This window comes from Pelophylax lessonae (genome assembly GCF_965119305.1).
Source record: "Pelophylax lessonae genome assembly, chromosome: 9".
NCBI lineage: Eukaryota > Metazoa > Chordata > Amphibia > Anura > Ranidae > Pelophylax > Pelophylax lessonae.
The window spans coordinates 155,835,113-155,979,291 of record NC_138776.1 but is presented as its reverse complement, the minus strand read 5'-3'; the positions used below and the strand labels follow the sequence as shown (position 1 = coordinate 155,979,291).

The 144,179-nt window shown below is 43.3% G+C and overlaps 2 protein-coding genes across 9 annotated transcripts in view; both read left to right on the top strand.

Moving 5' to 3' along the window:
* The first annotated feature begins 41,752 nt into the window (after positions 1-41,752).
* On the top strand, positions 41,753-127,275 carry SEC24C (SEC24 homolog C, COPII coat complex component). 8 transcript variants are annotated; one of them, XM_082269394.1, is made up of 26 exons: positions 41,819-41,877; positions 53,360-53,456; positions 59,736-59,922; positions 66,134-66,223; positions 66,669-66,807; positions 69,660-69,829; positions 70,599-71,036; positions 75,730-75,881; positions 77,928-77,993; positions 85,421-85,532; positions 89,404-89,531; positions 90,741-90,879; positions 95,523-95,638; positions 95,938-96,062; positions 99,504-99,695; positions 101,815-101,908; positions 101,992-102,108; positions 109,468-109,638; positions 110,450-110,546; positions 110,777-110,922; positions 112,607-112,745; positions 114,135-114,253; positions 114,344-114,523; positions 119,475-119,666; positions 122,177-122,266; positions 126,353-127,275. In XM_082269394.1, exons 2-26 carry the CDS (start codon positions 53,421-53,423, stop codon positions 126,491-126,493), a joined length of 3,576 nt encoding a protein of 1,191 aa, XP_082125520.1. In that variant the 5' UTR covers positions 41,819-41,877; positions 53,360-53,420; the 3' UTR covers positions 126,494-127,275. The 8 variants fall into 8 exon arrangements, with proteins under 8 accessions (XP_082125517.1, XP_082125516.1, XP_082125519.1 ...); XM_082269392.1 differs by having other exon boundaries at positions 77,925-77,993; XM_082269390.1 differs by having other exon boundaries at positions 41,817-41,877; positions 77,925-77,993; positions 114,135-114,523.
* Positions 127,276-140,216: 12,941 nt separating this feature from the next.
* Positions 140,217-144,179, top strand: part of FUT11 (fucosyltransferase 11) — a 9,107-nt gene continuing 5,144 nt past the window's right edge. The window contains 2 exon segments of the mRNA XM_082266705.1: positions 140,217-140,423; positions 140,425-141,337. Coding sequence (XP_082122831.1) covers positions 140,353-140,423; positions 140,425-141,337 — 984 coding nt within the window. The 5' untranslated portion in view covers positions 140,217-140,352.

Here is a 144,179-nt window from a genome sequence, read left to right as displayed (position 1 = left end):
CTGTGTTGGTACGTGTGAGAGAGATCCACCTTTCCAAGTTGTTGGGGTTCATCTCATACTTCTGAAGGTTTGAGGGTGCTGCCTGTTCCATACTCCCCCTACTCCTCATCTAGCCTTTTAGGGGTACAAACAATAGTAATTGGGGCCTAGTGTGGTTGTGTACGTGTGATATACATACACTTTTTTTGGATCATATTTTCTATTCCGCTATTTAATCAAAAACCTTTGGGGATCAGTTAAATTGGGGGATAGTCTGTGTTGGTACGTGTGAGAGAGATCCACCTTTCCAAGTTGTTGGGGTTCATCTCATACTTCTGAAGGTTTGAGGGTGCTGCCTGTTCCATACTCCCCCTACTCCTAGCCTTTTAGGGGTACAAACAATAGTAATTGGGGCCTAGTGTGGTTGTGTACGTGTGATATACATACACTTTTTTTGGATCATATTTTCTATTCCGCTATTTAATCAAAAACCTTTGGGGATCAGTTAAATTGGGGGATAGTCTGTGTTGGTACGTGTGAGAGAGATCCACCTTTCCAAGTTGTTGGGGTTCATCTCATACTTCTGAAGGTTTGAGGGTGCTGCCTGTTCCATACTCCCCCTACTCCTAGCCTTTTAGGGGTACAAACAATAGTAATTGGGGCCTAGTGTGGTTGTGTACGTGTGATATACATACACTTTTTTTGGATCATATTTTCTATTCCGCTATTTAATCAAAAACCTTTGGGGATCAGTTAAATTGGGGGATAGTCTGTGTTGGTACGTGTGAGAGAGATCCACCTTTCCAAGTTGTTGGGGTTCATCTCATACTTCTGAAGGTTTGAGGGTGCTGCCTGTTCCATACTCCCCCTACTCCTAGCCTTTTAGGGGTACAAACAATAGTAATTGGGGCCTAGTGTGGTTGTGTACGTGTGATATACATACACTTTTTTTGGATCATATTTTCTATTCCGCTATTTAATCAAAAACCTTTGGGGATCAGTTAAATTGGGGGATAGTCTGTGTTGGTACGTGTGAGAGAGATCCACCTTTCCAAGTTGTTGGGGTTCATCTCATACTTCTGAAGGTTTGAGGGTGCTGCCTGTTCCATACTCCCCCTACTCCTAGCCTTTTAGGGGTACAAACAATAGTAATTGGGGCCTAGTGTGGTTGTGTACGTGTGATATACATACACTTTTTTTGGATCATATTTTCTATTCCGCTATTTAATCAAAAACCTTTGGGGATCAGTTAAATTGGGGGATAGTCTGTGTTGGTACGTGTGAGAGAGATCCACCTTTCCAAGTTGTTGGGGTTCATCTCATACTTCTGAAGGTTTGAGGGTGCTGCCTGTTCCATACTCCCCCTACTCCTAGCCTTTTAGGGGTACAAACAATAGTAATTGGGGCCTAGTGTGGTTGTGTACGTGTGATATACATACACTTTTTTTGGATCATATTTTCTATTCCGCTATTTAATCAAAAACCTTTGGGGATCAGTTAAATTGGGGGATAGTCTGTGTTGGTACGTGTGAGAGAGATCCACCTTTCCAAGTTGTTGGGGTTCATCTCATACTTCTGAAGGTTTGAGGGTGCTGCCTGTTCCATACCCCCCCTACTCCTCATCTAGCCTTTTAGGGGTACAAACAATAGTAATTGGGGCCTAGTGTGGTTGTGTACGTGTGATATACATACACTTTTTTTGGATCATATTTTCTATTCCGCTATTTAATCAAAAACCTTTGGGGATCAGTTAAATTGGGGGATAGTCTGTGTTGGTACGTGTGAGAGAGATCCACCTTTCCAAGTTGTTGGGGTTCATCTCATACTTCTGAAGGTTTGAGGGTGCTGCCTGTTCCATACTCCCCCTACTCCTCATCTAGCCTTTTAGGGGTACAAACAATAGTAATTGGGGCCTAGTGTGGTTGTGTACGTGTGATATACATACACTTTTTTTGGATCATATTTTCTATTCCGCTATTTAATCAAAAACCTTTGGGGATCAGTTAAATTGGGGGATAGTCTGTGTTGGTACGTGTGAGAGAGATCCACCTTTCCAAGTTGTTGGGGTTCATCTCATACTTCTGAAGGTTTGAGGGTGCTGCCTGTTCCATACTCCCCCTACTCCTAGCCTTTTAGGGGTACAAACAATAGTAATTGGGGCCTAGTGTGGTTGTGTACGTGTGATATACATACACTTTTTTTGGATCATATTTTCTATTCCGCTATTTAATCAAAAACCTTTGGGGATCAGTTAAATTGGGGGATAGTCTGTGTTGGTACGTGTGAGAGAGATCCACCTTTCCAAGTTGTTGGGGTTCATCTCATACTTCTGAAGGTTTGAGGGTGCTGCCTGTTCCATACCCCCCCTACTCCTCATCTAGCCTTTTAGGGGTACAAACAATAGTAATTGGGGCCTAGTGTGGTTGTGTACGTGTGATATACATACACTTTTTTTGGATCATATTTTCTATTCCGCTATTTAATCAAAAACCTTTGGGGATCAGTTAAATTGGGGGATAGTCTGTGTTGGTACGTGTGAGAGAGATCCACCTTTCCAAGTTTTTGGGGTTCATCTCATACTTCTGAAGATTTGAGGGTGCTGCCTGTTCCATACCCCCCCTACTCCTCATCTAGCCTTTTAGGGGTACAAACAATAGTAATTGGGGCCTAGTGTGGTTGTGTACGTGTGATATACATACACTTTTTTTGGATCATATTTTCTATTCCGCTATTTAATCAAAAACCTTTGGGGATCAGTTAAATTGGGGGATAGTCTGTGTTGGTACGTGTGAGAGAGATCCACCTTTCCAAGTTGTTGGGGTTCATCTCATACTTCTGAAGGTTTGAGGGTGCTGCCTGTTCCATACTCCCCCTACTCCTAGCCTTTTAGGGGTACAAACAATAGTAATTGGGGCCTAGTGTGGTTGTGTACGTGTGATATACATACACTTTTTTTGGATCATATTTTCTATTCCGCTATTTAATCAAAAACCTTTGGGGATCAGTTAAATTGGGGGATAGTCTGTGTTGGTACGTGTGAGAGAGATCCACCTTTCCAAGTTGTTGGGGTTCATCTCATACTTCTGAAGGTTTGAGGGTGCTGCCTGTTCCATACTCCCCCTACTCCTAGCCTTTTAGGGGTACAAACAATAGTAATTGGGGCCTAGTGTGGTTGTGTACGTGTGATATACATACACTTTTTTTGGATCATATTTTCTATTCCGCTATTTAATCAAAAACCTTTGGGGATCAGTTAAATTGGGGGATAGTCTGTGTTGGTACGTGTGAGAGAGATCCACCTTTCCAAGTTGTTGGGGTTCATCTCATACTTCTGAAGGTTTGAGGGTGCTGCCTGTTCCATACCCCCCCTACTCCTCATCTAGCCTTTTAGGGGTACAAACAATAGTAATTGGGGCCTAGTGTGGTTGTGTACGTGTGATATACATACACTTTTTTGGGATCATATTTTCTATTCCGCTATTTAATCAAAAACCTTTGGGGATCAGTTAAATTGGGGGATAGTCTGTGTTGGTACGTGTGAGAGAGATCCACCTTTCCAAGTTGTTGGGGTTCATCTCATACTTCTGAAGGTTTGAGGGTGCTGCCTGTTCCATACCCCCCCTACTCCTCATCTAGCCTTTTAGGGGTACAAACAATAGTAATTGGGGCCTAGTGTGGTTGTGTACGTGTGATATACATACACTTTTTTTGGATCATATTTTCTATTCCGCTATTTAATCAAAAACCTTTGGGGATCAGTTAAATTGGGGGATAGTCTGTGTTGGTACGTGTGAGAGAGATCCACCTTTCCAAGTTTTTGGGGTTCATCTCATACTTCTGAAGATTTGAGGGTGCTGCCTGTTCCATACCCCCCCTACTCCTCATCTAGCCTTTTAGGGGTACAAACAATAGTAATTGGGGCCTAGTGTGGTTGTGTACGTGTGATATACATACACTTTTTTTGGATCATATTTTCTATTCCGCTATTTAATCAAAAACCTTTGGGGATCAGTTAAATTGGGGGATAGTCTGTGTTGGTACGTGTGAGAGAGATCCACCTTTCCAAGTTGTTGGGGTTCATCTCATACTTCTGAAGGTTTGAGGGTGCTGCCTGTTCCATACTCCCCCTACTCCTAGCCTTTTAGGGGTACAAACAATAGTAATTGGGGCCTAGTGTGGTTGTGTACGTGTGATATACATACACTTTTTTTGGATCATATTTTCTATTCCGCTATTTAATCAAAAACCTTTGGGGATCAGTTAAATTGGGGGATAGTCTGTGTTGGTACGTGTGAGAGAGATCCACCTTTCCAAGTTGTTGGGGTTCATCTCATACTTCTGAAGGTTTGAGGGTGCTGCCTGTTCCATACTCCCCCTACTCCTAGCCTTTTAGGGGTACAAACAATAGTAATTGGGGCCTAGTGTGGTTGTGTACGTGTGATATACATACACTTTTTTTGGATCATATTTTCTATTCCGCTATTTAATCAAAAACCTTTGGGGATCAGTTAAATTGGGGGATAGTCTGTGTTGGTACGTGTGAGAGAGATCCACCTTTCCAAGTTGTTGGGGTTCATCTCATACTTCTGAAGGTTTGAGGGTGCTGCCTGTTCCATACCCCCCCTACTCCTCATCTAGCCTTTTAGGGGTACAAACAATAGTAATTGGGGCCTAGTGTGGTTGTGTACGTGTGATATACATACACTTTTTTTGGATCATATTTTCTATTCCGCTATTTAATCAAAAACCTTTGGGGATCAGTTAAATTGGGGGATAGTCTGTGTTGGTACGTGTGAGAGAGATCCACCTTTCCAAGTTGTTGGGGTTCATCTCATACTTCTGAAGGTTTGAGGGTGCTGCCTGTTCCATACCCCCCCTACTCCTCATCTAGCCTTTTAGGGGTACAAACAATAGTAATTGGGGCCTAGTGTGGTTGTGTACGTGTGATATACATACACTTTTTTTGGATCATATTTTCTATTCCGCTATTTAATCAAAAACCTTTGGGGATCAGTTAAATTGGGGGATAGTCTGTGTTGGTACGTGTGAGAGAGATCCACCTTTCCAAGTTGTTGGGGTTCATCTCATACTTCTGAAGGTTTGAGGGTGCTGCCTGTTCCATACTCCCCCTACTCCTCATCTAGCCTTTTAGGGGTACAAACAATAGTAATTGGGGCCTAGTGTGGTTGTGTACGTGTGATATACATACACTTTTTTTGGATCATATTTTCTATTCCGCTATTTAATCAAAAACCTTTGGGGATCAGTTAAATTGGGGGATAGTCTGTGTTGGTACGTGTGAGAGAGATCCACCTTTCCAAGTTGTTGGGGTTCATCTCATACTTCTGAAGGTTTGAGGGTGCTGCCTGTTCCATACTCCCCCTACTCCTAGCCTTTTAGGGGTACAAACAATAGTAATTGGGGCCTAGTGTGGTTGTGTACGTGTGATATACATACACTTTTTTTGGATCATATTTTCTATTCCGCTATTTAATCAAAAACCTTTGGGGATCAGTTAAATTGGGGGATAGTCTGTGTTGGTACGTGTGAGAGAGATCCACCTTTCCAAGTTGTTGGGGTTCATCTCATACTTCTGAAGGTTTGAGGGTGCTGCCTGTTCCATACTCCCCCTACTCCTAGCCTTTTAGGGGTACAAACAATAGTAATTGGGGCCTAGTGTGGTTGTGTACGTGTGATATACATACACTTTTTTTGGATCATATTTTCTATTCCGCTATTTAATCAAAAACCTTTGGGGATCAGTTAAATTGGGGGATAGTCTGTGTTGGTACGTGTGAGAGAGATCCACCTTTCCAAGTTGTTGGGGTTCATCTCATACTTCTGAAGGTTTGAGGGTGCTGCCTGTTCCATACTCCCCCTACTCCTCATCTAGCCTTTTAGGGGTACAAACAATAGTAATTGGGGCCTAGTGTGGTTGTGTACGTGTGATATACATACACTTTTTTTGGATCATATTTTCTATTCCGCTATTTAATCAAAAACCTTTGGGGATCAGTTAAATTGGGGGATAGTCTGTGTTGGTACGTGTGAGAGAGATCCACCTTTCCAAGTTGTTGGGGTTCATCTCATACTTCTGAAGGTTTGAGGGTGCTGCCTGTTCCATACTCCCCCTACTCCTAGCCTTTTAGGGGTACAAACAATAGTAATTGGGGCCTAGTGTGGTTGTGTACGTGTGATATACATACACTTTTTTTGGATCATATTTTCTATTCCGCTATTTAATCAAAAACCTTTGGGGATCAGTTAAATTGGGGGATAGTCTGTGTTGGTACGTGTGAGAGAGATCCACCTTTCCAAGTTGTTGGGGTTCATCTCATACTTCTGAAGGTTTGAGGGTGCTGCCTGTTCCATACCCCCCCTACTCCTCATCTAGCCTTTTAGGGGTACAAACAATAGTAATTGGGGCCTAGTGTGGTTGTGTACGTGTGATATACATACACTTTTTTTGGATCATATTTTCTATTCCGCTATTTAATCAAAAACCTTTGGGGATCAGTTAAATTGGGGGATAGTCTGTGTTGGTACGTGTGAGAGAGATCCACCTTTCCAAGTTTTTGGGGTTCATCTCATACTTCTGAAGATTTGAGGGTGCTGCCTGTTCCATACCCCCCCTACTCCTCATCTAGCCTTTTAGGGGTACAAACAATAGTAATTGGGGCCTAGTGTGGTTGTGTACGTGTGATATACATACACTTTTTTTGGATCATATTTTCTATTCCGCTATTTAATCAAAAACCTTTGGGGATCAGTTAAATTGGGGGATAGTCTGTGTTGGTACGTGTGAGAGAGATCCACCTTTCCAAGTTGTTGGGGTTCATCTCATACTTCTGAAGGTTTGAGGGTGCTGCCTGTTCCATACTCCCCCTACTCCTAGCCTTTTAGGGGTACAAACAATAGTAATTGGGGCCTAGTGTGGTTGTGTACGTGTGATATACATACACTTTTTTTGGATCATATTTTCTATTCCGCTATTTAATCAAAAACCTTTGGGGATCAGTTAAATTGGGGGATAGTCTGTGTTGGTACGTGTGAGAGAGATCCACCTTTCCAAGTTGTTGGGGTTCATCTCATACTTCTGAAGGTTTGAGGGTGCTGCCTGTTCCATACTCCCCCTACTCCTAGCCTTTTAGGGGTACAAACAATAGTAATTGGGGCCTAGTGTGGTTGTGTACGTGTGATATACATACACTTTTTTTGGATCATATTTTCTATTCCGCTATTTAATCAAAAACCTTTGGGGATCAGTTAAATTGGGGGATAGTCTGTGTTGGTACGTGTGAGAGAGATCCACCTTTCCAAGTTGTTGGGGTTCATCTCATACTTCTGAAGGTTTGAGGGTGCTGCCTGTTCCATACCCCCCCTACTCCTCATCTAGCCTTTTAGGGGTACAAACAATAGTAATTGGGGCCTAGTGTGGTTGTGTACGTGTGATATACATACACTTTTTTTGGATCATATTTTCTATTCCGCTATTTAATCAAAAACCTTTGGGGATCAGTTAAATTGGGGGATAGTCTGTGTTGGTACGTGTGAGAGAGATCCACCTTTCCAAGTTTTTGGGGTTCATCTCATACTTCTGAAGATTTGAGGGTGCTGCCTGTTCCATACTCCTCCTCCTACTGCTCAACCATCCTTTTAGGGGTACAAACAATAGTAGTTGGGGCCTAGTGTGGTGGTGTACGTGCGAGATACATACACTTTCTTTTTGATCATATTTTCTATTCCGCTATTCAATTAAAACCTTTGGGGATCAATTCAATTGCGAGATAGTCTGTGTCGGTACGTGTGAGATCCACCTTTCCAAGTTGTTGGGGTTCATCTCATACTTCTGAAGATTTGAGGGTGCTGCCTGTTCCATACTCCTGCTCCTACTGCTCAACCATCCTTTTAGGGGTACAAACAATAGTAATTGGGGCCTAGTGTGGTTGTGTACGTGCGAGATACATACACTTTTTTTGATCATATTTCCTATTCCGCTATTCAATAAAAACCTTTGAGGATCAATTGAATTGCGGGATAGTCTGTGTCGGTACGTGTGAGATCCACCTTTCCAAGTTTTTGGGGTTCATCTCATACTTCTGAAGATTTGAGGGTGCTGCCTGTTCCATACTCCTCCTCCTACTCCTCATCCATCCTTTTAGGGGTACAAACAATAGTAATTGGGGCCTAGTGTGGTTGTGTACGTGCGAGATACATACACTTTTTTTGATCATATTTCCTATTCCGCTATTCAATAAAAACCTTTGAGGATCAATTGAATTGCGGGATAGTCTGTGTCGGTACGTGTGAGATCCACCTTTCCAAGTTTTTGGGGTTCATCTCATACTTCTGAAGATTTGAGGGTGCTGTCTGTTCCATACTCCTCCTACTCCTCATCCATCCTTTTAGGGGTAGAAACAATAGTAATTGGGGCCTAGCGTGGTTTTGTACGTGCGAGATACATACACTTTTTTGGATCATATTTCCTATTCCGCTATTCAATAAAAACCTTTCTAGGGCAAGATCTTAAATTACAGAAATATGAGGAGACCGTCAAATAAGGGCCGTGGCCTGGGTCGTGGTGCTGCTGGTAGAGCTCCTGTTGCAAGGAGAGGACGTGGTCGATCTGTGCCAGCTACACGCACAAGTGAAACACCTTCCTCAAGTGTGAGTAGGCGACAGAACCTGCATCAGTATTTGGTAGGGCATCAAACGCCCCTAGAAGTGATGAGGCCAGAACAAGTTGAGGCGATAGTAGATTGGTTTGCTGCTGACAGTGCCTCCAGTTCCTTCACATTGTCTCCCACCCAGTCTACTGCAGAAAGGTCAGAGTTGGCACCTGCAGCCAATGTCCAACCGTCTTTCACCTCACCCCCTTGCAAATCAGGCCAGCAGTCTGAGCCCCAAGCCATACAGCAGTCTCTTATTCTTTTTGAGGACTCTGTCAGCAGGGTTTCCCAGGGCCATCCACCTAGCCCTGCCCCAGAAGTGGAAGAGATTGAGTGCAGCGATGCCCAACCACTTATTTCTCAAGATGAGTACATGCAAGGATCATCGCAGCACGTCTCCGATGATGACGAAACGCAGGTGCCAACTGCTGCGGCGTTCAGCATTGTGGAGACCAACAAGGAGGGCAGGGGTGAAGACTGGGTGGAAGATGATGTGGAGGACGATGAGGTCCTCGACCCCACATGGAATGAACGTCATGCAGGTGACCTGAGTAGTTTGGAGGAAGAGGCGGTGGTCGCACAGAGCCACCAGCACAGCAGAAGAGGGAGCAGGGTGCAGAAGCGGAGCGGCCGTGCCCTAGACACTACGCCCGCTACTGCCCAACGCAGCAAGGGAACGAGCGCACCAAAGTCAGCTCAAAGGAGTTCTCTAGCGTGGAAGTTCTTTAGAAAATGTGCTGATGACAGGACACGAGTGGTTTGCACCCTGTGCAATCAGAGCTTGAAGCGAGGCATAAACCTTCTCAACCTGAGCACAACCTGCATGATCAGGCATCTAAGTGCAAAGCACGAGCTGCAGTGGAGTACACACCTTCAAAACCAAGAAACGTCTCTGGCTCATCCTGCTTCCTCTTCTGCTGCAGTCTCGGCCGCTCCAGCCACATCTGTAGTGATACCGGCACCTGCCACCCCGCAAACAGACGATCTGTCAGCAACACCACCACCTGGGTCACCAACAACCATCTCCACAATGTCCCGTGGAAGCGTTCAGCTTTCCATCTCCCAAACACTTGAGAGGAAGAGGAAGTACCCCCCTACCCACCCGCGATCCCTGGCCCTGAATGCCAGCATTTCAAAATTATTGGCCTTTGAAATGCTGTCATTCCGTCTGGTGGAGACGCACAGTTTTAAAAACCTTATGTCGGTGGCTGTCCCACAGTACGTCGTGCCCAGCCGCCACTACTTTTCCAGGCAAGCCATCCCTTCCCTGCACAACCAAGTGGGGGAAAATATCAGGTGTGCACTGCGCAACGCCATCTGTGCCAAGGTCCACCTAACTACGGATACGTGGACCAGTAAGCACGGTCAGGGGCGTTATATCTCCCTAACGGCACACTGGGTAAATGCAGTGGCGGATGGGCCTGAGGCGGATAGCAATTTGGCGCATGTCCTTCCACCACCGAGGATTGCAGGGCGCTTCAGTTTGCCTCCTGTTCCTAACTCCTCCTACTCCGCTTCCTCATCCTCTACCGCCTCCTCATCCGGACAGCGTAACACCTTCACCACCAACTTCAGCACGGCCAGGGGTAAACGACAGCAGGCAGTTTTACAACTTGCCTGTTTGGGGGACAAACCACACACCGCGCAGGAGTTGTGGAGGAGCATGGAACAGCAGACAAATGAGTGGTTGCTGCCAGCGAGCCTCAAGCCCGGCCTGGTGGTGTGCGATAACGGGCGAAATCTCATAGCAGCTCTGGGCCTAGCCGGTTTGACGCACATCCCTTGCCTGGCGCATGTGCTGAATTTGGTGGTGCAGAGGTTCCTTAAAAACTACCCCGATATGTCAGAGCTGCTGCAGAAAGTGCGGGCCGTTTGTGCGCACTTTCGGCGTTCTCACCCTGCTGCTGCTCGCCTGGCAGCGCTGCAGCGTAACTTCGGCCTTCCCGCTCACCGCCTCATATGTGACGTGCCCACAAGGTGGAACTCCACCTTGCACATGCTGGAAAGACTGTGCGAGCAGCAGCAGGCCATAGTGGAGTTTCAGCTGCAGCACGCACGCGTGAGTCGCTCTGCGGAACAGCACCACTTCACCACCAATAACTGGGCCTCCATGCGAGACCTGTGTGCCTTGTTGCGCTGTTTTGAGTACTCCACCAACATGGCCAGTGGCAATGACGCCGTTCTCAGCTTAACTATCCCACTTCTATGCCTCCTTGAAAAAACAATTCGGGCGATGATGGAAGAGGATGTGGCACAGGATGAGGAGGAGGAGGAGGATGAAGAGGTAACATTTCCAAGGCTTTCAGGGCAGTCATTCGCAAGGGGCTCCGAGGGTGGGTTCCTGCACACGCAAACGCCAGGGACGCAATTGTCCAGCAGGGGCACAGTTCTGGAGGATGAGGAGGATGAGGAGGAGGAGGAGCTGGAGGAGGAGATGGAACCATGTTCACAGCAGGGTGGCACCCAGGCCAGCTCATGGCCATCACTGGTGCGTGGCTGGGGGGATACAGAGGACACGGACGATACACCTCCCACAGAGGACAGCCTTTCGTCGCCTCTGGGCAGCCTGGCACACATGAGCGATTACATGCTGCAGTGTCTCCACAACGACCGCCGAGTTGCCCACATTCTAACTTGTGCTGATTACTGGGTGGCCACGCTGCTGGATCCCCGTTACAAGGACAACGTACCGTCCTTAATTCACTCACTGGAGCGCGATCGCAAGATGCGCGAGTACAAGCGCACGCTGGTAGACGCCATGCTGCTGGCATTCCCATCTGACAGCGGGGCCACAGTGGAAGCACAAGGCAGAGGAGGAGGAGGAGGAGGTCGCCAACGCAACCAGGGCACCGCCAGCACCTCAGAAGGCAGGGTTAGCATGGCCGAAATGTGGAAAAGCTTTGTCAGCACGCCACAACAAACAGCAGCACCAGCAGCTCAGATGGAACGTCTTAGCAGGAGGCAGCATTTTACCAACATGGTGGAGCAGTATGTGTGCACACGCCTACATGTAGTGAATGACGGGTCTGCCCCCTTCAACTTCTGGGTCTCCAAATTGGGCACATGGCCTGAGCTTGCCCTTTACGCCTTGGAGGTGCTGGCGTGCCCTGCAGCCAGTGTATTATCTGAACGGGTATTTAGCACGGCTGGGGGCGTTATAACAGACAAGCGCAGCCGCCTGTCCAGAGACAATGTGGACAAGCTCACGTTCATTAAAATGAACCAGGCATGGATCCCACGGGACTTTTCCGTACCTTATGCAGAATAGCAATGGATACCGACCTTACCCACCCATTGTTCCATTTTTGCTCTTTCTCACTCTTTTGGGGTGTACCCTCATTTAAAATTTTTGAAAAGAAGCAGTGTTGGCTACCTCGTCCTCCTCCTCAGGGCCAGATTAATGTAGGGGCTATTGGAGCTGCAGCTCCAGGCCCCTACCTTTTATATAGGCCCCGGGTTGGCCATATTCACTGTTACCGCTCTTCTGTCACTTGTAAACACAGAAGTCTGGCTTCTATGCTCGCTTCCCCAGGCAGCACCCTCAGAACCTCCCCACACAGCGTGAAGGCCGGACAAGGAGGGACAGTTGGCGATGCATGGATGTGTTTATGGGCTTCAGAGACAGCATCCCATGTTGAATTAGGCATGCATGGCTGCACCCTTCCTCCTCTGGGTGCATGGCAAGGCACGGCCCTTAAGGCCCTTCAAAATCCTCAGCACCAAGCCCATGATGCTGTTAATCCGGCCCTGGTCCTCCTCCACCGCCGCTTCCACCTACACCGCCCATAGGTGTGCGCAGCCTATTGCATTAAGGTGTGCACCCCAAAGTTGAAATACACATGCATGTGTTTGCCAGCAGGGAGAGTAATGTATCGGGGCCATGTACCTGTAGGCAAGGAGAAATAGAGCAGAGCAGGTCCCAGGGAGATCTTTCCCATCTCCTCACTGGCAATGCTATGTGCCCTAGGTGATTAGGGTGTGCCCAGGCACACCCAGCACACCCTGTGCGCACGCCTATGTCACCGCCACATCCACCACCACCTCAACCTCCCTCCTACTCCATATGGGCCTCGTCCTTCAGAGATGAAGAAGAACATTGTTTTATTTTTCTGTTTTTTTTTGTTGTTTTAAGTTATTTCCCTATCCACATTTGTTTGCAGAGCACTTGCCATGCTCTTAATTACGTTTTGCTGCCATTTGCAGCACTCTAGCCCTTTCCTTTCTGGTGTTTTAGAGCCATTTTAGTGCCTTAAAGTTCGGGTCCCCATTGACTTCAATGGGGTTCGGTGTCCGGGAAAAGTTCGGTAAAAGTCCGGGACACGGACCCGGACTTTTTTTTAAAGTTCGGCCGAACCCGTCGAACACGGACATCTAGGTGTCCGCTCAACCCTAAACACAACATTGTTCTATTATTTAGGGATGACGGCAACCACCCATACTCCTAGTAGTTCCTTAAACCACTTATAAGATTAATTCTGTAATTGAGCACTGGTGATTGGGACTGCTAATAATTGGGTATTAATTATTTGTTTACAATATTGTCGCTATTTTGTATCTTTAGAGAAACATTATATCACAGTTTCACGGACTCACAGAATATTGTTGCCATTTGCATATTTTTAAATATTAACATTGGTTACACTTGGATACTTTTTAATATTATTTGATACCACATTACATCAGCAATTTAGAAAAGGAATTACACAGGCATTATTAGGAGAAATTTGAACACCACTATTAATTTTGCGCAGCACTTTTATAATGTTATTAATTTTACACTTACCGTAAAGGGGAGTGATTAGTGCAAGTAGCATAGGATTTATAGTTTTAACATAGTAGCTCATGGGATTATTCAGTTTAATTATATTCAAAAGAGGTAAGCATCCTGTGTCTGTCTAGATAATGGATATAGGAATGTAGGAAATGTTTTATTTGTACTTTTAGAAGCCCAAGAAGGTTTTACCCCCTTTATGTCCAGGCCAATTTTGCGATATGCACTGCGTTACTATAACTGACAGTTGCGCGGTAGTGCAACAGTGTACCCAAATAAAATTGATGTCTTTTTTACCACAAATAGAGCTTTCTTTTGGTGGTATTTGATCACCTCTGTGGTTTTTATTTTTTGCGCTATAAACAAAAAAGCGACAATTTTGAAAGAAAAAACAACATTTTTTACATTCTGCTATAAAACACATCAAATAAAAAAATGTAAAAAATCCAATTTCTTCATTAATTTAGGCCAATATGTACTCTGCTACATATCTGTGGTAAAAAAAAATCCCAATAAGCGTATTTTGATTGGTTTGCGCAAAAGTTATCACGTCTAGAAAGCATGAGATATTTTTATGGCATTTTTATTTATTTCTTTTTTACTAGTAATGGAGGCGGTCAGCGATTTTTAGTGGGACTGCGACATTGCGGCGGACATATCGGACACCTAGCCGACACTTTTGACACTTTTTTGGGGACCAGTAACAGCAATACAGTGATCAGTACTAAAAATATGCACTGTTACTGTACTAATGGCACTGGCAAAGAAGGGGCTAACATCAGAGGCGAACATAGGGTTAAATGTGTCCCTAGGGGGTGCTTGCTAACTGTGTGGGGGATGGTCTGACAGGATGCTTAACAAGAACACAAGATCTCCATCTTATTCCCTGTCAGAATGACGATCTGCCTTGTTTACATAGGCAGACCGCCGTTCTGTCTCTCTGGGGAACAATCGTGGGTGGCCAGCGAACATCAGGTCTGCTGGAACCGTTTGATTGGCATCCCCTTTGTTCAATCAGTATGCGATCGTGCCTCTGGCAGCGGGCGATCGCCACCCAGTGGCTATTGCACAAAATGACATACTGTACAGTTACATGATTTTGCACAATAAAGCCGACCTGCCGCAGTAAATATACGGCAGGCGGTTGGCAAGTGGTTAACAAAAAAGTTCACAATATAGTAGCTCTTTTTCTTGCTGTAAAATTTCAGAGTTTGACACCATCTTTAATGGTTAAATGCCTTACTTGTTTGACATCCTTATTTAGATGTGTTACATGTTAAAGGCCAACAACAGCTAGGTAAAAAAAAATCCAGATTGTTCCCCCTACCCTATGCTCCTTTTAACTACCTCAATACTGGGCACTTAAACCCCCTTCCTTCCCAGACCAATTTTCAGCTTTTAGCGCTGTTGCATTTTGAATGACAATTGCGCGGTCATGCAACACTGTACCTAAACCAAATTTATGTCATTTTCCCCACAAATAGAGCTTTCTTTTGGTGGTATTTGATCACCGCCAGGTTTTTTTCTTTTTTGGTGCATAAATAAAAAAAGACCGAAAAGTTTGAAGAAAAAAAAAAAGTTTTTTTTGTTTAGGTTATAAAATTTTGTGAATAGATACGTTTTTTCCTGCACTGATGAGCACTGATGACGCCGCACTGACAGGCACTGATGAGGAGACACTGATTGGGTGGCACTGATGGGGTGGCACTGATGGGGTGGCACTGATATGCAGCACTGATGGGCACTGATAGGTAGCACTGATATGCAGCACTGATGGGCACTGATATGTGGCACTGATAGATAGCACTGATATGTAGCATTGGTGGGCACTGATAGGCAGCGCTGATGGGCACTGATAGCCAGCACTGATGGGCACTGATCGGCAGCACTGATGGGCACTGATAGGTGGCACTGATCGGCAATGATGGGCGGCACTGATTGGCACTGATGGGGGGCACTGATGGGCACTGATGGGGGGCACTGATGGGCACTGATAGGCAGCACTGGTGGGCAATAATGGGCACTGGTGGGCGGCACTGATGGATGGCAATAACGGGCACTGGTGGGCAGCACTGATATATTGCATTGGTGGGCAGCACTGATAGGAGGGCACCACTGGCAGGCTGTTTGCCATCTCTGGTGGCCATGGTGGGCATCCCTGGTGGTCATGGGTGGGCATCCCTGGTGGCTCTAGTGGCACCCCAACCCCCCCCCCCCCCAGGGCTGTACTGGTAATCAATGTTCTGATTACCAGCACAGACCCCCCCTGTGATCAGTGAGTACTTAGAAATACTCACTGATCCCCCCCCAGCTCCTTGTAATTAGTTTCGACCACAAAAACATTGGTTGAACAAACAGCATTTGGTTGTCTCTAAAATTTCGGACCAACCATGCACGTCCAACTCTAGTCCTAGACCTGCTGACCATTTTTGAATGTATATAGGTGGGTGTGGGGAGGAAGAAGACAGAAGCATTTATATTCAAAAGAGATATTATAAAAGTGCTGCACAAAGTGGTGTTCAAATTTCTCCAACTAATACCTGTGTAATTCCTTTTCTAAATTGCTGATGTAATGTGGTATCATCAAATAATATTAAAAAGTAACCAAGTGTAACCAATGTTAATATTTAAAAATCTTCCCTGAGGAAGACACGTAGTCCCTGTGTCATCACGCGTAGGGGAGGGGCCAAGTCTATGCCGATGAACATTACAAAGTGAGGAACATTGATATATACGATATATGTGCAACGGTGGGATTTTCCTTTGAACTGATCGTCCATGTACTGACACACTGTACAAACTGCTTGTAAAGACTGGTGCGCTGCAGCAACAGGTACATGTGAGTGTTTTTTTCAACATTTTTAAATAAATGAGTTTTTTAAACCTACGTTATTTGCACTATGGAATGTTGTTTCTTCCCTGCATGTGAGAATCACCTTTTAGACTCAAGTATAAGTTGGAACTAGCGGCACCGACCGCCACTGCAATCTCTATGTGTTTTTTCCATATATACTGAATATACTGCATTGTACCAAACTTGTAAAATAAATATAATTGTTTTAATATATGCTTTTGCCCACACAATCCCATTTTTTGGCTTGAGGAACCAACACAACATTGTTCTATTATTTAGGGATGACGGCAACCACCCATACTCCTAGTAGTTCCTTAAACCACTTATAAGATTAATTCTGTAATTGAGCACTGGTGATTGGGACTGCTAATAATTGGGTATTAATTATTTGTTTACAATATTGTGGCTATTTTGTATCTTTAGAGAAACATTATATCACAGTTTCACGGACTCACAGAATATTGTTGCCATTTGCATATTTTTAAATATTAACATTGGTTACACTTGGATACTTTTTAATATTATTTGATACCACATTACATCAGCAATTTAGAAAAGGAATTACACAGGCATTATTAGGAGAAATTTGAACACCACTATTAATTTTGCGCAGCACTTTTATAATGTTATTAATTTTACACTTACCGTAAAGGGGAGTGATTAGTGCAAGTAGCATAGGATTTATAGTTTTAACATAGTAGCTCACGGGATTATTCAGTTTAATTATATTCAAAAGAGGTAAGCATCCTGTGTCTGTCTAGATAATGGATATAGGAATGTAGGAAATGTTTTATTTGTACTTTTAGAAGCCCAAGAAGGTTTTACCCCCTTTATGTCCAGGCCAATTTTGCGATACGCACTGCGTTACTATAACTGACAGTTGCGCGGTAGTGCAACAGTGTACCCAAATAAAATTGATGTCTTTTTTACCACAAATAGAGCTTTCTTTTGGTGGTATTTGATCACCTCTGTGGTTTTTATTTTTTGCGCTATAAACAAAAAAGCGACAATTTTGAAAGAAAAAACAACATTTTTTACATTCTGCTATAAAACACATCAAATAAAAAAATGTAAAAAATCCAATTTCTTCATTAATTTAGGCCAATATGTACTCTGCTACATATCTGTGGTAAAAAAAATCCCAATAAGCGTATTTTGATTGGTTTGCGCAAAAGTTATCACGTCTAGAAAGCATGAGATATTTTTATGGCATTTTTATTTATTTCTTTTTTACTAGTAATGGAGGCGGTCAGCGATTTTTAGTGGGACTGCGACGTTGCGGCGGACATATCGGACACCTAACCTACACTTTTGACACTTTTTTGGGGACCAGTGACACCAATACAGTGATCAGTACTAAAAATATGCACTGTTACTGTACTAATGGCACTGGCAAAGAAGGGGCTAACATCAGATGCGATCAAAGGGTTAAATGTGTCCCTAGGGGGTGCTTGCTAACTGTGTGGGGGATGGTCTGACTGGATGCTTAACAAGAACACAAGATCTCCATCTTATTCCCTGTCAGAATGACGATTTGCCTTGTTTACATAGGCAGACCGCCGTTCTGTCTCTCTGGGGAACAATCGTGGGTGGCCAGCGAACATCAGGTCTGCTGGAACCGTTTGATTGGCATCCCCTTTGTTCAATCAGTATGCGATCGTGCCTCTGGCAGCGGGCGATCGCCACCCAGTGGCTATTGCACAAAATGACATACTGTACAGTTACATGATTTTGCACAATAAAGCCGACCTGCCGCAGTAAATATACGGCAGGCGGTTGGCAAGTGGTTAACAAAAAAGTTCACAATATAGTAGCTCTTTTTCTTGCTGTAAAATTTCAAAGAGTTTGACACCATCTTTAATGGTTAAATGCCTTACTTGTTTGACATCCTTATTTAGATGTGTTACATGTTAAAGGCCAACAACAGCCAGGTAAAACAAAATCTAGATTGTTCCCCCTACCCTGTGCTCCTTTCAAATCCCGACCTCTTTTTTAAAATAAACATTTTAACACCCAGTGTTAAAATGTTCCTCCTCCTCACAAGTTCCAGTGATGCTTAACAATCTGCCACTCTGTATCTTGGTGTCCAAACACTCTTGTACAGAAATGTCCCCCCAGTCTCTACTTCATATCGCATATAAAGTATTATATACACATTGTATAGCTTCCAATTTCTTGCCATTTCAGCAGAGTCTGGGTTTCTCAACCAGGGTTCCGTGGAACCCTAGGGTTCCTTCTGAGGTTGCTAGGGGTTCCTTGAGCAGTAGGCAATTTCTGCCTCTCAGATAAGTTCCCAATGACACCATTGTTCCTTTTAGCTATCTGTAAGGGGGTAATTATTCCCAATGATGACAAGACTAAGGAGCATTATTTCCATTGACTGTCACACTAATGTGTCATGAGTAGGGATGATCGAACTTTTGAAAAGTTCGGTTCGACCAGAACACCCGAATTTCCCAAAAGTTCGGTTCGGATTTCAGAACCCAATTGAAATCAATGGGACCCGAACTTCTGTAATCAAAAAACACCATTTTTAAGCCCTAAAACCCAATAAATGCCCCTAAAAAGTGCCTAGGGTTCTGGATCATGCCCCATTAACTAATAATCACACAAAAAAGTTCTTAAAAATTGTCATTTTTGATAAAAAAGCCAATTATTGAAAAAAAAAAAAAGAGAGATTTTTTGATTTTTACTTTGGATTTAGTATCTGGGGGGTCTAAAAAGTGTGCATGTGAAGTTTCAGCTCTGTAGCATGTCCAGAACCATGCAAAAAAAAAAAGATTGTTTGTATTAGAAAACTTTCAGCACAGGAGGTTGGCATTTTTTTGGGTTCTTTGCAGTCAGGAAAAACATCTGAACTTGTGTATAGTGGTACTGTGCACAAGTTCAGATGTTTTGCCTGCCTCCAAAACCCCCCAAAAAATGCCAGCAAAAACACACCTGGGCATTTTTTTGTGACGCTAGCGTTTTTTTTTGGCATTTTTTGGGATTCTTTTGAGGCAGGCAAAACATCTGAACTTGTGTATAGTGGTATATATACACACATCCATATATTTATATACACACCTAGACATATATAGGTGTGATAGTAGCAGAAATATATGCTTGCGCTAATGAAATCATTTACAGTAATATATTTCTGCTACTATCACACCTATATATGTCTAGGTGTGTATATAAATATATGGATGTGTGTATATATACCACTATACACAAGTTCAGATGTTTTGCCTGCCTCAAAAGAACCCCAAAAAATGCCAAAAAAACGCTAGCGTCAAAAAAAAAATGCCCAGGTGTGTTTTTGCTGGCATTTTTTGGGGGGTTTTGGAGGCAGGCAAAACATCTGAACTTGTGCACAGTACCACTATACACAAGTTCAGATGTTTTTCCTGACTCCAAAGAACCCAAAAAAATGCCTGCTTTGAAACCGGCAAGGTGTGGAGAGAAGCTAACCCCCTGAGCTGAAAGTTTTCTAATACATACAATCCTTTTTTTTTCTGGTTCTGGACATGCTACAGAGCTGAAACTTCACAGGTACACCTTTTAGACCCCCCAGACACAAAATCACAGAAAAAGTGTTACTGTGCACAAGTTCTGATGTTTTGCCTGCCTCCAAAAACCCCCAAAAAATGCCAGCAAAAACACACCTGGGCATTTTTTTTTTGATGCTAGCGTTTTTTTTGCATTTTTTGGGGTTCTTTTGAGGCAGGCAAAACATCTGAACTTGTGTATAGTGGTATATATACACACATACATATATTTATATACACACCTAGACATATATAGGTGTGATAGTAGCAGAAATATATTACTGTAAATGATTTCATTAGCGCAAGCATATATTTCTGCTACTATCACACCTATATATGTCTAGGTGTGTATATAAATATATGGATGTGTGTATATACACCACTATACACAAGTTCAGATGTTTTGCCTGCCTCAAAAGAACCCCAAAAAATGCCAAAAAAAACGCTAGCGTCAAAAAAAAAAAAAATGCCCAGGTGTGTTTTTGCTGGCCTTTTTTGGGGGTTTTTGGAGGCAGGCAAAACATCAGAACTTGTGCACAGTACCACTATACACAAGTTCAGATGTTTTTCCTGACTGCAAAGAACCCAAAAAAATGCCTTCTATTAAACCGGCAAGGTGTTACAGCAGTGAAGCCAACCCCCTGTCTGAAAGTTTTCTAATACAAACGATCTTTTTTTTATGGTTCTGGACATGCTACAGAGCTGAAACTTCACATGTACACTTTTTAGACCCCCCAGATCTCTTTTTTTTTTTTTTTTTTAATTTTTTCAATAATTGGCTTTTTTATCAAAAATGACAATTTTTAAGAACTTTTTTTGTGTGATTTTGTGTCTGGGGGGTCTAAAATGTGTACCTGTGAAGTTTCAGTTCTGTAGCATGTCCAGAACCAGAAAAAAAAAGGATTGTATGTATTAGAAAACTTTCAGCTCAGGGGGTTAGCTTCTCTCCACACCTTGCCGGTTTCAAAGCAGGCATTTTTTTGGGTTCTTTGCAGTCAGGAAAAACATCTGAACTTGTGTATAGTGGTACTGTGCACAAGTTCAGTGTAACGCTCCTGCGTTTCTTATATGGTGTGGATTTTCAGCTGCAGAAATAGTTCCACGTCAGTTGTCATGTAAGAGATATGCTGAGATACCATTCCCAACCTCAATGACTCATCATGTGTGGAAGGTCTTATTTCAGCCAGTAAATACACACAATTAGCAAGCTGGTTCCTAGAGTGACTTTATATATGTGGTAACACAATGATGAAGGTTTGAGGGATAGGTTGAGTGGAGGTGGTAGGTGATAGACACTTGAAGGTGAGACAGTAGCAGATGGATGCAGGAAGGTTTAACAATGTTGTATGATAGCAGATGATAGAATAGCAGGTGGACATACAAAAGAGATCAACCCAGTGCAGAAAAGTAGCAGTAGTCTCAAGAGCTAGCAATCTAGTTTATGCAGATGTGATAAACAGTCTCTACTATGCAGAGCTAGATAGTGTAAGCTTAGTATAAGTTTATAGAGAATTCCCCTGCGGGGTACTTAGCACTATTAGCGATACAGCCGAAGGGTGGTTCAGGAGAGGCGGATGATCCAGTAGCGGGATACAGGGATCAGCGCAGCGAGGTTCCGTCAGCGAAGTAAGCTTGCAAGCATGGAAGCTTCAAGCAAGGTTAGCATCCAGATAAGGGTGTTTGAACGAACACATGTGAGTGAGAGCCGACGCCTTAAATAGCCATCTAGTCCGGCGCTGAGTGATGACAGCTCCAGTCTTAAAGGTGTATGCGCACCTTTCCAAAAGTAAATGGTAGGGCGCATACACTTGTGGAAAGTGTAATTTAGGGTACCAAAGGTACCGGAACATTACAATACCCCCATTTAAGGCCTGCTCCTGAAGGCCTCTGGAGCTGGTTTGTCTGGGTATCTCGCATGAAAATTGCGGATTAATCTAGGGGCATGTATGTCAGAGGTGTTTAGCCAGGTGTCGTCTTGGGGCCCATAGTTCTTCCATCTAACCAAGTACTGAAGTCTTCTTCTGTAGATACGAGAATCCAGAATCTCTTTTATCTCGTATTCTTCTCCACCTTCAACTTGTACAGGAGGGGGAGGTGGAATATTAGGCCTTATTCCTTGGTCCGGAACATGGGGTTTTAGTAGCGACACATGGAAAATGGGATGGATTTTTAGGTCCATTGGCAATGTAAGCTGCACTGCAGCTTTTCCAATAAGTTTCTTGATTGGGAAAGGTCCCAAGAACAGAGGTCCAAGCTTTTTGCTAGGGATCTTCAGTCTCAAGTTTTTTGTTGAGAGCCAAACGAGGTCCCCGATAGTATACTGTGGAGAAGGTCTTCTACGAAGATCATAGTACTTCTTTTGTTGACTGTGAGCGTGTGCAATGGTAGTATTTAGTAAACCCAGAGAATCCTTTATTTGGGAAAGATAGTCTGAGGCTACTGGGTTATTTGAAGGAGGGATGCGTGGAGGGAGAATAGAGGGGTGGAACCCATAGTTCAAGTAGAACGGACTCTGCTTAGTTGTACTGTGAGTTGCGTTGTTGTAGGCAAATTCTGCCAGGGGGAGAAGATCCAACCAATCATCCTGTTGGTAAGAAGTGTAACAACGTAAATACTGCTCGATGCAATGGTTGACTCTTTCAGTCTGTCCGTTGGTCTGCGGATGGTAAGGGGAAGTGAGCTTCCGCTCAATCCGTAGTATGTGACATAGTTCTTGCCAGAATTTAGAAATAAATTGGGATCCACGGTCAGACAGAAGAGTTTTTGGGATACCATGTAATCTGAAGACATGTTTCATCAGGAGTTCTGCCGTTTGTTTGGACGAAGGTAGTCTGCGAATAGCAATGAAATGTGCCATCTTTGTCAGATGGTCCACTGACACCAAGATGGTATTAAATCCTTTGGAAGGAGGCAATTCTACGATGAAGTCCAATGACAGAACCTCCCATGGAGTTTGGGGTATTGGTAGACTGCATAGTAGGCCGGATGGTCTCGTAGTGTCAATTTTGGACCTGGCACAGACATTGCATGAAGAGACGAATTTTTGTATAGATGTTTTCATGTCAGGCCACCAGAATTGCCGAGAAATCAAATTGAAAGTCTTTGTCATACCCATATGTCCTGCCATAGGCACATCATGCGATAATTCCAAGATCTTGGTGCGTAGGGTAGGTGGTATGTAAAGTTTGTCGTTGTAGTAGAGGAAGCCTTCTGCATCGGTATTTAGTTGTGGTGGGGGTGAATCCAACCTTATACCATGCAGAACCTCTTCCTTCAAGGAACGGACAACTCCAATAATGCGTTTGTGAGGTATTATAGGAACGGAAGGAATTTCAAAGTAATTTTCTTCAGTTAGTCGTGATAGTGCATCCGCCTTTTTGTTCTTATCTGCAGGTGTGTAGGTCACTAGGAAGTTAAACCTTAGAAAGAATAGTGACCATCATACCTGTCGATGCGAGAGAGTTTTGCTAGTCTGAAGATATTGGAGGTTTTTATGGTCCGTGTATATAATTATTGGTAATTGGGTGCCTTCGAGTAAATGTCGCCAATTCTCCAGAGCCAATTTTATAGCAAGCAGTTCCTTCTCACCCACGGGGTAATTTATCTCGGGACTGCTCAGGGATTTAGAAAAAAAGGCGACTGGATGAAGTGGTGAAGTGGGGGTATGTCGTTGGGAGAGTATTGCTCCTACTGCCAGGTTTGACGCATCTACCTCCAGAATGTATTGGAGGGATGGGTCTGGATGGCGTAATATGGGAGCGGAAGTAAACCTTGTCTTTAACAAGTGGAAAGCCTTATTTGCTTCTTCTGACCATTTAAATGGTATTTTTATGCTAGTGAGCTGTGTGAGGGGTCTCACAATAGCAGAAAAGTTTTTTATGAACTTCCTGTAGAAATTTGAAAATCCCAGGAATCGCTGTAGCGCCTTGCGTGTAGTTGGTGTAGGCCAATCCTGAATGCAGGATATTTTACTCATGTCCATCTCGATTCCTGTTTTGGATATGATGTAGCCTAGAAAGAGTACCTAATCTTTATGGAACAAGCATTTCTTCAGCTTCACATAAAGATTATGTGCAAGCAATCTCGATAATACAAGTCTTACATGTCTTATGTGTTCAGACAGGGTCCGTGAATATATAAGTATATCGTCCAGATATACCACAACACAGACATCTAGTAAGTCTTTAAAAATATCGTTTATAAATCGTTGGAAAACTGCAGGGGCATTGCATAGGCCAAATGGCATCACAAGATATTCGAACAATCCGTATCTAGTTCTGAATGCAGTCTTCCACTCGTGTCCATCACGGATTCGAATGAGATTGTATGCTCCTTTCAGGTCTAATTTTGAAAAATAGGTAGCTCCACGCACCTGCTCAATGAGCTCAGGGATAAGTGGTAGAGGATAGCGATCTTTTATTGTGATAGCATTCAATTTCCTGTAGTCGATGATAGGTCTGAGACTTGAATCTTTATTGCGAACAAAAAAGAGTCCTGCTGCTGTGGAAGAAGTGGAAGGTCTAATAAAACCTTTTTCCAAGTTCTCATCCAAATAGGTTTTGAGATGGGCAAGTTCATCCTGTGAAAGAGGATAAACATGACCGAACGGCAATTTGCTATTTGGGAGTAGATCAATGCTACAATCATAGTCTCGATGAGGAGGTAATGCTTGAGCATTTTTCTCAAGAAAAACCTCAGAAAGATCCTGATAACATAGTGGTGCAATCTCATCTGTCACCACAGACAGAATCTTCCCGGAAAACGGGAGGTTACACGTTTCCTCGCAATAACAAGAAGGGAAGGTCAAGGACCGTTTCTTCCAATCTATGGTTGGTTGGTGTGTGTGCAACCAGGGAAGTCCCAACACAATGGGAAAGTGGGGTGATGGTATTAAATCGAAGGTAGAAGTCTCCCTATGAGACTCGTTAATAGTGACTAGAAGTGCTTGTGTCTGATCGGTGATCGGACCAGAGGATAACGGAACACCGGTAATAAGACTTACTGAGACAGGTTTGAGTTTAGAAATAATAGGAATTTTATTTAAAGCAGCAAAACATATATCCATATAATTTCCACAAGATCCTGTGTCAATCATGGCCTTAGTAGTAATCCTGTTCTGGTCCCACTGTAATGTCAAAGAAACAGAAATGTAGGGGTTAGTGAATGAAGTTGTCAATCCTCCTAGGGAGACATGTGAACACTCACCCTTCTTTTTGTTGACTAGGGGACAGACGTTTATCTTGTGATCCGGGGATGCACAGTACAAGCAGAGATTTTCATTTCGTCTTTTGGCTTTTTCCATAGTTGATAGCGGTGGGCGTATGGTTCCTATCTCCATAGGAACGGGGTCAACGGCCAGACTCCGAGAGGAAACGGATAATGGCATTCCCATCTTTTCAGCCTTTCTTTCTCGTAGTCTTCTATCTATGGTAATACTGAGTTGTATTAATGCATCCAGGGTTTTTGGCAGATCCGCTCGGGCGAGCTCGTCCTTAACGGCTTCTGATAGGCCAAGCCTAAATTGGGTTTTCAGAGATGCATCATTCCATTCTGAATCAAGGGTCCATCTCTTGAACTCTGCGACAAAGTCTTCCACAGGCCTCCTTCCTTGTTTCAAGGATCTTAACTGAAGATCAGCAGTACTCTGCCTATTGGGGTCATCATATAGGCTAGTGAGCTCTGCCAGGAACAAGGCATAGGAGTTGAGAAGCTGGTCGTTTTTCTCAAAAAGAGAATCTGCCCAGGCTCGAGGATCGCTTGATAGGTAAGAAATAATAGTACAAACCTTAATGTGATCAGTAAGGTAGGTACGAGGTTTTAGCAAAAAAAGTAACTCACATGCGTTTTTAAATTCGCAAAATTTTTTGCGATCGCCTGTAAATACCAAAGGGGGATTTATCTTGGGTTCAGGGGACTGAGCAGAGGTAAGTTGTGTCAGTTTAATTACCTGCTGCGACAGAGCCTGATTGTCTTCTTTTAATTCAGCAAGTGCGTGTATTAACGCAGATACTTGCTGTTTTAATTGTGTCACCTGAGTGGCTATTTCTGCTGAATCCATTTTTTAGGTTCGTTCAATCTGTAACGCTCCTGCGTTTCTTATATGGTGTGGATTTTCAGCTGCAGAAATAGTTCCACGTCAGTTGTCATGTAAGAGATATGCTGAGATACCATTCCCAACCTCAATGACTCATCATGTGTGGAAGGTCTTATTTCAGCCAGTAAATACACACAATTAGCAAGCTGGTTCCTAGAGTGACTTTATATATGTGGTAACACAATGATGAAGGTTTGAGGGATAGGTTGAGTGGAGGTGGTAGGTGATAGACACTTGAAGGTGAGACAGTAGCAGATGGATGCAGGAAGGTTTAACAATGTTGTATGATAGCAGATGATAGAATAGCAGGTGGACATACAAAAGAGATCAACCCAGTGCAGAAAAGTAGCAGTAGTCTCAAGAGCTAGCAATCTAGTTTATGCAGATGTGATAAACAGTCTCTACTATGCAGAGCTAGATAGTGTAAGCTTAGTATAAGTTTATAGAGAATTCCCCTGCGGGGTACTTAGCACTATTAGCGATACAGCCGAAGGGTGGTTCAGGAGAGGCGGATGATCCAGTAGCGGGATACAGGGATCAGCGCAGCGAGGTTCCGTCAGCGAAGTAAGCTTGCAAGCATGGAAGCTTCAAGCAAGGTTAGCATCCAGATAAGGGTGTTTGAACGAACACATGTGAGTGAGAGCCGACGCCTTAAATAGCCATCTAGTCCGGCGCTGAGTGATGACAGCTCCAGTCTTAAAGGTGTATGCGCACCTTTCCAAAAGTAAATGGTAGGGCGCATACACTTGTGGAAAGTGTAATTTAGGGTACCAAAGGTACCGGAACATTACATTCAGATGTTTTGCCTGCCTCCAAAACCCCCCAAAAAATGCCAGCAAAAACACACCTGGGCATTTTTTTTTTTGACGCTAGCGTTTTTTTGGCATTTTTTTGGGTTCTTTTGAGGCAGGCAAAACATCTGAACATGTGTATAGGGGGTATATATACACATATATGTCTGAATATATACCCCTAGACATATATAGGTGTGATAGTAGCAAAAATATATTACTGTAAATGATTTCATTAGCGCAAGCATTTATTTATGCTACTATCACACCTATATATGTCTAGGGGTATATATTCAGACATATATGTCTATATATACCCCCTATACACATGTTCAGATGTCATGTCTGACATCAAACATGTCCTCAAAAAAGCACTGGCAGTGGCAGCCCCTGCAGCATAAAAAATGCTTGGCTGGTGAGAAGCCATATGGGTGTGCCGAAGCTATTCAGAGAAATGATCATTTCTCTATAGCGGTCACCCTGCTATGGAAGGGTTTTGTCACCCTGCCATAGCAGTCACTGCCAGTTAACCCTACCCTACACTACGGTCCCCTTACACTTAACACTTTCCCTACAGAAACTGAATTTTTGAAGCTAACTAAAGTATAAAGGAACACTCTAACTACACTAGATATCCCTTTCCTCACACTAAAAATAACACTTTTAAATTAAAATTAACAGAACTGCTTCCACTCTCTTCCATGTCCAGTATAACAATGCTAGGAATATGGCGGGGGCGATCTTATATACTGGGGGGCGTATTCACTAATGATTGGTCTAGGGACCCCCTAGTCACTCCAATCACATTCCTAGCATTCTCCTGCCCCCTCAATTGGCTTTTGCTAATGGTTCTGGTCCAATCACGGCTTTAAAGCCCATTTCCTGAAGCATTGCATTTTGGGCGGTTCTGGTTGCCGAATTCCGAACTTTTTGGGCAAAAAGTTCTAAATTCGGCCGAACCTCGAACACCCAATGTTCGGGCCGAACCGATGGTCGACCCGAACCGTTCGATCATCCCTAGTCATGAGTTGTAGATTTTTCATTTTTAGCAGGGGTTCACCGAGACCAGAAATTTATTTCAAGTGTTCCTCTGTGTTGAAAAGGTTGAGAAAGGCTGCTTTAGACTGAAACATTTGTTCTGTTGTGTAGTGGGGCAGCAGGTCCACTTTTAACCCAATGTAGTCCGGCTCGGATCACAAAAACGGCCTCTCTGTGGTCCTCTAACATGGTGCTCACCAGAGTTTCCAGAATTTCACCTGCAAGAGGGACACTGAGAGCAACCCAGCTTGGAGTGATCAGGACCTTAGGCCCCTTTACCAACTCGCTCCTTGCTTTACTAGCAAGACCCTGCTGTGAACCTAGTGCACAGGGACATTTCTGAAAGACGCTCCCTTGTAGGGTAGAATCAGCAAGCTGTCAGGACACATATACTGCATTATTTTGATAAAAGAAAAGGAATTGGCAGCACTCCAGGTTGAGTCAAAATCCAGATTTATTGACTGGACATCACCTGGAATTACACCACCTTGAGCAGTGAGTCCTTGTCTGTTCTACTGCATTATTTTATTGCGATTACTGAAATCATTAGGATCCAGTGTAAAAAATTGAGCCACTTAGGGGGCAGTGGCACATTGCCTCAATTGTGGCAAACGGTACACAGCGGGTCTGTAACAACATAAAAAGAGAGCTCAGGAGATTTGAGGCAAGAGGCCTGTTAACTACAAGGGGAGTGGCCCAGAGTCTCAGCATCCGTCCAAAGGAGATGTAGGTAGTCCCATGTACAAAGGTCCTGAAGAAGATGGCTTCCCATCTACATGTTGCTTCAACCCTGGCCCACAAACCGAGAATACATCATACTGTCCCTATGCATGGGAGTTCTCATTCTCTTCCTGAGCCTTCCCACCAACCTCTATACATATATATAAAAAACTTTTTTCAAAGTGTCCCTTTTTTGGCAGAAGCAGGGGTACCTCTTCACTCAGTCAGCTCTGAATGCTGAAACTCCCAAAATTATCAAAGGGGGCATCTAGTGGGCAAACTGGGAACCTACACTGATATCTTACTCTTCACTTCTGAAGAAGCTTCAGTATAATCATCAGTGTTCTTCAACCTGGGGCTTCTGTGCTCCAAGATTCATTCTTATCTTCTCAATGTTCTCCAGCCCAAGACCTCTGAGACCTCTATGTTCCAAGCTTTGTTCTTAACTTCTGCTACACCCAACACTCACTCCTTTCTGAGACTCCACAGGAGTCTGCCTGTGCCATGTACACTTTGCAATTGTAACCATGTCCTTGATGTGGCTTCAGAAATCCAAGCCTCAATTTAATCTCTGGATCCCATGTTTATGTATTCATCTCCTAAACTCAAGAGGAATATTTGACTTTCAGGCATGTATGCAGGACAATAACAAAGGCTGGATCCTGGCTATGAGTGTTGAAGCAATGCTTGGATAAAGCTATTATTATCTGCTGCTTTTAGGAAAAAATGTGCATGTCGGGTTTCTGCTGGCATACACATCCAAATAACCCTCCGTGAGGCAGGCAGAACCCAGTCTTGTTGCTGATCCCTGGATGAGTCCAGGTCATCATAATGGGAAGTGGGTGCTGCTAGAGGTACCCACCCATATTCCAGGCGGGGGATTTCAGAAGAGGAGGTTTGGGGTCACTCTGTGCAATACCATTGCACATAGCATGTAAGTAAAACATTTTTGTTGTTTCAATAAAAAAAATCTGTACTTTACAACCACTTTAAGTGCATACGATGCATACTAGCACATTATGCATTTACTTTGCAGGGGGGAAAATACGAAAAAAAAAAGGAAGAGTTTACTTCCTCTTTAAGGAGATTCGCTCTCTCTGTGTCCTGTTTGCCATTATCATTGAAAGTGAAAGTAAGGAACAGCTCCAATTTTTGGTTGTCCCCGCAAGAGTGATAGAAGGGAAATCTTAAAAATGGGGACACTAGTTTCTGGTGACCTGGGGGTCCCCAAGGAATTCCCTTAATTTGCAAGGATTTCTTCTCACTTCCAGTTTGACTATGGGGCAGGAAGTGAAGGTAAATCTCCGCAATGGGACACAAATGGCAAAAAAAAATCTGGCAGGGGTTATATAACCCTCCCTTGCTCAATTCAAAATGAAAAAAATCTGATTTCACTGCAATTAACTTGTGTGCTTGTTGAAAATGTGGCCCCTTGTTAAAGACACAGCTCAATCCTAAAATATATTTAGTCATACTTTATGAAAAGTATTTGTGCAACATGTCAGTGTGAATGGTACTATTCATCTAAACCTAACAAACAGGGCACTACGTTCCCTTAGGCCTTGTACAAGTGCAAGGTTGTGACCTGTGATGCAAAATGAATTAAATAATTCCATACTTCAACTTAATTGCCATGATTTGTCCTATCTGATAAAAATCCATAATGGAAGGACTGGAAGGAGGGATGGCGCATAGCGATGATATATGGGACTAATACCTCTGGATAAGGAACAGTCAGTAAATAACAACGATTGAAAAGTTTATTGAAGTTGTCAATAAAATGCACAAACCAACCACCGGTCTACTGCTCCTTGGCATCACATGAGGGCGCTGTGGGGGTCCGGCGGTCTAATAAAATACCACTTGGCCAAATCCTGGAAGGGACAGGGAGTGAATCCTGATAGAGTTCATAGACAGGGAAGGAAGACCGGCGTGTGTGTCGGGCGTCGCATACAAACGCCGGACCTCGCGTCACTTCGTAGCACTCAACATCACAGGAATCAGTGAGCCATAGACAGGACGAAGCACGGACCGGCGTGGAACTCAAGCTTCTGGTTGCCGTGACTACATGTTTCGTGTGCATGCACTTTGTCAAGTGTGCAGAGGACCAGTAGACCAGTGGTTGGTTTGTGCATTTTATTGACAACTTCAATAAACTTTTCAATCGTTGTTATTTACTGACTGTTCCTTATCCAGAGGTATTGGTCCCATATATCATCGCTATGCGCCATCCCTCCTTTCAGTCCTTCCACTTCACGCAACTCATCCTGTGCTAGGGATCTGGCAGCACTGCGTTTGGCATTTATCTAAGTGTTTTCCTGTTATTGCCTCTATCACCATACTTATGTGGGATATGGCTCCAGTACCCCCATAGGTGGCCGTCCAGAGGATTAGCGCCAGGACATTTTTGGTTGTTGTTTGCTCCATAATGGTACTTCTCAGTATTGCCCTATTCAAAATAAAAACTAGATTTATTTGTGGAAAAACACTCATCTTTTGTTACATAAATGATATTGTAGCGTCCAATCATATTTAACTACCAAAATAAATGTTCACAATAATGGATACCAGTTGCAGATCAGAAATAGAAATCTGTGATATAATTGTATACCACATATACATCTTGTAGAGTGGGAGGTGGAGTAAAGAGGTTTAAAGTGGTCTCTGCTGGTTCGCTTTATTATAAAAATAAATGAGCGTGGCAGTTAAAATGTAAAGATTTCCTTAAAGAACAGTCTTGAAGACTCTATTATTATTAGTTCAATAAGGTAATACAACTGTGAGACATAGATTGTCAATTTAACTGCAACAATAGGCACATACAGTAGAACTGAATTGTATCCAAACCCCAAAACATAAAGGGTAACTCCACTTTTGTGGGGGAAAAAAATAGCAAATAAAGAAAAAACAATATAGCGTTTACAATTGCGACAGAAATCATATTGTAATTGGATGTTATTAAAAATGACCTTTCCTTCTCAATCTGCAGCTGTTGTAATTTTCTGAAAATGCAATGCAATATGGCTGACAGTACAAATATTGTCCTGCCTGGATGGGGGAAAAAGAGAGAGCAGCGCAGGAACATGTGATCAGGCACTGACCACTTATGCAGGAGAAAATGAAGAGTATTGGCACTTTTCCACTGCAAGTACCGGCTCGGCTCCACTCTGCACTGCTTGGCCCAGCTCGTGTCAGTTTGCTTTTCCACTGCGTAGTACAAGTTGGCACGTTTCAGCACTGTATAGGCTCTACTCGGATCGGTTTGCTTTTCCACTAAAGTAGTAAGTGGGGGGGGGATTACAAAGATTCTCTGACCAATTAGTGGCTAGTAGTGACGAACAAAGGATTGTGGGATATGGTATAGCTACGGCCCACTTGGAACCCCAACCGAGGTGGTACTGTTTAAGGGAGCCGTACCGAGCTGTACCATGTAGTGGAAAAGCGACGCTGTACCAAACCGTACCGAACCGTTCTAACACGTACTATGCGGTACCATGCAGTGGAAAAGCGCCAAACCGAGCCATACCATGCAGTGGAAAAGCACCTTAACAGCACTGCCACTGACCACCCTTGAAATAAAGAGGGAGTTATCAGCACTTCCATTGACATTCTAGTTTTATTATTGCAGTCACTGACACTAGTGCTGGGGATAATTATTGCAGTCACTGACACTAGTGCTGGGGGTTATTATTGCCGTCACTGACACTAGTGCTGGGGGTTATTATTGCAGTCACTGACACTAGTGCTGGGGGTTATTATTGCAGTCACTGACACTAGTGCTGGGGGTTATTATTGCAGTAATTGACACTGGTGCTGGGGGTTATTATTGCAATCACTTACACTAGTGCTGGGGATTATTATTTCAGTCACTGACACTAGTGCTGGGGGTTATTATTGCAGTCACTGACACTAGTGCTGGGGGTTATTATTGCAGTCACTGACACTAGTGCTGGGGGTTATTAGTGCAGTCACTGACACTAGTGCTGGGGGTTATTATTGCAGTCACTGACACTAGTTCTGGGGGTTATTATTGCAGTCACTGACACTAGTGCTGGGGGTTATTATTGCAGTCACTGACACTAGTGCTGGGGGTTATTATTGCTGTCACTGACACTAGTGCTGCTGGTTATTATTTCAGTCACTGACACTAGTGCTGGGGGGTTATTATTGCTGTCACTGACACTAGTGCTGGGGGTTATTATTGCTGTCACTGACACTGGTGCTGGGGGTTATTATTCCAGTCACTGACACTGGTGCTGGGGGTTATTATTCCAGTCACTGACACTAGTGCTGGGGGTTATTATTGCAGTCACTGACACTAGTGCTGGGGGTTATTATTGCTGTCACTGACACTAGTGCTGGGGGTTATTATTGCAGTCACTGACACTAGTGCTGGGGGTTATTATTGCTGTCACTGACACTAGTGCTGGGGGTTATTATTGCAGTAATTGACACTGGTGCTGGGGGATATTATTGCAGACACTGACACTAGTGCTGGGGGTTATTATTGCAGTCACTGACACTAGTGCTGGGGGTTATTATTGCAGTCACTGACACTAGTGCTGGGGGTTATTATTGCTGTCACTGACACTAGTGCTGGGGGTTATTATTGCAGTAATTGACACTGGTGCTGGGGGTTATTATTGCAGTCACTGACACTAGTGCTGGGGGTTACTATTGCTGTCACTGACACTAGTGCTGGGGGTTATTATTGCAGTCACTGACATTAGTGCTGGGGGTTACTATTGCAGTCACTGACACTAGTACTGTGGGTTATCATTGCAGTCACTGACATTAGTGCTGGGGGTTATTATTGCAGTCACTGACACTAGTGCTGCTGGTTATTATTGCAGTCATTGACACTAGTGCTGCAGGGTATTATTGCAGTCACTGACACTAGTGCTGCAGGTTATTATTGCAGTCACTGACACTAGTGCTGGGGGTTATTATTGCAGTCACTGACACTAGTGCTGGGGGTTATTATTGCAGTCACAATTGCGACAGAAATCATATTGTAATTGGATGTTATTAAAAATGACCTTTCCTTCTCAATCTGCAGCTGTTGTAATTTTCTGAAAATGCAATGCAATATGGCTGACAGTACAAATATTGTCCTGCCTGGATGGGGGGAAAAAGAGAGAGCAGTGCAGGAACATGTGATCAGGCACTGACCACTTATGCAGGAGAAAATGGAGAGTATTGGCACTTTTCCACTGCAAGTACTGGGGGTTATTAGTGCAGTCACTGACACTAGTGCTGGGGGGTTATTATTGCTGTCACTGACACTAGTGCTGGGGGTTATTATTGCTGTCACTGACACTGGTGCTGGGGGTTATTATTCCAGTCACTGACACTGGTGCTGGGGGTTATTATTCCAGTCACTGACACTAGTGCTGGGGGTTATTATTGCAGTCACTGACACTAGTGCTGGGGGTTATTATTGCTGTCACTGACACTAGTGCTGGGGGTTATTATTGCAGTCACTGACACTAGTGCTGGGGGTTATTATTGCTGTCACTGACACTAGTGCTGGGGGTTATTATTGCAGTAATTGACACTGGTGCTGGGGGATATTATTGCAGACACTGACACTAGTGCTGGGGGTTATTATTGCAGTCACTGACACTAGTGCTGGGGGTTATTATTGCAGTCACTGACACTAGTGCTGGGGGTTATTATTGCTGTCACTGACACTAGTGCTGGGGGTTATTATTGCAGTCACTGACACTAGTGCTGGGGGTTATTATTGCTGTCACTGACACTAGTGCTGGGGGTTATTATTGCAGTAATTGACACTGGTGCTGGGGGTTATTATTGCAGTCACTGACACTAGTGCTGGGGGTTATTATTGCTGTCACTGACACTAGTGCTGGGGGTTATTATTGCTGTCACTGACACTGGTGCTGGGGGTTATTATTCCAGTCTCTGACACTGGTGCTGGGGGTTATTATTCCAGTCACTGACACTAGTGCTGGGGGTTATTATTGCAGTCACTGACACTAGTGCTGGGGGTTATTATTGCTGTCACTGACACTAGTGCTGGGGGTTATTATTGCAGTCACTGACACTAGTGCTGGGGGTTATTATTGCTGTCACTGACACTAGTGCTGGGGGTTATTATTGCAGTAATTGACACTGGTGCTGGGGGATATTATTGCAGACACTGACACTAGTGCTGGGGGTTATTATTGCTGTCACTGACACTAGTGCTGGGGGTTATTATTGCAGTCACTGACACTAGTGCTGGGGGTTATTATTGCTGTCACTGACACTAGTGCTGGGGGTTATTATTGCAGTCACTGACACTAGTGCTGGGGGTTATTATTGCTGTCACTGACACTAGTGCTGGGGGTTATTATTGCAGTAATTGACACTGGTGCTGGGGGTTATTATTGCAGTCACTGACACTAGTGCTGGGGGTTATTATTGCTGTCACTGACACTAGTGCTGGGGGTTATTATTGCAGTAATTGACACTGGTGCTGGGGGTTATTATTGCAGTCACTGACACTAGTGCTGGGGGTTATTATTGCTGTCACTGACACTAGTGCTGGGGGTTATTATTGCAGTCACTGACATTAGTGCTGGGGGTTACTATTGCAGTCACTGACACTAGTACTGTGGGTTATCATTGCAGTCACTGGCATTAGTGCTGGGGGTTATTATTGCAGTCACTGACACTAGTGCTGCTGGTTATTATTGCAGTCATTGACACTAGTGCTGCAGGGTATTATTGCAGTCACTGACACTAGTGCTGCAGGTTATTATTGCAGTCACTGACACTAGTGCTGGGGGTTATTATTGCAGTCACTGACACTAGTGCTGGGGGTTATTATTGCAGTCACTGACACTAGTGCTGGGGATTATTATTGCTGTCACTGACACTAGTGCTAGGGGTTATTATTGCAGTCACTGACACTAGTGCTGGAGGTTATTATTGCAGTCACTGACACTAGTGCTGCAGGTTATTATTGCAGTCTCTGACACTAGTGCTGGGGGTTATTATTGCAGTCACTGACACTAGTGCTGGGGGTTATTATTGCAGTCACTGACACTAGTGCTGGGGATTATTATTGCAGTCACTGACACTAGTGCTGGGGATTATTATTGCAGGCGCTGACACTAGTGCTGGTGGTTATTATTGCAGTCACTGACACTAGTGCTGGGTGTTATTGTTGCAGTCACTGACACTAGTGCTGGGGATTATTATTGCAGTCACTGACACTAGTGCTGGGGGTTATTATTGCAGTCACTGACACTAGTGCTGGGGGTTATTATTGCAGTCACTGGCATTAGTGCTGGGGGTTATTATTGCAGTCACTGACACTAGTGCTGGGGGTTATTATTGCAGTTACTGACACTAGTGCTGCAGGTTATTATTGCAGTCACTGACACTAGTGCTAGGGGTTATTATTGCAGTCACTGACACTAGTGCTGCAGGTTATTATTGTAGTCACTGACACTAGTGCTGGGGGTTATTATTGCAGTCACTGACATCAATGCTGGTGGTTACTACTACTGCCACCAACAATGGGAGTTATTTTACTCACACTGTCCCTTTAGGAACGTGTTGCAGTACATTGCAAAAAATAAAATTTTTGATGCGTTATGGACTACATCATTTGGATACATGCTGATATAATGTGGCCCTCTGGGAGCATTGGGGGCCACACTTGAGGACCTCTTTACATTTCAAGTTGACCACCACTGGTCTACAAGATGCACATATATCATTTAGGACGTTATGTAGTTTGTAACATAAGTAAAATAAAGTGTGTGAAGCTTGAGAATAAGGATGAGATCAGATGTGTTCAGTTCTAACCCATCTGAGCTATCTTTCCAGGAAGCTGTCACTGCATGCTTCCAATTGTAAGCAGCCGAGGCATTCCCTGCCCCACGCGTATACAAGGCGCATGTACAGTGGGTACGGAAAGTATTCAGACCCCCTTAAATTTTTCACTCTTTGTTATATTGCAGCCATTTGCTAAAATCATTTAGGTTCATTCTTCTTCCTCATGAATGTACACATAGCACCCCATACTGACAGAAAAACACAGAATTGTTGACATTGTTGCAGATTTATTAAAAAAGAAAAACTGAAATATCACATGGTCCTAAGTATTCAGACCCTTTGCTCAGTATTTAGTAGAAGCCCCCTTTTGATCTAATACAGCCAGGAGTCTTTTTGGGAAAGATGCAACAAGTCTTTCACACCTGGATTTGGGGATCCTCTGCCATTCCTCCTTGCAGATCCTCTCCAGTTCTGTCAGGTTGGATGGTAAACGTTGGTGGACAGCCATTTTTAGGTCTCTCCAGAGATGCTCAATTGGGTTTAAGTCAGGGCTCTGGCTGGGCCATTCAAGAACAGTCACGGAGTTGTTGTGAAGCCACTCCTTCGTTATTTTAGCTGTGTGCTTAGGGTCATTGTCTTGTTGGAAGGTAAACCTTCGGCCCAGTCTGAGGTCCAGAGCACTCTGGAGAATGTTTTTGTCCAGGATATCCCTGTACTTGGCCGCATTCATCTTTGCCTCGATTGCAACCAGTCGTCCTGTCCCTGCAGCTGAAAAACACCCCCACAGCATGATGCTGCCACCACCATGCTTCACTGTTGGGACTGTATTGGACAGGTGATGAGCAGTGCCTGGTTTTCTTCACACATACCGCTTAGAATTAAGGCCAAAAAGTTATATTTTGGTCTCATCAGACCAGAGAATCTTATTTCTCACCATCTTGGAGTCCTTCAGGTGTTTTTTAGCAAACTCCATGCGGGCTTTCATGTGTCTTACACTGAGGAGAGGCTTCCGTCGGGCCACTCTGCCATAAAGCCCCGACTGGTGGAGGGCTGCAGTGATGGTTGACTTTCTACAACTTTCTCCCATCTCCTGACTGCATCTCTGGAGCTCAGCCACAGTGATCTTTGGGTTCTTCTTTACCTCTCTCACCAAGGCTCTTCTCCCCCGATAGCTCAGTTTGGCCGGACGGCCAGCTCTAGGAAGGGTTCTGGTCGTCCCAAACGTCTTTCAATTGAGGATTATGGAGGCCACTGTGCTCTTAGGAACCTTAAGTGCAGCAGAAATCTTTTTCTAACCTTGGCCAGATCTGTGCCTTGCCACAATTCTGTCTCTGAGCTCTTCAGGCAGTTCCTTTGACCTCATGATTCTCATTTGCTCTGACATGCATTGTGATCTGGAAGGTCTTATATAGACAGGTGTGTGGCTTTCCTAATCAAGTCCAATCAGTATAATCAAACACAGCTGGACTCAAATGAAGGTGTAGAACCATCTCAAGGATGATCAGAAGAAATGGAAAGCACCTGAGTTAAATATATGAGTGTCACAGCAAAGGGTATGAATACTTAGGACCATGTGATATTTCAGTTTTTCTTTTTTAATAAATCTGCAACAATGTCAACAATTCTGTGTTTTTCTGTCAGTATGGGGTGCTATGTGTACATTCATGAGGAAGAAGAATGAACCTAAATGATTTTAGCAAATGGCTGCAATATAACAAAGAGTGAAAAATTGAAGGGGGTCTGAATATTTTCCGTACCCACTGTATACATGTGGCTGTTGCCTGGGAAATGCCTTCGGCTTCTTATGATTGGCCCAGTACAGTGATAGCATTTGGGCCGAATAGCACAGGTGGTTTTGTTCTAGAATTGGAACATGCCTGAGCTCATCACTGCTTGAGACAGGTACCATTTATATTTGAGGGAAAGTAAGGCCAAAGCTCTTTTGGGGCAGAGCAGAGAGCGGTGACTGACAATCATCGTCTCTCTGATCACAGAAGACAGTGAATTGATCGATCAGCGTAACTTGATTTCTCAGTTCTTAAGTCTTAGAAGTGGCCGGGGACATATGCAGCATCGGACCGATGCTGCATCCACCTAGGTGAGTGCGTATGTCTGTTTTTTGGAAACCCTGCACTTCTCTTTTAATGATGACACAACACTTTACATTCTGATTATACAGGTTATTAGATGTACCAACAAAGTAATGTAAGGGCCTGCACAACCGGATACCAACTGAATGAATTATTTAGCTACGTCTTCCTATTACATAGTTTTCGTAAATTAAAAAGACTGCATAGAGATTGTACAATGAGAATGTAATATGAATGGTCACTCTAGGGCTTCTTCACTGTAAAGGATTTGCCAAGAATTTTCCTATACTGTATTTTCAAATGCTTGGACAAAAGATAATATTTTGTTTTTAATATTGTTTCCAATGCTTTGTATTGCAACTGTTGCTAAGTCCAGTTTAATGAACTAGTTAAGGTGGTTTCTTAATTCTAGAATTAGATATTATTAATCACAGAGGTACAGGCAATGTAATTATATAAATGACAAAATATTGTAGTGTACCCCTAAGTTCAGTGTTGGGGCCCTTACTTTTTAACCTATTTATAAATATAGAGTTTGGGATCAAATTTTCATTGCATTGTTTGCAGATGACGTAGGCTCTTTATCATGTAATCGGCTGTATCCAATCACAGCTTATCACAGTGTAAATAGGAAATGGCAGTTATCAGCATTCTTCTCCTCACACTGACAGCGCATGAGGAGAGAAGAGCCGATAATTGTCTTTCCTCATGGGGAGATCTTCTCCATTGGTAATGCCTGTCAATGCCCACCAGTGATGCCCATTAGTGCTTATCAGTGCCCACCAGTGATCTCAATCAGTGCCCATCAGTGATGTCAAACAGTGCCCATCAGTGCTGCCTTTCAGTTTACATCAGTGCCTCCTCATCGGTGCCGTCTATCAGTGCCCATCAATGCTGCATATCAGTGCCGCCTACCAGTACTGCATGTCAGTGCCCACCAGTGCTGCATATCAGTGCCTTTCAGTGCTGCCTCATCAGTGCAGCCCTTGAGTGCCTGTCAGTGCAGCCTCATCTGCGCACATCAGTGAAGAAGAAAAATTACTCATTGACAACATTTTATAACAGAAACTAAGAAAAACATTTTTTTTAAAATGTTTGGTGTTTTTTCATTTTATTTAGAAAAAAAGGAAAAAAAAATACAGTGGTGATTAACCACTTGCCGACCAGCCGTCATCTAAATACGGCGGCAGATTTCCTGCAAATCGCTGTACCTGTACAGCGGTTCGCGGGAGCAATCCTGGGGGCGCGTGCCCACTCACCTGTGCGGAAGCCAATCCACGGGGCTGGCGACGGCATTTGCTGCCGGGCACCCACAATCGTGAAGAGAGATTGGTGGTCTGCTGTTGTAAACACAGCAGACCGTTGTTCTCTCAGCTATCAACACAGAGCTCCTGTGTTCCTCCTATTTAGGAACACAGGTCTCTGGTTTAATTCCATAAGCCCATCCCCCATACAGTTAGAAAACACCCCCTAGGCTCACATTTAACCCTTTGATCGCTCCTGGGTTAACCCCTTCCCTGCCAGTGTCATTATTACAGTAACAGTGCATATTTTTAGCACTGATTACTGCAGTAATGTCACTGGTCCCCCCAAAAGTGTCAGTCAGGTGTCCGATCTATGCGCCGCAATGTCGCAGTCCCACTAAAAAACGTTGATCGCCGCCATTACTAGTAAAAATAAATAAATAAATAAAAAGGACATAAATCTTTCCCCTAGTTTGTAGACGTGATAGCTTTTGCGCAAACTACGGTTATTGGGATTTTTTTTTACCAAAAATATGTAGCAGAATACAAATTAGCCTAAAATGATGAAGAAATTTGACTTTTAAATTTTTTTTATATTGGGAATGTTATATAGCAGAAAGTGAAAAATATTGTTTTTTTTTCTGAATTGTCGCTATTTTTTTGTTTATGGCGCAAAAAATAAAAAGGGCAGAGATGATCAAATACCACCAAATTATTATTTTTTATTTATTGTTTTTTTTTAATTATTATTTTCCCACTATTTGTGAGAAAAAAGGGCATCAATTTTTTTTTTAGGGTACAGCGTCGCACGACTGCGCAATTGTCCCTTAAAGTAACACAGTGCCGAATTGCAAAAAATGGCCTGGTCATTAAGGGGGAAAATCTTCCGGTCCAGAAGTGGTTTTAACCACTTGCCGACCGCCGCAGTAAATAGTCGATAGACTGTGAGGGTCTAGGGAGCGAGCGCGCGCCCCCGGAGACGCGCTCCCGCTCCCGAGTGGTCGCGGACCCCCCCGCGCGTGTGACCGGCGGACCCGATCGTCCGCCGGTCACTCGCGATCGTCGGTGGAGAGGGAGAAAGGCAGGCGGCTTGTGTAAACAAGCCGCCTGTCATTCTCCCCTGTGTATGAATGGTGATCATACGGTTCTACTATGTAGAACCGTTGATGATTGTTCATATATCTCAAGCCACAGCCAATTACAGTTAGAATCACGCCCCTAGGGACACACATAGCCCCTCCCTCTCAAAAAAAGTTAACCCCTTCACTGCCAGTTTAATTTTACAGTAACAGTGCATATGTATAGCACTGATTACTGTAGAAATGTCACTGGTAACCCCAAAAGTGTCAAAAATGTCAGTCAAGGGTCCGATCTGTCCGCCCCAATGTCGCAGTCCCGCATAAAAAATCGCAGGTCGCCGCCATTATGCGTTAAAAAAAAAACAACAAAAATGACAAAAATCTTTCCCTTAGTTAGTAAACGCGATAACTTTTGCGCAAACCAATCAAAATACGCTTTTTGCGATTTTTTTTTTACCAAACATAGGTAGCATAAAACAAATTGGCCGAAAATGTTAAAAAATTTAGATTTTTACATTTTTTTGGGGGGGGAATTTCATATAAAAAATGTGAAAAATATTGTTATTTTTGCAAAATTGACGCTCTTTTTTTGTTTATAGCGCATGATCAAAAAATCGCACAGGTGATCAAATACCACCAAAAGAAAGCTCTGTTTGTGGGAAAAAAAGGACGTCAAATTAGTTTGGGTACAGCGTCGCACGACCGCGCAATTGTCCGTTAAAGTCACGCAGTGCCGAATCGCAAAATAGGCCCTGGTCAGGAAGGGGGTAAAATCTTCCGGGGCTTAAGTGGTTAATACTACCAAAAGAAAGCTCTGTCTCAAAAAAATTATAAAAATGTCATTTTTGTACATTGTTGCATGACTACACAATTGTCACTAAAAGTGTGAAAGCTGAAAATTGGCCTGGGCAGATAAGGGTGAAAGTGCCCGGTAGGCAAGTGTAAAGTCCAAAAAGCAGATACTTATATTAGCATATACTGTCTATGCCCATGACAAAGATGGCAGCGCTTGTTCGCACGTTCCCCCAGCTGACTGCGTCCTCTGCACATGCGCAGTGTTCCTCCTGAGGCCGCTTTCCTTGGTTGGGCGGAGTGTGGACGTGGCAGAGCCTGACAAGCTGAAGCTCTCCAGTGCTCACCCACAGGACGTCATTTCCGCTAGGAACTGGAGACGACGCTTGCTGGAAGCGGACGGGGAAGTGTGTGAAGAAGCCGGAACGGGAGGAGGTGAGCGGGGCTGAGAGGCGCTGTGTGGAGGGAGGTGCGGGGAGCGGGACTCAGGCCTAGGCCTTGTATAGGGGGAGTGAGAGGAGGCCTTCCTTGTACTGTATGTCACAGGACTGTGTCACTGCTCGAGTAGGGAGGCCATAGACCTACAATCCATACAGGCCTAAGATGACAGGTGACTGACCTGTGCCCTGATCGCCCGATCACTCCATATACAGGCACAGGGGTCACTGACAACTTTACTATACTTCCCATGTTACCTTTACCTTCCATACAGCCCATCCTCCCTGACCATGTACTACACCAGGGGGAGATTATCACTGCCTGCTCACCCAATACATGCTACAATCTCTACCAACAAGTATGGCATGTAAGGGCCTCGGCCTGATTGGATAGATTAGCTAGGTCATCCTATTACATATTTGGTCAATCTAAAGTAAACAATCTGATTGTGACATGTATGGTGGCTCTGTGTGGCCTTTTTTAAAAAGCTGGAGAGTGCAGAATGTGGTGCAGCTGTGCCTAGAAACCAATCAGCTTCCAGGTTGTTTATTTTAACCAAATCTTAATTGAACAAGCTGAAAATAGAAGCTGATTGGCTACCATGTACAGCTGCACCACATTCTCAGTGCTCCAGTTTTAGTATATTCCCCTCTAAGCCCCCGTTCGCATCGGTGTGATTTGACATGCGATGTGACGGGTCAGATCACATGTCAAGTCAGCCTATTGCTGGCAATGGGAGATTTAGAATCGGTGTGATGCCGAATTTGCAGCGCCGCGCTGATTTCCAAAAGTAGTTTCTGCGCTACTTTTGGCGACTTCGGGGGCAATTTGGATCCCTGTGCTGTGCATCTTCCCACACCAATGTCTTTGAAGGCACCCCGAAGGTGGACTGAAACACGGCTTTGAAATTGTGCGAGTTTAGATGAACTTACACAATTTCAAGGCCGCGTTCAGTGCGATGGAGGGCTAAGGGTGCGTTCACACTGCTTTGTAGCAAAATCGCTGTAAAACCGCTTTTTCCACGATTTTACGGTGTTTCAGATGTGGTTTGCTGTGTGTTTACGGTGCGTTTTTTTTTTTGTTTTTTTTTTTGTTTTGTTTTGCCTGCACCTGTGAAAAATGGAAATGTGACTCAAAAGCGCAGTGTGATTTTAACAAAATTGCCTCAATTTCTATTAATAAGGTGCGTTTTTGGTGCAGGTCTTAAAACTGCACCAAAGATGCTGCATGCAGAACTTTTCTAAACGCACTGCACTGGGAACGCAATGGTGTGAAAAGTCCCATAGGATTTAAAGGGAAACATTTTTCTTGCAAGGAAAAAACACAGGAAAAACGTATCAGGAAACGCAGAAGAAACGTATGCACCTGATCATACCAAAACGATGTAAAATAAGGACCTACCTAATCTGTCCAATTAGGCAGAGGCCCTTACATTACAATATTGTTAGATCTAAAAGAGATTGTACAATCAGATTGTAAGCGGTGTGTTTGTGGTGAGTTTTAGGCAAAGTTTGCTTTATTGCCATCACCATGTTGTCCTGTCGGTTGGACTTGTTACCTCTCCATTGTATTCTTCTGAGGTGTGTGATTATATTACCTATATTGTCTTACAGTAATAACTAAAGGCAAACTTTGTTTTTATCTTGTTATGGATAGAGGGGAGATGGATTCCCTTTCTTGGTCAGATTCACCCTCTTGGTTTGTCCTACTTACCATTATCACTGAAAGTAAAAAAACTAAAAACTTTGGGTTGTCATCAGAACAAGAATAGTGGGGAACCTTCCAATAGGGACGCTAGTTCTGGTGATCGCCCTCACATTGGAGGGATTTCCTGTCACTTCCTGTTTGGCTGTGTTACAGGAAATGAAGGGAAATCCCTGTAATGTCACATAAAAGGGTAGTTGTTTTCTGTTCCAGTGGGGTTATATCTCTTCCTTTTATCAAAAATGGGAAAAACAAAATAGTTCTGCCTTTAGTTCTACTGAACAGAGTGTCTGAGATGTCAACTGGAGCTCTGCCCATCAGCTTTTACACTTTACATAAGGGGGTTGTTCCCCTTTCCTTTCCCCTCTTTTTCTTCTTCTTTTTCTCCCTTCTCCTTATTGAAAAGCACGGTTTTGGTGCTGGACCCTTCACCCGGATCCTGCACAGACCTGTCCTTTCTTGAATAGCTTTTACACTTTAATTTTTTAGGCTGCGTAGGAATAAAAAAGAGAAGAAGTAGAATAAATTTCAGATAATTAAAGCGGAGTTCCACCCAAAAGTGGAACTTCCGCTATTTTTGTTTCCTCTGGGAAGTTTGGCCCCCTCCTCTGCCGCCGAGCCAATGGGAATGCACAGCGCACTTCGCGCATGCGCAGAAGGGACCCGCTCGTGAAGCTGCACAGCTTCACTGTCGGGTTCCCTTACCAGCAGTGGCGGCAGCGGCACCCCGACAACCGATGGAAACATCGGCTGCAGTGCCGACATCGCTGGATGTGTAGCTGCTGACTTTTAATTTTTGGAGAGGGAGGTGGAACTCCGCTTTAAGGGAAAGTTAATAGCCCTCATCAGTTTTTTTTTTTTTTTTCCATTGGGGAGATTTCCCTTCACTTTCTGTCCCATTGCCAACAGGAAAGTGAAAGGAAATCCCTTCAAAGTTAGTCCTTTGTTGTCACCAGAACTAGTGTCTTCATTGGAAGATTTCCCCTCTAATAATGTTCTGGTGACAACCCAAATTTTGGGATTTGCTTTTCTTTTTGATGAGAACAGTAAACAAGACAAATAGAGAGGATGTGAATCTCCCCAACAGAAAATCGGACAGCAATAAAAACCTGATAATGTTCTAATCCCTCGTCACTCTATCCAAAACTAAAAAAAAAAGTTCTGCCTTGAGTTAAACTTTAATGGTTGCTAAGGGGGCTGGCACCGGTTATGACAGAATTGGTCTCAGGTGATTTATTTATTTATTTTTTTGTTGGCCCCTTTCTATGAGACGTACTGCAGTGTATGTCCATGCAAGGGCTATGTTTATCTGCATGAGGGTCTATGGGTGTTCCGTCACTGTGCATCCCCATGCAGGCAGTCCCATTGGTGTCAGTTGTGACACAAAGCCTGCACAGACGCAGCCGCTGCTTCCAATAGATGCACAACCCTAAGGAGTGTGTGTTTTGGGACGCACCCACATGGATGTCAACTGGGAGCAGCATATGTGTTTGTGCAGCCTGTGTGTCCCAGTTATTATCAGTGGGACTGCCTGCACAGTAATGCACAGAGCACGTGTACATCCCCACACAGGTAAACACGGCCCTTACACAACACTTTAGTACTCTCCATGTGAACGAGGCCTTGTAAATATGGAGGCTGCTTTGGGCTTCCAGGACATTCTGCAGCTGCTAATCAATAGAAATGTTGACGTGGGCCAGAAATAGTTTCAGGGCATTTCAGAGGATGGAGACTTGGCTGTTGTATTGGCATAGCAGTGGAACAGTAGCCAAGGGTACTGGGTAGAACAGCATTTTTTGTGATCATAGTGGGGCTTTGGTCTTCCATGTCACAGATATGCTTTAGTTCTTTTCACCCCTTTATCTTGGGATGTTATTGGACTTCTTTGAGGCTTCGGACTCAAATCTATAACGCTAAGCCAAAGCTTGAAGTAAAGAATGGTTTTATTGTCATCGAGATTCTCTTCTTCAATAAAAGCTTCATCCCTGCCTGATAGCAAGTTTCTTTTAGATTGTGTGCTGAGCTGCGCATGCACAGCTCTGTGTACAATCTCAGCTTACCATGGGTGCTGGGATAAATTACCTCCCACGCACACTTAGGATTCTCATTGTCCCAGGCTCACTAATCAAGATGGCTGACACTGAATCCAGAAGCAGACTGGCAACAAGGAAGATTGTGGATGTCACATTGCTGGAGGGAAGTGCAGTGGTCCTTCGTTCCACTTTAGCCGAAATCTGACTACTTCAGCTTGATTTCAAAGCTGCTGGTCAGTGAAATTTTGATGTGCCATTTCATTGCGGCTTGCAAACTCATTTAACAAAAGTCAGTGCAAGTAATGGGCAGCGCAGTGGCTAAGTGGTTAGACAGCACTAGGGTCATCGCTTTAAATCCAACCATGGCACTACCTGCCCGTAGTTTGTATGTTCTCTCTGAGCCTGCGGGGGTTTCCTTCAGGTTCTCCGATTTCCTTCCACGCTCCAAAGACATGCTGGCAGGTTAATTGGCTCCTGTCTAAATTGGCACTAGTATGTGTATGTAGTTGGGGACCATAGATTGTTAGCTCCAAGAGGGCAGGAGCGGATATGAATGTAATAGATACATGTAAAATGACAGCACTATACAATACCTGTACTAAATAAATAAGTTGCAATGAAATTGCAAAAAAGTAGTTCAGGAACCTTTTTTTCAGAGTTGCAATGATTTGCACTGTTCCATTGCTGGCAATGGGGTGCGACTTGTGACTTTGAACTCTCAAGTTACACTAGTGAACCTGGGCTATGAACATAGGCAAGGATTGAAATCCTGCCATATTTGTTGTATAGGCGTCTGTTACCAAACTGGGCAGATTCACCAATTTTTTTCTGGTGAGTTTGGTCACCAAAACGTGGGAAATCCCACAATTTACAGTTATCAGGTGAGGGGAAATCTTCCAATGATGATACCTTTTCCATTGCCAACTGTTTGGAAGGGAATTTCTTCTTCCTTACTACTGTCTTTGGGACAGGAAATGATGAGAAATCTCTCTAAATGAATACATACAATAAGTGCCAGTTCACCCTAGTGCGGCTGCGGCGATCGCATGTAATGTCGGAGCGCACTGCTCCTTTATTACATGCGATCGGCTGTGTGGTGCGAGTTTACACTTTGTATGGCTCGATTCGCACCGCACCCACAGCAAAGATGCTTTTTTTGCAGCCGGATCAGGATCGGATCGCACAGTGGTTCACACTTGTGCGATCCGATCCTGTGCAAACTGTCAGATCGCACTGCGATATGCGATCAAACTGGGGGTGTCGTTAACATTACATTGACACCCCCAGCGCATCGCATATGGCAGTGTGAACTGCCAGGGGTGCGTTTGCGATGCGGGAACAGGCTGCGAATTCGCAGCCTTCCCGCATCGCATAAGTGTGAACCGGGGCTAAAGGGTTTACCTCTTCTGATTTTGGGTATTCAATAACACTTAGAACAGACCTAGCAGTATTTTTTTTTTTTTTATGCTAACAGCATTCTAGCTAAAGCTGGTCATACATGAATCAATATTCAGCTGGTTCAACAGGGGCCGGGCCAAATTTTGTTCCAAGTATGGGCAGGCTGGTTGTCAGTATCGATAACTTGTGCACTACCAGTCTGTTGGTAATTGTTCTCTTGATCAGTGCCGCCGGCACTGAATGTATTCTGGCGGTGAGGAAATCGCCCTTCTGTCAAAATAGTCTCATTGGGAGGGTTTCCCCTTCCGCATTGGGGATCCATGCACACTGGGCTTAAAAAAAACACCAGTTCCTTTGGCAGAGAAAAAAAATCTCATATAGAGCATTTTTTGTATACATGTTTAAGTGCGTTTAGGCGATTTTAACGTTTTTCTGCCAGAAAACTTCAATCAAAAACGCAAACCAGAAGGTTTTTTTTTTCCTGTCTCTAAATTCTTAGTTTAATATATGCCTCTAAACATCCCACTGTGCATGGACACAGGATAACATTGGGCTGCTTCTACGGGCAAAACCCTGTAGAAGTAGCAATTCTTTTTTTATTTTTTTTTAAGCCACTGTTCATGGACCCTACATGTGTGGATGGGGGAATCGTGCCGTTAGGGTCAACTCACTCAGAGCTAAATACCTTATGAATTTTTGAGTTAAAATAACTAATACAGTATTTATCTCAAAAGTAGTCCCTAAAAAAAAAAAAAAAAAACATTAAATAATATTTGTTTTGCGATATTTAGCACTTAAATTTAGCGTTATTTTTGTTTTTTACAATTGATTTTTTTCTCATGCGAACGGTGCACCAGAAGATAGTTCTGTAAATAAATGCACACAGGAATATTGTGAATCTAGAAAACATTCTACAGCTGTGGCCAAAAGTTTTGAGAATGGCACAAATATAAATTTTTGCAGTCTGCTGCCTCAGTTTTTATGATGCATATACTCCAGAATGTTGTAAAGATTGATCAGATGAATTGCAATTAATTGCCAAGTCCAAAATTTGCCATGAAAATGAACTTAATCCCATAAAAAAAAAAAGAAAATTTCCAATGCATTTGTGAAGAATGCTTGAGGGTGCCCAAGAAAGTCCAGCAATTGCCAGGATTGTCCCCTTCAGATGATTTAGCTGCAGGATTGGGGCACCCCCCAGTGCAGAGCTTTGCTCAGGAATGGCAGCAGGCGGGTGTTAGTACATCTGCACGCACAGTGAGGAGAAGACTTTTGGAGGATGGCCTGATGGCAGCAAACAAGCCACTTCTATCCAGGAAAACATCAGAGACAGACTGATATTCTGCAAAGGTTACAGGGATTGGACTGCTGAGGACTGGGGTAAAGTCATTTTCTCTGACGAATCCCCTTTACGATTTTTTGGGGCATCTGGAAAAAACCTTGTCCTGAGAAGAAAAGGTGAGCACTACCATCAGTCCTGTGTCTTGCCAACAGTAGTAAAGCATCCTGAGACCATTTGTGTGGGGTTGCTTCTCAGCCAAGGGAGTGGGCTCTCTCACAGTGTTGCCTAAGATCACAGGCATTAATAAAGAATGGTACAAAAACATCCTCTGAGAGCAACTTCTCCCAACCATCCAAGAACAGTGGATTAGGAAACAAAACATTGACATTTTGGGTCCATGGCCAGGAAACTCCCCAGACCTTAATCCCATTGAGACCTTGTGGTCAATCCTCAAGAGGTGGGTGTACAAAAATCCCCCCACAAATTCTGACAAACTCCACGCATCAGTCAGGATGTGGCCCAGAAGTTGATTGACAACATGCCAGGGCGAATTTCAGAGGTCTTAAAAAGAAGGGTCAACACTGCAAATATTGACTTTTTGCATAAATTTAATGTAATTGTTAATAAAAGCCGTTGACACTTATGAAATGCTTTTAATTATACTTCAGCATACCATAGTAACATCTGAGAAAAATATCTAAAAACACTGAAGCAGCAGACTTTGCGAAAATGAATATTTGTGTCCTTCTCAAAACTTTTGGCCATGGCTGTAATGTGCTTTCATTCAACAATATATGTTGCAATTTTTTCATTCCTGAACTCTTCACACGGATACATTGTATACTTTTAGGCCTCTTTCACACGGTCCGCCTCCTTAGGCGGATCCGTGCTGCTCAGCGGGGATCGATCCGCGATGACAGCTCCGTCTCTGCTTGCAGTGCGGAGAGGGAGGTGTCACAGCCCCCGCTGCTCTCTATGGGGGATCGGATGAGAGCGGACCGCCTGTCCGCTCTCATCTGATCCGATTCCCAGGACGGATGGAAAATAGGGTTTCCATCCGTCTGGATTTCACGGACAGGATCGGATTTCACGGACAGGATCGGATACGGATGGCAGCGGGTGTCAGCGGAGGTGTCTCCGCTGACATCCACTGCCCCATAGGGATACATGGAGATCAGATCCGCCTAAAAAACTGACAGTTTGAAAAAGCCCTTACTTTACTGGCCAGTGCAGAGTTCCTCTGGTTGATATTTTGTACATTACTGAAATACTGGCTGCCTGTATGTATGTGTTTTTAGGCTGCATTCACACATGAGCGTTTTGAATCGGGGTGCAATCGCTGTGATTCTGCCCATGTTTTCAAAACACTCTGCTAAAATGACAAATCACACAACGCGCATTTCAGATGCCATTCATTTTAATGGCACCTAAAAACGCAGTGTGGTTCTGCCGTGATTGTTATGCGAAGCTTGTTGCCTGAAAGTAGCTCCGGATTCTTTGTTGGGCAGCAAGCTTCATGCGATTTATTGCACCAGAACCCCACCGCAACGCATTTTTCGGTGCTGTTAAAATGAATGGCATCTGAAATGCACGGTGTGCAATTTTTTTTTTTTTTTTTTTGAAATCAGGGGCAGAATCATGGCATTTCTGACCGCGATTCAAAACACCCAGGTGTGCATGCAGCCTTGGTGAAATTACTTTAATAATTTATCCCCCCCCCCCCCCCCCTTTGGGATGGATTGACTCTTTTATTATCTCGTGATGTTTCTGAAAAGTTAGACATTTGACCTTTTTTTTTAACGTCTGGGATCCACTTTTTGCAGAAAACCATCAGCTGGCATTACTATTTTATATGCCACTAGCTCCCACCTGGCCACGCTTGTGTCAAATTTCCCTTTATAGTCAGTATTTTCATATTAAAAGAAATTGTTCTAAACAAGAGGATTTTGAAATGGAGGCTAAGGCCGTACAGAAATGTTTATTAAACAGAGGCTATAGCAAGTCATGCCTTAAAAAGCTTACCAGAGAGCTAATGGCCAACATAGGGAATCTCTGCTACATAACAAAAAAGTTTGACCAAACAGTCAAGGGGTTAGGCTTATTACACGCTACTCTGGACAGCATAAATAGGTTCGTCAATTCACGAACAAATACTGGTACCTCATAGAGCAGGGGTCTTCAAACTACGGCCCTCCAGTTGTTCAGGAACTACAATTCCCATCATGCCTAGTCATGTCTGTGAATGTCAGTTTTGCAATGCCTCATGGGACATGTAGTTCCGCAACAGCTGGAGGGCCGTAGTTTGAGGATCCCTGGCCTAGAAGCAGTTGACATAGCATCTAAATATGTAAATATGTAAAAAAAAAAAAAAAAAAAATATCCGGAAATTAAATTTTGGAGATCAGAATCATTGAAGGATCAATTAGTCAACAGTCACTATTCTATTCCCTGTAGGAAGGAATCCTGAAAATCAGCTGGCACAGCACCATGTATTTTCTGCCAATATATTTGGAAATTGGAACAAATAACCCTACCTAATGGCAGAATATATAAACCCAGATTTTTTGCGAAATTACCAGTTGATTGGGATAGTAGTGTACTACATGGAATTGTGAACGTGGCATGTTTTATGTGGCCATGTTTTATTAGAGACCATGTCAGACTGGGCTCTAATAAGAAATTTGAGAGCCCACTAAGTTGTCATTTGGGGGTGTATCATCAATTTGATACTGCTGAAATGACATTTTTCGCCCTGGAATACATCCCCACAAATGAAAGGAGGTGATGTTAATAAATTATTGTTGCAAAGAGAGGTAAAATGGATATTTAATTTATCTGCAACTAAATATCCATGGCTGAATGTAGCTTTTAGCCTCAAACCCTTCTTATGATTTTCTAACTGTTCTCCAATGTAGCGCCCCTTTTTTCGTTATCTCCTTTTTCTGTCACCTTTTTTTTTTCTCTTTTTGTTTTTTCCAGCACCTATGCCATATAATGTGGAGATAATGTAACAATATAAAAGTAATTAAATATAGCTTGCACTATGTTTATACCAAATTTTATTGTGAAGGTCCTCTGATGGGTTTAGTCTTGATCCAAGTTTTGTTCCATTTATTTACCTTTTGTGTTGCTCCTTTTCTTGGAGTAGGTGGTCATACGGATGCCCAGAGCATCTACTTTGGTAGAAATGGCTTTCATTATGCCATAGCTCGCCCTATCGGGGTGGTGCCAAATATGTTCCCTCCTCTACGCTAGTATATAGAATCTCCTTTTTAAACAAAGAATTTGCAGAACCATTTTGGTGTCTTTTCTTTCCTTAGTGCTTATGGACTGCTTCTTTTTGTTCTACTCCTTGTGTAGCTTGGCGCATTGGTTTTGTTGACACAGATGCCCCCCCCCCCCCCTTCTATGGGGGGTATCTCTGAGGGTGGTGGTAAACACTATATGGATAAATACGTTTTTTTTTTAATCAGTAGTATGGGCGGCAAATGCCCTATTGTATTGGATTGGGACTTTCAAAGATGGCCGCAGGGGGATCACACATGTGCGGTAGCCAACCCTTGGTTTGGACAAGGCCACACATGTGTGAGATGTCACGCTCAGCTGGTTTTAAGAGGGGTAGGTGTACTAATAGGTATCCGCACCATGATGGCATGACACGCCGTCAGGGTGGAAGGAGTATATAAGGATCCACATGGCGGTGGTCTGTTGGTGTGGCCGCTTGCTGCAATGGATGCCTGGAGGTACCCTTTATGGGAAGTTAGACAGGTGACTATATGGGAAAAATGAGCTAGACTGTTTATCTGACACAAGATATCTATATTGGTCTATTTGTCTATCTTTCTAGAGATTCTCCCAGCGTCTCCCTTATGACAGGCTTGCCTCATCTATTGGAAGTGATTCAGCTCAGTTTGTTTATACAGACGAGTCTAGTCAATTCAATTTTTGGTTGCAAAGCTTTTCCTTCTGTGTCGGCTGTTCATCCATTATAGTCCAAATGGTGAGAAAAATTCAAGGAGGCTGCACATTGAATTTAATAGAAATATACTGTATTTTCCGGCGTATAAGACGACCCCCCCCTATTACATGATCTACCGGTAATACTTATACTTAAGCCCCGTACACACGTGCAGATCGTCGGCCGAACGATCGGCCGTCTTTTGTCCCCGGGCTGTCGTGTCGATTTAAAAGTGCAAAAGACTGCACACGAATTTTGTCCGCCGACTGCAGAAGTGATATCATGTGATGATTAACTTTCCCTGTGTTTTTTTCTTTTCTGAGCATGCCCAGTCTTGCAAATCTGCTGTCTGTCGGCCGAATTCTGTACTGACTGGCGAACAATCGGCCGTTCTGGTGTCGGCATACAAAAATTTTACTGCTTGCATGACAGATTCTTTTCGGCCGAAAGTGCGCTGTCAGCTGTCGGAAGCATCATACTAACAAGCCTACAATCGGTCGTCGGCCTAAGCTTTTCGCCCGACAATCTGCACGTGTGTACGGGCCTTTAGGTTACCTTGGAGATATTATACTCGGCGTATAAGACGACCTCCCATTTTTGGGGGATTTTTTTGAGGTACAAAAGTGAAAAAAAAGCTCTGAATAAAGATCAATTAACTATTTGTTTATGCTTTTATACAGAAACCTGCTGCTTTTTAAGCATTTTGGAGGCCAATACTAAAATGAATAATATATGCAGCTGTGAAAGTCTTTAAGAAATGTTTCACTTCCCCACACTGTTTTCTATTAACATGCTGGATATTGGTGTTATAGTATATCCATATTTGCATTAGTGATGATTGTGGTTACTTAGAGCTTTAAATTATAATATGGCTGGTTTTCCTTTCACTTTTAGTTTCTATGACACACTAATGCTCCATGGTGCGGCACTAAAGTTTTTTTTTTTTTTTTTTCAATGCAATTTAAACTATTTCTATCCAGGGTGAGACTTTTCCATCAGATTATCTGTTTCTTTACAATGCTCTGTAAATGTTCTGGATAATAAAAAATAAATATAAATTTCTATGAAATTCATAATTTGCATGTCTCTCTTATCTATCCGTAGTGACATTAACGTACATGGCTTCATAAGTCTCCAGAAGAAGCCACTTTTTTCCTGGTGAAACATGTTGAACGGAGACCATTGTACATACATGATGACCGTATGAAACTCTTACATGGTTTTATGAAATATTACCTATTTCTTTTTTTTTTTTTTTTTTTTTTTTTGTATATGCATAAATAAAAATTCTTAATTTTGTTATATAATGGTATTGATGTCTATAGGACCTTAAAAATCCCTTCCTTACATTTCTACCAAAAACCTTTTATAACGCATGCGTTATTCCTCTAGTGAATTTTGTTCAACCATCGGGTTGAATGAATGAAAATTACTTGTGTATGAGCAGCCTGAGTAATTAATGTAAGGGTGCAGCTCAGGTGTTTATTACTTCTCGGAAAGATAACAGTACTCCTCCTGTATGTTTTCATCTTCTTTCCTGACCAGAAGGCTGACACCATCTTTGTTCAGTCATCCTCTAGCTCCCTGGTGCCCAGAATGTGACCCGCAAGCTATTGTTGGGCAGCAGGGTGCCAGGCGCTAGAACGTTCTGTGTTCCCATCCCTGGAACTGAAAGAACGACTACTGTGAGGCTGAGTTACCTCCACCCACAGTACAAGTAATGTCCCAGCCTGGGGAGAAAGAGCAGCGTGGGGGGTGGTGATTAACTTTTATTGCCTTGAGCACTAGAGGTGCACTGAAATGAAAATTTTGGTGCTGAAACCAAAAATTTAGGATGCACTTAACTGAAAATGAGTTTTTAAAAATGTTTATATATATATATATATATATATATATATATATATATATAATTGTATTATGTTCAACTTTTTAAAGAATATGAATTTATTGTCCGCACCTAAAGCTCAAGAAAAATGCATCCCTTTAAATTCTATGTATGTCTTTACACTGGTCCATTGCGCTTTTGTTGTGGTGGTAAAAATCCTGCTTGCTGCATTTTAAGTCCATTTAAAAAAAAAAAAAGAAAATTGCACCAAAAACACATCTCCCCATTGAAAATGCAGCAAAAACGCATCAACAACACACTTGTGTTACGTTTTTAGATGCGGTTTTTGAGTCAAATGACCAATGAAAAACTCACCAAAGCACGATATATATTCGTGGTAAAATCGCATGCACTTTCGGCGCCATTATCGGCACCTTTTTCTGTATCGGCAAACATTGATAACCCTATTTTCAGCCGATAATGTTTGGCGCGTCTCTGTTTAGCACCCACACAGGAGGACTGTGGGCCAATAGAAGTGTACGAGGAGTGAGTCTTTAGTGCTACCGGGAAGTGTTAGGCCTGGTTCACATCTATGCAGGTTTGCGTGGCATGGCAACCCATTTATTTGAATAGGCTGCTGTGTCTGTGTTTCCTGCAGAAAAAAGGTGCATGCACCTTGGTAAAAACATGGCTGCAGGGAAATTGCATGGTGCTTTTGTAGCATGCAATTTCCCTGCCTTTACCGCACCTGCAAACTGCAGGTGGGTGTGGGGAACCACCTGCATAGATGTGACCCGAGCCTTAGGCCAGGTTTGTGACCTGCATTATGGGGGTAGTGCAGCCTATTCATTTTAATGGGCTGCCCTACCTACAGAAACAAGGGTAAAGAAGTCCTGGACACTTTCTATAAAAACATGCTGCATGGAATCACATTGTTCTGCGGCACCATATGGTTTAATGCGTGCGATAACGCTGGCGTTTTGTTAATGCGTGGCTGTGTCTTTAAAAATGCATGGCACCCCAGTGCAACTCCCAAAATAGCAGCGTGTTTTGCCTGTGTGGTTCAGGAAAGTGTTTGATTATGTGAGTGTTCCCGACTTGTACAAGTGTGAACTTAGCCTTAGAGTTTTGCCAGGATTGAACAATGACGGGAGGAATTGGGAGGGTGCTGCAGGTATTTGCATGCCCCTCTAGGTCCCTGCACGGCATACTTGTAATTTGGATTTTCTTTTTATTTATATGACTGGTTCACCTTGGCAACATTCTCCAAGGTTGTATATCTTAAACGTAGGCACATTTTTTTTTGGATTCCTATAGTTATCCACAGACTACCTTTTGGAGTAAAGGCAATAATTCTATGGCCAATATTCAAAGTTAACTTCAGAAGTGATGACTTGTAGGTGATTTTGAAGTGTCCCCTATAGAAAATACAGGGTATTGATTCATTTTGCTGGAAATTTTAAAGCTTGACAGGTCCAGTATCTATTTACTCAGCGTGACCTCTTTTATAATTTACCAAAAATGTGTTTATCTGTTGCATTTGTGTGCCCTAAAACTACCTTCTTTTTTTTTTTTTCTGAAAGTTTGAGCTTGTTGAACTCTTGTGTAAATATCATGTGACATAAAAATTGGAATTACCACCATTTAATTCTCCAGGGTGTTTGCTTTCAAAAAATGTATAATGTTTGGTGGATTTAACTAATCTTCAGACCTAAAATTATTTTTTGAACGTGTGCAAAAAAAAAAAGTTAAAGTAAGCCTGTACTAAGAGAAGCATGGGGGCTGCCATTGCTGAGTGCTGCTAGGCAATGTCAGATACTTCACTGTAATGCTGACCCTCTGTCTTCAGTACTTTGAGTCATGGACCTGGTTTGCGTTTGCAGTTAAGGATTTTTCTCCAGCTTTCCTGATCAACTCATTGATTTAGGTCGGTGACTCGAAATACGTTGGGGCTGCATAACAGCCTTGAAACTTATGTTTTTGCTCCTATATCTCTCCCACAAGTTTACTCTCTAAGGGCCCAATTCAAACAATAGTGTTGCAGTCACAGGTAAAAACGTTTGTAACATGGGTTTGTGGTGCCATTTATTTTCAGCTATGGCAAAGCACTGGAGGGCATTGCATTACACATTTTGAGACCTGTCAATTTTTCAGGATATTTTGGTGCTTTGGCAGCTCATTGTTTTCAGTGGACTGCTCAAGAGCCCATTCACATTAGTGCAACTTGTCAGGCGACTTGTCAGCCTGACAAGTCGCGCTCGGTCGCGGTCCATTGATTAGCACAGGACCCGTTCTCATAGGAGCTCCGACTTAGAAAAAGGGTCTTGTACTACTTTGGGGCAACCTGGAGGCGACTTGCATAGACTTCCATTATGTGAAGTCTCTGCAAGTTGCGCCGAAGTCATCCCCCCCCCCCCCCCCAAAGTCGTGTCGCGTTAGTATGAATGGGCTCTTAATGCAACACTTGTAAATGCATGACATAGCATGTATCAATTCACAGGAAAAATGCAAGTGACCCATTAAACTCCACTTAGCATTTAACCAATCCCTAAAACTACCATGTGAAGTTTCCATGACGTAATTTATAGGTTACTGACTGATAACCTCCCTGAGGTGCTGAGCCGCAACATAAAAGTTAGAAGTTTTATCCACCTATCTACAGAACTTATTGATGGTTAGGGACTCAGCTTATTGAAAGCAGGGTCAGCATGACCACCAAGGAATAAGCGTTTTTCAAAAATGAGGTCAGCATTTGTACTTCAATATTTTGTAGATTTTCTTTAAAGCTTGAATACGATTATCCCCCTTATTTATCTTGAAAACTAAAGTGCAATCTGAACTAAATTTCACTGCTTTCAAATAGATTTAACTTCTGTATCATCATCTCCAGCCAGTGGCCAAAATGCAGTATAGTTTTCTGAAAAACCGTAATGAAAATATATACATTTTGGCCATTCGATAGTGCTGATGATACAGAAGTTAGTGTAGATCTATAGGCAAAACTTTTTATTTTTTTAATTTTGGATAGAGTAAGGGAGGGTTATAACCCCTGACAAAGTTTTTATTTTTTGCCATCTGTGTCCCATTGTGGAAATTTCCTTTCACTTCCTGTTCCATAGCCAAACAGGAAGGTAGAGGAAATCCCTGCAAATTAAGGGAATTCCTTGGGGGACACCCAGGCCAGCAGAACTAGTGTCCCCATTGAAAGATTTTCTTACTTTTTTTTTTTTACTCTCAATGATAATGGTAAACAGGACAAATGGAGAGAATTTAATCACCTTAATGGGAGCACAGACCGAAATAAGAACTGACAGATCTTTTCATCCTTCTCCACCAAAGAAAAAGTTTTACCTTTTGGTTATATTTTTATCTTTTTGAATACATAAAATTAAATTTAGGTCACTTTTCACTAATGTTTCTGACATTTGTGCAACAAATAAATATATTTTAAAAATAGACCCCCTTAGTGGTGTTAATACTCTATATGGCCAGCTGTTATAGGACACCTGACCATCTTTCCTATATGAGCTTTTTGGACATCTCATTCCAATACCATGGGCATGAATATGGATTTGCTTTTAATCCTTTTCCCTTTTGTGGTTATTGCTGCCTCCACCCTTCAGGAAAGGTTTTCTACATGATTTTTCTGTGGGACTTTTTCAGCAATCATTTTGTGAGTTCAGATACTGATACCGTATAGCCGAGACCCCTAATTTTACCACATAAAAGTGGGAAAACTTATTGACTCGAGTATAAGCCTAGGGTGGGAATTGCAGCAGCTACTGGACCACTACAAGACACAAAACAGGGGCTGCGGGCATGGTACAGGAGGTGGCACAGGTCCTAGTATAGGCATGGCACAGGTGATGGTATAGGGCATGGCACAGGTGATGGTATAGGGCATGGCACAGGTGATGGTATAGGGCATGGCACAGGTGATGGTATAGGGCATGGCACAGGTGATGGTATAGGGCATGGCACAGGTGATGGTATAGGCATGGCACAGGTGATGGTATAGGCATGGCACAGGAGATGCAGTGCTGCGGGCATGGTACAGGAGAATGTCCTGTACCATGCCCGCAGCACTGCATGAGGAAATGCAGGGGCTGCGGAGGAGTCTCACTTACCTGTCTGTGAGCCGCTTTCGATTTAAAAATCGTGCCGTCCGGCGCCAGCACTACGTCACCGCAAATGCGCCGCCGGTGCTCGGGAAACCGAACACGTTCGGCTATTCCCGGGCATGCGGCACATGTGCAGTGACACGTCGGTGCCTAGCGGCGCCATTTTTAAAAGCACAGTGAAGCCAATGACTCGAGTATAAGCCGAGGGGGGCATTTTCAGCATGAAAAAATATGCTGAAAAACTTGGCTTATACTCGAGTATATACGGTACTTCAATTTTTATTCCAAAGATGTATAGTATGAGTGAGGTCAGGCATTTGTCCTGGCTCTGCGAGTTCTCCACACCATACTCATCAGAATATGTATCTTTATGAACTTTGGTTTGTGCAGAGGAGAAGTCATATTTTAACAAAAAAACTTCCTCAAAACTTTCTTGTTAAAAGTGCACAATTGTCTAAAATGTATTTGTATGCTTTAGTACTAACAATACCCTTCACTCAATAATTGAGTGTCCGCAAATGGGCATCTAGGTAGGTGTGATGGTCAGGTATCAACAAAGGGTTGGCCATATCGTTAATTTTAGATGGTTGTGTACCCCTACTCCATTGTAGTGTTTGGTCTGGGAAAACTACTACTCCCATTTGTTGTATTCCTCATGTGTCTGCACTCCTGACATGGACACATTGATCACCCTTTCTTAAAGTGGTTGTAAAACTCAGAGTTGAAATATGAACAAAGCATATCCCTCTATAGTGTGTACTTTTCTCAAATAAGAACACGAAGTGTAATTTCTGTCTGCTGCTTCATTCCTCTATCAGCATAAATCACTTCTGACAAGTTTTCCTGACACCAAGGAAAAAAAAAAGGTGACAGGGGAGGGACCTTTAGCTGATTGACAGCTTCCGCTCGGTTCCTGTGAGCTCTGTGAAGGGGGTGTGTCTCTTCCCTCCAATCAGCTCTGAGCTCTCCTCACTGAGCTCTGCAGAGTGTAAATCTTTATAAAGACCGCAGATAGACAGGTACAACTTATGTAGGAGGATTTGTTGAATTTCTGTGTCATCACCTGAGGCCAATCACTTCACTTGGTATTTTGTAATGGTTTTATAACAACTTTTTTAGTTTTAGAGAACCTGGTCTGTTCCAGGTTGCAGCCATCATTAGAAGTTTTTTTTTTTTTTTTTTTTTTTCTCCCCACTGTGAGCACAGCCATTAATATAAGTGTTAATGTCATTCTGTGTAGTTGACACTTCAAAAGATTTCTGAAGAAAAAGTACCGGTTCATCTTTTCTGATAGAGAAGTTCTTAGTGAATGATTAGACCTCTGGGTGCTTTCCTGTGGCATGGGACATTCCAGAGCTCTTTTTGGACAGTATGATAATGTAAAGTGTTTGTCAAGCTTGAGATTTGGTGGTTCAGGCGTATGTTGACATGTATAATGAGCTTTAGAAGGCAGATATGATTCTTATATAAATTATATTGACTGAGCCATTTACTTCTTAACATAGAATGTCACCACTGCCTTTTGTTTGTACAGGATCAGTCTTGGGATGTACACAAGATGAACGTAAACCAGCAACCTCATTTAGCTAACCCTTACATGCAGCCTCAGCCTGGAGGGCATCAACAACCGTTCTATGGGGGTCAACCAATGCCTGGCGGTCATCAGTACCCAGGGTTTAATGGGCCTGTGCAAGGATATCCACAACCTACTCCTTCACAAGGTACTTCAATTGTGTATTGTTACATTATTCCTTCTATGTGTCTATTTAATTTTGTAATGTCAATATATAAATTTGTTATCAATCTTGCAGCAGTATGTTTTGGTGCTAATTTTTTATTTTTAGATTTTCAAAACTTTAAGGCTTCATGTACACAGGACGCTGGAAATGGCCGTTTAGGAGCAGTTGGGCGTTTTTTTTTTTAGAAGCCCCTGAACGCAGCTCCATGTTATCTTATCTGTCCATGTACACATGTTCGTTTAGGTCCGGTTCACACTGATGCGATGCGGGAAGGCTGCGAACTCGCAGCCTGTTCCCGCATCGCACACGCACCCCCGGCAGTTCACACTGCCATATGCGATACGCTGGGGGTGTCAATGTAATCTTAACGACACCCCCAGTTTGATCGCATATCGCAGTGCGATCGTGCAGTTCGCACAGGATCGGATCGCACAAGTGTGAACCGCTGTGCGATCCGATCCTGATGCGGCTGCAAAAATGCCTCCTGTGCGTGTTTGCTGCGGGAGCGATGCGAATTTAGCCATACAGTTTGTATGGCTAAACTCGCACCGCACAGCTGATCGCATGTAATGTCGGAGCAGTGCGCTCCGACATTACATGCGAACCCCGCACACGCACAAGTGTGAACCGGGGCTTACAGTCATTTGCAGGCAGTTGCATTCAGGGACTTTTTTTAGAACGCAATTATTTGTGTTCGAACGTGTGTTTCCCGGCGTTTCAAACGCAGAAACGCGGCCGAACGTGACTAAACGTGATGAACATACGTTCAGCCACGTTATACATTTTTTTTCTTCCATTCAAAATCAATGGTTCCCTATGGGAGCCTATTGATTTGAATGGAAGTCGCACCGCAAGTCGGATTCGACTTGCGGCGCGACCTACACTGTGAGAATCTTGTATAGCCCCTAAGGGCTATATAATAAGCTGCAGAGACTGGAGACCGGCATAATCACTGGAGACGTCGTCGTCGGAGGACCGGAGGAAGAAGAAGAGCCGACAGCAAAAGAGCAGAAGACCGGAGAGGAGAAGAAAAGAGGACAGCAGAAGGGCGGACAGCAAAAGAACAGAAGGCCCCCGGAGAGGAGCGGACAGCAAAAGAGCAGAAGACCCCCGGAGAGGAGAAGACAAGAAGAGACGGATGAAGATTTTTAATAAACTTTCCAAAACGTCTCCTGTCGTTATTACCATACACTGCCTTTTATGTGGTGAATGAGTAGGGGTACAGTGTACCCCATGCCCATTCACATAGGGAGGGGGTCCGGGATCTGGGGGGCCCCCTTGTTAAAGGGGGCTTCCAGATTCCGATGAGCCCCCTGCCCGCAGACCCCCACAACCACCGGCCAGGGTTGTGGGGATGAGGCCCTTGTCCTCATCAACATGGGGGGCAAGGTGCTTTGAGGTGGGGGGTGCAGAGCTCCCCCTGCCCCAAAGCACCAACACCCCCCCCCCCCCCCATGTTGAGGGCATGTGGCCTGGTGTGGTCCAGGGGGGGTGGGGCCGCTCGCTTGTCCCCTCCCCTTTCCTGGGCTGCATGCTCAGATAAGGGTCTGGTATGGATTTTGGGGGGGACCCCACGCCGTTTTTTCGGCGTGGTTCTACCCTCAAATTCCATACCGGATCCGAAGGGCCTGGTTTGGAACCTGGGGGGGACCCCCACGCAGGTTTTTCCCATTTTTGGCGTGGAGTTCCCCCTCAAGATTCTCACAGTGCAGGTCGCGCCGCAAGTCGGATCCGACTTTCGGTGCGACTTCCATTCAAATCAATAGACTCCCATAGGGAACCATTGATTTTGAATGGAGGCAGAAAAACGCTGCTAAAAGCAACGTGGACAAACGTGCAATAACGCAAATGGAAAAAGCTACTGAAAGCACGTTTAACAGCTGCTTTTTCCCGGCGTCAGAAATAGCTTTCCAGGACGTTTTTTTCTAACGTCCCGTGTACATGGAGCCTTAAAAGTAAATGTGTTTGCTTTTATAATGTATAGAAATTTGTACCACTTAAAGTGGAACTTAACCCAAAAGGGGAAGTTCCACTTCTTCTCCACCCCCCCCCCCCCCCTTTACATTTAGCACTTTTTTGAGAAGAGGGGAGCAGGTACCTGGTCTTGACAGGTGCCTGCTCCCCCCAATTCCTGTCAGATCGCCACGGTGATCTAAGAGGAAGTTAACCCCCCTTCTCCCTCAGCCTTCTGGGACACATCACAGGCCCCAGAAGATTGTGGGACCAATCACAAAGCACAGTGCACCTCGTAGTAGGAATCCGGCTACCACAAGACTTCACTGACAGTTCCTCTTAGTGAAGATTCCGGCGCCTGTACCCAAAGTTAATTGAAGAAATGGCTTGGGTGAGGACAGCGCTAGATCCCTGGACAGGTAAGTGTCCTTATTAAAAGTCAGCGGCTACAGTATTAGTATCTTGGGGGGTGGGGGGGATTGGAGCTCCTCTTTAAGGAAACCCTGTGTTCTAACCTGCGACCCTTTTTAATGCTGGCCCTCCCCAAAAGCATTTGCTCTTTCCTTTTTGCTGATTTTTTCCTCTGAATTTAGCTAAGCTAAATAAATAATGGTGCTTTTCCACTGCATGGAACCGAACGGTTTGGCTCGCTTTTGTGCTTTTCCACTGAATGGTACGGTGTAGGAATGGTACGGTACGGTACGGTGGCGCTTTTCCACTACATGGAACTGAACGGTACGGCTCGCTTAAACAGTACCACCTCAGTTGTGGTTCCAAGAGGGCCGTATCTATACCGTATCCCGCAATCCTTTGCATGCAGCCTTGACTGTTTGTCACTACTAGCCACTGATTGGTCAGAGTATCGTTGTTATCCCACCTACTTACTTTAGTACTACTTTAGTGGAAAAGCAAACCGTACCGAACTGTTCCAACACCTTACCATGCGGTACCATGCAGTGGAAAACCAAACAGGGCCAAGTGGAGCCAAGCTGGTACTTGCAGTGGAAAAGTGCCATAAATGGTTGGTGTGTTACAGTAGAACTATAGGCAAAACTTTTTTTTTTTTCCTCCACTTTGGAAAATGCAAAGAGGGGGGTAATATATTACCCCTGTCCTCCTCCTTATTTTTTTTTTTTTTTGCAATCTGTAATCGGTGGGGGAGATTTCTCTTTACTTTTTGTCCCATAGCCAACCATTGATTTTGAATGGATAATTTCTCTTTCAAGGTCTTTTTCAAAGTGTTGTTTTTTTGTAAACTTCTGTTTATTGAATTTACACAGAGTATACAAAGAAAAAAAAAATATGCAGCATACAAACTGCCAGGTAATAAGCCTTTTTTAAAATGTTTTAATAGTGAAGAGCATCAGCTAAACTCGCTACACAGCACTTGGAGCAGTTGTCACCAGAACTAGTGTCCCCATTGGAAGAACAGCTTTATCTACATTTATACTGTAGCGGGCTCAGCATCCCATTCATTTCACTTTTATTCCTGACCTTTTCAAAAATGCTGCCGCACCATGGGGTTTTACACACTTGGAAACATGCTGTGTTTTTAGAGGTGTGGAGATGCATTAAGAATAGTGGTCTACAACGAAAAAGCCTCTGAAATGGAAGTAGCTAAATTTTACCAGAATTGGATCACTGATGAAGGAAAATTTAGGTCCTAAGTATTAATTGGCTCAAGTTTCCAAGATACAGCTTCATGTCAAATTTGCATCAAAATAATTCAAAATTCCAAGCGGATGTGCGATTATGTTTCATACTTTTTCTGCAAAATGTGATCTAGCAATGAGAATGGTGCCACACCAGTCATTATAAATATATATTTTTATTCATACCAATAACATAACTTTCCATTCATTTATTGGTTTTCTTATGTAACATTTTCATGATCCTTCCACACCATTGACTGACTGCAAAAGGCATGGACTTTTTTAATCTTGTTTCGCCAATGATTCATATAAGTTACACACGTAATGCAACAATGAGGCCTCATGCACATTGGACGTTATTAAAAAGCCAGTAGCTTTAGCTGTAGAATGAGTTTTGCAGTAGCATTTTTTTTTGTGTTTTTTACTGTAGCATTTTTTAGCAAAACGTATACTCCCATAAGAGCTTGTGACTCAAAAACGCTGATAAACGCCAAATAGCTGCATTTTCCAGCTTTTATCAGAGTTAGGGTGTTTTTTAAAGCTGAAAAACGCCTCTTAAAAAACAACTAGTTCTGGGGCTATTTTCCCCTGCCAAAAACTATGTGCATGGATACCTAGGATAACATGCTGGGGAGTTTACTGGCTGCAGAAAAAAACGTTTGATGCAAAAAACAGCAGCTGTAGAAACGCCCAGTGTGCATGAGGCTTAATAAAGGGTCAAACTCTGATCCTGATTCCCTATTTCGCATCCAAAATATAGGTGGCATTCCTTTTTTGCCACTGCCATCATACTGCACTTTTGAGATGCAAATGTAACCTCCCCATAAATTTAGCAGAAATTATCTGCATCGTTTACACCATTGTGAGGCATCTTGGCTTCTGAGGGGAAAATATCACTCAACTGTTCCTTGGAAATGTTAGGCAATGACGCTTTCACAAGCCACCAGATGTGACTATGATGTGTTCTGACCAAGACAAATGTACCTTGCAATAAAAGAACAATAAATTACAGTTCGGTAATCTTCAGTCTCAAAGTAAAGCAAAAAAGGATGGTGCTCTTGTGTGCACATATGGTTAATCAAATATGAATGATGACCCCAAAAATAGTCTCATAGTGGGCCTAAAAGGTTTAATAAACATGAAACAGATTAAAATGAATGAATATACTTCCAAACCAATCCCTGAAGTCTCCGAGTCTCCTTGGGGTGCTGTGGGGATCCCTGGTGGTAATTATGGGAATCCAATGGCATCGGGTAACCCAAGATGAAGAAAAGGTACTCCCTGATGATAAATCTCAGCATCCAATAGTAGAGGCTCACATGCCACAACTACATGTTTCACTATACCTAGCTTTGTCTTGGGTATAGCGAAACATGTATTTGTGGCAACCAGAAGCTATCAGAAGCTCTTGTGATATCTGCACGTTCCCGCCCGGCTTCCTGTTTATCTCCTCGGCGTCCCTTCCGGTGACGTCATCCATGCGCCATTTCCAGTCCTCACGGAGGACTCGGCTACGGAGAACGCATCGGCTCCGGTTCAGTGTAGCGGCCGCACACAGGACCGTGTGAGCCTCTACTATTGGATGCTGAGATTTATCATCAGGGAGTACCTTTTCTTCATCTTGGGTTACCCGATGCCATTGGATTCCCATAATTACCACCAGGGATCCCCACAGCACCCCCAAGGAGACTCGGAGGCTTCAGGAATTGGTTTGGAAGTATATTCATTCATTTTAATCTGTTTCATGTTTATTAAACCTTTAAGGCTCACTATGAGACTATTTTTGGGGTCATCATTCATATTTGATTAACCATATGTGCACACAAGAGCGCAATCCTTCTTTTTTGTTTTGTTTCCATACACCATCCCGTGTTAAGGATTGGGCAGCTGTGGTGCAATTGATGTACAGTTTCTACAGTTTAACAACTTCTGGGTTCATGACTTCATCAGGGAAACTGCATCCAGGACTAGCGCTTGAACCTTTTTTGTGTTATTTCAGTCTCAAAGTGCAGATACATTTCTGCACTTCCATGTGGTACTATTTTCATTGTTCTAGAATTACGAGGCATCATGATCATCAGACACCTCCCTCCCTTGTAGGCAATTATACTTGCCTGTGTATAAATCTTTGTTGTGAAATATCTTGAAAACTTTAGCCAACCAGCAGCTTTATCGCCTGTTTTCTAATTCTTCTAATTTAAAATATGTAATCTGAATTCGCACATTTTATCTTGGATTTCGATAATTTCCCAAAATTTGTAGACCAGAGGAATTAATGGCATCATCTACTAAAGAGCAGTGCATTTTGCTGGGAAATGTGTGCGATTTACAGTATATGCATTCCTGGACCCACTACAGTGTGAACCTAGCTTTATGCCCTGCTTTTTGTTTGACATTCAGGACTGAATTTACCTAAATATTTATCTGTGTTTCCTAAACATTTTTAAACTGTTTATAGCTAAAAAAAAAAAGTGTATGGAGAAAATAATCAAAGTATCTTTTTATTTTTTTCTAAGCTTTACTGTGTAGCTTATGGTTTTCCTTTCCTAAATGCCTTTTCTGTCTTTTTTTCCCTTTTGCATTTCCAGGTTTCCCTTTGCATTCAGGGTTCCCTCAAAAAGGGTCTCCTGATTCTTTCACCTCTGGCAATTCTTCTCCTGTTAACTCTCATTATATAGGTAATTGTTATGCCTGTCTTTGTTTTAGTGCATAGAATTAATCTGTAGAAATTCTATCTTACATATTTTTGCTCATTCTTGGTATGTATTAAAGGCAACCTGGTATAAGGGACACCGTACTGCTAAAAAAATATCCTACAAGTAGCATTTTCCGAGTGAGATCTGCAAGCAGTCCTTATGTTTCACTTATTCCATGTCTCCTTGTACTAGCAAAGGCTGCTACTTCATGGATCTGAGCTTGTAAATGTTGCTTGTTTTGTATCCCTTGTAGAAGCAGTGTGTGTGGTTCTTAAAGAAATCTAAAAGCACAGAATACTTTTCCATTGTACAGGTTTAATATAGGAGTACTGCTTTGTAGGCTCCAAAGTAATCACTCTTATTTTTAGTGTGTTGGTACTGTAGGGAACATTGCTTGTAACTTACACTTAGCGTCTTTGTTTATTAGGTCCTGTGAGATCTCCACCCACATCAGGGGCTCAGACTACAGCAGGAACATCGCTCCCTCAGGAGCAGCTGCAATACAGTCATTTTGGTCAGAGTGACATGCAGAATGGACCGGCATCATTAAATAACCAGATGCAAAGGTATTCAAGTAATTTGTTTTAGAAGTTGAAAAGTGTTTTTTATTTATTTTTATTTTTTCCTAAAGTCTATTGTCAAAAATGGTCATTCTGCTAACACTCTTCAAATAAACCAGCTCTTATATCTGACACATGCTAGTTTCTGGAATGGTGTTTAAGGGCTTGTTCATGCTGTGTCTGACTAGCATTTCTAGGCACTAAATCAATGCTAGTCACTCCAAGGGCACATAGAAAACAGTCGTTTTCTGTGTGCCCAGTGCACACTGAGCCACTGGACTGCAGTAAGTTGTCAAGAATGAAACATCTTTTTGACATTTCAATAACATAAAAAAATAGTCTAAACAGCCAGCTTTACCTTGTAAAAAATATGAAAGCACATCCCTTCATTGCTGACAGACAGTGTAACTACCCAACACTTTAAAAAAAAAAAAGAATTGTGTGGCTGGTGTGAATATAATGTACAACAGTGTTCCCCAACCCCCGGGCCGTGGACCGGTACCGGTCCGTGGATCAAATGGTACTGGGCCACCCGAGGAACTTTAAATTATTTTACTGTCTCGGCAGTGGCGGCTGGTGCATTGGGGGCGCCGGGGCGCAGAGCAGTGCGCCCCGAGCCCACCCATTGTGTGACAATAGCGAATGAAAGTTCGCTATTGTCACACGGATCCTCCTCCTGGCCAATCAGGAAGTGGGTCCTCCCGCTTCCTGATTGGGCGAAAGGCAAACCCCATGCCATTGGCCGAGGAGGAGGCGGGAGGACTGAGGACTCGAGGAGACGCCGGGGGACTGAGGAGAAGCCGCTGCCTGAGGTAAGTGCACTGGTCTCATGGGGAGGGGGGCGCGCTGGCATCTCTGCATTGAAAGGGGGCACGCTGGCATCTTTGCATTGAAAGGGGGCACGCTGGCATCTTTGCATTGAAAGGGGGCACGCTGGCATCTTTGCATTGAAAGGGGGCACACTGGCATCTTTGCATTGAAAGGGGGCACGCTGGCATCTTTGCATTGAAAGGGGGCACTCTGGCATCTTTGCATTGAAAGGGGGCACGCTGGCATCTCTGCATTGAAAGGGGGCACGCATTTTTTGGTGTAACTGTATTTTATTTTGAAGGCATGTTTAAATACAATTAAATTAAAATTATTAAATCAAAACAAGCGGGCCACGGAAAAATTATCAAACGTTTACCGGTCCGCAGCGAGAAAAAGGTTGGGGAGCACTGATCTAGAAGACAGACCTAGACAAAAGTCATCTATTTTTCAGATGTTTACAAAATGCTTTTTCTCTGCAGACTTGCAGCCCTATTAAGCAGTAATACGTTGTACTTTCCTTACCTGTAGAGTCAGCTTAGGGTGTTAAAGTAGAACTATAGGCAAAAAAAGAGGGTTACATCCCTTGCCAGTCTTTTTTTTTTTTTTTTTTTTTTTTTTTTGTTATGTCCCATTGGGTAGATTTACTTTCACATCCTGTCCCATTGCCAAAACAAAGTGAGAGGTAATCCCTGAAATTAAGGGAATCAATTGAGCCGACAAGTAAGTGTGTTTCAGCGCAGAAGAGACATCTTATGGCTCTTCTGCAATGAAAGGTCTACCCGCTTACAGTAAATAACAGCAGAATTTTAGGTCTGCTTTAAGGCGTTTTGTAATTAACAGTCACATTGTCTTGTGCTTTCAAGCAAGCTGTCAACTATTCAGTTGCAGGTGTCAAAACTGATCATATGTACAGCACCATAGAAACTGCATTTGAACAGTGGCTAAGATGGTAACTTCCTTGGTTTTAAAGGATAGCAGGGCTTCATTCCACTTTAATGGGGGGAATTCATAAAGCATGTTGTAGACACTCTTTAGAATTCCCTTGCTCTTTTTCACTGAAATTGTTGGTGTTTACAACAGATTTTTGTACCTAGAGAATTTGTATTATATACAGCTTACTCCTTCTAGGCTTGCCCACAGTTCATGTAGGGTGCTGTAGTGAATTGGTGGATGGCGCCACCATTCAATCATATAGAAAAAAAGGATCTTCACCAGCACACCTTGGAAAAGTGATAATCCTGTCCTTTATTCACATAAAGCAACAGGCATACAAGGCCAACATTTTGGAATCTCACAGGGTCCCTTTTTTCAATCGGGCTGCCTTGGAAAAGGTATCCTGTGAAGTCCTGAAAAGTTGACCTGTGATGCCTGTTGCTTTTATGCACGTTGCTTTTGCAATCGCTGTTACTTGTACCCCATGAGGTCCATCTTACTTATGATAGACAGCGCACAGCAGTTGGGTGGATGGAGACTAGTTCCCTTGCAGGTTTACCTTCAGTTAGACTGATTTCCCAAATATGGGCATTTTCCCAGCAGCCAAGAGCCCTGTGCCATAAAGCTGTCAAATTCACGAGCGCTTTACAGCACAAAATGCCCAATTCTGAGCACTGGTGTCTCTCTCTACGCACATCAGCTGATGCTTCTTATGAACAGTTATCTTAAATTGTTTGTGTCGTTTATCAATCTGAGTAACTCTAAACCATGCCTTTAAACCCATTTCATTAATTGGACTCCAGGGGGGCCAACTACTGACTCCAACTTGCTTTTGTTGAAGTAATTAGTCTATGGGTTCACTTGCTTTTTCCTCCAGCACTGTGAATGTTTAATGGGTGTGTTCAGTAAAGACACAAGAAATTAGAACTGTTTGTGTTATTAGCTTAAGCACTTTGTGTTTTGTCTATTGTGACTTAGATGAGGATCAGATCACATTTTAAGGCAAATTACTGCAGAAAACCAGTTAATTCCAAGGTGTTCACATACTTATTCTTGTCACTGTATGTTAGAAGCTTATTTAAGGTTATTAAAAACAAAACTTCTGTGATTTGCAGACCACCCATGACCCAACCATACATGCAACAAGCAGGAGCTCCTCCACAGGCAGCTAGTGTTCAGCAATACCCTCCAACCTCCACTAGTGCACAGCAACTAACCAACCAAATGATGGGAATGCACATCGGTGGGGGGCCAGCATCCGGTCCACCACAAACACTACCATTTGGTAAGGCAGCTAATAGGAGTTCATAATGTAGTCTTATAAGAATTGTGCATTGGCATTCAATAGTATATATTAAAGGAAAAGTATAGTGTGTTTTCCAAATATGTTTGCCTGTCATTGAAATAGAGACTTTTACAAGTTTAATTATGATTATTACGTTTTATTTTTAACTTTATTCATTCTGCCACTAATTTTTATCATTGATATCTGAGAATGTGTTTTTAGCATTTTCTCTTAAGGGAAATGTGTAGGCTGCTATTGCTGACCCCAACCTGAAATGGCTTGGTGTCCGACTCTCATGTTTCCCCCTCTGACCTCACTGTGTTGCATCACTGACCTAGAACAAGGAGGTATAGAAGGAGTTTTGACCCATCATGATAGAAGCTTGGCAGCTGCCATTCTTTTTCAACAGACCATGCTTTTGCTTCTGTAGGTCAAGTCTTCTGACCTAGAATAAGGGTGTGGATGAGAATTTTTCCCTGGCTTTCCAAATATGCATACTTGTTCTTAATTAGTGACACAGAATAGATGTCGGGTTAGCCTTAAGGACAACATACAGGATAATTGGACATGTACAATATATTACAGAAAGTATGTTGAACCAGAAGATTAGGCTGTGTTCTTTTCTAGAATATTTTACTGTATACAGCATAATTAAGCAGTTGAAAAGGAAGTTTTCAACAGTAAACATTTTACTTGCATTGCTTTAACAGACTGCTTATAACTACAATTTTATGTGCCCTAACTTTTGTGACCTTTTTTATTCCTATAGGCACGCAAAGTCCTCTTCCACCCTCAGGATCGGGGAGTTATAACATTTATTCCAACAATCAGGTCCCCCCAGCTATGAATTTGACACAAGGAATGCCTCCTACGAGTATGCCACAAGCTCAGCCACCCCCTTCCCAGCAATTTACTGGACCACCGTCTCAAGCACGCCTTTCTTCTCCACATGGTTTTCAACCAACTGCTCCACCTTCAAATTATCCTCCCCCTGTTTCAGGAGCTCCACCACCTACCACATTGCAAGGCCCTCCAATACCAGGACAATCACTTACTGGACCTCATTTAACTCAACCAAGTCATATATCTTCTAGTCAGTCCCAGTCTGCTATTCCTGGGGTTATGACTGGTCCTCCAATGACAGGACACCAGGGGCCACCACCTGCAATGCCTACAGGCCAGGGAGGATTTCCTCTTCAGCAGAATGGTGAGAAGTTCTACATGTTGTAAAATAATGATCTATTCATTTTGTGCATGTGTATGAATGATCCTGTCCCGTGCAGTTGGAATGAAAAACACATCAGACTCTAATATTGCTGTATTTCTAGTTTTACAGTTTAAATGGCCAGACTGGAAAATGCAGCTTAGACAAGTTGCGCAAGATATTTGCTCACAATTTAATCCCTCTTTTCTAGTATCTGTTGTCTGTTTTAGTACGTCAGGAGTTTGAGCCTATTTAATTTTGCCTGCTTAGTCTTTTTTACCAAAGCTCACTGGCTATAGGACAGAGAACGATGTCTATGTAATGCTGGCAGGATTCATTAAATTATGGTAAGGAGATTAATTTCAGTCAATAGTGGCCTGGTCTTGCATATCCTTATACAGTATGAAAAACAAAAACTTTCTAGTTTATATTCTTTAATATCACAATTCAAGAAGGATGTATGTATCCTTATGGATAAATAACTAAAAAGATGGGTTCTATAATTGTGCTCTATAGATATTTATGTACAGTATTCTCTGCTAGAGGTCTCACCCTTTTAGGCCCTAGCAAGATGTTTTTTCCTTATTCCTTCCTGGATCTTCCACACCTAGAGGGAAGTAGGGAGACATGACCTTCTCTAAATTTATCTGGGGGAGCCTGTAAGGAAAGAAATATGTGGGAGCTAGCATGGTCATTAAAGCAGAGTTCCACTGGCTTTTGTGTTTATTAAAAGTCAGCAGCTACAAAAAGTGTAGTTCACCCCGTCTTCTCCCGTCTTCTCCCTGCGGCGCCGGCATCTCTAGTGTGGGCATCTGGCTGTGACAGCTTGCGGCTTCACAGCCAGGTGCGCATGCGCGTCCTGAATGGACAGCTAATCTTCTGGGACCTGTGACGTGTCCCAGAAGATTGCAGGGAGGGGGAGAGGAGAACTTCGACCCGAGTCACCAAGGCAGCCTGTGCAGAAGTGGGAGCAGGTACCTGTCAAAACTATGTACCCCCTCCCCCCTCCAAAAATGACATGCCAAATGTGGCATGTCAGGGGGTCAGGACTACTTAAAGCGGACGTTCCACTTTTGAGTAAAACTCCGCTTTAAACATGCAGCCCCTGAGGCTGTCATCCGGATCCTAGATTTACTCCCAAATTAAAGAAGTACAGCCAAAGCTTGTTTGGCTGTACTTCTTCTGTGGACCACAGGAGTGCAGTTCATTGTCGGCTGACGTCACGGAGCCAGTGCAGGCTGGGAAAAGACCACAGCCATTTGGATCTACCCAGGAGCCTGGACCGGCAGTGGCTCAGCCTCTTACCGTGCCGTGGAAAGCCTGAGCCAGCTGCTCCCACTCCCTCGACAGCCTAGCGCTCCAGTAAGCGAAAATTTTGGAAAATAGCACAACATAATTGTATAATGTATGGCCAGCCTTTGTTTCACTCCTTACACTTACAGTGCAAATGCAGACGACCTTTATATAACTAGAGCAGTGTTTTACACCGGTCAGGGCTTCTGATGACTGCTATAAAAACTCAGGGGGAAAAAAATGCAGTTATTGTTAATGATGTATATGTTGTACTATGCAGGGGTCTAATAAATTAAGTTTGTCCAGGGGTTCAGTTTTAGCATTACAAGCTTGTTAAATAATTAGATGCCATTTTATTTGTAGCAACTTTATATATATTTTTTTTTTTTTAACCAACCATTACAATAGTTTCAAATATAACTCGTGGAAGAAGAGTAAGAAGTCACCAGCACTCCAAAAGATGTGTTTCCACAATGATTTATTGTGACTATGGCCATGACACATTGGTCAGTCAGCCAACAGTTCAGTACCTCAATGGTTCCTATTCTTCAGGGAGATTCGGGCACAAATGGTTCCTGTGTTTCCTGATGCAAGGGGACCCTTTGACACCTTGGTGATACAGGGCATCATCTGTGATTTTCATTACAAGCACCCCTGAAGTTATATGCAAGGAAAGAATCCAAATGAAGTCTATCATTATTGTCATATAAAAAGCAAAAATATCTAGCAACCAGACACCAGGGGAGATGAGATTCACTCAGCCCTAGCGTTTAAGCATGACTTAATCTGCGAGAGATCACAGCTAAAATAGCTGCATCTAACTAAAGCCCAGCTGCAGACAATAACTCTTGATTTGTTACTTTCCCATACAAACAAAGATACAAGTGATTACACTGTTTACAATCATTATTGGCCACTTCCGTACCGCCCACCACAGTTTTATGTCGCTATTTTGACGTTAAATTACGGTGTTATGACAGCAGATAGTTGCCATAACCCTGGCATTTACTTACAGGGCGGGCATTCCTCTTTCACATATGTGGTCCCAGTGGTGGATTCGCCGTGGGATCACTTTTGGGCAGCAGGAGAGGTGAACCCTCACCCCCATCGCCCCCCGTGCCGCTTCCCGGTCGTTTCCCCGCTTACCGCAGCCGTCGGTTGTGGGGAAAATGATCCGGTCCATTGTAGTCCTAGGCAGGAAGTCGAGTCAGGGCAGGATGGTCCCTCTATGGCCTTGGAGGACGTCATACCTCTGTTCCTCCCAAAGGCCTTGGAGGACCTGAGCGACGTCATACGTCTGTTCCTCCCAAAGGCCTTGGAGGACACACCACATCCACATAGAGGCAATCTTACTCGTAAAACTGAGTGAGATCCTACTCAGAATTAAGGCCATTTGGTATATGTGTCTGGGTCTATTGGATTATGTTTTTATCTACAATCTATTTAATCCCTGAAGTTATACTTGGTGCAGACTATGTCATCAGGACTGTGCAGCATCACCTGTGACTTTTATCATAACCTTTGGAACATCCTCAGTTTTTTTTTTTTTTTTCCCCAGAAGATAATTTGAAGTTAACGTCTATTTCAGCCTTATCTTAGTATAGCAGCTAGCGTATCTAGCTAATCCTCTTAGCAAAGGGGGAAGAAAGGAATAAGGCAGGACTGTTGTGAGCAACTCTGTTACTATATAAAGCAATGTGGGATACTACATTGATGCTCAGTTTTTTTATGCTTTGACACTAAGTGGCAGGGTAGGGCTTTCTGGAACTTTAAACTGTCAATTTGTTCTACTAAGACAGTCACAGACTCTGATCACTGAAGACCTAGAACTGCGCCATCAGGGTTCTTTGATCACTCAGGTTCTCAGTGTTAGATTCAGTGGGGGGGGGGGGGGGGCAGATGCAGCATTGGACTGATGCATCTACCTAGGTATGTATGTTTGTTTTTTTCTCATACACACTTAGGGCCCTTTCACACGGGCGATCCGATCCGCCTGTCAGTTTTTTTAGGCAGATCTGATCGGATCCTCCATGCAGCTCTATGGGGCAGCGGATGTCAGCGGAGACACCTCCGCTGACACCCGCTGCCATCCGTATCCGATCCTGTCCATGAAATCTGGACGGATGGAAACCCTATATTTCCATCCGTCCAGGGATCGGATCGGATGAGAGCGGACAGGCGGTCCGCTCTCATCCGATCCCCCATAGAGGGCAGCGGGGGCTGAGACACCTCCCTCTCCGCTCTGCAAGCAGAGACGGAGCAGTCATCCGCCGGCTCAGCGGGGATCACGGATCGTGTAGGCGGGGACAGATGTAGGCGCTGCAGCTCGACATCAGCCCTTTGTGGGCACACAAGTCTGGACACATGACACAGACAGTACACACAGCTCTGGGTACATCACACTGGGCATACCACTGTGGACACACGACTCTGGGTACAACGCGTTGGGCATACGACTGGTCACACCACACAGGACAGATCACTCTGGGTACACTCCTGTGGGCACACAAGTCTGGGCATATGACACAGTACATGCAGCTCTGGGTACACCACTGTGGGCACACGAGTCTGGGTTCACCACGCTGGACACATGATACAGTGTACACCACTGTTGGCATATGATGCGCACACCACTGTGGGCACACCACGCTGGACAGATGACGGTGCACTCGAGGCTGGGCACATGACACAGTGCACACAACTCTGGGTACACCACATTGGGCACACTACTCTGGGAACTTCACACAGCTTCCAATCCAATCGCTGGCTTTTTCACCCGTGCGCCTGAAGTGACACCGGCTCCCAGCTGCAGCAGCGGTGCTTCCATCTCATCCACTGTAAAACAAGGGAACCCTAACTGCAGAGGTACTGTAGACTACAAAGATTGTCATTTATTTTAGTAAAAATATGCTGGGTGTGACATGGATTTTCTTCTTATTTAACGTGTATACATAGACATTTCATGAAACATTAGGTCATGAATATTTACGTGAAGTCATGGAAAAGTCATGGAATTTTATTGGTGAAAATGTGTATGAACCCTGATACAAATAGGTGTCACAAATGACTGTTTTGATGAATATTATGTGACTTTTTTTGTCAGGATTTTGAAATATTTTTACTTGCATGAAACTTTTTTTATTTGGGTTTAAACAGTATTTTAGGTTAGATTCATAATTTCTATTGTGAGAAAAAACACTGATTTTGTTTTTTTGTTCCCTAAAGCAAAATGTTCAAATCTTATGTAATCCATTGCTTATAGTAAATAGTGGGCATCTGCATTTGTAGATGTTGGCTTCATGCATTGATTAAGGATTTGGCACTTCAGGTTTGCGTTATGCAGTTGTGATAGGATCTTACACACTTTGTTTGTTGAAACCTAAACAGTGTGCCACTTTCACAGGTTCCTTTGGACAAGTTAGGGCTCCACAGCCTGGATATCCATCAGCTTATCCACATGCTCCAAATTATGGAAGCCAGCCTGGTCCTCAGGGTCCTCCAGGTCCTCCCCCTCCTGCGCAGAAGAGGCTGGACCCAGATACCATCCCTAGTCCTGTAAGTGTTCATTACCATTTCTGAGACTTTGCACAGTAGAGGCCCGCCATTAGTTTTGTATGAACTAATCATTCACAAATAAAGCTATGTAAACATTGATGAGTCATTGCAATCATATGAGAGTCATGTAAGGTAATGTGGTGTAAATTGTATCTGACAAACTATTTGAACATTATTTTAAAACAGAATAATTTTTTTATTTTTTTTTATAATGTAAATACTCAAACTGCATGCATGCACACTTCCAAAACTGTGTGTCTTGTTTATCTAAAAAGCACCTCAATTGCTGTGCAGGACTTAGAGCCGGTTCACACTGGGGCGACTTGTCAGGCGACCTGGTCGCCTGACAAGTCGCCCTATGTCGCCTGCCATAGATTAGCACAGGACCCGTTCTAATAGGAGCGACACAAGTCGCTCCGACTTAGAAAAAGGGTCCTGAGCTACTTTGGGGCGACCTGCATTGACTTCAATGATATGAAGTCCGTGCATGCCGCTCACAGGTCGCTCGGCAAAGTCGGGTCGCGCCTATGTGAACCGGCTCTTAAAGATGCTCTGTGACCTTTTTGCTTTAGCTTTGTAACTCAAAGGTCATAGGGTTTCCACACCTCCCTTTTTGTAAGTATGCTCCTATAGTTGTATAAAGAATAGAGACCACTGCAAGAAATAATGTAGTTCCTCCCAGTCTTGTCCTGTGTTCTCCATTCTCATTTGTTGACAGCTGCTTTTTGTTTTTAAATCACTAACAAATGGCTTAACAAAGGAGCAGGAGAGAAGTATTTTGGGGTAGGGATGGATCTGCCTTGTTTCAAATCCAGTTCTTGGCAACAATAATTATAATTATATATATATATATATATATATATATATATATATATATATATATATATATATATATATATAAAAAGATGTTTATACAGAGAACCTCCTGAGAGGAAATGGTTCCATAATTTCCCTCAGATGGTAGCACCCCTTCATTACCTCTCTGACTAGGCAAGATGACATATGACTCGTAGGAAATACGAATATTGCAAAAGATAACCTACATTTGCAGGTGTGCATGCACAATTTTAGACTTGCGATATCAGAATGTTTCAATTAAAAAAAAAAAAAAAAAAGTTAAATTTTTTGCTTTTAAATGCAGAAATGTTGTTGCTATTTACTTTCACAGAGGGCTGTTTTACTTATTAGTACTGTAAGGTTTTTGATGTAACTCAAAACTGCTGTGTATTTCATGGCTAATACAGAATGTGTTTTTATATAGATGTACTGTAGCGATCAATGTTAGTCTTGCTTGAGTACGGCCCCATTTAATGCATGTGGACCGATCGGGGTCGCCTGTCAGTTTTTTAGACGAACCCCATCAGACCATCCATTGCCCTCTATTGAGCGACAGGGGTAAACGAACATGTCTGTTTACATCCGCCGCTATCCAATCCTATCTGCTAAAATCAAACAGATGTGGGGTCCGTTCCCCGTCCGTCTGGGGATTGGATGACAGTCGAATGTAAACGGATAGGTGGTCAGAGTACATCCGATCGCCCCATAAGGGAAAAAGCAAGCTGTGTCCTCTCTGCATCAGCGGAGCAGACATAGACCTGGCATCTACCTGCTCAGCGGGGATCCCCTACATCCGCCAGTGTGAAAGAGCCCTAAAGGAATGGTGTAAATGAGTGAAAAAGGTTTTTATTTTCAGTGGTTGATCAGTCTGAATAGTTGGAATTTATTTGCAGTGTGTTTGATTCAGTGTACGAACTGCATTGCTTTTGTCTCTTTACTTCCTGTGTTCTAGCATCCTTAAAAAGCACTGTAATTTTTGTTTCCATATTCTGTTAACATTCCTTTTGTGAAGCGATTAAATGCATGTAATGCTTTTGCCATCTTCCTCGTTAAATTATAGAGGGTGGGGAATATAACAATGTACCTTTTTTTTTTTTTTTTTTTTTTTTTTTTTTTTTTTTTTTTTTCTAATTTGTTATCCTAAAACATTCTCTCTTTGCTGTTTTGTGGCAACGCTTCTTGTTCTCAACTTTTTAAACAATAAAGCAGCTTAATGAACTGCCGCCCCAGCAGAAATCAAGGCACAGGATAGACCCCGATGCAATTCCTAGTCCAGTAAGTGAATAGTGTGTCCTTTTCCTTTCCTTGTTCTGTGTGTGATTGTGCTCTGCGCATGCTGATCACCTCACCAGTGCATGTAGCCTACCATTACCCTAATGACACTCATTCCACTATTCCCTTAGTGTGGTTACCTAGCTAGTAGTAAATAACCTGATCACATTTTTCATGTCTGTGTACCACAAGTGATGGGCAGGATGTGTTTATTTTTCCTCTTCCTTTTCTGCCAGCCAGTGATTTTACCAGTCTGTTCCAGCTGTGTTGTGTTATAATGCTACCAATCTAAGACAGCCTGCCAGTGTAGGAAAACCCCCTGGCACCTCATATTGAAAACATTTCTTTATTGTCCATTGAGGGATACAGCAATTCTTGAGTTGTACAGCCACATGCAAGACGCTTGGGATACTATCAAAAGAAAAGTTTTTGTAAGCCAGCCCCCATATAACCTCTCCTCTACTCATCATGCTTCTGTTTTTGCTAGTGTCCCAGGGGGTTGGATGCCTTTTTAGTTCCACTAAAAAAAAAAAAAAAAAAAAAAAAAACTTTCTAATCTTTTTGCTAGCCTTCTAAACTTTTTTTATTTTTTTCAAATAAGACTTCTTGCTATTCCAGGGCTTGAGCTGGTCTCTACATAGCAGATACCCAGATTGGCAGCGCACTAGCTTTGGAGGCCATACCCAGACCCTGTTGAAATGGAAGTGTGGGGCTAGCCTGGAACGTGACCTTTGGGCAGTGGGATTTCCAGATGCGAGTGTACAGTTTTTTCTTTAGCTGCCAAGCACTTTCCAGGCACAGCTGTAGGTTTGATCCGGTCTCTGAAGACTTGCTTAGGGAGTAGGGCCAGTCAGGCTGACGTCCCAGGAGCAACCCTACTGTTGAACTGTTGGACGCCTTTTGAATTTCCTGCCACTGTCTGTTTACCGCAGCAAGAGTTTAAGCTGAGGATCTAGTGCCCACCTTCAGTGACCTGGTCACCTCCAGTCACCTGAAACCTTCATCAGCACCTGCCGCCTGAGTTTGTGAATATTGAGACCTTGCCTCACTTTGGGCCTAAATACAGTATTGCTTTGTGAATGCAACATGTCGTTGCTAAGACACAAAGCAGAGAGTTAACCTACTATGGGTGACCTCAGTCCATACTTCCCCAGTGGTTCTTGTGGCATTTATCTGATATTCCCAGAAGAAACTAATGCTTAGGTCCTCTTTGTCAGAGTCTCCTGCAGCTTTATTGGGAGAAAGTGAGGTCTGCATTATTCCTGTAGGGACTTCCTTGTCCATCATCTGACTTCCTGTCCGTTTGTGCTCCCTTTCTGAAACCTCCTGTCGGCAGAGGCTCTAAGCATGCCCTGACACCATTCTTGAGTCTGCTTTTGGGACTCCTGAGCCTGAGGGCCAAATTGTTATCTCTGATTCAGAATGAGTTCAAACCATCCCTTGGAAATTACTGATATACTAAGAAAACCTGCTGATGATTCTGGATTACAAGGGCTTGTCTAAAACTTGCTTTATGCAATGCATACTACCCTCCATCTGGAGGATATCTCCAGTGGGACTCCAGCTTTTTCTCTCGCACCCCCCCCCCCCCCCCCCCTGTCTCATTTGGGACTAATGTCTATACAACTCCATAGGGCACACGGGTTGTATGCCTTGAATGCAATACGATGTTAAGGGAACATTGGAATTTTGGTGCCCTTTGACAGGCATTGTCTCCATGGGACCCACTATATACAGTCCCTAGCAATGCCACCAAGCCCCGGCTTTTTTTACTTTAAGGATGGTTGGGGAGTACAGGGAAGCAAAGTCATTTAGAGGAGTGAAAGTCTGCTTTAAACTCCCTTCAGCTGCTGCCCATCAATCTTCTGATAAAGTTATTCCTTAAAAGGTGTATCTGTTTAGCCCTTTTTTGAGTTCCCTGCACTTTGAGACCCCTGGTTCCTCCCTGGACAGGGACTTAACTTTCAGGGTTGGTACTCCTCTCAAACTCGCATTTCTCTCTAAAGGGGAGTGTTTTATCCTTGAGTACTCAATCCTTTTTGTAGTATCTGCTACCCGCCAGTCCTTTTAACTTTTTTATTCAGTATCTCCTAACCTATAAGGTTGATTAGACTGTCCATTCAGCATCCTTTTAGAAGTACCCTCTCTAAGTTGTGCACCTTATATCCAGCCTAGTGCCTTTTCTTGGCATCTTCATTATGGAACACTCAGGAAATCCTCAATAGAGGGTCTGTATTCTGTACTTTAGCAATCGGAGTCTTTCTGCTGGATCTTACCCTGGCAAGGCTCCTTTGGGGGTGGCATCTCCTGGATCTAATTTTGGTTCAACGATGTACAAAGACCTTTGGCATAGGCCCTCACACATAGGCCATCACCTTCTGATTGAACCTTTTTCCTCTTTACCAGTCAAGGGAAATTACTCTTTTCTCCCCCTTTGGGCTTGTGGGCTGTCTAGGTATTGCTCTGTTACCATTGTTTCCCCTTCTTTTGTTGACTCTTGGTTACCTTCAGCCTTCCTTTTTGGTGTTGTGGTGCCTGGAGACATCCAGATGATCCTTTTGGCTCACGAAGTCCCAGATGCTACTTTGTAGTCTGACTGAGAACAGGGGGTCTTTTCCATCTTGCTGGGAATGCTTCTCTAGTGTCTTCACACCCTGTATGGAATAGTTTAAGTTCAGATGTCTCCATGGGACTTGATATTCAGAAGTTTGGTCCTTCGCCTGTGGCTGTTTTGAAACCATCTGAAACAACTCATTTTGGCTCCTTCCTCAGTCCCACTTATTCTGGTGAAAGCTACTAGTAGATGCCATTGGTTGGTTTCCTACAAGGTGACCGATTCCTTGCAACTAGTTAGTCGGGTGTTCAATGTTATTGGTCAGTCCTTGGGTACACTCTAGATTTTGGGTAGATTTTCTGCTTATCCTTCAAGTAGGGTGTTTTGTGCACCAGCTGGGTTGTGAGACACCCTTGGACCTGCCTACACTCCCTTGCAGTTATATTCAGTCTTTGTGGTGGGGGTTACTTTGGCCATCCATTTTGGAGTTCCTAACTGTAATAGAATTCCTGTATCCCTAATGGAAGATGAAAACTGTTTAATTGTACAGGACACAGACATGATATTCATAGGCCCTGTACGAATATCAAACCTGTGGCCTGTACGGTACTTCAAGATATGGAATTTACAGGTAAGTCAAAATTTCCTTTCTTTTATTTGCCTTAAAATAAAAAATCTGTTAGTTTGAGGGACACTGAGGCATGCTAGGTAGAGTACGGGATTATACGAGGGCTGGCTTACAACTTTTTTCTGTTGCCCAGTATCCCAACCTCCTTTAGGAGGCAGTATAATTTGTAATTTAATTCTCAATGGACTACAAGAGAAATCTACAAAATGTACAACAGTCTCCTCTTTTGATTTTTGAGTCACCTGTTGCTGGCTTATTTGGTCTAGGTTCTTGTCTACACATGTATTGTTTTCCTGCATTTGACATGCATTTGATACACAAATCGGCAGATTCTCACTGATTTTAGTGGAATAGTGTAGACACGTGTGTTTGACTGCCTTTGCGATGCACTTCTTAGTATACAGCTGGTCCTATTGAGGTGCATCTGTATTGCAGGGGAATGCAGCATTTTCTTCAAAAAGCGCTGCATTTTATGTTCAAAAGCTATTCATTTGAACAGCACTGCTTTCAAATGGAAAAGGCTGCCTTTAACATTAACATGTGCCTACACAAGCCAATGCTATCTAGTTCTTGTTTTGTAGAATAATTTGCCTACCTCTTTGTAATGAATCCGTTAAGCTTAGTTATAATTACCTGCTCTGTGCAGTGGTCTTGCATAGAACAGCCCCGATCTTCCTCTTTTTGCACTTCCTTTCTGGTGGTCCTGCCCCCCCCATTCTCTAATCATTGGCTCACTGGCTATAATTGACAGCGGCAGGAGCCAGTGGCTGCTCTCATGCACATAACTGGATCGAGCTGGGGCTCAGGTAAATATTGGGCGGGGGGGGGGTAGCTGCTCCCAAAGGATTTTTTACTCTGATGCATAGAATTTTAGGACCACTTTAAACAGTGTGTAACAATCTATACTGGAGACAGAACTCAGTGGGTCTATTTATAAATTAAAACCAAGCACAAGCACTCGCCCACAAATTCACCTTCTTGAATTCTGACCGTATTTTATCCAATACATTATTTCTTATGATCATCCCTTCCATTTCTTGGCCATTTTGCAATATTTTCCTAATTTTGAGGTATTTCAGGAAAAATAGTGCTTTATGACCATTAGATGGAGTTGACATTCATGGGAAATCACTGTATTAAGCAAAATTCGCTCAATATTTGTGAGGGCTGAATGAATTCTTGTGACATTCATCCACCTATTTCTTTTTATAAGTAGACCCCAGTATGCTCAGCCTGTGCATGCAGCATCTGATTGTCTAGTGCTTTGAACAGATTATTGCTATCAATATGGTAGAGACTTGTACACACTGACCAAAAGTCCATAAAGAAGCACATAGTAAGCCAGGACTAAAGTATAAGGTGAGGGTCTGGTATGGATTTGGGGAGGGGGGGGCTCCTATCAAAAATAAAAATGGCATGACGTCCTCACCAAAAATCAAAAGCTTTATTGGCCATAATTCTCCTGTGGGTCACAGGAGTACACTTAGGTTTGCACTCCTGTAAACCCAGATTCAGCAGACATTCAGCTAAAATCTGCTGTTGGCTGACATCAGAGTCAGTGCAAGCTCTGCAGGGATCCAGACAATGTCGGAATCCACCCAGATGCTTGACAGGCAGCTGGCTCAGTTTCTCTGCGTACCACTAAGTCTGAGCCAGCCGCTCCCACCCCATCAACCCAGCGCTCCAGTGAGCGCTGGAGGGTCAGAGCAGAGAGGGGCGACTGACATTTACCACTCTGCTGATCGCTCAGTACTTAGGTCTGTTTTGAGCACAGTCTTTGAGTGGTCTTGAGAGTTTAGTGATAAGCCGGTGGGGGGGGACAAGTGCAGCATCGGATTAGTGCTGCAGCCAGCTACATGAGTATGTAGGTTTGTTTTCATTTCCCACAATTCTATTTTTAAAAATGCTTCTTTCACCCTCCTACCTATCCTGTCTTATCGGTATAAAAAAAGTGTGTATTTTACCTCTCTTTAATCCGGCCTGGTTGACACGTGATCCTGCAGCTCCAACTTCCCTGTGTCAGTGAGTGGGTACTGCAGCAGGGGAGAGGAGAGAGTGCTGACAGCTGGACCATAGGAGCCTATGGCAACATCATGGAAATCACAGCCATTGTCAAGCACTCCATTACACAGAGCCACGGAATCACATGACCAGACTGGAGTGGTTAAGTACTCAGATCCCTCCCTTTTTTTTTTTTTTTTTGGGTTAGGCAAGAAAGGTAGTAGGATAGTTCCACTTTACATCCACTGTTCATTGCTGCATTGTGAAAATGTAAGCCTACTCTTTCAAACTGCGCCTTCCCAACATGGAGGATCAGAAAGACGTGTAACCAGTTTTTACCTTTTTATTTGTTGAGTTTAGGTTGAAAAATTAGATCAGACACTAGACTACTTGAAATTGGCAAAACTCATCTTTTCTTTTTTCCTAGGTTTCCTTAAAATGTCTTTCATTGTGATTAAAACTAACTGGTCAGATGATAGCTACCCTGTTCTGAAACAGCTTAGCTCAGCTGTTAAGAGAACTATTAATATTCAAATGTTGGCATGATCAAATTGGGAGAGTCCTTGAGCTGCAGAATCCAAGCAATTGAGATTGGGGAATTTTTAGATCCTCTTCATGCAAACCTTTATAAATTTAATTTGGAGAAAATTAAACCTTTTTCAACTTTTGTTCATCTCCTATGAGAATCTTATATATCAGCTAGAAGTTTTTTTTTTTTCCTGTTCTTTTAGCAAAGTTTTTCTGGAAATTTGCATCTGCCAGGTCTTTACTTCTCTTATTCTTAGGTGGAGATATTTTCTGCATTATTGCCAATCAAAATATATTCCTGACAGCAGAATACAAGGTTTACTGATGGCAGCTTTAGCTGCTGGCAGTAATCGCATGCAGAAAAAAGCGACAGGCTAGTCATACCCAAGTCGATCCACCAATTGACTTGTGTACAATCAGCCTGCCCCTTACATTTAATAAAAATTTGTCCAGCCCTTGCTGAACCGGACAGATTTCGATCAGTGCATGGGCAGCTTTAAGCCTAGTGTACACGGGCCAAATTTAATGGCTGGCTTCTGTTGGACATGCATGCTGGAAAACCAACAGCCGACCAGCTCCCAATCAGCGCTCTCAGCCAGTGGCTGGAAGGTTGTCCCCCTTTTAGAACATTACAGTTCTGGGGGAGGTCTCTGTACAGATTTTTAGATCAGCGGCTCCAACCGGAGCTGTCCGTTTTTTTTTCGTTTAACCCATGGTGTGTGCACTAGGCTTTACTTTACGTATTACTCACACTTGTGAATGACTAAATTAGTACATCTCCTAAAATAGAAACCTTAATTGGATTATATGGTAGGCATTGTTAACATGTTCAGGTTTAATAGGGGGATTTGTGGATTCCCATTTGCTGTAGGGCAGGTTTGTTTTTTTTCTGATAAATGCTCACTCAGCAATTAAAGGACTTCTGTCATCAGATAAATGTTTATTGCTGATTTCTTGTTCTGAAAAATTCTGTGGATGCCTGATTGTCAACCCAACCCTGTGTCTCTAGTTCTTTGTTACTGAGTAACAATCCATAAAAGTCTACAACTAAAGACTTGCAAAGCTCACTTGACAGTGACAGAAAGTACTGAAGTATTCTCGCCTATAGGATGTGTCATTATCTTATGAGGTCTAGAACATCTTGATTGGCCATAACTCCCCCAATGGTAGGTCCCTGTGTAGAATCACACCTGTATACTCTTAGGCTGGCCATACTCGGTTTGAATCTTGACCGGGTCAGCATGAACCGGCTGAGATTCGAACCGTTAATGGACAGGCTGTATGTACCAAGTTGATCGATCAATTAATCAACTTGGGTGCAACCAGCCTGCTGAATTCTCTTGCGGTAATCCCCAATGGGGATAAAAAAAGAATCAGGGCTACAATTTTGTGCAGTTTTCTTTACAACTTTGCAATATTAATCTAATGTCTGTTGGTTCATTTTGGATGACAATACCGTTTTTTTTCTTTTTTTTTTTTTCATCTGTTTTCGTAAACTTCTCCATTTTCTACTATACACAAACTGTGACCCAGCTATATGTTAACATGTCACCAGCATATGTTAAGTATTTGTTGTGCATGTGGTAAGTTCACATTTTTGTCTCATAAACAGATAAGTGTTGAACATCTGACGTCTTCTGTTATACTGCATTATATTTAAATGTTGTTCAGTTTCTGTGTATGGTGTATTGTTAATTGCCTATCCTTTCTCTGTCATAGATCCAAGTAATAGAAGATGATAGAAACAACAGGGGTTCTGAACCTTTTGTCACTGGCCTGAGAGGACTAGTTCCACCACTTGTAACAACGAACTTCTTTGTCAAAGATCAAGGTACAGTGCTTGTTGTTTGCTAATTATCTGCCAGATAATGTTACCTCCTCCTTCCACTCTAATTGTGTGTGTGTGTGTGTGCATGTTTGGTAGCTTGCTGCAAACCCTGGTAAGACCTGCTATATAATAAACAGAGCGATGCACCTGGTAGAGTGTAAAGTGTGGAAAGATGGACTTTATTTTTATTGCTGTGCATGTTCATGTTGGTATAGATCCTGTTGCTTTTTGTGTAGGTAAGGATTAGAAAGACTTTTTTTTTTTTTTTGTGCGCTGTGTCCCCAATACAATTCCATTTACTTCCTGGGTAGTAACTGGGACTGAAAGGGAAGGAAAATATTGCTAAGTGGGCTACATTTAACAGTTGAAGCAGATCTGTGTGGATAAAAAAAAAAAAAAAAATTCCCCATGCTTTGGGGCTGTGCCCGCACTGCATCGTTTAACTGCTCGTTTTGTCTAGGGGTGAACACAGAGCTTATACTCACCCAATCTTTCAATCCTCCAGAAAACAGCAAACAGCACTCCCCAACATCCAGCAGTGGACCGTTCCTACCATCCTCACTTCCGGAGCCTTGCTTACTTGATCCTCCACTCTCATTGGCTCCTCTGTGCTGCTATATCTGTCCCCTCAGCCTCTTCCGCCCTGCGCTCTGGAGGTCCAAGGTCCTTTGGCATAATTTAAGATTGATGCAGTGACCATAGCCCTGCATTGAAAGGGAGGATACCGAGGGACTCTCAACTGCCAGGGCAGAGGGTAGCGCTATTTGCCAGGGTAAAGGAGGATCCGGTTTCCGGATTGAATAAGGCAACCATGATTCCGCTTGAAGATTCTCTGGCCTTTAAGGATGCGGCTAACAGGAAGGCGGAAGGTGTGTCCTGCAATATGTTCACGGTTGCTGGTTCGGCACCTGGGCCTGTATTCACCATTGCCCTGTTGTCACAAACTCTGACCGAGTGGGCTAAGCTTTTTCAAAGCCTCCTCAGGAGGATCCAAGTGACCTTGGTCTGGCAAGTCGAAAGTGAGAATCTCCAGACCTGCAGACAAGGCTCCTTCAGCATGAAGGTGCGCCCTAACCTGTATCTGGGATGGGGGAGGGACATCTTCGCTGGTTTCTGGACCCGTGGACTTCTTTGGTGCAAGACGTGGGTCCACAAAGCCACATGGTCCAGCTACAAGTTCAAGTTTCCTTCCTACCGTCCGGAAAGGTTCTTTCCTTTCAATGTGCACCTGTCCCTGGACCGCTTACAGGCTCTCCTTGGGGCTGAACAAGACCTGGTACTTCAAGGGGTGATTGTCCTGGTTCTGACTTTAGACCATTTTCAGGGGTTTTATTCAAACCTTTTTACAGCCCCCAAAGAAAGAGGGCAAGGTGTGTCAAACCTGGCACTAAAATGCTTTGTGCGAGTACAGAAGTTCAGAATGGACTCCCTGCATCAGGGGGATTTCCTTGCCTCTATCGACATCAAGAGAGCTTACCTACACATTCCAATATGTGTCGGTCACCAGTGCTTCCTCCACTTTGCTGTGGAAGAGGAGCATTATTAGTTTGTGGCATTACCCTTTGGTCTCGCCTCTGCTCCCTGGGTCTTCACAAATGTGTTGGCCCGTTGTTAGCATTGTTACGTCAGTGGGGGATCACAGTATTGGGCTACCTGGAGGACCTTCTTCTACGTGCGGAGTCATCTGCTGCTCTAGTGGACATCACTATACGGACTCTGAGGAAGTTCGGCTGGCTTCTGAATTATCCGAAGTCTGCTCTGGTTCCTTCCACAAAGCTGGACTATCTGGGACTGATTCTGGACTCGGCTCTAGACAGAGTGTTCCTTCCTCTGGACAAACTCCAGAAACTGCAAGTTGCAATTCATCTTCTGCTGTCCAGCAGGTGGTCATCCCTCCGCCCTTGCATGTGGGTGCTTGGCCTAATGGTTTCTACCTTCGAGGCAGTTCCGTTTTGCGCAGTTCCATACGAGGTCCCTGCAAAGGGAAATCTTGGCAAAATGGGACAAGTGTTCGAAGTCTCTGGACAATTGGATCTGGCTAAGCAGGGACACAAGAGTCCCTGGTCTGGTGGCTTTGCTCTCTGGCTCTTCGCCAGGGCAAATCCTTTCTCCTCTTGTATTGGACAGTGGTCACAATGGATGCCAGTCTGTCCGGGTGGGGAGGTGTCCTGTGCTGGAGCTCCGCTCAGGGTGTCTGGACACTTGCAGAGTCCAAACTACCGATAAATGTCCTGGAACTCGGAGCGATCAGGCTGTGACTGGATCACTGAACGGATCCTCCTCAGGGGTGTCCAGTGCAAATTCAATTGGACAACGCCACGACTGTGGCTTATGTCAATCACCAGGGGGGACAAGAAGTGTATTGCAGGGGTGTAAAATTGGCTGGCGGATTATCTGTCGGCAGGTGTTTGACCACGGGGAGTGATCCCTACATTCAGATGTTTTTCATCAGTTGTGTCTCCGGTGGGGCACCCCCAAGCTGGATCTGTTGGCGTCTCAGCTCAACAGAAAGGTGCAGAGGTTTTGTGGCATGGTCATGGGATCCTCTGGCGGATGCCACAGATGCGCTGGTGGCCCCTTGGGGTCAGTATCATCCGATTTTACGCCTTCCCGCCTCTCAAGCTTCTGCCGTAACTCTTGGTGGTCAACAAAGATGAGGTGGTTTTTCGCCCCTGTCCGTCGTTACGTCTAAAGGTTGTCTCGGATTTCCATTTGATGGAAGACATTGTGTTGCCTTCCCTGTGTCCCAGGCCGAAACATCCTAGAGAAGGTTTGGGAAATCTGGGTGTACCTGGCAGCTACCGAGTCGTTCAGGATGTCAGGCTCCTTATTTGTGCTTACAGATGGGCCTCGGTAAGGACTGTTCGCTTCTTCTGCGACCATTTTCAGATGGAACAGACAGTGATTCAGGCCTATTCCATCAAGGGTCAGGTTCCTCCTTTCCCTGTCAAGGCGCATTCTACTCAGGCGCTCAGTGCTTCTTGGGCCTTCCGTCATCAGTCGTCAGGCGGCTACCTAGTCGTTGATGCACACTTTCACAAAATTCTATAAAGTAGATGTGTTTGTTTTTTTTTTTTTTTTCCTATTCCCACCCCCTCATGGTTGACAGTGCTTTGGGACGTCCCAATGGTTAAGAAGATCAGGAGCTGTGTCTGTCAATGAACTAAAGAGAGAATGGGATTTTTGACTTGCCATTAAATCCATTTCTCTGATGTTCATTGATGGACACAGCACCCACCCCTCTGGGGAGTTGTAATTCTTCTGTCACTGCTTGTAACAAAACTGAGTACCTATAGCATAGAGGGGGAGTATACCTCCTGGGACCGCCCATAGGCGGTCAGTCTTTTTTTTTCGGTCTAGTGTCCTACTCCTGTAGGGGGCGGTATAACCCAATTGTTAAGAAGATCAGGAGCTATGTCCGTCAATGTACATCTGAGAAACTTTTTTTACGGTAGGTAAAAAAAAAAAAAAAATTTCTGAAGATCTTACTGAAATTTTTAACCTTTTTCACGCTAATGCAAAAAAAAAAACGAAAATTCACCTTTGGTGCCACTTTAAACATATATGTGCATATTTTAGCTGCCTTTATATCTTTGAATCTACTGATCATCTTGGCATGCACTTTTTACAGGAAGTAGCCACTGCTTATGCATTTTTGATCATTTTGCTTTGCTCGGGTTTGTATGGAGTTTACAAAAAAAAATATAGAAAAAAAAAATAGATTTGTAAACAAAATGCTGACACAAGTAAGCAGCCTTTCTTATAGTTTATATGCAATTTTTTGTGTTGTCTACACCAATATTTAAAGGAAGAGGAGGAGGAAAACATCATTGTGTTTGCTCAATCACACATTTTTTTTCACTTTGCATTATAGGAAATGCAAGTCCAAGGTATATCAGATGTTCATCATACAACTTTCCTGCCAGCTCAGACATGGCGAAGCAGTCCCAGGTCCCACTTGCTGCTGTTATTAAACCACTGGCAACTCTGCCATCTGATGAGGTGAGTGAGCAGTTATAAATCTTTCTATCTATTGCATAAACCCAACTCAAGCCAAAACTTTTTTTTCTTTGTTTTGAAAGGATCGTGAAGGGTGTTAAAACCCCTTTAAATTGCGGTCTGTGTACCTGTTTGAAAGCTTTCTCACCACTTCCTTTTCCTGTAACCTTACAGGAAGTCAGGACAAAGACAGTTAAAATTTGATAAGCATTCTAACGCCTCTCTGGTTTACTGAGTAGGTGTTTTATTGCTATTTGTGTGCTAGTTGGGGAGACCATCTTCTCCTGGTTGTTTATACAGTTGTGCTCATAAGTTTACTTACCCTGGCAAGAATTTATAATTTCTTGGCCATTATTCCGAGAATATGAATGATAACACAAAAACTTTTCTTTCACTCATGGTTTAGTGTTTGGCTGAAGCCATTTATTATCAATCAACAGTGTTTACCAATACCTATATTAGTGTATGCTGTAAATTGCCTGAATGCTGCTCTTGTTTCTTCTTGCTAGAGGCTGCCATTTTTGTTGAAGCCCAGAGCCCCTGAACAGCAGTAAATCATAAAGCAGAACTAAACCTAACGATTTAATAGTTTCAAAAACGATACATTCCTGGAATGCCAGCATTGCTAACTGTCAATCGGTTTGTTGTGAAATCTGCGGGTCCCCTTTACATTCTGTTTCTTGACTGTGTATGTAGATTGATCTGCATAGTTTAGCTGAAACAAAACTGTGAAGAGGTAATACTGTCTGTGCACACGAATTCTTTAAATAAAAAATACTTTTTTTTTTTTTTTTTATTCATTTTTTCATTTTTCTTCATTTTATTCAAATGTTAATTATGAATAGTAGAAGCTACAACTGCTGGAAATGTAGTTTAATTTGCACTGACTTTGCGCTGCTTGAGTAATTCTGTATGTGTTTGATGCATAAAATACGCCTGGACGTGACAAGTTCTAATTCCTTAATCCTGGGTGAGTGCAGGGAGCAGAGTATAGTGTGTTGTGGAGGTTGCTGTGGACACCAGAGTAACATCAGTATTCTGTATGGTACTTAGCCAGGGATAAGTTTACACTCTCTGTTTAGCACTTGACACTGGGATGAGTTATTTCCATCACGGTTGTGGGAGAAAATAATTTTACTAAGTTTATTGACTTCTGCTTTTACTTGTAGTTGTGTCTGAAAATGTAATTGACTCTCCCTTTACACCTTGTAGGCTCCCCCCTGTGTGGTTGATCACGGTGAGACTGGACCTATTCGCTGTAATAGATGTAAAGCTTACATGTGCCCTTACATGCAGTTCATTGAGGGTGGGAGGAGGTTTCAGTGCTGCTTCTGCAGCTGTGTCAGTGAAGGTGAGTTTCCAATGTTGCTAAAGGTTTCCAGGATTTATAGCCCAGCAACACTGTCTGATATACTTAGTAGTTATTATAGCTAAAATGTTTTTTCCTTTTTGGTAATCTTTTAATGTGTAACTGGTTGTGTTTAGGTAAAAAAACACAAGTGCATCTAAAACAATTTGGAACATCATCAAAAAGGTAGATTATTTCAGTAATTCAATTCAAAAAGTGAAACTCCTATAGTATATAGATTCATTACACACAGCATTTCTTTCTTTTAATTTTTGATTATGGCTTATAGCTATTGAAAACCCAAAATCCAGTATCTTAGACAATTAGAATATTGTGAAAAATTTCAATATTGAAGAGTGTGGTGTCACACTTTAACTGAAAACGCCTGTAAAGGTTTCCTGAGCCTTTAACCACTTTACCACCGGAGGATTTTGCTGTCTTACGTCCAGGGCACTTTTTGCGATTCGGCGCTGTGCGACTTTAACTGACAATTGCGCGGTCGTGCGACGTTGTACCCAAACGAAATTTACATCCTTTTTTTTTCCCCACAAACAGAGCTTTCTTTTGGTGGTATTTGATCACCTGTGCGATTTGACTTTTTGCGCTATAAACAAAAAAGAGCGTTTTATTTTGAAAAAATAACAATATTTTTAACATTTTTTATATGAAATTCCCCCCCCCCCCCCCCCCCCAAAATGTAAAAATCAAAATTTTTTTTAATTTTTGGCCAATTTGTTTTCTGCTACCTATGTTTGGTAAAAAAAAAATCGCAATAAGCGTATTTTGATTGGTTTGCGCAAAAGTTATTGCGTTTAAAAAAAAAAACACCAAAAATGACAGAAATCTTTCCCTTAGTTAGTAAACGCGTAATGGCGGCGATCTGTAATTTTTTTTTTTTTTTTTTGCGGGACTGCGACATTGCGGCGGACAGATCGGACCCTTGACTGACATTTTTGACACTTTTGGGGGTACCAGTGACATTTCGATAGTAATCAGTGCTATAAATATGCACTGTTACTGTAAAAATGACACTGGCAGGGAAGGGGTTCATTTTATTGGAGAGGGAGGGGTTAATGTATGCCTGGTGCTTACTGACGTGTGTGGGGGGAGGTGACTGAGTGACACAAGGACAGATCGCATATTCAGCTATGCTGAACCCTGCAATCTGTCACTCCTTGTCACTTAGGAGATCGGGCGGATCTCCAAACTCGATTCCCCGACGATCGGGGAAGAGCAGCGGCGATCCCTGCCACTCCTCCCCTGGCCCGACTCCCGCTGTGACTGAAAACAGCGGGAGCGCACCTACAGGGGGAGGAGTCCAGCGACGTAGGTGTACGTCGCTGGACCTACGTCGCTGGACGGAATCGAGCCACTTTGCCACAGTACGGTCAACAAGTGGTTAAATGGTCTCTGTCTGGTTCAGCAGATTACACAATCGTGGGGAAGACTGCTGACTTGACAGTTGTCCTGAAGACAGTCATTGACACTGTCCACAAGGAGGGTAAGTCACAAAAGGCCATTGCTAAAGAAGCTGGCTGTTCAGAGTGCTGTATCCAAGCAATATTAATTGAAAGTTGAGTGGTAGAAAAAGGTGCACAAGTAACAGGGATAACGGCAATCCTGAGAGGATTGTGAAGCAAAGGCTATTCAAGAATTTGGGGGAGATTTACAAGGAGTGGATTACGGTTGGTATCGTTCCTTCAAGAGCCACCACGCACAGATGTATCAAGGACATGGGTTACAACTGTCTAATTCCTTGTGTCAAGCCACTCCTGAACCAGAGACAACGTTAGAATCGTCTTACCTGGGCTGAGGAGAAAAAGAACTGGACTGTTGCTCAGTGGTCCAAAGTCCTCTTTTCGGATGGAAGTAAATTTTGCATTTAATTTGGAAATCAAGGCCTCAGTGTCTGGTGGAAGAGTGGAGAGGCACAGACTCCCAAGTTGCAGGAAGTCCTGTGTGAAGTTTCCATATTCCGTGATGATTTAGCCATGTCATCAATCGGGTGCCAATACCTGGTTTATTGATCATGGTATCACTGTGCTTGATTGGCCAGCAAACTAACCTGACCTAAACCCCAGAGAGCATCTGTGGGGTGTTGTCAAGAGGAGGATGAAATACCAGATCAAACTATGCAAATGAGCTGAAAGCCACTATCAAAGTAACCAGCAGTGCCACAGTCCTGATCACCTCCATGCCACACCGCATTGATGCAGTAATTCATGCAAAAGGAGCCCCGACCGAGTATTGAGTACATACTATACTGTTTATGGACATACTTTTCAGTTGACCATCTTTTCTGTTTTAAAAAAAAAAAAATGTATTGGTCTAATGTAATCTAATTTTCTGAGATACGGAATTTTACTGAAGCCACAATCCTCAAAATTAAAAGAAATGCTTGAAATATATGACTCTGTGTAATAAATCTATATAATGAGTTTCACTTGTTTAATTGAATTACTGAAATTAACTTTTTTGATGATATTCAAATTTTTTGAGATGCATCTGTACATTCCAAGCATTTTAGCAAATGGTTTGCATCTTCCTACATTCTATTCTTTCCCAAACAAATTTCTAAATGAGAGCCCTCCTTTATTATCATCACCTGGGCAAAATCCCCCCATAGATGTCTCAAATTCTATCCCTTTCCTGCTAAATCAGCCGACATTCAAGCCATAGGTGATGCTGCAAGCACCACCTGGCTCAAAAAGTTGAATTTAAAGATCATCTGAGCCAGGTGGCTTCCACCTGGCTCAGTTGATCTTTAAATTCAACTTTTTGAGCCAGGTGGAAAATTTGCAGTGACTGTATCCTATTCTAAAAAAAGTTATTTTTAAATTATTTTTTTTGCGGTGGTACAAAAACCCATAAATGCGCTTAAGGGTGTGCTTTTTGTCCACCCCTGAATAAGTAGGACATTACCCTGAACCCCTGAGGCGCAAGGCTCCTTACATGGACAAGGTTTTGAACACGCCATGCTCTGCCTAGCCAAAAGACCTGGTGGACCTCTCTCCTCATGGTCAGCTGAAGTAGGAGTACTAGGTTAGGGGGCCCTCCCAAGGAGAGACACCCCCCCCCCCTCCCCGGTTCAGGGCAGGAAGAAACCAGATGGCCACACATCCTCCCCCTAGACTTCAGGGTAGGCCCAAGGACCCACACCCTACCATCCAGTGAAAATAACCCACACAAAAGTGAAAAGGTGACAAACGTGAGGAGAAAATAAATTAAATAGTGGCAGTGCAATGTACACTGGCTAGGACCTGAGGCCTTGTAGCAAAAGTTGCCCCGGACTTGGCCAAAACACTTGGCACATAGAAGTGCAGTGCAGAAAAGGTTTTACTGCTGTCACCATGTACCTGTTCACAAGTGTTACTTAGCGCACCCCTGGGGTGACCACTCCCAGGGAGCGCAGACACCGCAAACTCTCTGCCTTCCCAGCTCATGGCCAGACAAGTTGGACCCATTCAAATCGGGAGACACTGAGCCCCTCCCATCTCCCCTGGGAAATTACTCCTGTGCCCCACATCTCGAGAGCTCCCCAATTTCGGTTCCAGCCGTTGCTAGCCTTTAGAGCCCCCAATTTCGGTTCCAGACGTTGCTAGCCTTTAGAGCCCCCAATTTCGGTTCCAGACGTTGCTAGCCTTTAGAGCCCCCAATTTCGGTTCCAGACGTTGCTAGCCTTTAGAGCCCCCAATTTCGGTTCCAGCCGGTGCTAGCCTTTAGAGCCCCCAATTTCGGTTCCAGCCGGTGCTAGCCTTCAAAGCCCCCATGATACCAGCAGAGATACTGTACAACCAGCTATTCCTTCCAGAAGACCAGAATGATGGTGAAGCACCCCTACTGGACACTGATAAAACCAATATTACACTTGATATTGGCCAAAAGGCCAATACACATACTGCAGCTGCTTGAATACAATGGCTGACAATTGAGATTCCTGCATTGACAAAGAAATGGGAATTGATTGATTTTCTCTTCAGCTCGTGGGCTGAACAAGAGAAAAACTAGAACACTATGTGTTCTGCAAGTGTGAAACTCTTATTGCAGGGGATGCCTAATATCTATTTTGTAACTTAATGCAGGCTTCTGACAAAAGCAGTGAGCCAATTCCAAGTAGGAATTTTGTCTTGGCGGCATTCTGTATACTATTGGTGTTCAGAACATTCTAGGCTTGCAAAATTGCAAGGAAGCAACATTTTTTGACATTTTGTAGAAAATTAGAGCCCCTGCAGTTGAAATGGATGATTTTATAACTGGAGTTTAGGGGGAAAAAAAAAAGTACCAACACTGACAGGATTTAATCTATTGCATATAAATGAGTATAGTGCATCCTGGATTATTGATAGTGTGACTTCAGATAAGCTTGCTTGCTGTTTTTTTTTTTTTTTTTTAGCTAGTTTTATATTCAGTGAGTATGAAAATGGTCATTAGACCAACCATAGTAAGGCAATGTAGTTCACTAAAATGCGTGGAGTATTGTACTGGTTAAACCACGCGATACAAGCCTAGAGTTAATAAATGGTCAGAAAGTAAGTAAAATGTATGATACCCCTTTTTTTAGGGGTAGTTCTGGTCACTTGTACTATTATTATACAGTTTATTTTGCTGTTATGTGACATGTCTCCTTTGTTTTATTTTTGTGCCAGTGCCCCCACACTACTTCCAACACTTGGATCACACAGGCAAAAGGGTGGATTGCTATGATAGGCCAGAGCTGTCTATGGGAAGTTATGAGTTTACTGCAACTGTTGACTACTGCAAGGTAAAGCTATTTTAGGTATTTAGTGAACCAAGTTGGCTTCCACTTATTCACAGGATCCGCTTTCCACTGATAGCCATGAAAAAAGAATAATTTTGTTTTTCACTGGCTCACTATTCAAATCTGGTTTTCTCTCTGGAACATTCCACAGTGGGGTTGAATCTGGGAAGCCCTGCCAGTGCTATTGTCTTTCTAATTTGGAAAATTTCTGTGTTCCACACCATATACTGTTAAGAAACAGATGTTTTTTTTTTTTTAATGTCGACATGACTTAATGACAAATGTTTTTTTTATGCCCACAGAATAACAAATGCCCAAATCCCCCGGCTTTTATTTTTATGATTGACGTGTCCTATAATGCTGTAAAAAGCGGGTTGGTTTCATTGTTGTGTGAGGAGCTGAAGCAACTAATTGACTACCTACCCAGGTGAGTTGATAATGCAGAGTAGTTTACTATTCATTGAGTGCACATACAAAAGTTACTTGTGTTACGATGAGTCAGTCCTAAGTTGGAAAGTGTCCACTGCTTGTTTTGAGTTAGGAACCATTTATTCAGCCATTGTTTTACTTGATAATATAGAGAGTAAGAATTTAAAATGGCATTCTGACCACTCTTGTCACATTTATGTGGGTATTGTCTGGTCTGCTGTTGTGCCCTGCGTGATCCAAATCCTCCTCCAGGATTCGCATGAAAGCGGTACTCTCTCTCAATCGACAATAAAGAGAAGCTGCAGTCTTTCCTGCCTCTCCTACCCCCCCCCCCCCCCTCCCCAAAAAAAAAAAATTAGGTCAGCAGCTACAAATACTGACACACACATACCTGTCCAGGGATCCAGCTCTGTCCTCACCCTAGCCAATCTTTTCATCTGCTTCAGGTCCAGACGCTGGCATCTTATCTAAGGGAAACCATCAGTGAAGCTGTCAGGCACGAGCCACTTTGTGAACGGTCCTGCAGTCTTCTGGGACCTGTGATGTTCCAGTTCCTTCTATTAACGACTAACCCCCATCCACCATTATGGAGAGGGGGAGCTATTTTTAGTCCAAATCAGGGGAGCCAGTCTAGGGTGACAACTTTGCTCCTTCATAGATACAGTAGCATGAGTGTGAGTTGTCACTCATAGACAGGAATGTCTTATTGGCAGGATGACCAGTTAAATATAAATAAAACAAAACCTGAAAAAAAGAAAATGAATACATCCATCTCATCTAAGTATTGGTAAGCTGCTATATAACGATTTTTTTATTCTTGGGCTTAGATACTCTGTAAACTGTGAACTGTAACAGCATATTTGCATTTAGGGCAGTTTTACCTATAGGGGTCACAAGCATTTCAAAATAAAGGGCACTGATATGCAAATATTGGCTTCAGTTTTGCAATTTAAACTTGGACCACGATAAAAAGCACAAAATAACGATTATGATACTGCGCTAAACTAACACCATAAAAGTTCAAATTATAGTATAGTCCAGATTAGTTGCAGAAAGGGAGTATTGAAGAAACAAAATAGAATGCAACACCCTAGCTCAGTAAATCCTTTTCATTGGAATCCAAAACGCACAAAATCAATGCACTGACATTTGGATGAATGTAATAGGCCGTCTCAATAGTAATAAGTAAAGCCAAATGGAACCCTGTAAACCCCAGTGAACCGGTCAGGATCCCTCCTGCACAAGTAGGCTGATGAACCAGCTGAATAGGGCTGAGGGCCATCCCGTGCATGTGCTGTAATAAACTGAAAGAACCTGTAAGAGGTTAATAGTGCATCCCTTGTCTCTCGGTGGTGACTGTAGAGTCTGTGTGAAACATCGCTAAGACTGAGCAGTTGCTGGGGGCTGACAAGTGGCTAAAATTAAAACTAAAGCCACTCTCCACATTGAGAGAAGCTAGCCGCCGCACAGCGCTACCGAGGGCTAGACAGTTGCCATGACAATGTGTGTTTCAGGGATGTGCCCCCCTTTTATCAAGTCAGTGGATTGACTGAACTGGCTCATATATATCACCACTTTACTTTTTGACTTATTCACCCCATATTGGACATACGGTGTCTACTACTTATCCAATACACAATTTTAAGAAAGTATTGGATATATACAGTTTATTCCATCAACGATATAGTGTATACAAAATGTGTATACTCCTAATACTGCAGAAAAAAGGAAGAAACCATAGTAAAAAAAAAAAAAATGCATATTCACTACACAGTGGCATGCACAATAACCTCTATATAATTCTGTTGAAGCTACTATCGCAAATAAACAAATGTTGCAAAAAAAAAAAAAAAAAGTAGTAAAAAATAAACAAAAAAAGTATAAGAATTGTTATGAAAAGGCTACTGGAATAGTGTATAAGAGCTATATAATAGTACTGATCTTTAGCTCCTCATTCAAGCCCCTTAAACGAGTATAATATGATTATTTAACATTTTTTCATAACCATTCTTGCATATTTTTTTTGTTCCCTACCTCTTGCTTTGCGCAACAATGCTTCTTTTTATTTGCCACAGTAGCTGCATACAGCTGTTACACATGTAACACGTTTTATAGTTTTTTTTGTTTTTTTTTTTTTTTTGTTTTTTAATACAGATGTTTTATTGTGCATATCACCTTTTTTATTTTTTTTCAATATTATAAGTATACACCTTCTTGTATACGTTGTATAGTTTGTTTATTTCTGGTTTCAAAAATATCTATCATATTCCTAGAATTGATTATTTGTTGTGTAGTAGACACAATAAATCACAAAGCAAAGTGGCTATATAAAGGAGCCAGTTTTGTCATTCCATAGACTTGATAAAGGGAAATGCCCACTGAAACGCGTTGTCAGATCAACTGTCTAGCCCTTTGTAGTCCCGTGTGGTGGCCAACTTCTCTCCACGAGGGGAGCAGCTTTGGTTTTCACTTTAGCTTCCTATGTTGCCAACCCCAGCCCCTTGGTCTACCAGTGTTTTCAGACAGACTCTTCAGTCACCACTGAGAGGCACGGAATGCACTGTTAACTTCTCACAGGCTCTTTCAGCTTAATAGTGGAACTGGACAGGCACAGGAACGCCCTTGGGCTCATTCAGCTGGTTTATCACTACTCGTGCAGAAGGGATCCTGACCGATTCACTGGTAATTACAAGGCTCCATTTGGCTTCACCCATTACTATTGAGATGGCCTGTTGTACTCCCCTAAATGTGAGAGCATGTTATTGTTTTGGATTCCAGTAAAAAGGATTTACTTTACTAGGGTCTAATACTTTCTCTCTTGTTCACGTTTTGGCCTGTCTCCTGCATGACATTGTTGGTCAGTGTGGCTGCACATCACATCAATATGTCAATAGTGCGGGAGTGGAGCCAGCAAGAAATTCCTGGATGCAGTTGATCATTTGACTTTTTCTTAGGATCGGCAAATGATAAATCTTAATTTCACCGCATGCATACCTTTTCTGAAGGTACAGACCATAAAGCGAGAGCTTGCCACCCCAACATATTTTTAAATGTTATAGTAATTGCAGGAAAATAAACATTCAAAAGCTTTGGATGTGGGGCTGCAGTGTGTGAAAATCTTCTTTTGAAGCTAATATGAAATAATGAAATATTTCAAGTTTTTATAGAGGCAACATTTTATAGTGGCAACATTTTATCATTGACCGTTTTCTGTATGGCAGACTAGGAACAGGGTTGGACAATAGTTAGCAAATTCTAACTGAAAACTGAAGTGTGGCTTTCTTTACTGTTTGATTAGTTCTCCTCTTTAATTACCAGTTTGTGCTTAGTTAGCCATTTTACCATATGACTGAAATAGTTCCTATAATATACCAGCACATTTGACCTGGAAATTTTACATGGAATATTTTCTTATCTTTTTTTTTTTTTCCCCTTTCAGGGAAGGAAACGTGGAAGAGTCAGCGATACGAGTGGGCTTTGTAACCTATAACAAAGTGCTCCATTTCTATAATGTGAAAAGCTCCTTAGCCCAACCACAAATGATGGTGGTGTCAGATGTGGCTGATATGTTTGTCCCTTTGCTGGATGGCTTCCTTGTAAATGTAAATGAATCAAGGGCGGTCATCACTAGGTAATAAACACAATTTTTATTAACGTTGCTTTAATTTTGAAAAAATGCTGGCAGTTTTAAAAGCTGATTAGTACATTATAGTAATTATATTTGATGCAGCAGATTATTAGTGTTTCATTCAGTTATAATTACTTAGCTAGGAGTTGGGTTACTTTGCACATACTCTTGTAAGCTTATTTCCCTGTTTTTTTGTTTGCAAGAAGAAGGCATCCACACATTTCAGATTATAGATCTCTGCCGACTGTTTATTTGAATTGCTAGAAAACATCACCTCACTGGGGATGCCAACACTAGGGACTTATACGGTAAATGGAAACCTTTCGCCTGTTGCCTTACAGAGCAGGCAGCCCTAATACAAACCTGTATTTTGTCTCCTTATAAAGACCGATTTCAGTATTTGAATTAGCTGGCTTTGTTTAAAGTCTTAATCGCGGAGCGCCTGTCGCCCAAAATAATTTTCCGGAACTTCTTTTGCGCGACAGGAGTCCCATGATTCTGTTTGCATGATTTTACTGCGATTTGTCTGGTGACAATCGTGGCAAAATCGCACCGCAATAGGGTTGCCATTGGAAGTAAAAGGGATCGCAAGCGCGCCCCAGGATTTTCATCATTTCAAAATCGCCTTCAGAATAACGACGATTCCGCCCCTGATCCGGGAGGCCTAGATGTGAATATGGACATTAAACTATTTACATTACTTTATTATTCCTTTAGGGATACAGGAAGTCTTTTTTTAACCTTTTGGGTTCTATTTCCCTCTACAGTAGGAATAACAAAAACTGTCAGCCCAGGATAACCCTTCCCAGCATGCCTCAGTGTTTTGCTAGTGGCCTAGGAGGATGGGAGCCTTTTTCTCAGTTCTGCTGTGTTAAGCACCAACCTATTCTTGATAGCACCACTTTATTTTTCATGTTCTACTAGTTGGACAGTTTGGCCTCACATGATGCCAGCTTCTGGCGTAAGGTCCTCCAGGCGGCTCTTAAAGGTGCAAAAGGTCCCCTATTCTTCTTTTCTTTAGCCTGTTTTCTTGTTTTGTGGTGTTGCTCACCCCTCAGTTGGACTGCTTTTGGGCATCCTGACGTTTATTTTCTATTATTTCTAACAAGCAGTGAAAGAGCTTTAAAGCAGGCCATCCTGATCTCTCTAGCTGATGATATTGTGAAGTAACACATTCTCAAAGATCCTCAAAGAATCAAGGGCTCATTCACACAAGTCCCCTACAGCATGAAAAACTGTTAATTCTTTGTACCAGGTTGTACTATTATGCAGGCAGCCTATACTAGAGAATTGATATGCATTGGTTGTACAAATTTGCCCACACAAACCAGTTTGATAAGTACACAGGGACTGGGGGCACATGGGGGTTTACAAGTGCTTGGTGCAACTATATATTTTCAGTAAAACTTTATATCAGATGGGGTACATAAGTCCCCTATGTGTAACAAAAACATGTTGACAGGTTCTCAAATACTTCAGGGGTCTTTTAAACCTCTGATGGCTCACCTGCCTTTTTTATTTTTTTTTTGCTAATGGAGCGCACATAGCACTCTATTAGCAGTGGCCTTGGAAATTTACAACAGACAGGAAGTCAGGTTACACACTCTCTCCATGTTTTTGCAGCTAGGGAAGACCAGAGAACAAATGTATGCTCCTTTCTCATCCCTCATCCGCAATGCTGTTTGCAGGCCTGCCGGTGGAACATTAGAGCCTGAGTAACATGGCTGAGAGGGGGGGGGGGTGTAGGGTAGGGGTTTTTTTATCCTGCACTGAAGTAACTGATATCTGACTGCCTTGAGCATCAAGTTGCCTTTCTTTCCAGTTTTATTTTTTTTGTAGACCGCTTTCTTGCAGTTAACAAGGATCAATACATTGGCCCTCTTTTCTTTGTTGTGTAGTCTTTGTATAACATGGACTTTGCATTTCTTACCCATTCTCTTAATAGAAAGCTATAATGATTTTGGTCATTTCTGGTAACAGGTGTTGTAATTCACATTGGGTCAAGGTCCCTTCACATTCAGCATAAGCCATTCTTTTTGAGTGGAGTACATTTTATGAGCTATGTGTTGACTGACTTTTTAAGGCAAAATTACAATTTTTATTTTCTTTTTATCTCCATTAGTTTGCTTGACCAGATTCCAGAACTGTTTGCAGACACAAGAGAAACTGAGACTGTTTTTGCTCCAGTCATCCAGGCTGGTTTGGAAGCACTGAAGGTGGGATTTGTCAGTTTGCTTGAAACCTTTGTTAGAAAATTCTAGTCATGCAGCTTGTAACATTTTATGTGTTTTCTGTTTAGTCTGCTGACTGTGCTGGGAAGCTCTTTATTTTCCACACTACTCTCCCCATTGCTGAGGCTCCAGGAAAGGTCAAGAACAGGGATGATAAGAAACTCCTCAATACAGATAAGGAAAAGGTAATGTTTATTGAAAAATTTACATTTTTAAATGTATTTATTGAAATTAAAATATATTGACAAATGTCGTTGTGAAATTTCCTAGATTTCTCTAGTGTTCTATATATATTCTTGCAGCCCTGGTCCCAGCTGCACATTCACTATATCAGCAGACTCAGGTGTAATTAGAGGCAGCTCTTTGCTCACGTGAGTTATCCTTAAAGCCTTATGTTTACATTTCGTTATGCTCCCTCCTAGTTTGAAACACAAAGGCTACTTGCACCCATCCTTACTATAAATACAATTTTTTTTTTTTTTACCTCTTATACTGATTATGATGGGTGGACCAACAGGTGTAGTAAGAGGCAGGGCAACTGTTCAAGAGCTGCATGACGGACTACCTCCAGTTTTGGAGCTCCCGGGGCAATCAACAGCATCAGAGTACTTGCAGCACTATTTAGGTACCTGTTTTCCTTGCCCGCTACCATAATTTATTTGTTTTTATTTTTTTTAATTAGATTACAGGTTTACTTTAAGTATATATGATTATAATTGTGGTCCTCGTGGGATTTAGAGGATTAAATCATTCATTGAAACTATTTTAGCCACTTATAAGGACCAAGCCTATTTCTCACACATGTTGTTTACAAGTTTAAAATCAGTATTTTCTGCTAGAAAATTACTTAGAACCCCCAAATATTTATAAATATTTTTTTTAACAAAGACTCTGGAGAATAAAATTGAGGCCGTTGAAATATTTTTTTGTCATGCGTATTTGTGCAGCTGTCTTTCAAACACAATTTTTTTTTTTTTTTTTAAATACACTTTGCTGAATTAAAAAAAAAACGAAACCGTAAGTTAGCCCACTTTTTTTGTATATTGTGAAAGATGTCACGCGAGTAAATGGATGCCTAACATGTTACGGTTTAAAATTGCGCACACTCATGGAATGGCGACAAACTTAGGTAGTGCAAAATCTCCATAGGCGACGCCTTAAAAATTTAACGTTTACCAGTTTAGAGTAAAGCCCCGTACACACGCACAGATTGTTGGCCAACTGATCGGCCAACTTTTGTCCAGTGTTTGTTGGTTGAAATGTGCTCTAGACTTGCACTGGACTTTTGTTGGCCAACAAAAAACAACTTCAGAAGTGATGTCATGTTCTGGTTGACTGTGTGTTTTTTCTTCTCTGAGCATGCCCAGTCTTGCTCATCTGATTTTTGTCTGCCGAAATCTGTACTGACTGAGGAACAATCGGCCGTTATTTGTTGGCCAACAAAAATTTTATAGCATGCACACCAGATTTTTTTCGGCCGAAAATTCACAGTTGGTTGTCGGAAGCATCATACTAACAAGCCTACAATCGGCAGATCGGACCTTGGCCAACAATATACGGCCAACAATCTGTGCGTGTGTACGGGCCTTTACAGAGGAGGTCTTTAGCTAGAAATATTACACTCGCTCCAATAATCACAGTGATACCTCACATGTGTGATTTGAACACAGTTTACATTTGCCAGGCGACTTGCGTATGCGCTTTCTTAGATGCGCGAGCTCACAGGAACGGGGGCGCTTCAATATTTTTTCCTATTTACTTTATATTTATTTTTCTCTAGCGCTCATTGACAGACGTAGTCCTCGGTGATACACCACCTTCGGGTTATGTTGCCTCCACAGGAGCAGGACTAGACAGGAAATTAAAAAGCTCTGGCCACACCCCAGGGGCAGTCCCAGAGGGTATATCCTCTCTCTCTCTCTGCCTCAGCAAATCAGTTATTTTCTGTCTAGTTAGGAGTAAGGACCTAGATACCTTGCTGGGATCTTAGGTCCTGGCAAGAATTTTTTCTTAAAGGATTTTTTTAGACAGCTTTTTTCTCCAGTGTTCCTGTGAGATCTTCAAGCAAGAAAGCTGAACTGGGCGACGGGCTGGATGTTGAGATCCGGTGGTCACCCCAGTTCAGCCTACGAGCGCGTGCAGGCCATAGCTCCGCGCTGGGTCGGCCGCGACAAAGTCCCATTAAAGGACTGTCCACGCGAGTTAAACGTCTCGCTGAAACGCCAAAGACCATGAGTCACGGCGTCCGTATCGGTCGACAGCCCTCCCGCCCCGGTGGAGAGGGGTACTGTCAGGAGTTGGTGCCTGCCTGGTTCCGGTATGGTGAGTAGTATGTTCCCCCTTTCCCCCTGACGGGTTTTGTGGTGAACGCGGGCCCCTCTCTGTATGGTAAGATAGAGTCCCTTTCTATCCTACAACATGACACAGATCCTCCTACTTTGAGTGTGATTTTATGTGTGCAAAAAGCCAGGAGGCTTGGTTTGGGAGCTAACAATCTAATTGTATACATGTTTTAAAGATGTAATCTGTGGCATTCTGGGAATCTTATGGGTTAAGAATAAGCTACCTACCAGTCAGAAGCCACGGACATGTAGACTGCCTTCCTAATCAGATCTCCAGCTATTAGCAGGCCTCCCGAACGGCCATGCGGTCCGCCAGGGCCGGTACCGCCAACCACGCCATATCCCCATGCAGTGAGAGTGTTGTGTGCCCTGCAGCACACCGCTATTCAGTACGGGCCGCCGCCATTTTTTTTGCTGGATCGCACGAGCCGCCATTTTGGCGTAGCCTCGTGTCTCCAGCATGGGGGCGGCCATGTTTGAGGTGATCCAAACACCTCGTGGAGCTTGGGGGAGGCGCCGGAAGGCGTACAGAGGGGCGGAGCCGCCTCCTTTCTTCCTGGGCAGCCAGCCAAAAGACTTCCTGTTTGTTAAGACAGCGCTGTAACCTGTTGCAGTTAAACTCTGAGCAATCAAGTGGTGAGCCTGGGGGTCTATCTCTCTCTCTCTCTCTCTCTCTCGATCGATAGGGATCCCTAGCAGGTAACACTAAGGGGCTTTTGTGGCGCTGGGGGTCGAAAAAAAAAAAAAAAAAAAAAAAAAGAAAAGTTTTATTTTTGAATTATATTATCCAGGAAGTAACTGGAGTTATCATGGACCCTGCCACACATATTCCCCCACCTGTTTCCCTCGAGGGGGCCACGGGACCCGCCGGTGCACAGAGTATAGAGTCATTTACAGCAATTTTGGAGTCTATGGTGGCTCGGGTGGAGGCGGCCTGTCAGGGACGGGGGTCAAGGAAGCGACCCCCGCCTACCCCTATACCATCTGACACCTCTGACTCAGATTCAGAGGTGGTCACGGCAGTTGCAGGTTCCTCTGCAAGGGCTGTTATCCCAGGTAAAGCCCCCTCAGACAGTGAGGAGGACGCTTCTTCTCCTGCTATTATTCAGGAAGAAGCATTGGTGGACGCACTAGTTGTGGCAGTGCAGGAAACCTTAAAACTTGAGGCTTTACCGGCAGAGGCAACTGAAACAGAGATTCCTTTTGGTACTAATAAGCCCATCAAGACAATGAAGGCTTTTCCTGTACCTAAATGTTTCGGTAATCAGATTAAAGGAGAATGGGAGCATTCTAAACGTACCTTTACTATTTCCAAGCGTATTGCTAGACGCTATCCGTTTGAGGAATCCATCATTAAGAAATGGACGGTACCACCAGTCGTGGATCCGCCTATTTCCAGGCTGAATAAAGCCACGGTTATTCCAGTGGAGGACACTTCGTCCTTTAAGGATCCGGTGGATCGAAAGATGGAAGCAGAGTCCCGCACCATCTTCTCTCTGATAGGGTCAGCTTTTAGACCAGTAATTGTTATTGGTCTAGTTTCCCAGACACTTACGGAATGGGCGAAAATGGTACGCCAAGATCTTAGGGGAAAAGATCTTCCCCAGGAGACATCTGATTTGATGGAACAGATTATACAAGGGCTACAGTTTATCTGTGACGCAGCCTTGGACACTACTCCCTTATTAGGGCATGCATCTAAGACAGCGGTGATCCTCAGACGTGTGCTGTGGTTAAAATGCTGGTCAGCTGACCTAGGTTCCAAGAAGACCTTGACAAATCTCCCCTTTCAGGGGAATCGTCTATTTGGGGCCAACCTAGATGAAATCATTAAGGATGCCACTGGGGGCAAGAGCACTTTTTTGCCACAGGCTGCTAAAGCTAAGGGACCTCGCAACAAGCGAGGACCTTTCTTTACCGCCCATAAAGGGCGCCCGGCTGGTACTAGCGGGAAAGGCAAGACTCCTCCAGGAGGGTTCAAGAAGGGCTGGTCGGACAAGCAAAGGACCAACCCAGCCAAACCCGAAGCAAGGACATTAGATCGAGCATCAACCACTACTACCGGTGCGATTCTTCCCTTCCAACATTTAAGTACTACAGGAAGCGGTAATTACCGTTCCCTGAATAGATCTTTTCCTTTACCTTTTCCTAAGATTAGTCCCGATACCTCACAGGAATCGGATCTGGTTGACCAGATAGGCCAAGTAGCCTCTAGTCGGGTGACTTCGGTCCCTGAGGTTCAACCAGAAAAGATCACCTTTCCTGATAACTATCAGGTATCTGATAAATGTGTGGGAACAGAAAACGACCAGACTTTCTCGGATGGTCGGGGCCAGATACCTCTAGGGACGCCTGGTTCAGATCCAATCAGCGCCAGTGGTCCTAGAAATTCTAGGCTGGCCTCCTCAAGCCGGCCTGGCCGACTTGGACATGTTAGTCGTAGACGTTCCGTGGGAACTTCGTCTCAGGGAGTGTCTGTGGTCTCAAGGACCAATTTACCATCATGCTTTACAGTCGCTGGGTTTAATGGCCTGGCCATTGAGACCCAAGTACTGAAGGACAGAGGTTTGTCAGCTTCAGTCATTCCTACCCTTATTAAAGCAAGGAAAGCGACTTCCAGCAAAGTCTATTATCACACATGGAAAACTTATATTGCGTGGTGCGAATCTTTAGGATTTCCTCCACGTACCTATTCGGTGTCTCGAATATTGGCCTTTTTGCAACAAGGGGTTGAGCAGAAGCTAGCCTTGAGCACCATCAAGGGTCAAGTTTCAGCATTAGCAATCTTCTTTCAGAAGCCTTTAGCTACCAAATCCTTGGTGCGGAATTTCATCCAGGGGGTGCGGCACCTGGCTCCTCCAGTCCGCGCGCCCTTACCGCCTTGGGATCTTAATTTGGTTTTGTCGGTTCTACAGAAACCTCCTTTTGAAAACATCAGGGAGATTCCCTTGCTTACTTTATCCCAGAAAGTGGCCTTCTTGGTGGCTATTACTTCTGCTCGCAGGGTGTCAGAACTGGCTGCATTATCATGCCAGTCCCCATACCTAGTGATTCATAGGGATAAGGTAGTACTTCATCCTAAGCCATCTTTTCTTCCCAAGGTGGTTTCAGATTTTCATCTGAATGAAGATATTGTACTACCTTCCTTGTGTCCTCAGCCCAAGCATCATCGGGAACATGCGTTGCATTCCTTAGATGTGGTTCGGGCAATCAGGGTATACCTGAAAGCTACGGAATCATTCCGTAAGACGGATTCACTTTTTGTGATCACGGATGGCCCCAGAAAGGGTTTGCCTGCATCTGCCGCGACCATTGCCAAATGGATTAGACAAACGGTGGTACAGGCTTATTCTATTAAGGGTCAGAGTCCTCCGTTCCCTGTTAGGGCGCACTCCACTCGAGCGCTCAGTACTTCCTGGGCCTTTCGCCATCAGGCGTCAGTGGTCCAGGTATGTAAGGCGGCCACCTGGTCGTCAGTACATACCTTTACAAAATTCTATAAAATTGATGTGATGGCATCGGCGGATGCCTCATTTGGCCGCAAGGTTTTGCAGGCCGCAATTTGAGGAGACCGATGGTCTACCTCGAGGGTTTTTTTCTGTTTGAAAAAAAAAAAAAAAATTGTTTTCTCTTTTTTTGTTGAGTCTCATCATTAAGGATGAGCATTGTAAACTTCTAGTTGGCACCGGTTGGGCCTTCTAGATTGGGATTTGATTTCCATTTTCCCACCCCTCAGTTGTGATACTGCTCTGGGACGTCCCGAAGGTGGTGTATCACCGAGGACTACGTCTGTCAATGAGCGCTAGAGAAAAATGGATTTTTGTAAAATCTTACCGTAAAATCCTTTTCTCTTAGCTCATTGACAGACGTAGTCCCCGCCCCTCTTTTTTTTTTTTGAGTTGGGTTAAAATCTCTAAAGACTGCTTTTTCACATAACTGATTTGCTGAGGCAGAGAGAGAGAGAGGATATACCCTCTGGGACTGCCCCTGGGGTGTGGCCAGAGCTTTTTAATTTCCTGTCTAGTCCTGCTCCTGTGGAGGCAACATAACCCGAAGGTGGTGTATCACCGAGGACTACGTCTGTCAATGAGCTAAGAGAAAAGGATTTTACGGTAAGATTTTACAAAAATCCATTTTTAACAATGTTCGTTAAAAAAAAAAAATCTGATCACTTTTATTGCTGTCACAAGGAATGTAAACACCCCCTGTGACAGTAATAACCAGTGACAGGTACTCTTTTTATAGAGGGATCTGAACCCTCCAATGCACTTCAAAGTATTCAAAACGGCAAAATCAGCATTTTTAAATACTGTCTGTTTTTTTTTTTTTTTTTAAATTGGCTCCTTTAGCAGCCGAGTAAACCTGAAGTGACGCTGTGGCGTCGCTTCTGGGTTACTTGATCAGAGACCCGATCAAAGCCGAATCCATCTTCGTTCGGGACTCTAACCAGTCGGCGGACGTATCGGCTGGTCGCTCGGGTCTCTCGGTGGGACTAAAGATCCTGGCAGAGTAGCTGGAGGGGGAGGGACGTCCCCTCCCTCTTTCTGGGATAACGGCTGAGCCGCTGCTGAGCCTCGTCGGTTGTGGTCACCAGAAAGCCGACCACCAGCTCTAAAAAAAAGAAATAAACAGTCCTGTGTTGATGTATGCAGCTGCAGGCATCACCCCAGTACAACCACTTCTTTAAGCAGACGTACAGTACATTGGTTTGCGGGAAGTGGTTAAATGAAAGGGCTGTTTTGATTAAGCTTTAGGGTCCTCCTGTTTTAAAGCCAGCCATAGATGTTTCCAATCTCAGCCAGTTCAGCAGGGACCAGCCGAGATTTTAACCCTCTATGGGCAGGTTGATTTATCAATCAATCCGGGGTACAACCAGCATGTCGTATATTTGTCATGCGACTGTTACTCACCCCCCCCCCCCCCCCGGGAGAACACAAAAGCTCCTTGGTAGGGATTCCCCCATTAACACGGATTGTGGTTGCAGGAAAGAAAATCACATAATCTATAGCCTGGCTAAGCTTCCACTTCATATGCCTATGCGGTTCTAGAAAATTCAAATCCATGAAATCAGTGAGACAGACACCAGTATCTGACATTATTGTACAATATGTACAGATCACTTAAGGGGTAACCCCTCCGCCTTTGTAAACTTCTGTATTTTTTACTTGTGTGAATGGAACTTTGCCTTCTGTCTTTCTGCAGAGCTTATTCCAGCCCCAGACGACTTTCTATAACAACCTGGCCAAGGATTGCGTTGCCCAGGGCTGCAGTGTGGATCTATTCCTTTTTCCAAATCAGTTTGTGGATGTGGCCACACTTGGTGTTGTACCTTTCCAGACTGGGGGTTCAGTTTACAAGTATACTTTCTTCCAGGTAACTATTTAAATCTGCATTCGTGTAATTATCCACTTTTAACACTCTTAGGTATATTTATCATTTGTCTCTTCTGTGTATTATTATCAGTGTTGGGGTAGTTACTCAAAAAATGTAACTTGTTACTTCTGTAAATTGTAATGAGATTACTTTACTAGTTACTGCATTTGAAAAGTAACTTCACTACTTATTACTTTACTGTCCTCTTTCTTAATTGACCGTGTAGAAGAAGATACATGACACTCTTTCTGCATAGAGTTTATTGTATAAACACAGGCTTTGGGAAACATGAGAACAAAACCTGAAAAAACAGAATAAAACATAAAGTGCAACAAAAAGTCATAAACTTCATCCCTCTCTATTCTTCGAAATGACGTTTGTATCGCACGGCTTGGGTAACGCAGGAAAGCGCGTTCCTATAGCCTAGTAAAGTAGTGTAGTTACTTCCTATAGCCTAGTAAAGTAGTGTAGTTACCTCCTATAGTCTAGTAAAGTAGTGTAGTTACCAATATTAGTATTGTAACTAGTTACTTTACTTAGTTACCAAAAAAAGTAATGTAGTTACTGTAATTAGTTACTTTGTAACTCGTTACCCCCAACACTGATTATTATATACTGTATATCTAATGATTTGTCTTGTATAGTGTTGCTGGAATGTAGACATCCATAGCGCTGTTAAAAGGCGGAATAGAGCTGTGTTATCACTCTGTGTACCTTGTTGTACAAAACCACTAGCTATTGATTTCTGTTATTGATAGAACCTTATTTGAATAGAACTGCAGCAATGTGTTGATAATCTGTTCTCTGGCAGATGGAGACTGACAGAGAGAGGTTCCTAAATGATCTGCGCAGGGATGTTCAGAAAGACATAGGATTTGATGCAGTCATGAGGGTCAGGACTAGCACAGGTGAGTACTTTGGTTAGCACACTAAATTAATTCAATCCTGTTCTGTTTGTTACCAGAATTTTACACTAGAATAAGGATTCCCTTTTTAGATCAGCATGTAGGTAAACAGAATTCCTAAATTTAGGACTTTTTATATATTGGTATCTTGTTGTTTTGTGACTGCTTTAAGAAGCCTTAGGGGAGTAAACTTTTACCCAAACCAGCACTATAGTCAGTTCTTTTCCTTTCAGGCATTCGTGCAACTGACTTCTTTGGTGCTTTCTACATAAGTAACACCACCGATGTAGAGTTGGCTGGGCTGGACTGTGATAAAACCATAACTGTGGAGTTCAAGCATGATGACAAACTGAATGAAGACACAGGAGCCCTTCTCCAGGTACAATTCAGCCATTTTATCCTTTTTTTTTTTTTTTTTTTTTTAAGAATTTTGGAGAGACAAATCTCTGCATAAATAATGTGAACGGTCACCAATAGGAGATTGGATCTAACAAAGGGAGGCATTATAATAGTCTATGGATTGATCTTAAGAGAAAGCCGAGAGGGTGGGATGAAATAAAGGTAGAAGAAAGTAACACATATATAATGCCTTAGCCATTTTATCTTTTATAGCTGCAGTTGCTTGTCTACACAAATGTGTATATAAAACACATATAATGAATTCTAGTAATGAAACGATTTTGTGTAAAGACACTCCACACTGAAAAACTTCCCCCTGCACTCTGGCTATTTTGACCATTTATGAGCACCTGTAACATTAAAGTGATACTAAAGGAAAATTAAAAAAAACAAACATGTCATACTTGCCTGCGCTGCGCTCCTGCTCTTCTTGGGTCCCCCGCCGGCGCCCCTTGCTCTTCCCTGTCCAATGGCTCCTGCTGCTGTGTCTGAGCCAGTAAGGAGGGAGAGAGCCGGAAGAACAGCTGCTTTTGTGCAAATCGCTGATTGAGATCGGGCTCAGGTAAATATTAAGGCTGGGGGGGGAGCAGCACACAGGGTTTTTTTTTTTACCTTTATGCATTGAATGCAAGAAGGTAACAATCCTTCAGCTTTAAGAACCCCTTTTAAGTATGCAAATCAGAAGTGGCCTGGCCTTTCAGGATTCAGATTTCTTGTGATATATGTATTTCTTGTGATATGTACACATAATGTCACAAGCCCCTGCTTCTTGGAATGAAGCTTTGTGTCCTAGAAATAATTTATAGGGGTGGGGGTGTTACAGATTCTAGGATATGGTCTATAGGCCGCAGTCTTTTGAGGCAAGGAGCACCCTTAACGGTTTGGATTTTTGTGCCCCTCGAGGATGCAGTCTACACCTTGATCTTTTGTGATTTCCATTCCGGTTGCAACTGTTTTTTGCCAGATTTGCTGGTATACAAAGGGTTGACAGGGGCACCATTCCGGTCTCTGTTTTTTTTGTTTTTTTTTTTTTTATATCTTCTCTCTATATGGGCTCCCTTCACCCTGTCCTTAAGAGGGCTTCCTGGTACTGCAGAACTCCAAGATAAGTGGCTTTTTGTGTTGTATTCCTTTGTCTGCTTCTGCCTCCAGCTAGCTCTCAGTGGCTTGTTTTCCTGTACAATACTAGTATAGCTAGGGAATCACTGGGGTGCATCCTTGCAGGTAGGATTTTTGCAGGGCTACCAGGTAGGATTGCAGACACTTGTCATTTTTCTGTCCTTTTCAACCTCTCATGCTCTTCAGCCTGTGTAAGTCATGCTGAGGATTTTATTTAGAGCCTGCTTGAACTAGAAAAAGACTGTGGCTTGTCTTTCTGTAGGCCCAAATTCAGGGCCGTTTAAAGATGAAGGTACTGTCAGTTAAAGGGGTGATATTTATCATGGCAGACAGCTGCATGTATTGAAAGCATATATGAAGGCTGATGACGTTGAGCAGGTTAAGTGTCCCCATTAAATATCTCAGTTTTAGGTGTATGCTTTATTCTCTACGGTTATGGTTCATATCTATGTGCTTTAGAAAAATGGATTCCCTAATCTGCTTAATTTATTTTTTTGACTTAGATGATTTTCTTGGCATTACTGTGTCTTTCCTTTTTCTTCCAGTGTGCTATCTTGTATACCAGCTGTGGAGGGCAGCGTAGACTTCGCATACATAACATGGCATTGAACTGCTGCACACAGCTAGCAGACTTGTATCGGAATTGTGAGACAGACACACTAATCAACTATTTTGCCAAACTTGGTGAGTGCTATGTATGTTATATACACATTTGGGCATTGTATAGGCTACAAAAAACGTAGTAGCAGAGACAGAATTTTCTTAAAGACTTTACATATTACTGGATGTTACCACTTTACCTGTTGGATTCTTCCTAAATAAAATAAATACAACCCACTTGTAATTGCTATGGCGGGGGTCAGGCATGAAAGTCAGGTAAAGAGTTTTACCATGAGAAACCTTTAAATAATTCAAAGCCTAATTACAGCCAAATGTTTACTTTTCTTTTAGCTTTGAATACAGTGGGAACAAGTTCAAGGTTGTCAGGCTTTTTATTTCTGTCTAACTCGGTTAGGGAGATTTTACTCTCAATCCCTGTGACACATGAAATGGGGAGCAGTTGTCAGTGACAGGATATCACAGATGGCAATAAAAATAACTGACGTTTTGACCCTTCTCCACTACTTTTATCTATTTTAGTTGAGATTTCCTATCACTTCTTGTGCTACTGATAGGTAGCAAGGGGAAAACTCCTCATTGGACAGTCGCAGCAATAAAACATATGACCTTTGCCTGCTGTATGCAAAATAAAATAAAATATATTGACTGGAGTTGGTCGTTACCCTTCCAGCGTCTTGGAAAAGGTGAATTATGACTTCTTAAAAAATATGGCCGAACAGAAAAAATAGTCATCTTCATTATTTTGACCTGACAGGTACCCTTTTAAATGTATGTGCATAAATTGGTAGTTTAGCCCATAGCAACTGTATAGGTTCTGCTATATTTCATGCACATCTTACCCTAAACAGACAAGATTTAATACAGCAAATGAAAACGAGATATTTCATGATAATATTGGGTGTGCTTGGTTCTTGTTTTCTTAATGAAATGATCTCAATTTCTTAAAGGCTTAGCTCGCCTTTTTTGTAACAGATAATTAATTCCCCTTTTATTATTGCAGAAAAAAATGGGCATTATTTTCCCCCCAAGGAGCCTGCAAAGCATTGCACCCCCAATCAGTGGATCACGGGTGCAATGTCAGGCTCCTGTAAAAGCGTCCTACAGCTTTCAGCCCATTCCTCTGTACGGGCTGTTAGTTGAAATCTTCAGGACTTGTGAATGAACTAGGAAAGTGCTCATCAGCGCCCTTGCATCTCATTGAGACCAACAAACCTGTCTGCTGCAGAAGACAAGACTTGTAGTTTTCCTCGTTCTCAGATTGCTGTAAATGAATCATGCAGCTGTGCTGGTGCGCTGTTTTTAAAATGTGACAGCGGGTGTGAGGAGAAGAAACCTCTGCCTGCTGTCATGGGGGGGAGAGATATGAGAACATGTGCTGGAGCATATTACGCTCTAAATACGGTACTAAAGGCTAACTTATCCTTTCATTTGCCTTTTTTGTTACTTTTTCAGCTTTCCGTGGAGTCTTAAGTAACCCTACAAAGACTGTTAGAGACACCCTGATAAATCAGTGCGCTCAAATCCTCGCGTGCTATCGCAAGAACTGTGCAAGCCCCTCTTCTGCTGGCCAGGTATTGTCTGCAATGCAGTATGAAAAGAAAATGGCCCAAAAATCATACTTCCAGTCCAAGCATGTTCTAATCTGTTTACTTTTTTACCAGCTGATCCTTCCAGAATGCATGAAGCTGCTTCCTGTCTACCTGAACTGTGTACTGAAAAGTGACGTGTTGCAACCTGGGGCTGAGGTGACCATTGATGACCGGGCATATGTGCGACAGCTTATTTCCTCCATGGATGTTGCGGATACAAATGTGTTTTTCTATCCTAGGCTCTTGGCATTTGTAAGTGCTATTCCTGTATCTTCCTTTTAGTGGTGTATTCACTGACCTAACACCATTGCAAAAACCATGGAACTGTAGCTTTTTTTTAACATTTTGTGGCATTTTTTTTTTTTTTTTCCAAACTGGTGAGACATCATGTGTTAGTGTAATTTGCCTTTTGGAAAATGTATGACTTGTTAACCACTTGACGTCCGGAAGATTTACCCCCCTTCATGACCGAGCCATTTTTAGCGATACGGCACTGCATTACTTTATCTGACAATTGGACGGTCATACATCACTGTACCCAAACAAAATTTGTATTTTTTTTTTTTTCCTACAAACCACTTTCTTTTGGTGGTATTTGATCACCACTGCATTTTTTATTTTTTGCGCTATAAACAGACCAACAATTTTGAAAAAAATATATATATTTCTCTTTCATTGATGGACACAGCTCCTGATCTTCATAACCATTGGGTTATACTGCCCCCTACAGGAGTAGGAAACTAGGCAGAAAAATAATCTGGCTATGGGCAGTCCCAGGGGGTATACTCCCCCCCCCCTCTGCTATAGGTACTCAGTTTTTTTCTGCCTAGTCAGGAGTAAGGACCTAGTTCCTTGCTTTGATCTCTGGTCCTGGCAATTTTTTTCTTTTTAGATAGAACGTTTTCCCTTGTTTTCTTTTTTTTCCGACGAGATCTGCAATAAGCTGCCGGACTGGTCGACTGGCTGGATAATCTAGATCCAGGGTCCCCTCCTTCCCATCTGCCCCCCCCCCCCATCCTACCACCCACCCTCCACATATGTTGGAGCTGTGTGGGTGGTTTAGTCCACCTTCTGGAGTGGGGGCAGGGCGATATGCTGGCGGGGGGGTGCTAGGGCTGTGCTGCCAGGGACCACACGCTCGTAGGGCCCCCGTCGTGCCTGGATCTGTTCTTGAGACCTCGGGATCCCTGCTGGGTCTCTGGAGGCCTCGTGGTGCTGCCATTTTGCTGTTGCCTTTGTGTTTCTATGCATGGCGGCCATGTTTGTGTAATCCAGCAGCCATTTTGCGGTGGTTTACCATTGAAAATAGCAATGCCCATGACGGTGGAACCCTTGATAAGACACGTGTGTTGTGACGCAACGCGTGGGGAGGAGCCGGGTGACGTCACTTCCGGTTTTCGGCCAAGACCAGAAGTTCACATTCAGAAGATACAGCATACGATCCAGGGACCCTGCGGTCCTTCTTGTTACTCATCTGCAACTTAGTACTACCTGTAAGTTACTATTTTATTAATAGATTCCTACTTTTACATACTACACTATGGAGATGTTTGCTTGTTTTACATGAGCTGACCACTCACCGCTATGGAAGAATTTTCCGTTATTGGATTACTTTGAATGCGCATATTATTCTTTGTTGCTGCACCTATTGGTTGGATAAGTGCCCGTTTTCTTTGGGATTTTGCACGGAAGACACCTTTTATTAATATCACCACTTCTTGTCTGTGGACTTTAGATCAGTTTTGATATCTTTCTTCACGATTATATGGACTTTGATTATTTCTTGAGAACTATTTTTTTCACTTTTATTGCACTATTTTTTCCTAATTTATTACTCACCTATGTTCACTTTTAGCATGGTTTGCACTTCATTCATATATGCACATTATTGGATTTGTACACTTTGATTTATTTGTTGGTCCTTATTTGCCATTTGTTTTTTTTGTTTTTTGGATTAGCACTGACTTTTTTTTTCTTTTTATTAGTTTTACTGTACGTGGTGACACTACGGAAATTGGCTGCTATTGACCTCCTATTTATATTTTTTTGCCTGTATTTGGGTCCTCCCTTTTAACTATTGCTTAGTGCATTGGTTCATTGCCCTTATCTCTTGACAGTGGAGCCCTGTGGGCACCCCTCCTTATTCCCTGGTGCTGACTCCTGGATCTTTTCACTTCCGTATCACCGCACTTGGAGTGCAGAATATTCTGGTGGCTGCAGGTGCCTGTTTCTGCTGTGTGGTAAGTATGGTGGGGTTCTCTCCCTCTACTGAGGATAGCTTGGTGCTTTGTGCCTAGCGACCGAATAGTGCTGCCAGTGCGAGGGGGGTTTTCCCTTTCCAGTGTTTTACACTTTTTGTGGCCTCCCCCTGATGACTCATGGAGTCTTTAGAGCACATCTCCCCACCTGATCCCCTCTCTGGGGCTGCAGGGCCCTCCGGGATTCATCCATCAATGCCCTGAAGGCGGTCCTGGAGTCCTTTGTGTCCCGGATGGAGGTGGCTTTTGGGCAACGGGCGCCCCCCGCCTTCCCCTGCCTCATCTGTCTTATCAGATCTTCAATCTGATTCGGCCACCGCGACCATAGGTCACCCTGCTGATAGTGAGGATGATTCCTCCACATCTGCCATCTCACACAAAAAGGCGCTGGTGGAAGCAATGATTGTATCTGTGCTTGAGACTTTGAAGATGGAGGACGCAGCTGCGACATAGGCGCAGGTTCCCTTTGGCACTCACAAGCTGTCCAGAGCGGCAAAGGTGTTTCCTTTCACCGCCTGTTTTAACAAAATTGTCGCTAAAGACCAAAGCGTCCCCTTGGGGTCCCTAAGCGATTTTCTAGGCGTTACCCCTATGTGGAGTCCCTTATTGAGAAGTGGGCTGTTGGTGGTGGACCCTCCGGTTTCCAGATTGAACAAGGCAACCATGATTCCGGTTGAAGAGTCCCAGGCCTTAAAGGATCAGGCTGGCAGGAAGGCGGAGGATGTGGTCACAATATGTGTACACTCTGGCTGGTTCGGCACTGAGGCCGGTATTCACCATTGCCCTGGTGTTGCAAACTCTGACCGAGTGGGCTAAGCTTTTATGCCATGACCTGGAGGAAGAACAGCTCCCTCCTGCTTTTTGCTGAGCTGGCGGACCTGCTGGTCCAGGGGCTGCAGTTTATCTGCGATGACGCTTTGGATGCGGCTCCCCTGGTGGCTCGGCTCTCTGTTTTGGCAGTGGTCCTTCGGCATATATTTTGGCTTCAATGCTAGTCTGCGGACCAGACTTCTAAAAAAAGGCTTTGATCTTGCCTTTCAAGGAGATTGCCTGTTTGGAGCTACCCTGGATGACATCATGAAAGATCTCACAGGGGGGGAGGGGGGGGTACCTTTCTTCTGCAAGCTACTAAGGGCAAGGAACCACGTCTAAGATGTGGGCCCTCCTTTTTTTTGTTCCTCAGGGTTGACTGACAAGGGCTCGTAGCCTTTCAGGGCCTCCTCTGGAGGTTCCAAACGATCTTGGTCTGGCAAGCCGGTTTCATTTGCACATTTCCATACGAGGTCCCTGCAAAGGGAGATTCTGGACAATCGAATCCGGCTGAGCCTGGAAACAAAGGAGTTCCTGATATGGTGGCTTCGTTCTCCGGCACTTTCGGAAAATCCTTCCTCCCCTTGTATTGGACAGTGATCAACATGGATTCCAGCCTGTCCGGCTGGGGAGGCGTCCTTGGCAAACATTCTTCTTAGGGGATCTGGACCCTGGATGAGCCCACACTTCTGATCAATGTATTGGAACTCCTGAGCGATCAGAGTGTGTCTGGACCATTGGACAGATCGTTTTCATGGATGTCCAGTGCACATTCAATCTGACAGTGCCACGGTTGTGGCTTATGTCAATCATCACGGAGGGGGGCACAAGAAGTCTCCTGGCGGCTCTGGAGGTAGCTGGCATTCTAAGGTGGGCAGAACGGTTAGTTCCAGCCCTTTCCGCGGTACACATTCCCGGGGTGGAAAACTGGCACCCGGATTACTTCAGTCGGCAGGCGTTGCACCAAGTGGAGTGGTCCCTTCATCCGAAGGGGTTTCATTAGTTGTGTCCCTGGTGGGGCATCCCCAAGGTGAATTTGTTGGAGTCTCGGCTCAACAGGTGCAATAGTTTGTGACTCGGTCACGGGATCCTCTGACAGACGCGCTGGTGGCTTGGTGGGGTGTATCGTCTGATTTACACCTTCCCTCCTCTCAAGCTTCTGCCCAGACTTCTACGCAGGATTGAGGCAGAAGGGATTTCGATCATCTTAGTGGCTGTGGACTGGCCTCTCCGGGCTTGGTACGCCGATCTAGCGCAGCTGGTCCCTGATGTTTCTTGGAGGCTTCCTCTCAAGGAGGATCTACTGTCCCAAGGACCAATCATCCATCCTGCTTTACAGTCTCTGGCTTTGACGGCTTGGCTGTAGCCAGATTCTTTTTCTGCCTAGTGTCCTACCCCTGTAGGGGCAGTATAACCCAATGGTTATGAAGATCAGGAGCTGTCTGTCAATGAACATCAGAGAAATGGATTTTATGGCAAGTCAAAAATCTTTTTTTTTTTTTTTTTTTTTTTACTTTCTGATATGAAACCTTTCCGTTGTAATCACAATTCTTCATTAATATAGGCCAATATGTATTCTACTGTTTTTGGTTTAAAAAAAAAAAAAAAAATCCTAAAAAGAAAATATTGATTGGTTTACTCAAATATTATAGCACCTACAAACTATGGTGTATATTTATGGAAGTCTTCTTTTTTTTTTTTTTTTTTTTTTAATACTAGTAATGACGGCAATCAGCGACTTATAGCGGGACTGGGATATTGTTGTGGACAATCAGACACTAACTGACACTTTTGACACTTGTGGGAGCAAGTGGCACTAATACTGAGATCAGTGCTAAAAATATGCACTGTCCTAATGACACTGGCTGGTAAGGGGTTAAACAGCTAGGGTGAGCGAAGGGTTATCTGTGTGCCAGTGCCTGGCACTCGCAGATCAGCTTCTGCTATGAATAATCACAGCAGAAGCGGCCCACTGGCAGTGCACACACCCCTGCATATACGTGTATAATATACCTGATTCTGAACAGGAGAGCCGCCCTGTAGCAGTAAAACTGCTATGGGGCGGTCTTTAAGTTGTTACATTTTGTTTTAGTATTTAATACTAATATTTCATATTTTACTGTTTTTTTGTGCAGACCAAAGTGGATCCTACCAGTGATTCCCTGCCTGTAGCTATCCGTGCCTCAGAAGAACGGCTTTCTAAGGGTGAAATATATCTACTTGAAAATGGTGTGAACTTCTTTATATGGGTTGGTGCAAATGTGCAGCAGGCTCTCATCCAGAACCTATTTGGAGTGTCCTCATTCAGCCAGATAGACTCTAATATGGTGAGTTTTGTCATCAATTGTTTTACAGTCTTTGGACAGCTGAAGACATTATAAAATCAGAGGTTTTCTCATACAAAAAGTTTTTTTTTTTTTTTGTTTGTATTGTAAAGCCTAAGTTCAGCCAAAACATATATATTTTGTATGTATTTAACAAAGCAGGGAAGGGGGAAAAAAAATCTGATTCTTATTGATCCCATTAAAAACCCATCCAGAGACTCCAACTAGCCATGTCTGGCTCAAATTTGACACGATTTTGTGCTTAATCAGCTGAACTTCAAGTCATGGGTGAGCCTTTCAGCGCCACCTGGTTTCATTTGTTTAAAAATTGACTGAGAAAAGTGAAAAATGATCAGCCAAACAGTGACTGGGTATTCAGACAGCCAACAGCTGCCTAAATACCATAGCTGGCAGTGGAGATTCCTCCATCCTTACTGTTTACTGTGGATAGTAAAATCAATGGATTTTGGCTGTAATCAACACGGCCAGCTTCAGACTGCTGCAAAAAAATCAGTGCTAGGTAATGGTTAGTACCCAATCGGTCTGTCTGTCCCAGTGACAAATCACTACTGCCATTTGATGTCATGCTAAAAGGCTTTCAGGAGATAACAGCCAATGCGGCTCAGCATCCCAGCGAGCGGGAGGGCGCGTCCCCTCCGCAGCTCTGCCCACTGGTGGTTGTAGTCCCATGCAATGCCGAATTCTGCTTTGATCGGGTCTCCGATGTAGTAACTCGGAAGCAACGTCACTTCCTGTTTACTTGGCTGCTAATGGTGCTGATTTTAAAAAAACTGTGTATTCAAAAATGTCACTGCCTATAGGATGTTTACATTCCTCGTGCTAAAAATAAAACATTGTATAACATAGGGGAAAAAAATACATTTTAAAGCGCCCCTGTCTCTGTGCTCGCATGTAAAAGAAAACGCATACATAAGTCGCGCCCGCAAATGAAAACGGTGTTGCCACGATCGCCAGAGCGAGAGCAATAATTCTCGAAAAAGACCACCTCAGTAACCTGATAACCGTTTAAATATTTTACAGAGTCGCCTATGGAGATTTTGAAGTCCTGCAGTTTGTCACCATTCCATGAATGTGCCTAATTTTCGCCCGTAACATGTTAGGTATCTGTTTACTCGGCGTGACATCATCTTTCACAATATACAAAAAATTGGGCTAACTTTACTGTTTAGTTTTTTTTTTTTTTTTTTTTCAATACAGTGAATTTTTTTTTCACCGAAAAAATTGCATTTGTAAGACCGCTGCACAAATACAGTGTAACATAAAGTATTGCAACGATCTCAATTTTATTCACTAGGGTCTCTGCTACAACTGCTACAAAGAAAAAAAAATGTTTGGGGGCTCTAAGTAATTTTCAAGCTAAAGAAAAAACTAATTTCAACTTGTAAACAAGAAGTGTCAGAAATAGGCCTGGTCCTTTAAGTGATTAAGATGTGCACGTCCGATCCAGACCTTTTGAAAGCACTTGAAGTTCTTGCTGCCAAAGGATGTTCAAGCAGCACTTTGAATGTTTATTGGGTGTGTTCAATAGGGACGTTAGGATTGTGTGATATCAGGTTAAGCCAGTTGTTTGTCCATTGTGACTTTGTTTAGGATCAGATCACATTTTATGGCAAATTACGGCAGAAAACCAGTTCCAAGTGATTCACATACTTTTTTTTTTTTTTTCTTGCCACTGTAAAACAAAAATCAGCAATTAAATGCTAAAATCTATCCAGCCAACGACCGCTTCACTTGCAATCTGAAAGCTTTCTTAATGCATTCTGATAGCCACAACCTGGGTTGTGTTCACCAGGTCTTCCAGGTTTATATATTATAATTGTGTTCTGCTTTCCAACAGTTTAGAGAAATCCTTTCCCTGTTGAAATAATACTGTGGCAAGGATTAAATTCCTAGAAAAACCATGAATTCAACATTGACATTAGAATGAAAAAGTGTGTTTAATAATGCTTTTTGATTTCTATATTTTGAGAAATGTGTAGATGACAATAAAGAAGTTTAAACAATGACGAGAAACAATTAGATTTTCTATTGCAAACAATAGTAGCATAATTTATGTTTTAGTTTCAGTCCACACCATGCCTGGACAAGCGTGTTCCTACGCGATTCAGACTGCATGCAAAACGCACTCCATTTGCAAACTGTAGTGGGTGTCAATAGAAAGTTGACACCCCAAACGCAGGTCGCAATCAGTGCGTTTGCCTGCTCTGTTTTACAAGGTACTTTGTACCATGCATTCAAGTTACAGTGCATTTATAAAATGAGTGCATGCACTACTTTGGTTTGGTGCATTTTTAGCCAATTCAAAATGGGCTAAAATTGCACTGCACAGAATCTCATTTGAAATTCACAATTCCTGTGTGATTCATTTGCGGACGTGGTATGAACTGGTCCTAAATATTAAATATTTTCTTAATCTCCATGTATTGATCTTTTTGTTAAGCCAAAGCTGCTTATTTTGTACATACTAAAATAGTTTTTTTTTTCCTCTACAGAGCGCATTACCTGTGTTGGATAATCCAGTCTCAAATAAAATGCATGCAATTATCACAATGTTCAGAGCCCAGAGGCCACGATATATGAAGGTAAAGAATGTTTTCATTCCACTATTTTCTGTTTGTAAGCTATTTAGAGTAGAGTTGACCATTTTAAATGTATCTGTACACAGGGGCCCAGTTTAATTTTTTTTTTGCGTTTTGTATGATTACAAACTGTACGAGGTACAAAATGTTATAACAGATACTTTATAGAGCTAGTCGATGTCAGATTAGACCTAGGATCTGACATCGCTGACTTGTTCATTAATGACCTTGATTATATTGTGCACAAATAATTGGTTGGGAGTTTCCTTCCCAAAAAATAATTACCAAGCAATTAAAATAAAATGCTTTTTGATACCTATCTTTGGGCCACCTTGCTTTCTGTACCCTAAACAGCCTAAGTGGTTGGCAGGACCAAGCCGACCCATGTCAGTTGGTCTTGCATCGTGTAAACCAGTGTTTAGCACCCTTGAATGGTATTTTTCATTCTTGAGGAGCCCCTGTCCAAGGCTTGGTTCATGTTACTGTGTGTTGCGGAACACCCGCAAAATCGCTCTTGTTCAGGACAAATGCTGGGTGCTTTTGGTGCGGCCCAATTTAAAAAAAAAAAAAAAAAAAAAAAAAAAAAAAAGGATCAGGGAATTCCTTTCCTGCATTTCTGCAGGTAGGAAAGCCCATTGAAATGAATGGCCTGCCCTACACGCAGCAAGCAGTCACACAGATGTGAACCAAGGGCTTGTTCACATGTCAGGTTGGAGGGGCGATAAAACCACATGGTTGAACTGTTTTTACCACCCCCAACTTCTCCCGCTTTAGCTGCAGAGGCAGCAGCTGGGGGTGTACACATGCTTTTGCTGCAGCTGGAGGTATACCCAGGGTGAATGGGGCTGCACTCCAACCACCCCGCAACTGTGTGCATCGCATGGTTGTGGTTTGGTAATGCTGCACTTATGGGCTTGAAACAGGCCTCTTTACCACCTGTTAAATGCTTCTGAAAAACGATCTGAGCATGGATTGCTTTTCAGAGTAGCAGCAGTCCTTGCACACACATACACGTACTCACCGACACGTACACACGAACTCACCCACCCACACGAACTCACCCACCCACACGAACTCACCCACCCACACGAACTCACCCACCCACACGTACAAAGCTTTTTGAAACATTCTAGCACAGTACCTTTTTTCATTTAGCCAGGTACTGCACTGTTGGGGAAAGCTAGGAGCACAGCACACTTCCCCTCCCTTTACTTTCACTTTTGAGACTTGTCAAGTTCTCTCTTAGTGCAGATGTACAGATCGGCAGGGGATCGGGAGATTGGTCTCATCTGACAACCCTTCTCTCCCATGATCCCGTGCCACACCTGAGGACTTCTGGCAGCACACTAGTGTTGAGCACACTGGTTGAGCTAAGCTGGTGTAAAAACACAGTCTGCCCTGCTGTGATTAGCAATGACAGTGAGGCTATGGAGCTGCTGACAATGAAAGCTCCATAGTCTAACCGTCAGGATAAGCTGTTGACAATTGACATGCCATTTTTTTTCCTTAGTTTGTCTGGAGAGGTACACACAGGCACTGGCAACCCTGCAAAGGGTAGACTGAGTTTGCTGCCATTGCTGAGGAGGTCACAGACAGGATCAACTGGTTCTTTAAAATTTAAATTTCTAAAAAAAACAAAGCACACATGTTCTAAAGCTGCAATCTTCAGTGTCAGTCATCCTTCCCATTTTTTTCCCTTTTTGATAAGGCAGGCCATACACAGAGCACATTTTTTTTTCACTGCAACCACAGACAGTGTTAGCAGGGAAATACCTCCTGCTGAGCTATTGTATTCTTCTAGCTGGGGATGCCGTCCTTGCCGGGAGAAGACAATGATTATTGCTAGTAGTTTATACCAGCAATAATCGTATGTAAAATCTGGCCGGCTGGTTGTATCCACGTTAATCGATCTTGAGTACATTCTGCCTGACCATACATGGTTTGAATCTCAGCTGGTTCAGCAGGATTCAAACCGTCTGTTGCCAGCCTTTGTCACTAACCTGGTAGAGGTGTCCTGACACATCACTCACCATCTGCTGTGGAGCATAAATCTTAAAGTATGTCTTATCACCAGAGAGATATGGGGCTGCCATTTCCCACCTTCTTCTGAAAACGTCAGTAATTTAGCTGGCTGTCACTGGCGTCCTACTTGGTCATACACCAACAACAAGCATGCAACGAAAGAGTGTAAGAGAAAAATCAAACTCTTGTAGCCATGCTTTTTCCAGGTCAGTGGCTCAAAAAGCATTTAGACCGAAGCAATTAGCTGTTGCCATCTTCCTTCGTTAAAAGCTATCTATAGAGCGCTCTCATTCCTGGCTTCCTCAAAAAGTAGGTTGTGAATGGCAGCTCTAGGTTCACTTTAAAGTATTTTCAAAGCTTTTTTTGGCCATACTTCTCCCATGGATGACAGACGTGCAGTTTTTGTTTTGTACTCCTGTGACCTGTTTTCATTCAGCTGACGTCACTCAGCCGGTCCAGGCTCAGGAAAGATCTTCACCATATGGTCAGGATCCACCCAGAGCCCACGTTCACATTGGTACAGTTTGACATGCGATTTCATATCTCAAATCTGAGCCAATTGCCAGTAATTGCACCTTCTGAATCGATGCGACGCAGACTTTGCTGTGCTGCACTGATTCCCAAAAGTAGTTTCTGTACTACTTGTGGCGACTTAGGGGGGCGATTTCTATAGACATCTGTGCAGGAACAGATGTCTGTAAAAAATCGCCCCCCAAGTCGGACTGAAATGCCGGCTTGAAATCGTGCGAGTTCAAAACTGCCTCAATGTGAACCTGGGCAGACGCCTGGGCCAGCACCTGTCTCGGCCTCTCAGCGATCCGCCGAGATCCTGAGCCAGTCACGGCTCTGCTCAGAGCGGATGGGGAGAGCTGAGTGATCAGCAATGTTTGATCGCTCAGTTCTTACTGCAGAGCTGGTGGGGGACGGATGCAGCAACTTTAAGCTGAAAATATCCCTGAACAGTTTTTTTTTTTTTTTTTTTTTTTATGCAAGCTGGGAGGAAAGGGAAAACTACAAGCACTTTTGGCATTATTCATATAGATTGTCAATCTAGGCCCCTTTCACACGAGCGGTTAGATTTTTGGCTTTTACCTGCGGATAGAGGAACCTATTTACCGCAGCTAAATGCAGACCATGCACCCCTTTGGCCCCATTCACACACTGCGTTTAGCAACGCTTTCATAAAAATAAAGTTGGCAGCGTCCAGGAGCGATGTACCACAGTTAATCGCAGTACAAAGAAAAAATAAGTAAACAGTTGCCATGCAAAAGGCAAAAATTTACTACCGCAGCTAAACGTAACCGCATGTAAACGCAAGTAATCGCTTATAAACTTAATGTACAAATGTGAGTAATCTTTGTGCAAGGAGTGTTAGAATTTCAAAATAGCAAAACATGCTATTTTCTTGTTTATTCCTCCTCTCCTCACTTCTGGGTCCGATCGGCGATGACGTCATTCGACGATTCGCAGTGTGTGCTGGGATGTATTCCATGCCAGAAATCTCGCAGTATTACCCAGGCGCTGAGCTGTACTGTGTGTATTGAGGCCGTGACCTGCCCCGCCTCCTCTCAGTGAGTTGTACTGTATGCATTGTATTCAGGACGTGCTCTGCCCCGCCTACGCCCCGCCTCCTCTCAGTGAGCTCAGTGAGGATATAATGCTTTCAGTCCTCGCTCACTGAGAGGAGGCAGGGCAGAGAACGGCCTGAATACAATGCATACAGTACAACTCACTGAGAGGAGGCGGGACAGGCACGGCTCAGTACAGCTCAGCTCCTGGGTAATACTGCGAGATTTCTAGCATGGAATACATCCCAGCACACACTGCGAATCGCCGAATGACGTCATCACCGATCGGACCTGGAAGTGAGGAGAGGAGGAATAAACAAGAAAATAAGGTATTTACTAGCAAAAAAAAAGTTTCCATTGGTAAAAGTCGTTTTAAAGGGGATTACATACATCTATGTAATCCAAAGTATTAAAAATGGGTGGAACTCCACTTTAAAATTTAGATGAGACATGCTTTTTATGCCTTTAATTTTATATCAATCTGTCCCTTCTTTTTTAGTTGCTGGTTGTGAAACAGGACGACAAGCTGGAGATGTTCTTCAAACACTTACTGGTTGAAGATAAGAACCTGAATGGAGGGGCTTCATATGTAGACTTCCTCTGTCATATGCACAAGGAGATCCGACAACTTCTTAGTTAGAGATAGAAGAGTTGGTGGTTATCACCTCCAGTGACATTTAAAATATTTCGCTAACCACCTTGGTCTTTTAACTATGCTACTACAACCAGGACACCCAGAAGTGAAGGACAGTTATGTTTTCTTTTTGATTGCCCCATTCATGTCTGTTTTTCACATAATTCTCCTTTCAAAACCCCCCCTTGTGCCCCACATCCTTCTCCTTCTAAAGATGAAGATAATATTTATGGATTAACTGAATGTTGCCCCTCTTTGACCAAATTGTCTGCACTGAGGAGCACAAAGCTGTCTTGGTTGGGATGAATGTAGCGATGCCTGCTCAGAAGAGAGGTTAAACACAGTACACTGGTTATTGCCCATTTGCGTTGGTCTGCCTTTCAGAAAAAAAAAAAGATAACCTTTTATGAGAACACATATGAACTGACTTGGACAGTATGTGAAGAGATCGAATTTCCATTATTTCATAAAACCTTCTTTTTAGACAAATACATTTTTTTTTTCTTTTTTGAAGCACCTGGAAATGTTTTGGGTGTCCTTTTTGTTTTATTAAACTTTGTCATTGAAGCAAACAATAAAGCCCATAAGACCATACTGTTCAGATATAACGGTTTTACAGTTGTCACCTATGGTCCCTGATATAAAAATTATATTTGAGGATGAGCATGATTATGGTCTGATTTCGAGCCTAGCAGAGTGATCTAGCCCCTTTTAAATAATAGCTTTTGGCACTACTTTATTTTTCTATAAATAATTAAATCATCCATCTTTAATGCTCTTAGAGTTGACCTTATTTGTCCTGTGTGAAGTTGGTTTACAGATATGATTTGGTGCATTCATTTAAATTTTCCTATGTCATGTTTTTATCATGCTGCTGTTTGGGCTGGATATTGTGTGGTGACCTGGTCATCAAGTATAGAATCATAGGTAAAATAGTCTAACATATTTATAAGTGAAGACGTGGCAAGCCCTTTCATCCCTCACTTGCTATATACAAACTTTGAACTTACTTGAAGGACAGGCTTGGTTTATTGCCCAACTCCAGCCACAAGAATTTGCTTTGTTTTGGATAAAGTAGGGATGGGTTAGAAACGGTCAGTTTTACATTACTGCCGTGTCCTCATTTGCAATATTTAGGCCTCATGCACACTGGACGTTTGCCCAGTCTTCTGGCAGGTAAAAAGCAGCATTAAAAACGCCCCTATGGTTTTTTTCAAACACTTTTAGAAGCAGTAAAAAATAAAACTGTCAGAAGCCTGTAAAACTGTCCTTTTTTTGGCAGTGGTTCACAGGAACAGTAAGAAGAGACAACAGCAACTTTTTTTTCTCTGTGGAACCAGAAAAGAGAAAACCTTTTGAGAGAACCCCCATGGGAGTTCCTTATGATAACATTATAGACGTTTTCATCCGTTCTTTATGTTTACAAAAGCAGTTTTGGCTGAAGTTGGGCATTCAGGATAACTTGGACACACTGGTCCAATGATCACTGATATGACTCCAGCATAGCTTTTTCAATAAATCTGTGCAAAGGGAAATTTCTGTATGTTAAATTTTATAGGGCATTGTAACAACCGCTTTCTTAAAAATCTGACTGCAGAAAATTACTGCTGCAGGCTTAATTTGGGTTAATTTGCTTTGCATACTGCACTTTCCAGCACCGAATAAGGCAGCTAGTAGTGTAACCGCAAGTTTGCTTTTATTAAAGCCCCGTACACACGTACCGAATGTCGGCCGTAAATATTCGGACGCTGACCGATCGGCTGATTGTAGGCTTGTTAGTATGATGCTTCCAACAGCCGACAGCGCATTTTCGGCCGAACAGAATCTGCCGTGCAGACTTTAAAATATTTGTTGGCCGTCACCAGAACGGCCGATTGTTCGCCAGTCAGTACAGAATTTGGCCGACAAACGGCAGATTAGCAAGACTGGGCATGCTCAGAAAAGAAAAAACGCACGGAAAGTTAACCATCACATGACATCACTTCTGCAGTCTGCTGTTGTTGGCCAACAAAATTTGTGTGCAGTCTTTAGCACTTTTCAGCCGACAGGACAGCACCGGACTAAAGACGGCCGACATTTGGTACGTGTGTACAGGGCTTATGACTGTTTTTTTTTTTTTTTTCCTTTTAGCGGGATAATTCTTATTTTGTGCATTTTGTTTTAGTAGTATTTTCTCAGACCAGAAAATAAGACAGAGGAGGGAACTGCTCCAGGATTTAGCCTTCTCCATAAGAGTGGTTAATAAGGACAGTGGTGTGTCAACCAGCCTTAAGAACATTGCATTCCATGCCCTGGTTCTTTTTTTCTAGAAGCTGTCCTGCATGTTTTACTCTCTGCAAAAGTGAAGGACAATGATCTCTGAGAGCAGAGCTGCAGCCTCAGATGGAGACCCTTCACAGCAAGACTCCCTGTTGTCCAGTGGAGAGTTATTCCTTGTAGGATACTGTCAGTATTTTCTCTGATGACAAGCATTAAAGCCTCTCAAGCACTTCAAAATTGTAGACGTCTGCATCTTAATGCTTCATATTTGCTGTGTTGATTTTATGAGGGAACCAATATAAATTATATACATACATTAAAACCTTTTCCTTTGTGTGTGTTTTGCTAATGTCTCTTTACATTTGTACAGAAATAAAATCAAGCGATTATATTCCTCTGCCCTTGCTGTAAATGTGATAAATGCTTTTAGGTCCTGGATATTTACATTTTTATTTTTGCAGTAACAAATTGCATTGATCACAAAGATGCATTTCCCTGTATTTGTATAGTTAATGGTTATACATGTGGAGATCTGTCACAATTATGTATCTGGAAACGCTAAAGATTATGTATCACCAAAAGTATCTGGACGCGCCTCCAAAATAAGTAAAAGGTACTAAATGTTACAATATACAAAGACCCGTTTGACAATTGTGTGCTTCCATGCTTGGGCAACAGTTTGGGGGGGGGGGGGGGGAGGGGGGAGAAGACCCTGTCTTGTTCTAGCATGGCTTCCTCTTTGCACAAAGCCAGGTCCATAAGGATATGATTTCATGAGTTTAGTGTGGAGGAACCTGAGTGGCACAGAGCTTTAAACTCTATTGCCTGTTGAACACCTTTGGGTTGATTTGGAACTCTAATTCTGAACCAGGTTTTCTCGTCCAACATTGGTACCTGACTTCCCAACTGCTCATGGAGACACCCCAAATTTTTGTGGAAAGCCTTTTCAGAAAAGTAGAGGCTGCTATAGATACAAGGAAGGAAGGGAGAGGGTAACTTCATATAAATACCCATGGATTTGGAGTTGGTACTATAACAATTTTATACAAGTTTGATGGTCAAGAGTCTGCAAACTTTTGGCACTATAGATCTTCCTGAAAACGCTAGCTGTCTGGGTGCTGTACAGATCCATTGTAGTTCAGTTTGGAGATTTTCCCCAATTGTCTTTCACAACAGCAACTGGAGAGAGTGTATCTCAACCTATTTTCCCTGGAAGCCTTTTCAGAAGATTAGAGGCTGCTAAAGGGAGGCGGTAACTTCATATAAATACCAATGGATTTGGAATGGGATGTTTAATGGGTTTATGCAAGCTTGATGGTCGAGTCTGCAAATTATTGGCCCCATAGTGTACGTTAGTGGCCGTTTTAGACCTTTCTGAAAATGCTGGCTGTCTGGGTGCTATGTAGATCCATTGTAGTTCAATTGGAAGAAATTTTCCCCAAATCATCCTTCAGGACAGCACCTGGAGAGAGCGTAGCTTGACCCATTTTCCCAGGAAACACTGCAACCTCAAGCTTTAAAAGAAATACTCATCCACCAAGGCCTCAGTTACTGTTTTCTTACCCATGGTGGAAGCGCTGCGTGGGAACTAGGGTGCCGCTATGTTCTCCCGGGAGGGGGGGGGGTGTGTATTATTGTCCCGCACCCCTTTTTTTTTTTTTTGTGTTTATGGCGACCATCTCAGCACTCAACCCCGACGGGTGGGGGAGTTCCAGGGCCTTCTCTCCTTTCCAGCTTGGCAAGAGTAATGGCTGACTGGAGGTCTGGGGCTGAAGGGGACCAGTCAGGGTGTTTTGTTGAGGTCACTGTCAGTTTCCAGGCTTCAGCTCGTACCAGGCTATGGGTGATCTATCTGGGCCACTGGAACTTGGGGCGAGGGGTGGGTCTTTGCTGAGTGCCTCTGCTTCTGGTCCCTGCAGTGGCAGGAAAAAACGGGAATTTTTTTAATTTAAATCAACAGCTACTCATAGATTTAGGCTGGGTATTGGAAAGCCCAAAAAAAACAAGTTATCCAGGAGTCCTGGATTTCCCAGGTCATCGAGTATACTGGAGGTCTCCCTGCGATGGACTATAGCAGGTCTCCTGCTATGTGTGGGACTTTTTAACTTCCATTCATTGAAGGACACAGCTGGACAGCTGGATCTTTAGATCGTGACAAATATGCTATATACAAAAAAAAAAAACATCCTAGGGGTGGCCTCTGCTGGTGGCCAACCCCCCCCCCCCCCCCCAAAAAAAAAAAAAAAAAAAAAAATCTGTAACACCAATCTCTGCTTTTTCCCAGCAGCACTTGGACCTAATATTGGGTGAGTGGCCTGAGGGGGCTTTGATTCCTTTGTGGTCTAAAAGTGGTTGTTAAGCCACTTATTTAAAATGATCTAATCCCCTCCTATAATAGAAAACTAGGTGCTCCTGTGCCTGCGTTATAGAAAAAAAAAAATATGCTGATCTGTACCTAAATCTGAGCGTCTCCCGGCACTCAGCTGACTCCTCCGATCTCTCCTCTGCCCGGCTGCCAGTTCCAGTGGGTGGGCCTGAGCACTGCAGCTGTCAGCCGGGGAGGAGAGGGAGCCGAGCGGGCTCATGATTGCTGGGAGCTGTTTGGGTTTAGGTACATATCTCATATTTTTTTTTCTATAACACAGGAGCAGTTAGTATTCTATTACAGAGGGGATTAGATCATTTTAAAATGGAGAGCAGCAGGAGCGAAAGGGGGTGGGCACTGACGAGCAGAATTTTCTTTTTTTAGTGTAACAAACACTAACACCTTGCATCTTATTCAAGGGGAATGGGCCGGTACTGATGTTGGGACTACAGGTACCAGGAACACTTGCAGTCTGTAAGTAGTCTTCTTGGGGTGGGTGCATCATATCGCCTGTAGAGCTTTCCTTTGCCCGTGACTCTATCATAAAAAAAAAACAAAACAAAAATAAACATACTGTTGGTCACTGTAACTGCTGGGCTTGGGCTGCATTTTTACTGAGTGGTTGCAGACGGGTTATTGCAGAGTCTGCCATTTTAACTGTAAGCGCCTCCCCTATTCACGTTTTCCCGTCAAGAGTTGGATCCTGGAGTGGTGGTCCTTCTTCCTGAGCGCAAACATGGCTGGATACTTCCTGCTTGAGTACCGCTGCCGTTTCCTGAGGGTGTTGCAATTGGTGGGGTGGTTCCACTATTGGGGTGGGTCGCTCCCTGTCTGCATACCTATCGGCTTCTTTTTAGCTATGACCCAGTCATGGCAGACATTTCTTTTTCAAATATAAACTTTATTCAGGAATTTTCAAAAATACATACATTTACATTCTAAGTGAAATTTACATCTCTAATTAATATTTAATTTAATCTTCATCTTCCACTTTTTACCTCTTATATTCCTTCTCTTTTTTCCCCCCTTTTCTTTCCCCTCCCTCCCCTCCCCCTTTCTCTCCCACCCTCAGCCCAGATACAAAAAAAAAAACCAAATTACCTACTTATCCACGGCAAATGATCGAAGCAATCCATAAACTCTTCAAGACTGCTTTTATCCTATTGTGAGTTGCTTTCCTTCTTCAGCGACTATAAACTGATTCCACGCATCCCATACTTTCTTATGTTTTCCCTGTCTATTCTGAGAAGTTGCGATTAACTCTTCCATTCTCCTTATTTTCTCTACTCTATTTATCCATTCCCTTATTAGGGCGGGGTTGTGCTTTTTTCCAGTTACTCGGGATGCATGCCTTGGCTGCATTCACCAGATATGGGACAATCGAGTTTTCATATCTCCTTATCGGGATATCCGATAAATGCAGCAAGAAAAGAGCTGGTTTTTCCTCTATCCTACTTTCAGTAAATTTCTGGATTATGTCTTTTACTCTCCCCCAGAAAGGTTTTACTTCTGTACAGGTCCAGAGGATATGGATCAGCGTGCCTACTTCTTTTTTACATCTCCAACACTCATTGGGTTCTCTTGGGTATCAATTATGTAATTTCTCGGGTGTGATATATCATCTCAGACATTTCAAAGGATGGCTAGGTACAGGAGGACCAGGATTACATTCCCTCCTGTGTAAGTAATGGGGTGTCTGGGGCCTCTTTCCTTTTCTGATTCTCTCTGCACTGCCTGCCAAACTCCTCCAGTACTGAAAGTGGTTCTTTCCTCCTATATGATTTACACCGCTGAGAGCCACAGATTTGGAGTGTACATCCAGTGGGAGTGGTGCTACTTATAACACTGCAAAGCGCATATAGACCTCCTTTAACCACTTGCCGACCGCCGCACGACTATCTACGTCGGCGGTCAGCCCCTCACAGGCAAACTAACGTAGGGCTACGTTGCTTGCTTGTGAGGGTCTAGGGAGCGAGCGCGCGCCCCCCGGGGCGCGCTCCCGCTCCCGCGTGGTCACGGACCCCCCCGCGCGTGTGACCAGCGGACCCGATGTCCGCCGGTCACTCGGCGATCGGCGGGGGAGAGGGAGAATGTCAGGCAGCTTGTGTAAACAAACTGCCTGTCATTCTCTTCGCTGCAAAGACACTGATAAAACGGATCTGGTATGTAGATCCGTTGATCAGTGTCTTTACAGCTAGAGCCACAGCCAATCACAGTAGAAACCACGCCCCTAGGGACACACACAGCCCCTCCCTTCCAAATAAAGTTAACCCCTTCACTACCAGTGTATTTTTACAGTAACAGTGCATATATATAGCACTGATTACTGTAGAAATGTCACTGGTAACCCCAAAAGTGTCAAAAATGTCAGTCAAGGGTCCGATCTGTCCGCCGCAATGTCGCAGTACCGCAAAAAAAATCGCAGATCGCCGCCATTACGCGTTAAAAAAAAAAACAACAAAAATGACAAAAATCTTTCCCTTTGTTAGTAAACGCGATAACTTTTGCGCAAACCAATCAAAATACGCTTTTTGCGATTTTTTTTACCAAACATAGGTAGCATAAAATAAATTGGCCGAAAATTTTTAAAAATTTTGATTTTTACATTTTTTTTTGGGGGAATTTCATATAAAAAAATGTGAAAAATATTGCTATTTTTGCAAAATTGACGCTCTTTTTTTGTTTATAGCGCGTGATCAAAAAATCGCACAGGTGATCAAATACCACCAAAAGAAAGCTCTGTTTGTGGGAAAAAAAGGACGTCAAATTCGTTTAGGTACAGCGTCGCACGACCGCGCAATTGTGCGTTAAATTCACGCAGTGCCGAATCGCAAAATACCCCCTGGTCGGAATGGGGGTAAAATCTTCCGGGGCTTAAGTGGTTAACCACTTTACGTCTGCTTACGTTGACCCTACTGCAGCAGTGTGGCACGATCCCGTCTTGACGACGTAGACCTACGTCGGGCGCGATCGCGGCTCCCAGAGTGCGCTCCCGCGTGCCGCGAGTCCCAATTCCGATCGGATTCGGTAGGGAACCGATCAATCACCAGATACTGACCATTGATTTTTGGTCAGTGTCTGGCGTTCGGTCCCAACCAATGGCAATCTGTCCCCTGTCTGTGTAATGTAAACACAGGCAGGGGAAGTGATGTCACTGTCCCTCCTGGAGTCCTTTCGGTTCCAGGAGAAGACAGAGAGACATCAAAAACGTGAGTTTCACCAAGCACTACACTGACACACCTCACATAGGCACATTTAACCCCTTGATCACATCTGATCACCCCCCAAACCCCCTCACAGTGAACACTATATATACAGTGGTATACAGATATTTTACTGATCACTGTATAAGTGTCACTTGTGAGCCTAGTTTGTGCCTGCGTTAGGCCCAAATAGGGTTAGGGCACCCGCCACCTATCCCCTAATAAAGTTTTAACCCCTTGATCACCCTCAGTTTAACCCCTTTACTCCCTATTACTCTGTGCACTAAATACAGTATATAGGTAAATACTGATCACTGTATTTAGTGTCACTAGTGACCCAAATTTGCGCTAAGCCCAGATAGGGTTAGGGCACCCGCCACCTATCCTCTAATAAACTTTTAACCCCTTGATCTCCCCCCAGTTAACCCCTTCACTCCCTATAACACAGTGCACTAATATATACAGTAAATCAGATAACTACTGATCACTGTATTTAGTGTCACTTGTGACCCTAATTTGCGCTAAGCCCAAATAGGTTTAGGCCACCCACCATCTATCCCTTATAAAGGTTTAACCCCTTGATCTCCCGCAGTTAACCCCTTCACTCCATATCACACAGTGCACTAATATATACAGTATATCAGATAACTACTGATCACTGTATTTAGTGTCACTTGTGACCCTAATTTGCGCTTGTGCTAGGCCCAAATAGGTTTAGTTTATATTGGGTAAGTATCTATGCGCCACCAAACGAGAAATCAGGATCGGAAAAAAGTGAGAATAGGGATGGAGCACCAGAGGTATGCTGCTAGTTTTGTAGTGTCACCACATACAATATACAGTATAAGTCAGGATTAAACCAGCGCACTAAACCCCTCTATCTCAGTGAACCATCAATCGAAGCATAAGTGTATACAACAATATAAAAATGGGTCTCAAAACTTGGTAAAAACACTGGATTATAAAGTCATCAAATATTAGAGTGAAGTGACCAGTGACATGAAACCAGAATAAATATAAAGTGACATGTGCTGAGGAAAATATAAAATGAAATATTGTGCAGAAACGAGCAATTGCACAAGTTCCACTGTAAAAGAACTGGTCAATCGCTCGTTTCTGCACAATATTTCATTTTATATTTTCCTCCAGCACGTGTCACTTTATATTTATTCTGGTTTCATGTCACTGGTCACTTCACTCTAATATTTGATGACTTTATAATCCAGTGTTTTTACCAAGTTTTGAGACCTATTTTTATATTGTTGTATACACTTATGCTTCGATTGATGGTTCACTGAGATAGAGGGGTTTATTGTGCTGGTTTAATCCTGACTTATACCAAATAGGTTTAGGCCACCCGCCATCTATCCCCTATAAAGGTTTAATCCCTTGCTCTCCCCCAGTTAACCCCTTCACTGCCCTGTCACAGTTTTCACTATATACAGTGATTACCGATCACTGTATTAGCGTCACGGGTGACACAACTTAGGCTAGTTAGCGTCAGGGTCCCACTACACCACCGTTACTTAGCGTCAGTTAGAGTCAAGTACACTAACACACACACACCTCCATTACTAGTATAGTGTTTGAACAGATCAATATCTGATCAGAACTATACTAGCGTCCCCATAATTTAGTGTTCCAAAAACGCAGTGTTTGCACGATCAGCACTGATTCCTGCTAGCACCTGCGTTTAGCCCCCTTGCCCAGACCACCTTACCCAGGCAAGTGTAGTAATCAATAGATTACTGACCCTTCCAAAAAACACAAAACCGCTGCGTTAGCAGAGTCAGGCCTGATCTCTGCTAGCACTAGCAGTTTTTTTTGTTGTAGCGACCAAATAGTCCTCGACAACCAGGTGCTTTTATTACCTAGTAGTTGCACGACTGTACCGGTAAATTTAGTTACTAAAATGACAAAACGTTGGTACAGTGGTGAAGAGATCTACAGTATGCTGACCATGTCAAGTGGGAGCGATGGGGAAGCCTCACTGGCAGAATCAGGGTCAGTATACGAACCAGATTACAGCAGCGGCTCCCTGACAGATAGCTCCGACGACAGAGGGGTCCCTGCTAAGGTCCATTCTGGAGTTGCTGACTTGCAAGAACCGGGAGTTTCTCGTATGCAGCAGAGTGCCAGTACTAGTGCCGCTCACACTTCTCATGATCTGGCAAGCACGAGCGGCCTAGTACATCCTGGACCTTCAACCAGCACTGCAGTATCACCTGGTGACGTGGCGAGTCACCTAAGTGCAGTTGAAGCTGGTGCGGTGGCTAGCACGAGTAGTGGCCCGCAGCCACCGCGTATCCGAAGACAGGCCCGTAGAGCCCATAGTGTCCTCCCTGAAGCGCTGGCATATCCTAATTGGCAGCCCACAGATTCCACAGCGCCAGTACTTCCCCCATTCACTGCCCAACCCGGAATCCAAGTGGAAACAGCTGGTTTTAATCCCATAAACTTTTTTGAGCTGTTTTTCACTGAAGATCTTTTCAGATCTATTGTGGACCAATCAAATTTGTACGCTCAACAATTCATCGCCGCCAACCCAAATTCACCCCTTGCCAGACCATTCGCCTGGAATCCTATTCCGATTCCTGAGTTTAAAATTTTTCTGGGCCTTTCCTTCAACACGGGCATTACAAAAAAGAATGAATTGCGGTTATATTGGTCCACTGACCCAATTCATCAAATGAACGTGTTCTCTGCTGCTATGTCCAGGGCTCGATACGAACAAATATTTTGGTTCATGCATTTCAACGACAATGAACTCTGTCGTCCTCGGGGAGACCCTGCATATGATCGGCTCCACAAAATTCGGCCCCTCGTAGACCACTTCAATCAGCGGTTCGCAGCCTTGTTTACTCCCCAACAAGATGTCTGCGTTGACGAGTCCCTGATTAAGTTTACTGGTCGCCTTGCTATCAAACAGTACCTCCCCAGCAAGCGTGCCAGATACGGGGTCAAGTTGTATAAGCTTTGTGACAGGGCCACAGGCTATAGAGTTAATTTCCGTGTCTACGAGGGAAAAGATAGCACTGTGGAGCCCCCCGATTGCCCAGACTACATAGGGAGCAGCGGCAAGATAGTTTGGGACTTGGTGTCACCCTTATTTCGGAAAGGGGTACCACTTGTACGTGGACAACTTCTATACAAGCGTGCCACTTTTTAGACACCTCTTTCAATTTCAAATTGGCGCTTGTGGCACCGTGCGATCTAATCGCCGGGGCTTCCCCCAACGGCTAGTGAATGCCCCACTGAGCTCGGGGGAGAGAGCCTGCTTGAGGTGCGATGAATTGCTTGCAGTGAAGTGGAGGGACAAACAGAACGTTTTCGTTCTGTCCTCCATTCACCCAGACACGGCAGTCCAAATTACTACGGTCACCGGTGTTGTTGAGAAGCCCCTCTGTGTCCACGACTATAACCGTAAAATGGGAGGGGTGGACTTCAACGACCAGATGATGGGACTGTACTTAATTGCCCGTAAGGCCAGACGCTGGTACAAAAAAGTGTCTGTATACCTATTTCAATTGGCTGTTTACAACGCTTTTGTCTTATACAAAGTGTCTGCCGGAACATTATCCTTCTTTCAATTCCAAGAAGAGATAATCATAGCCCTTCTATATCCAGCTGGTGCTCCTGCCCCAATTCCTCAACCAGTACCCCTACCCAACGATACCCCCAAAAAAGATGCCGTGTCTGCAGCAAGCGCGGATTTAGGCGTGACACCCGGAATTATTGTCCCGACTGTCCTGACCGACCTGGTCTTTGCCACGGTGACTGTTTCCGTCGCTACCACACACTAGTGGATTATTAGCGTAGGGTACAGCACGACACAGTTTAGGGCACATTTACACAGGGTCTCAAAAGATGTTTGATGGCTATCGTCATTTTGAGAGACCCGAACCTGGAACCTGGAACCTGGAACTCGACGTTTGAAGAAAAAAAAATACATAAAAGCCAAAAATAGTTGTCGTCTCAGTCATTTTTTATGTTCTTCTACACTTCCTATGTACTTTTAATTTACTTTGTTTGTTTTTCATTCTTTTGTGACCTGTTTCTCTTGCAGGTACTCGTCGGCTGCCACGGCTTTGATTTTATATATTCTGACACAAACAGTGTTTGCGCTCAGCATATATGGATACCTTTGCTGGCGATTTTCTGATTTCAGCACTGCAGTTAAAAATCCTATTTTGGTATACGTGGAATAGTGTCGTGTATACCCATCATTAAATTCAGTGGGTGGTTGTTTGGGACGACGACAACGACCACTCGCTGTATTCAGACACAGTGGGAGTCGGGCCAGGGGAGGAGAGGCAGTGATCACCGCCACTCTTCCCCCGATCGTCGGGGATCGAGTGAGGAAATCCGCCGACCTGTGTAAACAAAGCGGGCGGATCTCCTATGTGACAGGCAGGGACAGATTACAGGATTTAGCATAGCTGAACCTGCGATCTGTGCCTGTGTCACACAGTCCCCTCCCCCCACACAGGTCAGTAAGCACCAGGCATATATTTAACCCCTTGATCACCAACAGTGTTAACCCCTTCCCTACCAGTGTCGTTATTACAGTAACAGTGCATATTTATAGCACTGATTACTATAGTAATCTCACTGGTAACCCCCAAAGTGTCAAAAATGTCAGTTAGGGGTCTGATCTGTCTGCCGCAATGTTGCAGTCCCGCAAAAAAAATTGCAGATCGCCACCATTACTAGTTTAAAAAAAAACAATAAAAATGACATAAATTTCCCGTAGTTAGTAGCTGCGATAACTTTTGCGCAAATCAATCAAAATACGCTTATTGCGATTTTTTTTTTTACCAAAAATATGTAGCAGAAAACAAATTGGCCTAAAATGTTAGAAAATTTGGATTTTTACATTTTTTTTTTTGGGGGGGGGGGGAATTTCATATAAAAAAAAATGTGAAAAATATTGTTATTTTTTCAAAATTGTCGCTCTTTTTTTGTTTATAGCGCAAAAATTAAAAATCGCACAGGTGATCAAATCCCACCAAAAGAAAGCTCTATTTGTGGGAAAAAAAGGACATAAATTTAATTTGGGTACAGCGTCGCACGACTGTGCAATTGTCCATTAAAATAACGCAGTGCCGAAATCACAAAATATGGCCTGGTCAGGAATAGGGTAAAATCTCAAATCTCAGTCTTAAAGCGGTTAAAAATACGCTCATTGAGAATTTTTTTGTCAAAGACACGTAGCTAAATACATTTTGGCATAAATATATGATAAAAATTGAATATATTGGATATTTTTTAACTGTCGAAGTAGAAAATGTTGATTTTTTCGCAAAATTTTCGCTATTTTTTTATTAATATCGCAAAAAATGAAAAGCGCAGAGGTGATCAAATACCATCAAAAGAAAGCTCTATTTGTGGGAAAAAAAGGATGTAAAGTTTGTTTGGGTACGGCGTTGCATGACCGCGCAATTGTCAGTTAAAGTCGCACAAAAGTGGCCTGGACGTAAAGCAGGAAAATCCTCCGGTGGTAAAGTGGTTATTAACAATGAACGTCAACACAAGCACGACGTGTGTTTTCGCATCTTTTGCAAACACGCCTATAACGCGCAATTTGGTTCATGTTTACAAAATGAAACACCTAAAGCCTGAACACACATGTAAAATGCTTGTAACACACTTGCAAAAACACTGAAATAAAAACACTGTTTCTTAGGTGTGAATGAAGAATTTATCTTTAAAATAAAAATTCCTAAAAAGGGAGGGGTTAGGACTAAGAGGAGAGGAATTGCTTTTCATGGTTGATCCACTTTTACAATGTATGCGAGATCTGTAGTTTTTTTTTTTTTTTATTTAAGTGTCCGCCTTTTTAGGTTGTCAGTAAAGTTCATTGTAAAAAAAAAAAAAAAAAAACAGAAAGCTAATGCTTCCTTCCCTTCAGCCACATACACAGGAAGAAGAGTCCCAGCTGTTAGAGGAACATGCGAGGTAACAGGCTGCAATAGAGGCTGTGTATTGTACTATCTCCATTCATACTGCTGATGTAATCATACTGCAAACTGTACAATATGAATAATAGGGATGTGAAGACTGCTGGGAGGACTAGCCTGCTTTATCTCAGCACACAATCTACGAGAAATAGCCAGAGGACAGTCAACTAACTCTGAACAGCTCTGCATGCCACGGTACTGTAAAAAGATCACTATGACTATCCCGGGTGTATCCCCCCATTCTTCCCTTTACTTTACTGCTTTGTGTATTTTCTGCTTCCCTCATTGTGTATGGGCTGGCTCCAGTCAGTGGGATCACCTTGGTACTGAATACGTGGAAGGGGAGACCATGTTCCCAGATCCAGGAGTTGATGACCTCAGCCAGGAGCTCATCCATGGCTCAGCTGTACATGGTGACCCCGATCTAGTGTCAGAACAGCATCTGGTGTCAATGCCTGGACATTGGGAAGAGTCCGCCTTCCAGCCGCCCGGTGTCTTCTCCACACAAGATCTGGGCACTGTGATGGTAGACTCTTACAGGGGTCCTGGTAACACAGACACAAGGAGTAACAAAGAGCTGCCGATTCTCTTGTGGTGGAGCGAAAACTTGTTCCCGCATTTTCCAGGGGACACTGAGCGGATCGATTGTCCCCAAAGCTCTTGTATGGTGACAAAGAACAAAAGCGTGAAGCTTCACAAGAGGACTAAATCTATTATCTTCTATGGAACGGACTTCAGGGCTTACGAAGCCCCCCTTCCTAGGTTGTCCCACCAGACATGGGCCCTATTTCATGAAGAGTCCCCCATGAACAACTATGTTCTGTCACATCTTCCAGGGATCAGGCTCTTCAACTATACAGCGACCTTCCGGCGAGAGTCTGATTACCCCCTCACCTTACAGTGGCTGCCCACTATCAGTTACTTACAGCAGCCAGCAGTGTCTCTAGCAGAGAAGAAGAAATGGCGTGACAAGGGCTATGCCCCCATACTCTACATGCAGTCCCACTGCGATGTTCCATCAGACAGGGACCGCTATGTCAAGGAGTTAATGAATTACATACAGGTAAGTAAACATTTATCTCATTTTTACATAAAGCCGTTTACTTTCACAACATGTTCTAATTATTACTTCCCTTATAGCAAACCTTTAAAGCAGAACTCCAGGCAAAACTTTTTTTTTCCCAATGCAGTGAGGCTGTGCCCACACTGCATGGGTTAATTGCTAATTATTGTATAGGGGTGAGGAGAGTGGAGATATACTTACCTAATCCGCCGATCCTTGGAGCACTCACAAGCCACTCCTGTCCCCCTTGTGCTGGTGATTCTGTGCATAGACTGTTCCTAACTTCATCATGCCTATAGACTGGCTCTGAACATGGGGACGGCAGGAGCAGTCCACCAATGAACGTGGGGGAACACTTTTTTCCAGGGGATCGAAGGATCAGGTATATATGTAGCTTTTCCTTGCACCCCTGGACAAAATGAGCAGTTAACCCATGCAGCGGAGGACAAAATGAGCAGTTAACCCATGCAGCGGAGGACAAAATGAGCAGTTAACCCATGCAGCAGGGGCACAGCCCCACTGCATAGGAAAATAAACATTTTTACCGGGGGTTCTTTTTTACCACTTGCTGACCGCCTGCCATGTATATACTGCGGCAGTGTGGCTCTATTGCGCAAAACAACATACCCGTACATCGTTTCGTTCAATAGCCGCTAGATGGCGCGATTGCGCCGTGATTGGCTAGCAGGGATGTCAATCAACGGGTCTGGCCCCGACCCGATATCCGCTGGCCATCCGATGTCCTCCCCAGGGGATGGCGTTCTGACAGGGGAGAAGACAGAGATCTTGTGTTTCTGCTAAGCAGGATCCGGGATCCCTGTCTTCCTCCAGTCAGAGCACCTCCCCACACAGCTAGAAAGCACCCCCTAGGGACACACTTAACCCTTTGATCGCCCCTGATGTTAATCCCTCTCTGTCAGTGCAGTGACAGTGCATTTCTTTTAGCTTGTGAGATGAATATAAAGACATGCGATCCTATATAGCAGGATCAGATGAGAGGGACGGATGGCTGTGTTTACATCAGCCGTCCGTCCTTCTCTGTCAGCGGGGGGAGATTGCCAGTGTCCCTGCTGACGATGGGGGGCGGGAGCGCGCCACCGGCGGCGTGCGCTCGCCCCCTAGCCTCCTGAGAGCGAGCGACGTAGAGCTACATTGCTTTGCCCAGGAGCGGCTGCCTGCTGTAGTAAATCTGTGGCGGGCAGTCGTCAAGTGGTTAAAATTGATCACTGTAATAATGTCATTGGTCCCCCAAAAAGTGTCAGATGTCTGATTTGTCTGCCGTAACTTTGAAGTCCATAAAAATCGCTGATCGCCTCCATTACTAGTAAAAAAAAAAAAATCCATAAAAATATTGCATCGTTTGTAGACCTTTTGCGTAAACCAATCAATATATGCTTATTGGGCTTTTTTTTTTTTACCAAAAATGTAGCAGAATACATATTGGCTAAATGTATGAAGAAAATAGATTTTATTTCCTTTTTTTTTTTTGATTGGTTTTATAGCAGAAAGTAAAAAATACTGTTCAAAATTGTCGGCCTTTTTTGTTTATAGCGCAGAAAAAAAAAAGAAAAAAACGCGGAGGTGATCAAATACCACCAAAAGAAAGCTCTATTTGTGGGGAAAAAGGGACATAAATTGTATCTGGGTACGGCATTGCACGTCCGCGCAATTGTCAGTTAAAATAACACAGTGCTGTATCGCACAAAATGACCTGGTCATAAAGGGGGGGGGTAAAACTTCCAGGGCTTAAGTGGGTAAAGGTGAACACTTTAAAAATTAGCTTGCAGTTTACTGGCTTCTTATTAAAATGGGTGACATTCAGGTCCTCTACCTTATGATTCACTGACCAGCAACAAGTCTGCAGATCAGTAGCTCTGACTTCAATAGCTGCATGCTTGTTCTATCTCAGTGACTCAGAAAGTGTTGCAGCCAGAGACATCCAGGCAATGGGCATTTTCAGGAAGAGATGTCAGCAGTAGCAGCTTTTTACATTTCTTTTAGTGCAGATAAATTAAAGTATAGTGCAACATTCACATCTTTATTTGCTATATGGACAGTCTCAAGGCACCTTTATGGCGCTTTTGTGCTTTTCCACTGCTGGTACCGCATGGTATAGGGTCGGAACGGTTCGGTACGGTACGGTATAGGTTTGCTTTTCCACTGCATGGAACCGAACGGTACGGTACGGTACGGCTCTGAAAAAACAGTACCTACTCGATTGTGGTTCCAACAGGTACCAAACTGGTACCATATCCCACAATCCTTTGCATGCAGTCACTACTAGCCACTGATTGGTCAGAGAATCCCTCCCACCCCGTTGTTATCCCACCCACTTAACTTTAGTACTACTTTAGTGGAAAAGCAAACCTATACCGTACCGTACCGAACCGTTCCGACACTATACCATGCGGTACCAGCAGTGGAAAAGCAAACCGGGCCAAGCAGGGCCGAGAAGAGCCGAGCCGGTACGAGCCGGTACTTGCAGTGGAAAAGTGCCATTAGAGTTATGGACAGTCTCAAGGCACCCTTTAGATCTATGGACAGTCTCAAGGCACCCTTTAGATCTATGGACAGTCTCAAGGTACCCTTTAGAATTATGGACAGTCTCACGGCACCCTTTGAGTTGTCAAACAAGGATGCCTTGCAGGCAATGAACACCCTTCTTATCAACACTGATGACATCACTGGTTGTAAGAACGCCGGTGGCTGAAAGGTTGAAATGGTGCACAATAAAAACCAGTAGCTTTGTGTACCTAAAAGGCGGACTTGATCCACCTGCTGACTTGTATACATTTTTGGGCAATTTTTGGGCAATTTTTAGGAATTTTGCCAAGGCACCCCA

Excerpts from the sequence above, each read along its gene's own strand:
- SEC24C (XM_082269390.1), top strand. The coding sequence starts at position 53,421 with ATGTTGAACGGAGACCATTGTACATACATGATGACC. Across the intron at positions 110,923-112,606 it reads ACACAGGAGCCCTTCTCCAG|TGTGCTATCTTGTATACCAG; the intron begins GTACAATTCAGC and ends TTTTTCTTCCAG. Across the intron at positions 122,267-126,352 it reads AGAGGCCACGATATATGAAG|TTGCTGGTTGTGAAACAGGA; the intron begins GTAAAGAATGTT and ends CTTCTTTTTTAG.